At 43.8% G+C, this 144,179-nt stretch overlaps 1 protein-coding gene across 2 annotated transcripts; it reads right to left on the bottom strand.

Moving 5' to 3' along the window:
* Positions 1 to 32,723: 32,723 nt before the first annotated feature.
* Positions 32,724 to 99,937, bottom strand: LIG3 (DNA ligase 3). 2 transcript variants are annotated; one of them, XM_068268598.1, is made up of 21 exons: positions 99,820 to 99,937; positions 84,123 to 84,582; positions 80,350 to 80,493; positions 78,324 to 78,533; positions 76,997 to 77,148; positions 76,699 to 76,865; positions 72,811 to 72,888; positions 69,829 to 69,988; positions 69,067 to 69,222; positions 65,511 to 65,642; positions 63,825 to 63,904; positions 63,651 to 63,738; positions 63,394 to 63,471; positions 49,922 to 50,045; positions 49,133 to 49,275; positions 42,377 to 42,451; positions 38,827 to 38,973; positions 37,878 to 38,070; positions 37,269 to 37,360; positions 37,068 to 37,133; positions 32,724 to 33,728 (listed from the first exon to the last, which is right to left on the bottom strand). In XM_068268598.1, the coding sequence occupies exons 2-21, from the start codon at positions 84,574 to 84,576 to the stop codon at positions 33,492 to 33,494; spliced, it is 2,976 nt and encodes a 991-aa protein (XP_068124699.1). In that variant the 5' UTR covers positions 84,577 to 84,582; positions 99,820 to 99,937; the 3' UTR covers positions 32,724 to 33,491. The 2 variants fall into 2 exon arrangements, with proteins under 2 accessions (XP_068124699.1, XP_068124700.1); XM_068268599.1 differs by having other exon boundaries at positions 84,123 to 84,481.
* Between the last annotated feature and the right edge of the window lie 44,242 nt (positions 99,938 to 144,179).

Here is a 144,179-nt window from a genome sequence, read left to right as displayed (position 1 = left end):
CTGTTCACTGGTTCGTATTCTGACCCGGATGATTAGTCGAATGAGGCTTGCCAATCGCACTCACCCCACTGGGCCAGAATCTCGGCGGCCTCGTCAGCGGAATACCCCTTTTATTCCATGGTGGACTGCTAAATTTAAAGGGTGTTCCTCTGAGACTACCCAGGAAAAAGAGCACCTACCTAGCAAAAGGGAGTACTTGTGAAGTAAAAAGCTGTGGTCACTGAGTTTTGATTAAAAGAAAAATCATAACTGATCTTTACAGCGCCACAGTTATTGTACAGTGTTTTTTGCAGTGATCAGAGAAAAAAAATTCTGTCACTGTGGTGGGGCGGGTGAGGGTTTGGCCGGGTGATCAGGAGCCCACACGGGGCAAATTGGGGCCTGATCTGATGGGTAGGTGTGCTAGGGGTGACAGGAGGTGATTGATGGGTGTCTCAGGGTGTGATTAGAGGGGGGAATAGATGCAAGCAATGCACTGGGGAGGTGATCAGGGTGGGTCTGAGGGTGTGGGCGGGTAATTGGATGCCTGCAAGGGGGAGATTAGGGTCTGATCTGATGGGTAGCAGTGACAGGGTGATTGATAGGTTATGAGAGGGAAGAATGGATGCAAGCAATGCACTGGCGAGGTGATCAGAGGGGTCTGAGGGTGTGGGCTGGTAATTGGGTCCCCGCAAAGGGGGATATTAGGGTCTGATCTGATGGGTAGCAGTGACAGGGGTTGATTGATGGGTGATTAGAGGGGAGAACAGATGTAAATATTGCACTGGGGAGGTGATCAGGTAGGGGTCTGAGGGTGTGGGTTGGTGTTTGCCTGCCCGCAAGGGGCAGATTATTGTCTGATCTGATGGGTAGCAGGGACAGGGGGTGATTGATGGGTGATCAGTGGGGAAAACAGATGTAAACAATGCACTTGGGAGGTAATCTGCGGGCGATCTGAGGGTGTGGGCGGGTGATCAGGTGCCTGCAAGGGGCGGGTTAGGGTCTGATCTGATGGGTGGCAGTGACAGAGGGTGATTGATGGGTGATTGACAGGTGATCAGTGGGTGATTACAGGGGAGAATAGATGTATACAGTACACAGAGGGGGGGGGGGGGTTGGGGAGGATCTGAGGGTGTGGGGAGGGGGGGGAGGGGGCAATCAGGAGCCCCCAGGGGGCAGTTTAGGACCTAATCTAAAATATAGCGTTGACAGATAGTGACAGGGGGTGATTGATGGATGATTGGGTGCAAACAGTGGTCTGAGGGGGTGATTGGGGGGGGGTCTGAGGGGTGCTGTGGGCATTCAGGGAGCAAGGATCAGTGTGCTTGTGTAACTACTACAATGGCTGCCTCCTCCCCTGGTGGTCGCTCGATCACTGCGACCACCAGGGGAGGAGGCAGCCAGTATAATACTTAGCTTAGTAGCTTAAAGTGTATTATACACTTTCTATGTGGCAGATTGGGGGGGGGTTATCAACCCGCCGGCGGATGCGCGTGATCCCCGGTTAATCTGTCCCCCAGGTGCCGCCGCCGATTGGCGTTACGCGGTCCTGGGGGTGCCACCTTGTCACCACCAATAGGTAGTAGGCAGTTGGCAATGGCAAGTGGTTAATTCAGACTCCCAAAATGTGAGGTAGTAGATTATCAGTAACTTTACTAATATTCTACATTTTGAAAGTAGAAATTATGATGGTAAAATATTATTAAAAAATACTGATGTTTTACTACAACTAAACCTAACCCTATTCTCTCACACAGAACCTATTCTTAACCTTAATTACCCCCCCCCCCCCCCCCGATACCTAACCCAAAATCCGCCCCACGCCTAACCTTAAAACTCTCTCCCCTGCCTAACCTTAACGTCCCCCACTCCTAACCTTAACCACTTGCCGACCGCACGCTTATACCGTGCGTCGGCAAAGTGGCAGCTGCAGGACCAGCGACGCAGTACTGCGTCGCCGGCTGCAGCCTGATTAACGAGCGATCGCGCGGCTGTAGCCGCGCGATCGCTACGTCACACTCTTCGGCCCCCATGTGACTTCAGCCCGCCGGCCAATCAGCAGCGCCGGCGGGCTGTAAACATTCAAATTGCCCAATAGAATGAGTATAATACAGTTTGTTTACGTAACAAACTGTATTATACTGCCTGCCTCCCGCTGGTGGTCACACTTAGCGATCGACCACCAGCGAGGAGAGCAGGCACAGTAAGAGTGCACACACACACACTTTAGGAGCCCCACAGACCCCCCGATCACCCGCAGCACCCATCAGACACCCCCCTGTACCCCCCTGCAGCCCGCAGATCAGACCTAACCACCCCCCATATCACCCATCAATAAATCCCTGTCACCACCTGTCACTTCTATCCATCAGAGCAGACCCCCAACTACCCCTTAGGGGTATCTGATCACCCCCACACCTCCAGATCTCCCCCCGACCCCCCCCCCCCCCTCTGTATACTGAACCTATCTATCTCCCCTGCATCTGTCTATCTCCCCAGTGATCAGCTGCCAATCACCTATCAGTCACCTGTCAATCATCCCTTGTCACCACCTGTCACTGCCCCCCATTAGATCAGACCCCCAACTGCCCCTTAGGGGTATCTGATCACCCCCCACCCCTTCAGATCTCCCCCCCCCCCCCCGTATACTGCATCTATCTTCCCTGTAATTGCCCGCTGATCAGCTGTCAATCACCTATCCGTCACCTGTCAATCATCCCTTGTCACCACCTGCCACTGCCCCCCATCAGATCAGACCCCCAACTGCCCATTAGGGGCTTCTGATCACCCACCCACCCTTTCAGATCCCTCCGAGACACCCCCCCCCCTGATCACATCAGCAGTCCATTGTTTACATCTGTTTTTCCCTGTAAACACCCACTTATCACCCGTCAATAACCCATCTATCACCACCTGTCACTCCTATCCATCAGATTAGACCCCCAACTACCCCTTAGGGGTATCTGATCACCCCCCACCCCTTCCGATCCTCCCCACACCGTCCTAGTTCATTGATTGCGTATATTCTCCCCCCTGCCATTGTGTATCTTATCTCCTGTCTGTAAGGCTTGATTGTGCTTTGTTTGGCTACAATTGTCTCAATTGCACTGTGATTGGCATCGATTGTCGTGTGATTGGCTTCGATTGTCACGTAATTGGGCTTCGATTGTCGCGTGATTGGCTTCAATTGTCCGTAATTGGTTTTGATTGTGCCAATTGCCCACTGATTGGCTGTTTTGCCCTGTGATTAGTATCGATTGTCGTGTGATTGGCTTCAATTGTCACGTAATTGGTTTTTGATTGTCACGTTATTGGATTCAATTGGTCCGTGATTGGCTTTGATTGCGCCGATTGCTGTAATTGTGTTGTAATTGTCTCGTGATTGTTTTTGATTATTTGTGATTGCTCTCTGATCCCCAACCCCCCCCCCCCCCCCTCACCATCACCATCACTATCACTGTCCTAGTGATCTAAAAAAAATTTTAGTATCACTAGTGGTAACAAACAGTTAGGCCAGTTATCTAAGCAAAAGGGTTGTTAGTGTCAGTTAGTGCTCAGCCCACTGCACCACAGTCACTAATTAGCGTCATCACTGTCGCTAATCAGCATTGGTACTATATAGTATCTGTAAGTGATTATTAGTGATCACAGTCAGATCTATATTAGGGTCTCTAGGATCCACAAAAAAACGCAGTGTTTGCCCGATCAGACCTGATCGTTCGCCTGCACTGCGTTCAGCCCGCCCCACCGCAGTGACAGAAATTTCTTTTTTCTGATCACTGCAAAAAACACTGTACACAAGCTGTGGCACTGTAAACATCAGTTTTGATTTTTTTTATCTAAACTCAGTGACCACAGCTTTCTACCTCTCAAGTACTCCCTTTCGCTAGGTAGGTGCTCTTTTCCTGGGTAGTCTCAGAGGAATACCTCCTAAATTTAGCAGGCCACCATGGCAAAAAAGAGGTTTTCCAATGAAGACATCTACAGGTACATGGACCAGTCGGATGAGGATGATTGGGTCGACTTATTCGACGAATCTTCGGGTTCAGAGTACGATCCTGTAGACAGCAGTGGCTCTCAGACCGATAGTTCCGATGACGAGGTTGAGGTCCCGGCTAGAGCCAGGCGTACCACACCCCATGTCACTGGACTGCAGGTGGCGGAAGATCAGTCTCAAGGGCAGCAGAGTGGCGCTGATCTGATTTTTCTTGGTGAGGCATGCACCAGCAGCGCAGCATCTCCTGGGCCTATCAACACCAGTACTTCCGCAGAAGACCCTGATGAAGTGGCGGACACCATCCTGGAAGTAGAAACTGGTTCGGTGGTACGTGAATTAAGATCCGATCCGCAGCCACCAAGTAGACGGGCCCGTACTCCCATTGGTTTTCCAGAGGTGCTGGCAAACCCTGATTGGCATTCCCCTGATCCCGCCGCACCCATACTGCCCCCTTTCACCGCCCAGTCTGGAGTCCAGGTGGAGACATTTGAACTAGGATCGGCCCTAGACTTTTTTGAACTGTTCCTCACCCAGGATCTCCTTGACTTAATTGTGGCTGAGACCAACCTATATGCCACACAATTTATAACCGCCCATCCGAAAAGCTGCCACGCCCAGCCTTTTCGGTGGAAACCACTCCAAGTTTCCGAACTTAAAATTTTTTTGGGCCTTCTCCTCAACATGGGTATTACTAAAAAAAATGTATTGCGCTCTTATTGGTCTACACGCCAAATACATAACATGCCCGTGTTCTCTGCTGCCATGTCCAGGACGCGATTTGAGATCATCCTGCGCTTCCTGCATTTCAATGACAACGACACCTGTCATGAAAGAGACCACCCAGCTTATGACCGGCTCCACAAAATTCGGCCCCTCATAGACCACCTGTCATCCACATTTGCAGATGCTTATACCCCTGAACAGAACATCTGTGTAGATGAGTCCCTCGTACATTTTACCGGGCGCCTTGGCATCAAACAGTACATCCCAAGCAAGCGCGCCCGGTATGGGGTGAAACTGTATAAGCTCTGTGATAGGGCCACAGGCTATACATCTCGTTTTAGGGTCTATGAGGGAAAAGACTCAAAATTGGAGCCGGTCGGATGTCCTGACTACCTGGGGAGCAGTGGAAAGATTGTGTGGGACTTGGTGTCACCCTTGTTCCAGAAGGGGTACCATCTTTATGTGGACAACTTTTACACAAGTGTGGCCCTCTTTCAGCACTTAAAGTTAGAAGGAATCCGATGCTGTGGCACCGTGCGGCCTAGTCGCCGGGGCTTCCCCCAACAGCTCGTTAACACCAGACTTCAACGGGGGGAGAGGGCCGCCTTGTGTACCGATGACTTGCTCTCGGTGAAATGGAAGGACAAGAGGGACGTTTACCTTCTGTCTACCATTCACACAGACACGACAGTACAAATTACACGGGCAACAGAGGTCATTGAAAAGCCCCTCGCCGTCCACAGCTATAATGCCAACATGGGAGGGGTGGACTTCAATGACCAGATGTTAGGGCCCTATTTAATTTCCCGGAAAACCAGACGCTGGTATAAGAAAGTGTCTGTGTATTTAATTCAATTGGCGATGTACAACAGCTTTGTTCTCTACAGTAAGGCTGGGAGAACTGGATCTTTCCTTCAATTCCAGGAAGACATTGTTTCGGCACTCCTCTATCCAGAAGGTGACAGAGCCCAACCCCCAAATGCAACTAGCCGGCTGCATGGAAGGCATTACGCCTACCCGATTCCCAGTACCCCAACTCAACGCAACCCCAGAAAAAGATGTCGTGTCTGCAGCAAGGCTGGAATAAGGCATGACACCCCCGTTTACTGTCCCCGCTGTCCTGACCAGCCTGGCCTATGCCTAGGGGAGTGTTATGAGAGGTACCATGAGAAGGCACACTTTTAGAACCTAGGGAACTACAGACACAGCAGTAGGCACACAAGGGTCTCTCAGTGCTATTTCACACTGGCGCGATGCGTTAGGGCAAATTGCCTAGCAAAAGTCACACTTTGCGGTCCCCCCCTACGCCGGAAGTGCTTGACTTAACGCTAGTGCATGCCTACGTTACTGCGTGGCTTCTGCGGCAATTTGGGTCGGCCCGGAAGTCATGTTAGTCTACGGCGACGCAGTTAATTACTAGGCCGAATGCTACTCTTGTGGTATTCCCTGAAGATCTATTTTGGGCGAGACGGTGCGGCGGGCTCGACCGACCGGATAGGCCAGTATGCAGTGTGAACCCAAACATCAGGTTTTGAGAGATCCAAATACACTGGCCTGCCAGAAACCTCTCCTTTCACTTGGGACAGAATGCATAATGTACTTCGCCACATATCTGTGCGATTTGCACTTTGCACATTGACCCATGGGGGAGGAGAAGTTTATCCTCAGCTCGCAGGTAAAAAAAAACAAAAAAAAAAAAAACAGGTAAGCAAAAAAGTTAATATTTGGTTACCAATGTTATTGTTTGGTTTGAACATATTTAATAAAGTTTAAAAAGTTAATGTTATTGAAGCGCTTTGCTGCTTGCTTGCTTTTTTTTTTTTTTTTTTTTTTTTTCTTCTCTCTTTTTTTCCAACCGACCAATCAGCTGCAGCACTGATGATGCATCCTGACAGAAGCATTGCGCTTCTGTCAGGTTACACAAAATCGGTGCATGCAGCGCTGTAGGACGAGATTTCTCCTCCACAGTAAAAAAGATACGTTTGCCGAGGCATATGGGCCAAGGTGTGGTGTTGGGGATTCATATGCTTTGGCAAGCACTTTGTATCAAAAAAGAACTCAAGCAATGATTTCTCCATTCACATCGATCAATGTGGATGAATAAATCAGGATTGCCTGGGCATACGAGCTGGTGGGTTTGGATTTTTGGGGTGGCAGCTCCTATGTCCAGGCGGACGCCTTCCCCTCCTTTTTGTTTTGTTTTTTTTCGTTTTTCTTCTCTCTTTTTTCTATCCAGACCGACCGACCGACCGACCGACCAATCAGCTGCAGCACTGATGGTGCATCCTGACAGAAGCATTGCGCTTCTGTCAGGTTACACAAAATCGGTGCATGCAGCGCTGTAGGACGAGATTTCTCCTCCACAGTAAAAAAGATACGTTTGCCGAGGCATATGGGCCAAGGTGTGGTGTTGGGGATTCATATGCTTTGGCAAGCACTTTGTATCAAAAAAGAACTCAAGCAATGATTTCTCCATTCACATCGATCAATGTGGATGAATAAATCAGGATTGCCTGGGCATACGAGCTGGTGGGTTTGGATTTTTGGGGTGGCAGCTCCTATGTCCAGGCGGACGCCTTCCCCTCCTTTTTGTTTTGTTTTTTTCGTTTTTCTTCTCTCTTTTTTCTATCCAGACCGACCGACCGACCGACCGACCAATCAGCTGCAGCACTGATGGTGCATCCTGACAGAAGCATTGCGCTTCTGTCAGGTTACACAAAATCGGTGCATGCAGCGCTGTAGGACGAGATTTCTCCTCCACAGTAAAAAAGATACGTTTGCCGAGGCATATGGGCCAAGGTGTGGTGTTGGGGATTCATATGCTTTGGCAAGCACTTTGTATCAAAAAAGAACTCAAGCAATGATTTCTCCATTCACATCGATCAATGTGGATGAATAAATCAGGATTGCCTGGGCATACGAGCTGGTGGGTTTGGATTTTTGGGGTGGCAGCTCCTATGTCCAGGCGGACGCCTTCCCCTCCTTTTTGTTTTGTTTTTTTCGTTTTTCTTCTCTCTTTTTTCTATCCAGACCGACCGACCGACCGACCAATCAGCTGCAGCACTGATGGTGCATCCTGACAGAAGCATTGCGCTTCTGTCAGGTTACACAAAATCGGTGCATGCAGCGCTGTAGGACGAGATTTCTCCTCCACAGTAAAAAAGATACGTTTGCCGAGGCATATGGGCCAAGGTGTGGTGTTGGGGTTCATATGCTTTGGCAAGCACTTTGTATCAAAAAAGAACTCAAGCAATGATTTCTCCATTCACATCGATCAATGTGGATGAATAAATCAGGATTGCCTGGGCATACGAGCTGGTGGGTTTGGATTTTTGGGGTGGCAGCTCCTATGTCTCTCTTTCTTTTCTTTTTGTTTCACATTTTTTGGCAGATATTTGTTCATCCACATTGATCGATGCGAATGAAGGGATGTTTGCCATTCATTTTTCCTTTCAGCCCAGAATGCACTACCTGTATGCCCAATATAAGGAGTATAGCAGAAATACTGGCCATACATGTAATGATTGCAGAGGCCCTAAAATGCCAGGACAGACCCCACAAATGACCCCATTTTGGAAAGAGGACACCCCAAAGTATTCCGTGAGGTGCATGGTGAGTTCATAGAAGATTTTGTTTTTTGTCACAAGTTAGCATAAATTGTTGTTTTTTGTTTTTTTTCACAAAGTATCCTTTTCTGCTAACTTGTGACAAAAAAGAATTTTTTTTATAAACTCACCATGCCCCTCATGGAATACTTTGTGGTGTCTTATTTTTAAAATGGGGTCATTTGTGGGGTTTGTTAACTGTCCTGTCATGTGGGGGGGGGGCTAAATTGTGAGCACCCCTGTAAAGCCCAAAGGTAGTCATTGCACGTTGGGCCCCTTAGCGCAGTTAGGCTGCAAAAAAGTGCCACACGTGCTATCGCCGTACCCGGGAGAAGTAGACCAATGTGTTTTAGGGTGTATTTTTACACATACCCATGATGGGTAGAAGAAATCACTCTGTAAATGACAATTTTTTGATTTTTTTTACACACATTTGTCCATTTACAGAGATATTTCTCCCACCCAATATGGGTATGTGTAAAAATACACCCCAAAACACATTGTACTACTTCTCCCGAGTACGGCAATACCACATGTGTGGCCCTTTTTTGCACCCTAACTGCGCTAAGGGGCCCAGAGTCCAATGAGTACCGTTAGCATTTCACAGGTCATTTTGAGAAATTTGGTTTCAAGACTACTCCTCACGGTTTAGGGCCCCTAAAATGCCAGAGCAGTATAGGAACCCCACAAATGACCCCATTTTAGAAAGAAGACACCCCAAGGTACTCAATTAGGAGTATGGTGAGTTCATAGAAGATTTTACTTTTTGTCACAAGTTAGCGGAAAATGATTGTTAATGGGTTTTTTTACCAAGTGTCATTTTCCGCTAACTTGTGACAAAAAATAAAATCTTCTATGAACTCACCATACTCCTAACGGAATACCTTGGGATGTCCTCTTTGTAAAATGGGGTCATTTGTGGGGTTCCTATACTGCTCTGGCATTTTAGGGGCCCTAAACCGTGAGGAGTAGTCTTGAAACCAAATTTCTCAAAATGACCTGTGAAATGGTAACGGTACTCATTGGACTCTGGGCCCCTTAGCGCAGTTAGGGTGCAAAAAAGTGCCACAAATGTGGTATCGCTGTACTCGGGAGAAGTAGTACAATGTGTTTTGGGGTGTATTTTTACACATACCCATATTGGGTGGGAGAAATATCTCTGTAAATGGACAATTGTGTGTAAAGAAATAAAAAAATTGTCATTTACAGAGGTATTTCTCCCACCCAATATGGGTATGTGTAAAAATACACCCCAAAACACATTGTACTACTTCTCCCGAGTACGGCGATACCACATGTGTGGCCCTTTTTTGCACCCTAACTGCGCTAAGGGGCCCAGAGTCCAATGAGTACCTTTAGCATTTCACAGGTCATTTTGAAACATTTGGTTTCAAGACTACTCCTCACGGTTTAGGGCCCCTAAAATGCCAGAGCAGTATAGGAACCCCACAAATGACCCCATTTTAGAAAGAAGACACCCCAAGGTACTCAATTAGGAGTATGGTGAGTTCATAGAAGATTTTACTTTTTGTCACAAGTTAGCGGAAAATGATTGTTAATGGGTTTTTTTACCAAGTGTCATTTTCCGCTAACTTGTGACAAAAAATAAAATCTTCTATGAACTCACCATACTCCTAACGGAATACCTTGGGATGTCCTCTTTGTAAAATGGGGTCATTTGTGGGGTTCCTATACTGCTCTGGCATTTTAGGGGCCCTAAACCGTGAGGAGTAGTCTTGAAACCAAACTTCTCAAAATGACCTGTGAAATGCTAACGGTACTCATTGGACTCTGGGCCCCTTAGCGCAGTTAGGATGCAAAAAAGTGCCACACATGTGGTACCGCCGTACTCAGGAGAAGTAGTATTATGTGTTTTGGGGTGTATTTTTACACATACCCATATTGGGTGGGAGAAATATCTCTGCAAATTGACAATTGTGTGTAAAGAAATCAAAAAATTGTCATTTACAGAGGTATTTCTCCCACCCAATATGGGTATGTGTAAAAATACACCCCAAAACACATTGTACTACTTCTCCCGAGTACGGCGATACCACATGTGTGGCACTTTTTTGCACCCTAACTGCGCTAAGGGGCCCAGAGTCCAATGAGTACCTTTAGCATTTCACAGGTCATTTTGAAACATTTGGTTTCAAGACTACTCCTCACGGTTTAGGGCCCCTAAAATGCCAGAGCAGTATAGGAACCCCACAAATGACCCCATTTTACAAAGAGGACATCCCAAGGTATTCCGTTAGGAGTATGGTGAGTTCATAGAAGATTTTATTTTTTGTCACAAGTTAGCGGAAAATGACACTTGGTAAAAAAAACCAATAACAATCATTTTCCGCTAACTTGTGACAAAAAGTAAAATCTTCTATGAACTCACCATACTCCTAATTGAGTACCTTGGGGTGTCTTCTTTCTAAAATGGGGTCATTTGTGGGGTTCCTATACTGCCCTGGCATTTTAGGGGCCCTAAACCGTGAGGAGTAGTCTTGAAACCAAATTTCTCAAAATGACCTGTGAAATGCTAACGGTACTCATTGGACTCTGGGCCCCTTAGCGCAGTTAGGATGCAAAAAAGTGCCACACATGTGGTACCGCCGTACTCAGGAGAAGTAGTATTATGTGTTTTGGGGTGTATTTTTACACATACCCATATTGGGTGGGAGAAATATCTCTGTAAATTGACAATTGTGTGTAAAGAAATAAAAAAATTGTCATTTACAGAGGTATTTCTCCCACCCAATATGGGTATGTGTAAAAATACACCCCAAAACACATTGTACTACTTCTCCCGAGTACGGCGATACCACATGTGTGGCACTTTTTTGCACCCTAACTGCGCTAAGGGGCCCAGAGTCCAATGAGTACCTTTAGCATTTCACAGGTCATTTTGAAACATTTGGTTTCAAGACTACTCCTCACGGTTTAGGGCCCCTAAAATGCCAGAGCAGTATAGGAACCCCACAAATGACCCCATTTTACAAAGAGGACATCCCAAGGTATTCCGTTAGGAGTATGGTGAGTTCATAGAAGATTTTATTTTTTGTCACAAGTTAGCGGAAAATGACACTTGGTAAAAAAAACCAATAACAATCATTTTCCGCTAACTTGTGACAAAAAGTAAAATCTTCTATGAACTCACCATACTCCTAATTGAGTACCTTGGGGTGTCTTCTTTCTAAAATGGGGTCATTTGTGGGGTTCCTATACTGCCCTGGCATTTTAGGGGCCCTAAACCGTGAGGAGTAGTCTTGAAACCAAATTTCTCAAAATGACCTGTGAAATGCTAACGGTACTCATTGGACTCTGGGCCCCTTAGCGCAGTTAGGATGCAAAAAAGTGCCACACATGTGGTACCGCCGTACTCAGGAGAAGTAGTATTATGTGTTTTGGGGTGTATTTTTACACATACCCATATTGGGTGGGAGAAATATCTCTGTAAATTGACAATTGTGTGTAAAGAAATCAAAAAATTGTCATTTACAGAGGTATTTCTCCCACCCAATATGGGTATGTGTAAAAATACACCCCAAAACACATTGTACTACTTCTCCCGAGTACGGCGATACCACATGTGTGGCACTTTTTTGCACCCTAACTGCGCTAAGGGGCCCAGAGTCCAATGAGTACCTTTAGCATTTCACAGGTCATTTTGAAACATTTGGTTTCAAGACTACTCCTCACGGTTTAGGGCCCCTAAAATGCCAGAGCAGTATAGGAACCCCACAAATGACCCCATTTTACAAAGAGGACATCCCAAGGTATTCCGTTAGGAGTATGGTGAGTTCATAGAAGATTTTATTTTTTGTCACAAGTTAGCGGAAAATGACACTTGGTAAAAAAAACCCAATAACAATCATTTTCCGCTAACTTGTGACAAAAAGTAAAATCTTCTATGAACTCACCATACTCCTAATTGAGTACCTTGGGGTGTCTTCTTTGTAAAATGGGGTCATTTGTGGGGTTCCTATACTGCCCTGGCATTTTAGGGGCCCTAAACCGTGAGGAGTAGTCTTGAAACCAAATGTCTCAAAATGACCTGTGAAATCCTAAAGGTACTCATTGGACTTTGGGCCCCTTAGCGCAGTTAGGGTGCAAAAAAGTGCCACACATGTGGTATCGCCGTACTCAGGAGAAGTAGTACAATGTGTTTTGGGGTGTATTTTTATACATACCCATGCTGAGTGGGAGAAATAACTCTGTAAATGGACAATTGTGTGTAAAAAAATCAAAAAATTGTCATTTGCAGAGATATTTCTCCCACCCAGCATGGGTATGTGTAAAAATACACCCCAAAACACATTGTACTACTTCTCCCGAGTATAGCGATACCATATGTGTGACACTTTTTTGCAGCCAAACTGCGCTAAGAGGCCCACAGTGCAATGACTACTTTTAGGCTTTACAGGGGTGCTTACAATTCCGCACCCCCCAAAATGCCAGGACAGTAAACACACCCCATAAATGACCCCATTTTGAAAAATAGACACTTCAAGGTATTCATTGAGGGGCATGTTGAGTCCATGGCAGATTTCATTTTTTTTTGTTACAAGTTAGCAGAAATGGAAACCTTTTTTTTTTTTTTTTTTTTTTTTTTTTTGTGACAAACTGTCATTTTCCGCTAACTTGTGACAAAAAATAAAATCTTCTATGAACTCACTATGCCTCTCAGTGAATACTTTGGGATGTCTTCTTTCCAAAATGGGGTTATTTGTGGGGTATTTATACTATCCTGGAATTTTAGCACCTCATGAAACATGACAGGTAGTCAGGAAAGTCAGAGATGCTTAAAAATGGGAAAATTCACTTTTTGCACCATAGTTTGTAAACGCTATAACTTTTACCCAAACCAATAAATATACACTGAATGGGTTTTTTTTCATCAAAAACATGTTTGTCCACATTTTTCGCGCTGCATGTATACAGAAATTTTACTTTATTTGAAAAATGTCAGCACAGAAAGTTAAAAAAATCATTTTTTTGCCAAAATTCATGTCTTTTTTGATGAATATAATAAAAAGTAAAACTCGCAGCAGCAATCAAATAGCATCAAAAGAAAGCTGTATTAGTGAGAAGAAAAGGAGCCAAAATTCATTTAGGTGGTAGGTTGTATGAGCGAGCAATAAACCGTTAAAGCTGCAGTGGTCTGAATGGAAAAAACAGCGCTGGTCCTTAAGGGGGGGTAAAGGCTGAGTCCTCAAGTGGTTAAAAATTATCCTGTCTAACCCAATTTTTTTGGATGCGAGTAAAATAAGTGTGCTCAATGCTGGCCAAAGGCTTGTTTGTTTGCCGCTTCCCAGTTTTCCTGATCTAGTGTGGGGATACCAGGACACCACCACAAAGCACATTTTTCCACAGTTCAAGACCCTATAGTCTACTAATCGTACACATGCTTGGGGCATGTAGGAGGACAGAGATAACTAGCGATTCTGTCATCTGTACCCATAAAAGGGGAAAGCACAAAGGAGTACAAAGAATTGTAAAGGACATAACATTTAATTTTATAACAAATGTGGAGAATGTTGAAAAAGTCAACTGCTTCACCAAACCCTGTGCCTGCTCAAGAATCCAGCAAAATCCAGCTTGGCTGCTTCTTGGGGGTTGTGATTACTCCACAGCAGAGTATAATAGTGTCATCCATTTTTACACAAATCTTTAGGGACAAAAATCAGTGTGGGTTGTGTCTCAAGCTTATCCAGGACTCCCCACTCAACAATTCTGCAAGTTATTGCTGTGGCCTTGAGCTCTGCATAAAATCGCTATTTGGACTTACCTGGGGCTTCCTACAGCTCTGTTAATGCGTGCGCGCCCCTAACTACTCACGCTACGTGTCATCTCACTGGCTGGCTTGAGAGTCCTGAGCATGAGCGGTTCAGTCATCGAGAACCGATCATGTGCAGAACTCACGCCAGCCGACATGACGTGGTGGGGGCGCGCAAGGCTGACTACAGGCTGAAGTCGCTGATTAAGGCCCAGTGCACGCCAAAAACCTCTAGCAGATCTGCAAAACGCTAGAGGTTTTTGAAGCAGATTTCAGAGCAATTCTAGGCATGTTAAGAGAGGTTTTCTAAACATGCCTAGCGTTGTTTTTTGGAGCGTTTTGTGTAGCAGATTACAAGTATTGTTACAGTAAAGCTGTTACTGAACAGCTTCTCACTGTAACAAAAACGCCTGGAAAACCGCTCTGATCTAGCATTTTCCAGAGCGGTTTTCCACTTTCCTATACTTCAACACTGAGGCAGAAACGCCTCAGAAATCTAAAAACTGCAGCAGCCCCTGAGTTTGCGTTTGTGGAAAAAACGACCTGCTCTGATGCGCACCATCCTATTCGCTTTCATTAGCCAATCAGTTTTCCCCCTGCAAGCATTAAAAAAAAATAAACCTTCAAACCTGCTCAGGTGTGCACCAGCCCTTTCAGAGCTGCCTGCAGGACCAGTAGAGGAGCCAGGAGGACGCCGGGGACCTTTTGCCCTATGGTGGGCTGGAGGAAGCCCCAGGTACATCCAAATTGCGTTTTAATGCAGAGCTCAGGGTCCCTTTAAAGGACAACTGAAGCAAGAGGAATGTGGAAGTTGCCATATTTATTTCCTGTTAAACAATACCAGTTGCCAGCCCTGCTGATCTATTTGGCTGCAGTAGTGACTGAATCACTCCAGAAACAAGCATGCAGCTAATCTAATGTCAGAAACACCAGATCTGATGCATGCTTATTCAAAATCTGTGGCTAAACGTGTTAGAGGCAGAGGATCAGTGGGATAGCCAGGTAACTGGTGTTACTTAAAAAAAAAAAAATGGCAGCCTCAATATCCCTCTTGCTTCATTTGTCCTCTTAGTGCTAATTGTGTGTCTGCTATAACTCTGACTTGTAGTGGAAGCAGAGTTCCGCCACAACTATCTGCTATAACTCTGTAGTGGAAGCAGTGTTTACAATTATCTGCTATAACTCTGACTGTAGTGGAAGCAGAGTACCGCCACAACTATCTGCTATAACTCTGACTGTAGTGGAAGCAGAGTTCTGCCACAACTATCTGCCATAACTCTGTAGTGGAAGCAGAGTTCCTCCACAACTATCTGCTATAACTCTGATTTGTAGTGGAAGCAGAGTTCCGCCACAACTATCTGCTATAACTCTGACTGTAGTGGAAGCAGAGTTCCGTCAAAACTATCTGCTATAACTCTGTAGTGGAAGCAGATTCCACCACAACTATCTGCCATAACTCTGTAGTGGAAGCAGAGTTCCTCTACAACTATCTGCTATAACTCTGTAGTGGAAGCAGTCTTCCGCCACAACTATCTGCTATAACTGACTGTAGTGGAAGCAGTGTTCCGCCACAACTATCTGCTATAACTCTGTAGTGGAAGCAGTGTTCCGCCACAACTATCTGCTATAACTCTGTAGTGGAAGCAGTGTTCCGCCACAACTATCTGCTATAACTCTGATTTTAGTGGAAGCAGAGTTCCGCCACAACTATCTGCTATAACTCTGTAGTGGAAGCAGAGTTCCGCCACAACTATCTGCTATAACTCTGTAGTGGAAGTAGTGTTCCGCCACAACTATCTGCTATAACTCTGCTTGTAGCGGAAGCAGAGTTCTGCCACAACTATCTGCTATAACTCTGATTTTAGTGGAAGCAGAGTTCCGCCACAACTATCTGCTATAACTCTGTAGTGAAAGCAGAGTTCCTCCACAACTATATGCTATAACTCTGTAGTGCAGCCTTTCTCAACCTTTCTACCCTGGAGGAACCCTGCAAATAGCTTTTGGATCTCGAGGAACCCCCCCATTTATTTTGCAGGAGGCATGGTCTTTAAAAGTATGTGTGGCTGTTTATTTCACTACCCCTATTACACTGCCACTCATTATACTGCCTCCTAAGTCTCTAATTTAGTGCTTCTTGTTACAGTACCACCTATTATAGTGAGCTCCATTATACATCCCTACGATGGGGGAAAATGCCAAGGAACCCTGGGGTTCCAGGGAACCCTGGTTGAGAAAGTCTGCTGTATGGGAAGCAGAGTTCGTCACAACGATCTGCTATAACTCTGTAGTGGAAGCAGCGTTCTGCCACAACTATCTGCTATAACTCTCACTGTAGTGGAAGCAGAGTTTCGCCACAACGAACTGCTATACCTCTGTAGTGGAAGCAGAGTTCTACCACAACTATCTGCTATAACTCTCACTGTAGTGGAAGCAGTGTTCCGCCACAACTATCTGCTATAACTCTGTAGTGGAAGCAGAGTTCCGCCACAACTATCTGCTACAACTCTGTACTGGAAGCAGTGTTCCGCCACAACTATCTGTTATAACTCTGACTTGTAGTGGAAGCAGAGTTCCTCCACAACTATCTGCTATAACTCTGTAGTGGAAGCAGAGTTCCACCACAACTATCTGCTATAACTCTGTAGTGGAAGCAATGTTCCGCCACAACTATCTGCTATAACTCTGTAGTGGGAGCAGTGTTCCGCCACAACTATCTGCTATAACTCTCACTGTAGTGGAAGCAGAGTTCCGCCACAACTATCTGCTATAACTCTGACTGTAGTGGAAGCAGAGTTCCACCACAACTATCTGCTATAACTCTGTAGTGGAAGCAGTGTTCCGCCACAACTATCTGCTATAACTCTGTAGTGGAAGCAGCGTTCTGCCACAACTATCTGCTATAACTCTGTAGTGGAAGCAGAGTTCCACCACAACTATCTGCTATAACTCTGTAGTGGAAGCAGTGTTCCGCCACAACTATCTGCTATAACTCTGTAGTGGAAGCAAACTTCCGTCACAACTATCTGCTATAACTCTGGCTGTAGTGGAAGCAAAGTTCCACCACAACTATCTGCTATAGCTCTGTAGTGGAGGCAGAGTTCCACCACAACTATCTGCTCTAACGCTGACTAGTGGAAGCAGAGTTCCGCCACAACTATCTGCTATAACGCTCACTGTAGTGGAAGCAGAGTTCCGCCACAACTATCTGCTATAACTCTGTTGTGGAAGCAGAGTTCCACCACAACTATCTGCTATAGTTCTGTAGTGGAAGCAAAGTTCCATCACAACTATCTGCTATAGCTCTGTAGTGGAAGCAGAGTTCGACCACAACTATCTGCTCTAACGATGACTAGTGGAAGCAGAGTTCCGCCACAACTATCTGCTATAACTCTGTAGTGGAAGCAGAGTTCCACCACAACTATCTGCTATAACTCTGTAGTGGAAGCAGAGTTCCACCACAACTATCTGCTATAACTCTGTAGTGGAAGCAGTGTTCCGCCACAACTATCTGCTATAACTTTGTAGTGGGAGCAGTGTTCCGCCACAACTATCTGCTATAACTCTCACTGTAGTGGAAGCAGAGTTCCGCCACAACTATCTGCTATAACTCTGACTGTAGTGGAAGCAGAGTTCCACCACAACTATCTGCTATAACTCTGTAGTGGAAGCAGTGTTCCGCCACAACTATCTGCTATAACTCTGACTGTAGTGGAAGCAGTGTTCCGCCACAACTATCTGCTATAACTCTGTAGTGGAAGCAGAGTTCCACCACAACTATCTTCTATAACTCTGTAGTGGAAGCAGTGTTCCGCCACAACTATCTGCTATAACTCTGTAGTGGAAGCAGAGTTCCACCACAACTATCTGCTATAACTCTGTAGTGGAAGCAGTGTTCCGCCACAACTATCTGCTATAACTCTGTAGTGGGAGCAGTGTTCCGCCACAACTATCTGCTATAACTCTCACTGTAGTGGATGCAGAGTTCCGCCACAACTATCTGCTATAACTCTGGCTGTAATGGAAGCAGAGTTCCGCCACAACTATCTGCTACAACTCTGTAGTGGAAGCAGAGTTCCGCTACAACTATCTGCTATAACTCTAGTGGAAGCAGTGTTCCGCCGCAACTATCTGCTATAACGCTGACTGTAGTGGAAGCAGAGTTCTGCCACAACTATCTGCTATAACTGACTGTAGTGGAAGCAGAGTTCCGCCACAACTATCTGCTACAACTCTGTAGTGGAAGCAGTTCCACCACAACTATCTGCTATAACTTACTAGTGGAAGCAGAGTTCCGCCACAACTATCTGCTATAACTCTGGCTGTAGTGGAAGCAGTGTTCCGCCACAACTATCTGCTATAACTGACTGTAGTGAAAGCAGAGTTCCACCACAGCCATCTGCTATAACTCGGACTGTAGTGGAAGCAAAGTTCCACCACAACTATCTGCTATAACTCTGGCTGTAGTGGAAGCAGAGTTCCACCACAACTATCTGCTATAACTCTGTAGTGGAAGCAGAGTTCCACCACAACCATCTGCTACAACTCGGACTGTAGTGGAAGCAGAGCTCCACCACAACTATCTGCTATAACTGACTGTAGTGAAAGCAGAGTTCCACCACAGCCATCTGCTATAACGCTGACTGTAGTGGAAGCAGAATTCCGCCGCAACTATCTGCTATAACGCTGACTGTAGTGGAAGCAGAGTTCTGCCACAACTATCTGCTATAACTGACTGTAGTGGAAGCAGAGTTCCGCCACAACTATCTGCTACAACTCTGTAGTGGAAGCAGTCCCACCACAACTATCTGCTATAACTTACTAGTGGAAGCAGAGTTCCGCCACAACTATCTGCTATAACTCTGGCTGTAGTGGAAGCAGTGTTCCGCCACAACTATCTGCTATAACTGACTGTAGTGAAAGCAGAGTTCCACCACAGCCATCTGCTATAACTCGGACTGTAGTGGAAGCAAAGTTCCACCACAACTATCTGCTATAACTCTGGCTGTAGTGGAAGCAGAGTTCCACCACAACTATCTGCTATAACTCTGTAGTGGAAGCAGAGTTCCACCACAACCATCTGCTACAACTCGGACTGTAGTGGAAGCAGAGCTCCACCACAACTATCTGCTATAACTGACTGTAGTGAAAGCAGAGTTCCACCACAGCCATCTGCTATAACGCTGACTGTAGTGGAAGCAGAATTCCGCCACAACTATCTGCTATAACTCTGGCTGTAGTGGAAGCAGAGTTCCGCCACAACTATCTGCTACAACTCGGACTGTAGTGGAAGCAGAGCTCCACCACAACTATCTGCTATAACTGACTGTAGTGAAAGCAGTGTTCCACCACAACTATCTGCTATAACTGACTGTAGGGAAAGCAGAGTTCCACCACAGCCGTCTGCTATAACTCGGACTGTAGTGAAGCAGAGTTCCATCACAACTATCTGCTCTAACGCTGACTGTAGTGGAAGCAGAGTTCCGCCACAACTATCTGCTATAACTCTGGCTGTAGTGGAAGCAGAGTTCCACCACAACTATCTGCTATAACTCTGTAGTGGAAGCAGAGTTCCACCACAACCATCTGCTACAACTCTGACTGTATTGGAAGCAGAGTTTCGCCACAACTATCTGCTATAACTCTGACTATAGTGGAAGCATAGTGCCGCTACAACTATATTAAGCTTGGGGTTCATACACACTTCCAATATTAATTGTCCAATATTACCCCTTCCATGTAGTAGGAGGGCCAACAGATTTTTAATACTATGAGAAGATTGTGTAGATAAGCTCTTGTGTATACACTTTTAAGCTTGGTACACACATTCAACTTTGATTGGCCAAATAGGATAGCTTACATAGTGATATAGTTATTTGGGTTGAAAAAAGACATAAGTCCATAAAATTCAACCAGGAAATAAGGTACCTTACCTACACAATCTATTCATATTGGGCCTCCTACTACAAAGAGATGGTCAAAAATTGGTCAGGGAATATCGTATCAAAATTACATGTGTATGTAACTTTAAGGTATATACACACATTTGATTATTGTCCCTAAACAGGGAGCGGGAAATAAGCTGTTTGGGTGTGGGAGGTCATTAACCACTTGAGGACTGCAGGGCTAAACCCCCCTAGTGACCAGGCAATTTTTAGCTAAATTGGCCACTGCAGGGCCGCACAACTCAGCACACAAGTGATCCCACTCCCCCCCCCCCCCCACCCCCCTTTTCTCCCCACCAACAGAGCTCTCTGTTGGTGGGGTCTGATCACTCCCCCCATGTTTATTTATTTTTTTTAATCAATATTTGTGTTGCTGCTTTTTAAAAAAAACAAAAAAAAAACGTTGCTTTAAACCCCTTCCCTCCCTCCCTCCCACCCCACAGCCGGCCAATTACGGCGATCGGCTGTCATAGGCTTCTGCCTATGAGAGCCGATCGCTCTCTTGTCACCCATGGGGACAGCCGTGTCACACGGCTGTCCCCAGTGCAGCGCTGCTGCTCATCGCAGCGCTGCACCTAGTAAATAGACGGCGTGATCGCCGTCTAACAGTCTCGCTCGGAGACTGAAGGCGGGGCGGAGCTCCGCCCTCCGTGCATGAGATGCGCGCGCACCATGCGCGCGATCTCATGCAAAATAGAGCCCCAGGACTTTTACGCCAATTGGCGTTAGGCGGTCCTGGGGCTGCCGCCGCGGCCACGCCTACTGGCGTGACGCGGGCGGCAGAAGGTTAAGGATATGACAGGTCAGTGACGTCAGCCTGCTGCTGTACACACACTAGAGACGATTGTAGCCAGAAGCGGTTATCGTCTGACTTTTATCTAGCATCAGTGGCTGGATTGTGTACTGGGCTCTGCATGTGATCTGGATACCAGGGTTTGAGTCTTTGCTTTTCCTGTTCAGTAAGCCAGCAACTATTTAGTAAGAAGTCTTGGGCTAGACTCCCTAATGCTGCTACTGCCTACTGAGCATACCCTAGTGGCTGCTGCTCAAGCGCTTTGAGTCCGACGGGAGAAAAGCACAATATAAATGTTATTTGTCTTGTATGTACATAGCTTTAGTCACAGTGTGACTACATGCCGTTGCATCGCCCAATATAAAAACCACACTCGCTCTTTTTGAAAGTTTTTTATAAAACTGTTTAACCACTTAAAGGGAAGGTCCGAGCACAGTAAAAATAAAAAAATCCACTTACCTCTTGGCTATGTCCAGGCCTTCGCAGCCGTCCTGTGCTCTCGCCGTAGCTCTGGTGGCTCCTGCTCCCCTCCAGTGCAGATGCCGACATCGCTAGGTCGGCATTTTGCACTTCTCCATGTGGCTCACTGAGTCGAACTGACGTCATCTGGACTGTACTGTGCAGGCGCAGAATTACTGGGCCTGCGCAGTACAGTCCAGATGATGTCAACGCAACTCTAAGAGCCGCTCGCGCAGGTGCAGTGTGCATCTTGTGTCGGAGAGGATCCCGGACCACCGACGGAGCTGCGGTTGAGGGCACAGGATGGCTGGCAGGGGATGGAAGAAGCCCCAGGTAAGTGGTTATTTTTAACCTCTTGAGGACCGTAGTGCTAAATCCTCCTAGTGACCAGGCCATTTTTAGTAAAATAGGCCACTGCAGCTTTAAGGCCAAGCTGCAGGGCTGCACAACACAGCACACAAGTGATTCCCCCCCCCCCCTTTTTCTTCCCACCAACAGAGCTCTTAAAAATGACTGTTCCTTTAAATGTTATCCCTCCCTCCCCTCAGCCGGCCAATCATGATGATCGGCTGTCATAGGCTTCTGCCTATGAGAGCTGATCGCTCTCCAGTGTCCCAGGGGGACAGCCGTGTTACACGGCTGTCCCCAGTACATCGCTGCTGCCGATCGCAGCGCTGTACATGTAAATAGACGGCGATCGCGCCATCTAACAGGCTCTCGAGCAGCGATTGCTGCTCGGAGACTGAAGGTGGGGCGGAGCTCCGCCCCCCAGGCAGGAGATGCGCGTAATCTCCTGCATTAGCTGGCTGCAGGATTTTACGCCGATCAGCGTTAGGCGGTCCTGGGGCTGCTGCCGCAGCCACACCTTTCAGTGTGATGCAGTCGGCAGGAGGTTAAGGTGCTCAGATATGTATTTTGCCTCTGGCCTTGCACAGCTGGCAATCATTGTTGTGCAATGGAGACAACACAGCATGTCTAGCTAGCCCTTTGATTTTAATTATTTTCCTACAGTTGGTTTGTCATTTTAACTTAGGATAGGTTCACAGTGGCTATTTTGTTCCCTGTAAAAGCTGGAACGCAATGCAATGGGAAAGTTATCCATGCATTTTGTTGCACACAGTGAAGCATACAGTCAATGAAAAGTATGGTTTTGCTGTACCTGTTAACGTGTGTTTTGCAGTAACGCACTGTATACAGCCTGTTCAGAGGCTGCACACCAGTAAAACACACCTGCCACAATGTGAACGTTGCATAGGTGGTGCAATGCAGTGTGATGTTCCGAGTCATAATGCGGCCATTACGTCGCAAGGCACCACTGTGACCCTGGCCTTGTATAGACTAAGACAGGGCTTCCGTTGATATATCCATTTCCATTTTGATGAAAGCACATCTGAAGTGAGAGGAATATGGAGACTGACATTTATTTCTTTTTAAACAAATGAAACTGCCTCACTGCCTTGCTGATCATCTGCCATAAGGCCTTGTTCACATCTAAATTCGCAATCGCTGATGCCAGGGTTTTGAGATTTTGTGCGCAATCATTTTGAGCGCCTTTTGGGGCTTAGCTGCGCGGTGTGATTTTTGTAAAGCACTTTTCTAAGCGTGCAGAGCGATGCTTTTTCACTTCCTGACACAGGAAGTGGACTCTTTGACCTTAAAAGCGCTGGGGAAATCGCTATACAAAGCGCTTTAAGTATTTTTCAATTTCCCTATACCTTCCATTGAGGCAAATCGACCCAAAAAGGGTACAGGCAGCGCTTTGGTGAGCAGATCGGAAGCGATCTGCTCATAGGTGAACACTCTCATAGGGAATCATTGCACAAGTGCTTTTAGGGCGATTTTGAAAATCGCCGGCTAGTGTAGCCATAATAGACCCTGAACAAGCATGCACATCAGACGTTTCTGACTGGGTTAGGTGCATGCTTGTTTCAGGTGTGTGATTTAAAAGGAAATAAATATGGCAGCTGCCTCTTACTTGAGGGGCCTTTTACACTTGCAGGTTAAACCTGCATGGAGTTACCCTATTTTATCTCAGGGGGCCTGTAAAGTTAATGAAAGTTTACTCTCAGGCTAGGTTCACAGTAGGACATTGCGGTATAAAGTCTTATATTGTGGCTTACTGCTCTGCAATAAGAAGTCTATGCAATGTTCACAGTGCCACGTTAGTGTTGCATTGTAATGTGTAGTGTTACAGTAACACACTGCTTCAGTGCGTTATCTCTAAGGGCCCGTTTCCACTATCGTGGTTTCTGCCGTGATTCCGCAGTTTCTCCGCACATGAATTGCACGGGGAAACTCTGCCATAGGGGATAACGGTGGCGCGGCTGAATCCCCCGCAGAATTTGCGGCGGAGGCTGCAAATCCCATAGCCGTGCATGGCACGGCTCATGGGATTTGCCTGCGATCCTGCCCACCCGCTCAGTGCCGGTGTGCGTCTGCGAGACGCATGCCGCACTAGTGGAAACGAGCCCTAAACGCACACATTTTCATTGCCTGTATGCTTTCCTGTACCTACCGTATGCGATGGTAATGCAGTGTTAATGTGCCTTTTCTTGTTGTGCTGCTTTGTAATGTTGCGCTGCGATTTAAACGTCGCATCACAACACGACATCCTACTCGTATGACCCTGTCTGCGCACCCTGCCGTAGGTGAGTAAGGTTTTTTTTTGGTGCAATGCGGCAGGAGCATTACATCGCAACGTGGCTGAATAGAGTACAGTGGCTGAATAGAGTACTGGTTAAGGGCTCTGCCTTTGACATTGGAGACCAGGGTTCAAATCCTGGCTAGGTCAAGTACCTATTCAGTAAGGAGTTCAAGGCAAGACTCCCTAACACTGCAGGGTGGCCTCCTGAGCGCGTCCCAGTGGCTGCAGCTCTTGAGCGCTTTGAGTCCAACAGGAGAAAAGCGCTATATAAATGTTCGGATTATTATTATTATTATACAACAAGTGTAAAAAAAAATGGCCTAAAAGGGGACTTGAAGTGAAAGAATAATGGAGGCTGCATTCTCTCATAAACAATACTAGTTACCTGGTTTTCATGCTGAGCTTTTGGCTGTAGTTGTTTTCAAGTCACACACCTGCAAAAGCATGCAGCTAGCAAAGTTAAAGCATATGATCTGCATGCTCACTACTGGCCAGTGAATGACAGTATAGAGGCAGAAGTTACCGCCTCTATATTCCTCCCACCAGGGCCGGCCTTAGGTTTCACAACACCTTGAGTGAAACCTGATTTTTGTGCCCTCCCCCCTTCATCCTCTTTGTGCGTGCACACACAAGCAGGGCTGGAGCTACCATAGGAAAAAATAGGCAACTGCCCCAGAGCCTGTAGGGGCCCCCAAGGTGTCACTTCTCTATCTTAACTGTTGCTCCCCAGGGACTCTGCAGAGTCTGTTAAGTTGGGAGGTGATTGGGGGAGGGTCAGTAGCCAGCTCAGGAGCCCAGGAGGGAAATTTGGCTGCAACAAAGGGCCTCTAATGACGCGTTTTGGTCGGGGGGTGTCTGCTGTGGGGCCCCCAGGCTAATTTTGCCCTAGGGCCCAATTGTTACTTGAACTGGCCCTGCACACAAGCTCATATGCAATTCACCTTTTCTCCTGAGTTACCTCCTAGGACAGTGGTTCCCAACCTTTTTGAAGTAGTGACACATCACGCTAAATGCTCAGATCTTTGTGATACATCACATATGTACAATAGAAAAAATACTATTAATAACCACAAAATGGGTGGAAAGGGTGCATTATCCTGAATAAACTTAAAAATGAAGACTAGAACATTTGAGGAATATTCACCTCACTGGCGGTAAGCCCCACATGGCCCCGGGAGGATTTTTTTTTTTTTTAAAAAGTGTTTTATTTTGTTAAGCCAGCAATTAGCTAGCTAATCATATGGCCCAAGTCCCTCCGGTTCCCACCGATTGCCGCCGTTACACGTATCCCCCAGGGATCCCGCGATGGCACAGCACCCCAATCAGCTCCAGGCTTCACTATGGGGAGGATTTAGACTGTGCATGATGTCATGTCCGATCGTTGCCATAGCGACAAGTGCAGCTGAATGGAGATGCTGAGGCTCTCGTGGTATCGCAAGGGTAAATATAGCTGGTGGCGATCGGGGGGCTCAGAGAGGTGTCGGGGGGCTTGGGACACATAGTTAGCTAGCCTAGTGCTAGGTAAAAAATAAACATTTTTTATTAAAAAAAAAAAAAACTCCCGCGGACGCAGCCACTGCAACTCTGTACTGCCAGGAAGGTTAATAAAAACAATCAATGGGCCAGTCAGCCCACCCCGCCCCCAATTTGGAATGATAAAACAGCACCGACAATTTGCACCATGCATTATAGCTGCAGTGCACCCTCCCCAAAATAAAACATGCCCCCAAACTCAGTATAGGTAAGTAGCCAGGTATAACTGCCCCCAGTATAGGATTGCATGTGTAGGTGCCCTCCAGTATAGGTAGCCAAGCATAGGTGCCCCCAGTATAGGAAGTCAGTTGAAAGGTTCCCCCCCCCCATAGGTAGCTAGGAGTAGGTGTCTCCAGTATAGGTAGCCAGGAGTAGGCGCCCTTCCTCAGTATAGGTAGCCAGCTAAAGGTTCCCCCCAGTATAGGAAGTCAGGTGTAGGTGACCCCTTGAAAGCCAGCACCCTGAGCGAGATGGAGGTGTTACAGTTAGGTGCCCACAAATGCGGCGGGTGTTTCCGTGAGAGTAGGCCCATAGTAAACTATTGGTAAATATTACCAATATTTTACTATATGGATGTAGTAGAATATCATAAATTTACTGATATTCTACTACAGGCCATTTCCTGCGCTCTTTTCAACATGGGCCTTTATTAAATGTACAGCCCTAAAGGTTAATGGTACAATTTTTAGCAAACTATTGCATTTTTGAAAAGATCATTCAGATTGAAAGAAAATTTCATTGATCCACAGCATTAAATAATCCAACCGATTTACAATATTTACAATATTATGCTAGCTTCATCACATAAAACTGCTTATGCACTAAAATGTACACCAGCAAGATACATTTAGTAAACAGATTTTTAAATAGCAAAATATTGATTTCAACATAAGATAAAGCTGTATTATACATTAGTAAGTACCTATGTGGTGATTTATCATCCATATTTGTTTCCTCAAATCCTCCCCCCCCCCACACACCCTTCCTCTTTTGCAGTTACATACACTCACTGGCCACTTATTAGGCACACCTTGCCAGTACAGGATTGGGGTCTGAACTGCCTCATCTCTTCATAGCATAGGTTCATCAAAGTGTAATGGCTCATTTCCGCGGGCAGTTGAACTGTGTGCTCAGCAAGCAGTTGCCAAGCAGCAGTGAGCATTAGCCAGGCAGCAGCAAGCAGTTGTGATGAGTTTTTCACTGCCTATCAACTGCTTGTGGAAAAGGAGCCTTAGAAACATTTTTGAGATTTTGGCTCATGCTGACATGATTGGCTCCAGATTTCATAATCACTATGTTCATGTGTATTACTTTATTCCAAAGTAACAAACAATTTTGGTGTGAATTTCTACAATACTCCACATTTATGAGAAACAACCATAAAATGACATATGAGGCAAAAATTCAATCACCTGTCATAAAAAAAAAATCCAATTAGCAAAAATATTTTTAACACAAATGGATGAATACCATAACAGTGCTAGTTTACTGAACTGACATTTTGGCAAAATATTTACTGTTGTACACCTGGGCTTCAGCAAAAGCTCAATATACAGTCCAAAAAACAAAACAGCATTTTCATTGGTGTTCACTGGAAATAGTTATTGTAGGTTAGTTCAAACATCTATACAGTGCAAAAAAAGAGTCCACATTTTACATCTATTTATTGCACTTCCAATTTACCCAAAAATATATACAGAAGCTTTAATATTTCAGCATAGAATCATATAGAACAATGCATTGTTGAAAGTTTTTATGCTGCAATTGAAGTTATTTACATATTTGTGGTTACACAAATTCAGAAAATACACTTTTCCCAGCATGCTTTCGCTTAGAAACATAAAATTCCAGCTTTATTACAATTAAATGTCAACAAAAACTCAATTTGTCCTTAAAAAAAAAATCTAAATTTGTTTGGTTATATTTACCAAAATATTTAATCCTAAAGAGAACCTGAGACAAGAAGCATCTTAGGTTCCATACTTACCTGGGGCTTCCTTCCTCGTCTATCGCCATCTCCCCAGGCGGCTCCTGCCCCCCCCCCCCCCCACTGGACGGGCGATAGCTTGGCCTTCTTTGTCGCGTATGTGTAGCACAGCTGGGTGAGCTCCCCCATCATTCCCGCAGCTGGAAGCTTTCTGCGCAGACACAGAACGAGACAGGTGCGCGTTTGAGTCCAAGCTTTGCAGGCCATTGTGGGGGACAGGAGTTACCCGGGGAAACGAGAGATGAGTGACCTCAAGGAGGTTTAAGGAAACCCCAATATAAGTATGGTTCCTCAGACACTTCTCATCTCAGGTACACTTCAAGCACAGCATAAGTGTATAAACTGGCCTGGTCCTTAAAAGTTTTGTATGTCTGCACCGAGGCATGCATTGTTTTTTTAAATGCCCATTTTGTATTTGATACCAACAACACACTGTAGATTGGTAGCTAGAAAGATCAGTCCCATCTTCAACGTAAGCTCTTTAATACTTGAAATGACAGTGCACGTGTGACTGAGTGAGCTGCTGCCTGGCTGGTGGAACATACTGTGTTGAAAGTTCACTTTTGGCTCGTGTTCTTTGATTTACAGCTTTTCATCAGGTCCTCCCAGCAGACCAGCTAATTTTGGCACAGTGCTCAGCCAATCATTTAGACTGCTGCCATAGGCTGTAACGATAATTACAGCTATAGCGACGCTCAGTGACTAGCACCCTGGTTACCCCAAGCACCCTGGTCACGCTCCCGGTGCCCGGAGAATTCTGCACCTGCACAGTAGCAAATTACACATACTGCACATGCGCAGAACACTCCCGGCTACAGGAGCACAATCAGGGTGCATTTGAGTCAGGCGGCGCATGCGCAGTAGCCTCAGACTGGCGGCAACAGCCCAGCTTTGCAGGGGTTGCGCCGTTAGCCCAAGCGGATCAGGATGACATCGTGGGTACAGAAGCAATCTAGGGGGCTGGAAGAAGTCCCAGGTAAGTTTTTTTTTTTTTACTTAAGATTACCTTTAAGTGGATAGTTTTCCCCTTTACCTGAGTGCATCTTAACCACTTATTGCTCCAGGGGTGTATATATTCATCTATGCAAGTCAAAGGGCAGCAAAAATTGCACCTGAAGTAACTCAGGTGAGGGTGTTTCTGCATTACATTTACAGGTTTTCTTTATTGCATAGCTGAGTTTCAACTTACATTTTTGCATCGTGGTTTACCAGGGCATTCATAAGACGTGTGTACGTGTGTGTGTGTGTACGTGTGTGTGTACGTGTGTGTGTACGTGTGTGTGTGTGTGTACGTGTGTGTGTGTGTGTACGTGTGTGTGTGTGTGTGTGTACGTGTGTGTGTACGTGTGTGTGTGTGTGTACGTGTGTGTGTGTGTGTGTGTACGTGTGTGTGTGTACGTGTGTGTGTGTACGTGTGTGTGTGTACGTGTACGTGTGTGTACGTGTACGTGTGTGTGTGTGTACGTGTACGTGTGTGTACGTGTACGTGTGTGTGTACATGTGTGCGCGTGTGTGTGTGTGTGTGTGTGTGTGTGTGTGTGTGTGTGTGTAAAAAGCATGAGTATCTAATTTTGAAAATATGTACTAGTATAAAAAACATACCTACCATACTAATGGTCTTGTAAATGATGTGTGTTTTTGTAGGGGGTGCAGAGTTAATATACTTACCTACAGTGGGCTGTTCAGTAGCCTCCCCCGCTATATGAGGGTATCCATCTTGCGGCTGCCAGTACTGCAGAAATGTAGGTTTGAAGTGCCTGCGGTGTCAAACAAGTCTCTGGCCAGTAGTGCATGTTGGGAATATGTAGTCATTCATATGATTACATCTCCCAGCAGGGACATGTTAACACATTAGTGGACTGCATCTCCCAGCATGCATGGCAACAAGCCAGGGACACACATCACCAACAGCAGCGAGGAAAATCAACTCAGCCACCCACAAAAGCCTGCATAGCCATCCTATATTAGTTTTCAGTTGTATACACGCATTCCTCAAAATTTCCTGAATTTTTTAGTGCTATGTAGAGTAATTCCCAAATTCTTAAATGGTTGTATTATTTGCTTTGTGGTGTGTCCTGTGTCCTTTCCCAACTTTACTTGTGAGATACAGCCTCTATACTCCTTTTATACCCAGTCATGTTATTTACTTGTTGCCAATTAGGCTGGATTCACACTGTGCACATTTCATAATGCATAATAATGACGGAACTGCAATGAAGATAGGACATCGATGTTAAAGGGAACCTTAACTGAACGGGGGGTAAAGAGTTTTACTTACCTGGGGCTATTACCAGCCCTCTACAGCAGTCCTGTGCCCTCGGCACCGCTCTGGAATCCTCTGGTCCCCCGCTGTCACTCAGTTTCGTTTTTGACGACTCACCAGTCGCCGGCCGCCATGCGTATTATTGGACGCATTCACCAATGCAATTAGCGCTATTGCGGACCGCAACGCGTGCAAAAATATGCGTTATCTACGCGTGCGGAATGCGGCAACGTATTTTTTTACGCGTTGCGGTCCGCAATAGCGCTAATTGCATTGGTGAATGCATCCAATAATACGCATGGCGGCCGGCGACTGGTAAGTCGTCAAAAACGAAACTAAGTGACAGCGGGGGACCAGAGGATTCCAGAGCGGCGCCGAGGGCACAGGACTGCTGCAGGGGGCTGGTAATAGCCCCAGGTAAGTAAAACTCTTTACCCCCCGTTCAGTTAAGGTTCCCTTTAAGTCAAAGTGTGCATGCAGCGAGTTAGAATAATGTGATCCATTACAATGCAGATATTTGAACTGCCCCATAGAAAGGACAATGGATGGACACTAAGTTGACATGCATAATTATTCTGCAATGCACCTGATGCAGGGTGAAGGGACCCTTAACGTAATTACCGGTAGTTGTGAGGTTTTTTTTTTTTTTTATTACACCCTTTTTCTCATCTTTTGTATGACCACCTCAACTTTTTTAAACATGCTGCCAACATCAAATGTAATGTTTTTCCCCCCAAACATTTGATATGTTGGCTTTGGACATTTTTTAAATATAGGGTTTTACATGTTAACATCCTAATTTTATTTATATTTTGCATGTTATACAATCTTTTTGTTAGAAGTGGGGCTGTACAAGAGTCATTTAACCAGGAATTTCAAGGACTTAGTGTAACAGACATAGGCCTCGATTCACTAACCGATGCTAACTCAGTTTGCACGTCTTAAAGAGACTCCGTAACAAAAATGTCATCCTGTTTTTTCTCATCCTACAAGTTCCAAAAGCTATTCTAATGTCTTCTGGCTTACTGCAGCACATTCTACTATCACCATCTCTGTAATAAATCAACTTATCTCTCTCTTGTCAGACTTGTCAGCCTGTGTCTGGAAGGCTGCCAAGTTCTTCAGTGTTGTGGTTCTGTGATGCATCTCCCCCTTCCAGGCCCCTCTCTGCACACTGCCTGTGTGTTATTTAGATTAGTGCAGCTTCTCTCTGCTCTATTATCTTTTACAAGCTGGATAAATCCTCCTCTGAGCTGGCTGGGCTTTCACATACTGAGGAATTATACAGGCAGAGCTGTCTGCACTCTGCAGGAAGAAACAGCCTGACACTTCTGTGGAAGATAGCTGCAGGGGGAAAGAAACACACAAATGATCTCTTGAGATTCAAAAGGAAGGGTGTATACAGCCTGCTTGTGTATGGATGTATTTTATATGTGTGGACATGCTGTACATCAACCTACTTCCTGTTTTGGTGGCCATTTTGTTTGTTTATAAACAAACTTTTTAAAACTGTTTTTAACCACTTTTAATGCGGCGGGGAGCGGCAAAATTGTGACAGAGGGTAATAGGAGATGTCCCCTAACGCACTGGTATGTTTACTTTTGTGCGATTTTAACAATACAGATTCTCTTTAAGGCTTTGGACGTGCAAACTAGGGTGCCAAGTAGTTTGCAAGGGCAAAGCTGTTACTAATCGCGCGCGAAAGGTCGCACTATTCGCATGCAAATAGCGGTTCAGGCTATTTTGCACGCGGAAGGTGCGACCTTTCATGCACCGGTGCGATGTTTCAGGCACAACTTTGCACGCGCGAACGCTAGCGTGCATATTGTCGCATAAAGCGGCCGTTTTTGCGTCCTAAGTGCCTTTTTACTGGCGTGCTAACACTTATCACCCTTTAGTGAATCGAGCCCATAAAGTCTTTGCAAAATAAGATTGAGGGCTGGTGCAAACCAGAGCGGTTCAAGAGCGTTTTTTAAATTGCTTGGGGATAGAAAACCACTTGGGTAATGTATTTCAGTGGACTGGTGCACACCAGAGCGGGTCGTTTTTTCCACAAACGCAAACTCGGGGCTGCAGCATTTTTTAGATTTCTGAGGCATTTCTGCCTCAATGTTAAAGTGTAGGAAAGTGGAAAACCGCTCTGAAAAATGCTACATCAGAGCAGTTTTCCAGGCGGTTTTGATACAGAAGCTGTTCAGTAACAGCTTTACTGTAATAATATATGACATCTGCTACACAAAAACGCTCCAAAAACACTAGGCATGTTTAGAAAACCTCTAAACATGCCTAGAATCGCCCTGAAAAATCTGCTTCAAAAACCTCTAGCGTTTTGCGGATCTGCTAGAGGTTTTTGGTTTGCACTGGCCCTTACTATGCAAAACCTATTTGAAACATTATGAAGTTCAGCACACTTTATCATTACCTGAACAGCATGATCATGTGGTAAATTAATTACCGTATTAATAGGGATGTCAATGAGATGCAAATAATTGTGACTTAATGCAGGATTCTGAAAATGTATGCATGTTAAAAGCAGACTAATTGAAATCTACCTCAGCAGGCTTTGAATGGCTCATTTTCAAGATAAATAAATATGCATAAGGCCTGGAGCCCACAAGGAGCATTTTTCTGAGCGCTTTGTGATTGGAAAAGCTCTTGCTAATGTAATGCTATGGGTGTGATCCCACTTGAGCGATGTGATTTTTATAAAAATCCCCCATCGCATTGCATTAGCAAGAGCTTTTTCAAATCACTAGTGCTTAGAAAAGGCTTCTAGTGGATTTGTGCACTAATCCTGCATCAACTCAGATCTGCCTCTTATTGACCATCCTTAATTATAAAGTCCAGCCCCCCCCCCCCAGAAAAATGAACGCAACCCACACTGTACGTTAAGTCACTAAAGGAGTGACATCAAAAGAATGATTGTGACAGCTTTCAGTTTTGCCATGAGTTTAAACAAATCTGTTCCGCAAAATTATACAGGAGATCTATCTTGAAAATACAGTATAAAGTTATTTTGTCAGACTGCTTTGTTTGTACAGCTTTATTCTTCGACATTACAAAATGACCTGCCATTAAATCTGCACACAACACACTATTTACAGAATGAAAGAAAAAAAAAAACTTGTTTCACACTTCTATGTGGTAGACATCTCAGTGATGAACATTTTTAATACATCCATATATGGTGTACAGACTCTAACAGCTCAGCACTCTGCAGCTTGACATCTGTACAAAACAGTAAAACGGTCATTCTAAAAGATGGCATCTGCAATGCCTTCCTGTAACTATAGGGCATTGTTGGTCCACATGGCTTTCAATAAAAGCATTTTGCTGTAGCCGGTCACTGTAGTTGCAAAATAGAGAGGGAAAAAAAAAGTTCATCTATATCCAAAAAGTAAAAGGGATAGTGTTCTATTTACAAAAATAGTTTCTTCCTCTGTCAAATGCATATCCTTGAGTGTAGTGCAACACAAGTATAGGCTACAACAGACTATCAGTAATTAGGAAAAACAGATTTACAGCTGTAGTTATCCAAAAATGGCACATCACATACACTTACCCAACCAGACCTGGGTAAACAAAGGATCAGTGTGCTGATGTAGCACATGTACATTATTATGGAGATCAAGTACCTTTAAAAAAGGTTCTATTAGAACAAAAGGCATCAGGTAGTTTAACTCATAAGCAGTCTTTAAGCCACGATTGTTCTACTTTCTACTACTTTAATAAGTTCTGTAAACATGTCAGTATTTAAAACAAGAGCAAGTCTTGTTAACATGAGATCCAAGAGCCCTCAGCAAGGTGCTACTAGCCTCCGGCGTCTAATACACTCCCATATCCAGCGTGGTGTCACATGCTTGGAATCTTCAGCACATTCAGACGCATCACCCATCACATGCGTAGCAGAAGGTACATCAAACTCTGGGACAAGATCTCCATCGTATGCAAGGAAGTAACGACGTAGTTTTGCAAAGTCCTCAAGGGATGGTGAAAGATAAAGCTTAACTCCAGTAAATATATCCAGAAGAGTCTACAGAAAAATCATCATCATATGTTTGTGGTACATTGACATCTTTGAGGCATTTCATTAATCATGCAAGTTGCAGACAAAAAACCAAAAATTTGAAAAAAAAGGTTCAATTGAGCACATCAGATCCACAATAAATTACGCCCAACAACTTAGGAACATATAACGTCAGCTGCCCATGTGAATGGACCCTTAATGTGACAAGTAGTGAAGTCACTGCCTGTCAGCTGCTCTCCTGCACTGGCCGGGTCGTATGTGAGGAATCGGCGCGGGAGACTTGGGCGCAGGATACAGCCGGTATATGGCTGATCCTGCTGCTGCTCAAGCCTCAGCCGTGTTAAATACTATTCCTCCTCCAGGGCGCCATGGATGGTGAGGAATGAAAGAATTCATCTTTATTATGTTTTAAAAGTAACTTCAGCTCCATCTTCTGACGGAGTTACTCCCTGTGCGCCCAAGTCTCCTGCGCTGGATTCACAGTGTTCGCGGCCGGGGACTTGTTAAGTTTTACTCACCTGGGGCTTCTACCAGCCCCCTGCAGCAGTCCTGTGCCCTCGCAGCCACTCACTAATCCTCTGGTCCCCCGCTGCCAGCAAGTTTTGTTTTTGCCGACAGGCCCGTCAGGACTGGCCACGCGTAGCTTTTTCCACATTCCCGACTGTAATTAGCTCTATTGCGGGCCGCAATGCGTACAACGCGTTCATTTTTTTTTGCAAAATGCAAACATTGCATGCAGCATTTTTATTGCATTTGTGATATGGTATGGTAGTATATAAATATGCCAAAAAATTGAAAGGCAATGCGATTTTTCTGAGATTCACCAATTCTACATTTTTTCCGCACTTTTTTTAGTCAGAAAATGGGAACGCCACAATCAAGTGGTATCAACAGCCAAATCGTGTCCTAATCAGGTCGAAACGCTCGCAGTATAAAAATGGAAATGTAGTGGGGAGCAGGCAGACCCAAACAACAGCAGGATCAGGCACTATGTAGAAGTGAGGGGGAGATCCAAGACAGGGCTGGTGCACACCAAGAGCAGTTCTGAGCATTTTTAAAAATGCTTGTGGGTTGAAAACCACTTGGTTAATTTATTTCAATGGGATGGTGCACACCAGAGCGGTCCTGCAGCATTTTTGCCGATTTCTGAGGCATTTCTGCCTTAATGTTAAGTATAGGAAGTTGGAAACCGCTCTGAAATACGCTAGATCAGAGCGACTTTCCAAGTGTTTTTGTTACAGCAGCTGTTCAGTTACAGCTGTACTGTAACAAAATATAAAAAAAAAACTCTACACAAAAACGCTCCAAAAAACACTAGGCATATTTAGAAAATCGCTCCAAACATGCCTAGAATAGCTCTGAAAAACCGCTTCAAAAACCACTAGCGTTTGTTGATACGCTAGTGGCTTTTGGTGTGCACTGGCCCACAGGGATATTTATAGCAGGCTAAAATTCATTCTACAAAGTACACCATGGCCTCGATTCATCATTGTCTTTGAGATAACTTTTTCCAGTTTGTTAAATTACCGAATTCGAAGTTTAGCGATTTCTAGTTGTATTCATCAAGGTTTTTCCTCATTCGGTGTGAATTCGATAACAATTCGGTAACAATTCGGTAAACATTCGGTAACGTGTCGATATTTCCATTTTACAGCGGTAATTTAACACAAGGCCATAAGATTCCCATGGAATTGTGGGTAAAAGGCAGTCCTTTGAGCACTACGTAGCAACATTCTGAATAGGGCGTAACACCTGGACCAGGATTATGTAAGTGGTTGGGACAATCCCACAATTTGATAGGAGCCTTTTCTAAAAAATTATAGCGCAGCTAGCAAAATTAGTTAACCCTGGCACTGCCTGTGTTCTCTTACAAGATGATTCAAGAGAAATGCAGATGTCGTGTTATAGCAAATAAATCTATTCTCTTACAAATTTATATGGCTGCAGACCTTATTCTTGCCCTTCTGCGCCTTTGAATCACTCTCAGCTGATACATAACCACTTCAAATGGCTCCATCTTCTCTGTTAGCAATGATCTGACAGGAATAACGACAGAGCAGTGAAGGAGATCACTAATCCTAAATGTAACGCTAAACCACGCCCACTTTCTTTTTCATGAATTGCACTTTCTTTCGTTTTAGCGAATCGTTACCGAATCGTTAACGAATGTTCGCTAACAGCTGTAGATAACTTTGATGAATCCTGAAATGAAGTTAACAAATTCGGTATTTTACCAAACTGTTGTTAACAAATTTGCTAAGTGTTGATGAATCGAGGCCCATGTCATTTTCCAGCATTAATTCCCTATTCTGAAAATAAGTGAGCGATTCTGGTCTCCTTCAATGCATCACTACTGAATATGCATTTGGGACTCAAACCACTAAAGCCAAAAGCAGCATGACCGCCAGGCAGCTAGCATTGTTTATAAGGTAATGGAGATTGAAGTCTCTGTATTCTTCTCACTTCCTGGACTCCTTAAAGTGATGTGAACAGCAATTTCTCAATTTTAAGAAACAAACCTCCCCGTACAGGAGGGTGGTAATGTGTGCCACTGGGGGTGCGGGGGTTAAGGTAGGAGTACCATTACTTACCTATGGGGTGCTGCACCTCTGGCCCCCAGCCCAGTCGGGATTCTCCATCTTAAGCCGACTGCAGCTTCTGCAGGCATTTGTAATTCCGGTCACGTGCACACACCGCGATACATGCCGGGAGATGAGAGTATAGATGCGAGTACAGAGCACCCCCAGTGGCACACACCATTACGGACCTCCCTTACAGGGTGGTTCGGTTTTTTTTTTGTTATGGAAAAATCGCTGCTCAGATCACTTTAAAGTGAATCTGAAGTGAATTTTAAATAAAAACAGATACTCACCTAAGGAGAGGGAAGGCTCTGGGTCCTATAGAGCCTTCCTGTTCTCCTCCCGATGTCCTCGGTCCCCTGCAGGCTCCTCCGTTTAAATCTCCCGCCGCACGAGACTTCTGCAATCTTTGGAAGCACTCAGGCTTCTGAAGATCAGCGGTTCTGTATTGCGCACACGCTCGAGAGTGGGCGCTCACACGTTTGCAGGCCGATACGGCCCATCTTTGCAAACCCAAGTGCTTCCGAAGACTCCCGAAGGCCACCCAACACGGAAGACAGCAGTCCACGACCGAATGGTTGTGGACTGCTAACGGGGGAACGAGGACACCGGCAGGAGAACAGGAAGGCTCTATAGGATCCAGAGCCTTCCCTCTCCTTAGGTAAGCATCATTTTTTTAATCGTCTTCAGACTCCCTTTAAGAGATAGAGACAGTCATGAATAGTACCAGACAGCTTGAAAAATAAATGTGCGACTAAGATCGTACCTTAGGGGCAGCTGGTGACTGCGCCACAGTGTGCCCATTGCTGTGAGTGGTGCTGGAGAATTTAGCCTGTGGAAGAACATGCAAATATGTCAAAAATAAAACAAAAAACTGCTCTTAACTACAGTAAAAAAACATAAAATTAAAAAAAAAAAAAAAAAGAAGGCACAATACAATAGTAACAGGAAACAAATAACTGCTCACCTTTTTACTGTCAACAGGAGCAGGCGATACAGTTTTCCTCTTTTCTGCTTTGTGTGTGTCATCTTTTTTCTTTGGCTGTGATGGTTTATTATCTAGAGATGCACAATGGAAAAAAGAATAACTCACTGACTCCTAATGGTTTCACAGGCCAGTACCAATTTACTACATGTAACCACCCCCCACAATACATATAGATATGGAATATGAAAATCACAAGCTTTCCATTCAGAACATAGAAAGTAATGCAGCAAAGAAAAAGGGGACCCAGTAAAAATGGACACCCAAGGGAGATCGCAAAAATATATATACAAAAAAAAAAAAAAAAAATACAAAAAAAAAACCTACACGTCTACACTAGGGATGATCAATGAGAAGCAAATACTTCTGAAATTATACACATTTTTATGTAAATATATGAAGCTTGAAAAACGACCAATTAAACCTGGGTTTAAATTGATTGGTCCATTTTCAAACTGCATACATTTGCATAAAAATTTGCATCTCTTTGATCAACTATTCTATGCTTTGACTTGTCTAACGGGTGTACAAATAAACAGGCTCATCTGTTGCACATAGAGAGAAAAAAAAAAAAGAGGGGGGGCTGCTTACTTTCATTTCTTTTTTCTTTGCCTGGTGATTTATGGCTTGGAGTTTTTGGCATCTTCATTGAACTGCCTGGAGTTGGTGGTCTGGAATTGCTGTCATTGTCACGATTGCCACTCTCAGAAGAGCCTTCCTCGTCCTGGGAGGATGTGGCAGCAATAGTGAAGTCGCACTTCTCCTTAGAGGTCTCATAAAGTTGCTAGAAAAAGCAAAGGATACATATCAAAACACATTAAATCCCCTGACCACCTTCAATTGATTTACCACTAACTCCTCTCTTCAACCATAAAATGTATGACAAGGCTGGCACTGCCTCAACATTCATAAAGGTTTATTGACACAGAGATCAATGCCAATGTTTCAGGACATGCAGGTCCCTTCTTCAGGGCACACAGGTCTGTCAATGACATCAACGGAGTATCTGTCCAGACAGTAAGCCAATGTACAAGCGATGTCTCCAGTCCGGCGGCTGCAGCACTCTAATTCCAACCAGCCATAAATTACAGAGCTTCAAAATTCTGTAGACTGCCTTACTTTGAAAGGACCCAGTGGCAGTCACAAGACTGTTGCTATTACTTAACCCACCCTTAATAATTTCAGCTTGCTCTTATTTGGTAACTGAGATCTGGCTGACTACACCAGCATGGTCATCCCATTGGCCCCTATGGAGAGGGGTGGGTGGCGTACTAGGCTCTATTTTCCATGGAGAAACAGAAGTCGTGATCACTGATCAGTCCTTTAAAATGAAGGTATTCACTAGGTTTTGTTTTTTTAAACCGTTGACTGGGAAAACTTTGCCATGGGAGAGGGGGGGGGGGGGAGGGGTTGCCTACTGCTATACATATACATGAACTCTCTCAGGCAACCAGTAAGTACGCTTATATGGTGTCAGACATTACCCGCCTGTGGCGGATAATGGAGAGTTTATTGTACCTTGCTCCTGTTCCCTCCTTACCTTCAGCTGCTGTAAAGTAGTGGCTGTCTTCCAGTCCTTGTCATCACGGAAGCGAGTACACCGAGGGAATCGAATAGAAATCCCACCGGCTGTGTGGGCCTCTGCTTTGGAAAACTCTGCTCCTGTGATCTCCCAAATAGGTGCTTTCTAGGAACAGATCATAATGTAGAAATCAAGCTTTATAGAAAATACAGTTGCATTGTAGATTTAGGACACTTTGCCCAGTATACTTTAGCTTATGCTTCACCAGTACTGTTTAAATTATCTTCTAAGCCCTCCAAATCAAAGTTGATTGACAGGAAAGATGCATCTAAGCAGATGTAAGGTGTCTACATGCACACCGTTAGTGTTAACCATCAGGATCGAGCGTAAACCTGCTGATGACACTGTGGCGGGCAAATGCTGTACAAACACATGGCTCAGATCACATCCCATGTGCACACATACATCACAAAAAAGACAGCTGGGTGTGCCAGGCTGTTTTAGAACTAATGAAAGTGCAGGAGATTACATAGAGGGCAGGTCAGGTGCTATAAATCAAGGGGAAACGGCAAAAGGGCAAAGTTGATGCAATAAGAAGATAGTAGTAGAGGGATGTTGCCTCAGCAATCAGTCTCAGAAAGGTTCAATCCCCAGTCCATCCTACCAAAACTGAGAAAAAAGAATAGCGTTTACAATTTTAAGTAGAACTCCACTCAGAATTTTTGTTAAGTTTTAGACAAAGTGAGAGGAATTAAAACTACTGTCATTTTGTTATGGTTGTCTTTTTCCCTGACTGACAGTTGTCCTCTCAGTTCTTGAACTTTTGTGACACCAGTGATTGAAATAGAGGTTTTCCTAACGAAGCTGCAGCAATGAAAACCTGACAGACTAAAGGAATCTAGCATTTTCCTCTGCCCCCAAAAAAGTGTGCGCGTGACCAGGGGGCTGTGGAGTCCGAGCCATTTTTGGGTACCTGGAGTGGGATGATTTATGTACCCATTCCATAGCCTTGCAAGGGTTACGGAGTTGGAGTCTGAGCAAATTTGGGCACCTTGAGTCGGTGGTCTCAAACCGAGGACTTGGATGATTTTTGTACCGACTTCACAGCCCTGCTTGTGACTCTCCCACACTTCCTGCATTTTGAAATTAAATTCTCTATAGTGACCACTCAGGCATAAAAGCTTAGCAAAATCCTAACCCTTTCCTAATCTACCCAGCCCTTGCTATATAGTTTTGGCAGGAGTTCGGGCTGAGACACACTGCAGAGAGCTTTTCGATTCGTTGGTGCTGCGTTTTGAGTTTTTTTTTTGTTTTTTTTTAAATACTCCCACTGACTTGCAAGTCAATGGGAGCATTTTTTTAAAACCGCACAGTGCTGACCAATCAAAAATCGCTCTGTGGTGTTGCACAGCTTTTAACCACTTGCCGACCGCACACTTATACCGTGCGTCGGCAAAGTGGCAGCTGCAGGACCAGCGACGCAGTACTGCGTCGCCAGCTGCAGGCTGATTAATCAGGAAGCAGCCGCTCTCGCGAGCGGCTGCTTCCTGTCAATTCACGGCGGGGGGCTCCGTGAATAGCCTGCGGGCCGCCGTTGGCGGCTCGCAGGCTAAATGTAAACAAGCGGAAATAATCCGCTTTGTTTACATTGTACGGCGCTGCCGGGGATCGCCGCCACGTGACAGGGGACGTCCTGTCACTGGCTGCACAGGACGGATAGCGTCCTGTGCAGCCCGGATCACCGGGGGGGGGGGGGGGGGAAGGTAGGAGAGGGAGGGGGAGAATGTCGCCGCGGAGGGGGGCTTTGAGGTGCCCCCCCCGCAACATGCCTGCACGCAGGAGCGATCAGACCCCCCCCTGCACATCATCCCCATAGGGGGGAAAAAAGGGGGGCGATCTGATCGCTCTGCGTGCACCCTGATCTGTGCTGGGGGCTGCAGAGCCCACCCAGCACAGATCACAACAAACAGCGCTGGTCCTTAAGGGGGGGTAAAGGGTGGGTCCTCAAGTGGTTAAACATCAGGAGCTACACGCAAACCACAAACTGAGCTTGTATGGCAATTTACATGGTTTCAATTGTAACAAAGTAAAGACAATTCATAGGGCAATACACCATCAAGTATATGTGGAAAATGTCATCAGGCATGCCCTGTCCAGTGGATGTAAACCTCAGAAGGAAAACAATTCCTAGTTGTGATTACAACCATTATGTATGTATATTGCAGTACAATTGTATAATTTTCAGAGGATCTGAGCAGAGCCGGGACAAGGTCCTCCAGCACCCAAGGCTGAGACACCAAAGTGCGCCCCTCCATCCCTCCCACCCCAGCCATCACACACTGATTGCTGTTAGACTAAGAGGCGCTCTAGGCCCCCAACCCCTCCAACACCTTCATCTCTAATTATCTGGCTTGCATCACTGCTATGTATCCCCTTTTCTTATTTTTCTTCGCTTCAAACACAATAGGGGAACGATATCTGAGTGAGTTGTGCGCCCTCCTACACTGCGCCCCGAGGCTGGAGCCTCGCTTGCTTCTGCCTTGGCCCGGCCCTGGATCTAAGCTGGCTTTGAAATGTTAGCACCATGACATACTAAACAAGGTGCGTAGAAACACGCACTACATAAGCAAACGACAGGCCCGTCGGCACCTCCCGCTGGGCGGGTTTTCAGCAGACTGTAGTGCGCGTGTACGCACGGTCGGCGGACTGAGAAGGCTGTTCCTGAACGAGCCGCCCGGGGGATCATTCAGGAACAGCCTCATCAGTCCGCCGACAGTGTGTACACGCGCACTACAGCCTGCTGAAAACCCGCCCAGCCGGAGGTGCCGACGGACCCTTCCTTGGCTGCTGTCGTGTGTGTGTGTACGCACCAGTAAGTAAATCTGGCTATAAAAAAAAAAAAAAAAACCCTTTCAAATACAGACAATATATTTCTTTCAAAACAAAACAATTTCCAATCACAGACCCAAAATCTAGGAAATGTACAGAATTTTTAATTAAAGCGGATCCGAGATGAAAAACTAAATATAACAAGTGACTTGTCTATATATCTTATCTAAAGTTTAGATAGTTTACACAGCAAATCTATCTTCAAACAGCTTCAACAGTATATTAATATTTTTCCCTGTGATACAATGGGAGAAGACATGTTTTTTGCTTGTCACTATTACACAATCACACACACAGGCAAGCTTATCTGTATCTAGGCATGCTAATCTGCATATTCTGTGAAAACTCCACTCTATCTCCTCCATTACACAGGCAACTGATCTGTATCTGCACTGCAGCTCTTAGATTGTGAAAACTCTGCCTCTGAAATCTATAGCTAGTAACACCTTTTTCACCTGCCCAGACTGAAATCCCACAATCCCTTGCAAGCGCCAAGGCACTCTGGAGAAGCTGTGGGTGTGGTTTGTTTAGTTTATAGGAAATTAGGGTATCAAAACAAAACAAGTATTTGGCTTGAGGAATGCCCTATAAACTATACGTAAGGAACACAATTATGCAAGGAGTAAAAGTTCATCTCGGATCCACTTTAAGGACTGAATAGCAAACAAGTGAATGCTACCTGAGGATCTCGTATGATGAAGTCCGGGTAGTAGTTCTTGTTGATTTTGAGCCAGGAAGGTATTTTGGATGGGTCCTGGAAGTAAGGAAATGAGAACATTACAAACACTAAGATTGATCAGAAGAGCAAATGTGTTTCTTTTTCAGCAGATAGTAAGTTATGGAAGTGTTGTAAGGACATAAAACCTGTAAGCAGGGCCGGATTTCTGGGAAGGCCACCAAGGCCATGGCCTAGAGCGATAAAATCAGAGAAGATCAGAAGAGCGGCAGGACTTGGAGAGAGAAGAGGTCATATGTCAAAATAAATCATCTCTTCTGGTCCCGCAGCGCAGCCAGCCAGCGCCCTGCTCTGCACTAATAGCTGAATTCCAGAGTTCCCCGATCCCTGCATCTCTCTCTTTCTCTCTCACTTCCTGATGTGCTATAACAATCAGCATCTGCTGTCACCTCCTGATGATCCATTCTTCTGTATGATGGACATACAAGTCGATGTGAGAAATACAGATTTACATTACAAAGCAGATAGAACTAAGTTCTGCTGAGTTTTAATGCAGGCATTCACACACATCAGTGAGCTCTGCTAGTTTCTTCACCTTCTCTTTTTTACAGCTGTGACACTGACCTCAGCAGCTGTTAATTACACTCTTATCTAACCCTAATTTATGACAGTTTCTCTTTTGATTTTTTCTTCCCAGCCAGCAGTGATCTCTTATCTGCTTCAGTTAACTCTTTCCTGCCTCATTTTCTGTCCTTCAGCTCCTACCATTATGATAACTGCAGGAATAAAAATGCTGTTTGCTTCCCTTTCATTGCTAAGCCGTCACTTTAAAGGGCACCTGAGCTGTTACCACCTCTATGCTAGTGTGTATGGTTTGGCATCCTTCTGCTTTCCTGTAGCAGTAGAGCATTGTACCATCTTAGCCATCAGTGAAAGCAGAGTTTTGAATCAGGATGATACCATTTATTGGTTTAAAAAAAAAATAAATAAAAAAAAAAAAAGAGTAAGCTTTCTGCTAATAAGCCTTCTTCAGACTTTGTTCCTGTTTACTGTCAATATGTTAGAGCACACCGCCATATGTACATTCAGCATTCAAAAAAAGATACATAGATTTTTCAGCAAATCTAAATAAATGTCATTCAGATGCTTTCAAGTGGAGCTGAACTCTCAGGACAGAAGGAAAACAGAGAAATGCACCCTGTATGTATTTAGAGAGCCTGTCTAATTCCCCCTCATCTGTGTCTAATCACAAGTTTTAATTTGATCTCTACCCTGTGTCACCTGACTGCCACAACATCTAAGCTCACTTGAAAGCACAGGATGTTAACAATATGTCTGCTTCCATGAAAGCAGGAAGTAGACACACTGCAGATTTATTGCAGGATTTGTATCAGCTGCAACAAAGAAATGTTTTTCTTTAAAGGTTATGTTGCATATCTTTTAGAGCAGAGAGGAAGTTCTGAGTTCAGGTCCACTATAATAACAACAGAACATCCAAAGTGGGTCCTGACAGGATGTTTGCTACTTACCTGTTCTCTGTTTTGGATGGCTTCTCTCCATTGCACTGCCCTGCCACCTGTTTGTGGCTCCGACTGCAGCCAGCCGCACACAGAGGACAAAGAAGCAGCGCATGCTCTGGCCACTCGCGCTCCCTGTAATCTCTTGCTCCTGCCCAGATGTGCACAGCAACCGAGGCCGGTACAGTGTTATGCATTCTTGACAAGTACTGGTCATACATCAGCGTCATTTCTCAAGTATGCATGCTCAGAACACTATCGGCTGCTATGCACAGCAGGAGCGCAAATTATAGGAATTATTTGTTGAATGGGGGGCAGAGCAGCACAACTGAAATGGTCCCATTCAAACCAGTGATCACTAAACAGTGTGTTGGAGAGAATGTTTTTTTGGTGGTGGTGTGGGGGGCGGTTGGTGACAGCAGGCCTAGGGATCTGGAAAGTACAAATCTGGCCCTGCCTGTAAGCCAAGACAAATAATGCCAAGGTATGCAAGTGTCTGCAGGTTAATATTCTAAAGCACGTATAAGAAAAGAGGAAGGGGGTGTACACATTGCATGGTACCTTTCCTATTCCACTTCAAGTTTCAGTGTTAATGACTTCTAACATCTTGCAGGGTGTGTGCCATGCCATGCCAGGGAGATTAGATGTGCCTGCTGCAGGTGCTAGAAATCTTAGCAATTGAAACGCATTGGTTATCCTTAACTCGGAGGATTACAAACAGGAGGCGGTACAGCAACTATCAGATTCTAGCACCTATCTAAATTTAAAGTGGAATATGACAGCCTTATTAAAGTGAACCTAAAGTCACACAAAAAAAAACGAGATGAACTCACCTGGGGCTTCCATCAGCCCCCTGCAGACGATCGGTGCCCTCGCAGCCCCGCTCTGACGCTCCAGGACCCGCCGGCGAACACTTCCGGTTTGGCCGTCACCGGCCGACAGGCATGGGAACGCGAGTGATTGTTCGCATTTCCAGCCTGTATATCGCCCCCTATGCTGCTATTGCGACCTCCTGGCCGCAATAGCAGCATAGGGGGGCGCTATAAAGGCTGGGAACGATCACTCGCGTTCCCATGCCTGTCGGCCGGTGACGGCCAAACCGGAAGTGTTCGCCGGCGGGTCCTGGAGCGTCAGAGCGGGGCTGCAAGGGCACCGATCGTCTGCAGGGGGCTGAGGGAAGCCCCAGGTGAGTTCATCTCGGTTTTTTTTGTGACTTTAGGTTCTCTTTAAGCATGGTATAAGCTGGCAAATTCTCTAATTATTTCATATCCTAAACCGCCACCTCAAGGTGCATAAAGAGGGTTCCCTTGTTGGTAGACCCATAGTGGCAGGTATTGGGTCACTTACAGAACGTCTTGGGGAGTGGTTGAATTCCTATCTCCAACCTTTGGTGCAGAGATTGCCTGGCTACTTGAGAGACACCAAACGTGTTAGAACAGAGAATTTTGGTTCGGAAAAATGATACATGTGGGCCACTCTCGACATACAATTTGAATCGATATAGTAGTTATAGTCCCAATCTCAAATACTTTATTGGCGCAGAGGTAGAATTCATGCTTTTGCATAATTATGTTATGTTTCCCCCTCATTCCCTTTAGATTGTAAGCTCGCAAGGGCAGGGCTCTCTCCCCCTTTTGTGTCTTGGAAATCATTATACATTTTATTCATCATGTTACTTTTATCTCTGTCATTACCAATTCTATATTTTGTATTCTGTATCATTCTTTGTATTTTGTCACTAATTATGTATCTTGTATATTAGTGTACACCATTGTCTGTATTATTACGTACCCCATGTTTGTTTCTTACTTTGCACAGCGCCACGGAATTTGTTGGCACTTTATAAATCAATAATAATAATAGTGAATTTTTTTTTACAGAAATGCTAAGAGTGCGCAATTCTTACCATCCTTGGGTGCCTTGGGTGGTGGGAGGAACTAACCCTTTTTTCAGAGAATAATCGTTTTGCCAACCATATCATTTGGTATGGTCAGTATATTGACAACCTTCTAATGGTTTGGAGGGGACCCAATCGTGAGCTAGAGGAATTTGTTCTCTATTTAAACTCGAATGATGTCAACCTCCGCTTCACTTCGTCCTGCAACAGTACTTCAATTACTTTTCTGGATCTCAAACTGGAAGGTTCGCTCTCTAAAGGGCGTATTGTTACTTCTACTTATCGCAAGCCATGCAGTGGTAATTCCACTCTGTTAGCCACCAGTTGTCATCCACAACATACTATACATGGAATTCCCACAGGGGAACTCACTAGGATAGTGAGAAAAAAGCTCTGATACTGAACTTTTGCCTGGTAAAATAACAGAAATGGAAAAAAGGCTTAAAGAGAATCTGTATTGTTAAAATCGCACAAAAGTAAACATACCAGTGCGTTAGGGGACATCTCCTATTACCCTCTGTCACAATTTCGCCGCTCCTCGCCGCATTAAAAGTGGTTAAAAACAGCTTTAAAAAGTTTGTTTATAAACAAACAAAATGGCCACCAAAACAGGAAGTAGGTTGATGTACAGTATGTCCACACATAGAAAATACATCCATACACAAGCAGGCTGTATACAGCCTTCCTTTTGAATCTCAAGAGATCATTGTGGGTTTCTTTCCCCCTGCATCTCTCATGCACTGAAGTTTCAGGCTGCTCTTTTCTTCCTGCAAACAGCTTTGCCCTTGTCTGTAACTCCTCAGTATGTGAAAGCCCAGGCAGCTCAGAGGACGATTTATCCAGCTTGTAAAAGATAAGAGAGAAGAGAGAAGCTGCCCTAATCTAAACAATACACAGGCAGTGTGCATAGAGGGGCCTGGAAGCGGGAGTTCATAGCAGAACCACAACACTGAAGAACTTGGCAGCCTTCCAGACACAGGCCGACAAGTCTGACAGGGGAAAGATACATTGATTTATTACGGAGACTGTGATAGTAGAAAGTGCTGCAGTAAGCCAGAACACATTAGAATAGCTTTTGGAACTTGTAGGATGATAAAAAACAGGATGCAATTTTTGTTACGGAGTCTCTTTAAAGACCTTAAATATCCAGATTGGACTTTGAAAAGAGCAAAAAATAGAGTACTAAACAAAGACAGGGCAGAGCTTTGGAAGGGATTCGGCAGACCTAGTCCAAGGGAAACTAATGGTTTACTTACTTTCTCCACTGCCTACAGTTTGAAGTTTAATAGTATTGTTGACATAATAAAAAAAAGACGCCTTCCGGTGCTATATGGTGATTCTGATTTGATTCCAATAGTAGAGGGACAGTGTAGATTTGAAAGCAGAAGAGCACCAACTTTGGGCGATGCCCTGTCTCCAAGCTTGTAGGTGGATGGTGCCCGTGCCAGTGGTGCTGCTTGGTTACATTACCAAGGCCCGTACCGATGTAGTGTTAGAAGCTGTAGGAACTGCGGGGTCCATTCAGTAAGCAGTAATTGTGGTTTGTGTCACATACAGTATGTGGGCTGCACCACTAGGCCCTTGCGAGCTAGAATTGCAGAGCACTTTTGCAGTGCGACTAACCCTTTATGCACAAACTTGTCCAATGTGGCTTAACCTTTTCGTTCATGCCATAATGCCGATGTGACACACTTTACGTTTCAAGGTCTGGAAAGAGTCCGCCGGAAATCCAGAGGAGGAGACTGTTGGAGCGGACGGTGCAGTGGATTTTTAATATAGGGACAAGAGAAACTATGGGTCTAAACTATAGATGGGATTTCAATTTGTTCTTTTAGTCTCCAGGTCTCTCTGATGTACTATCTCAATCTCCTGTGGCAGTCTGATTGGTATGTGGTCCTGATTTGTAGCATCTATACATGTGGGGGTTTGGCGACACTGGACTTGTATGGCTAAATACATTTTCCTAGCGCTGGTCCACATGGACGCTTAGCGGGCATTTAGCGCCGTCGCCCGGGATCCATCGTTAAATGCTCCCATTCAAGTGAACAGAAGCGTTTGCACCAGACTTTTTCTGGCAATTGAGCGAATACGGCATTCCGGTCCTGATTTTCCCTGTTTGAGGCGCCCGAGAATGCTACATTTGGGCATCGGGGGACAATTAACTGCTGCGTCTGTCACCCTGTGGGGATGAAAGACACCAACTGCAACGTGAGGCCGCTGAAGGCCTGAGTGCTACGGCGCCGTTGAACGAGATGCCGTTGGAGGCAAGGCGGATGTCCGAGTGGGCCAGCCCTTACATTCTTAGGATTCATGCTCTCTCTCCCCCCCCCCCTCTTTTTTTTGTTGTAATCCTGTTTTATACACATATGTGTATGTTATTTGCATGTCATTCTATTGAGGATATTCTCGTGAACTGCCATATGCTAAATAATATCATCATTCTGTACATTTGGATCCTTTTTGTATACATTTTTGTAATTTTTATATGACTAGGTTTTTATGTATGGTTGCATATTATTGCATTGCACCGGCATCTCCCCTGTATGTGTTCCTTTAAGAGCTACACCACACCTATTTCAGGTGTGCTGGCGGAGGTTGGCGTTTCTGGTCAACATATAAAAAAGTTTGTACAAAGTTGTCACTTTAGCTATGACTAAGGACCCAGGAGGGTCTGAAACGTGTCAGCTCTTGCGCTGCCATGTACCACTGTTGTACCTTTTAATGGTGATCGAATAAAGATATGGATTTTTAATACGATGGAGTTTCGGAACACTTTGTTTCATTTGAAACGCATTGTTGGATTAAGCATTGAGGCTGTTTTTATACTTGTGTGGTGATCCCATGGCAGGGGAGCCTGCCACAGGATCACCGCACCATGTCATATGCATAGGGCCAACCCCATTCAGCTATATATTCCATGCTGAGCAGGAAGTACTTCACTGAGTATCCTATCGGTCCGCACATGCGTGCCGCGTCACACTCCTTCGTTTACACACTCAGTCATCACAGACTTGCATTACTGCATAATCTGTACGGTAGGCACCGATCATGCGGTAACGCACTGTTGACTTTGCGTCGGGATTGCAGCAATTTGACTACTTCCGACGCACCGTTTCGCATTATGAAAGTCTCCATAGACTTTCAATTACTCAGTGGCCACTTGCAGTAAAATTGCAGAAGTGCAACGCAATAGTGTAAAAGGGACCTCAGATTACCACATGCAGCAATGCTGATATATCTGCTAGCTCTGCAGTGAGTCATTAAGGTAAGCAAACTTGACAGTTGAGTGTGTTTTTACTCCAGATGTGGAAAGAAAGGCACCATATTTTCCATACGGTATCTAACCTTGCTGATCTTCACCATATCCAGTTCCTTTTGCAACCGTGCAAGTGTCGCATCATCGTAGCCACTTGAGCATTTTGTCACTGTACACCATTTGCCACTCACAGTGTCATAACAGCCCATAAGGAAAATAGACATAATTCCACCTATTTATAAAAAAAAAAAGCAAAGAATCAGTGAAATAAAAAATAAACATAGCACAGGCACATATACATGCATACCCTTCAAAGTGATCCTGACATGAGCAATCTCACTTTAGGTAAGATACTTAGAGGGAAGGCTCTGGATACCATAGAGCCTTCCTGATCCTTGGTCCGTCCTGACACTCCTGCGCTGTCTCCCATTTAAGTTATTTGACCGGCTAGGTGGAATACCTCTTAAAGAGACTTTGAAATAAAAAAAAAAAAAAAAAAATGATGTGTTTATGGGGCATGAGGAAGCCATGGGTAAGTATCGATTTTTTATTTTTTCATCTCAAAGTCTCTTTAAGCACACATTGGGCAGTCTGTTGAAGTACTTGTGCCCCTGAGTAGTTCCAAAGACAAGCAAATCTGTACTGTGCGTGTGCGAGTTCAGGCTCACGTGTGGATGCGCAAGGAGTACTGAAGAGAAGGCGGTCACAGAACTTCAATGGGAGGATGGCGCTACAACGATGGGATGGACCAAAGACCTGGGAGGATCTATGGTATCCAGAGCTCTCCTTCGACATAGGTATGTATCTAATCTGAAGTGGGTTTTCTCACTTCAGGTTTCCTTTAAGGCTATTACACTGCTACAACAAGGACCACTTACCATTCTGTCCTTTTCCAAAAAATGCCCCCAGTACTGCTAAGTCAGCAGTATCTGCCATAGCTCCTTCATTTAAGTAATCCTTTTTCACTTTTAGCCAATGTCGCTTTCCTGGCTCATAAATGGACTAGAAGAAAGAAAAAAAAAATCACAAGTATCGGTACGGATTCAAAATACTAAAACCGATAAAGCCGGCCATACAATCATAATTTCAATAGCACAAGTCAATGGAACCACATCTATTCACTCATGTAGTATTAGACTAAACCACCCCCCTCCCCCCCAAAAAAACCCAACCCTTTTAACAGATATGTGAGTCCTTTATATTAGATGTATATAAAAGCACTGAGATCTTCAGTGGCACACTGTTCAATAATTAACACACAGACAAACAGTGGAAATAAAAAAAAAAAAAAAAAGAAAGGTAGTAGACACACACACACACCCTTTAAAGCGTACCGGAGGCGATATGTGACATGAGATAAACCTGTATGTACAGTGCAAAACATTAATAACTAGGCTGTTTTACTTGTTTTATTTTGTGTTACTTGAAAGAGTTAATTTCTAGGCATGGAAGGGACAGCTTCTGTCTTGTCGGGAATATAGTAATCACCACTGATAAGCAAATTACAACCATAAAAAAAGTTTGCCTGGCTGAATACAACTTCTGAGGGCAGGGAGAGAAATACATATACCATTGACCCTTTTCTAATTCTGGGACACTTAATAGGCTGCCACTGGTTAGAGAAAGTAAAACATTCAGCATACTTTGTGAATGTTTAAATATAAAAAAGTCAGAGTAGGAATATAAATATAACTGTCAATCTCATCAGTTTATTTTCACCTCGGGTTCACTTTAAAGTGTAACTGAAGGCAAAAATACAGTAAGTTAGGCCTCTTTTCCACGGACTGTTGATAGGCAGTGAAATACCTCACAACTGATCATTGCTGCTGCCTGGTAACTGCTCACTGCTGCCTGGCAACTGCTTGCTGAGCACACAGCTCAACAATCCGTGGAAAAGAGGCCTTAGTGAATCCAGTAAAGAAAGCCTATGGACGGACCCTCTGAACCAATCTGACAAGGGCTTGTCAAATAGGTTTGCATGATCGCACTGTAGGCGCAAGATGGCCTACGCCTGCACAGTAGCACAGAGTCGTGCAGGGCTCTTTCCTCGGTGCACCTGCATACTGCTGCCATGGTCATTCATAAACAAGAGTGCATCTGCAAAAAAGAGGAGGGATTCAGTGAGCAGTGGTGGGCTGGGCTCAAGAAGGATCAGAGGCTGAGTTAAGTTTCATTTTTTTTTCTTCATTAAATAACAGGTTTGCTTTACATACATACTTAATAAACACATGGAAATGTACAGGTGTGAGGTTTAAAAAAAAGAAGAAAAAAAAAGTGCTAAATCAAACGTTAACCCTTAGGGTCTGTTTCCACTACACGCAGATTCTGCATGCAGAAAACTGACTCCAATGAATGCCTATGGGCCTGTTTCCACTGAACGCGATTTTTCTGATGCAGATTTCCCATAGGCATTCATTGGAGTCAGTTTTCTGCATGCAGAATCTGCGTGTAGTGGAAACAGGCCCTAAGCAAAGATTTCCAGAGCCTGAAGTTGGAACTCTGAGCTCCTCTGAGGGAAGGTTAGTGATACAACTATGGACTCTAAAGCACCGTGGAAGATGTCGCTACAGTAATAAAAATAACAAAGTGGGGAAATCAGATATTGTAAAATTATTTATTTTGTATTTCTTGAAAAAAAAATTCTAGATTTTCATACAGATCTGTCTAGCAGCAGTCACTGGAACAATCTGCATGAAGAGACATGCAGGTTCTGCTGCATACGTATAAAATAGCCACTGGGAGATTTGGGCGCAGAATAAAGCCAATATACGGCTTAACCACTTGAGGACCTAGGGCTTTACCCCCCCTTAACTATTTCACATTCCTGGACGTGAAACTCACGTCCAGGAAGCCATGTGCGCTCCTGCGCGTCCACGCGCGCGATCGGCCGGCGGTTTGTTAGCCAGTGAATCAGTGAATCGGGCAACGGTGCCCGATCACTGATTCCTCTCCCCCGCAGAAAAAGCGACAGCTTCTCTCGGAAGCTACGCTTTTTCTGCTTCCTATGTCGCTCTAAGCGTACGTGGTACGCTTAGAGTGACGTCACTGTAAACAACTCATGGCTGCCATCTTGTGGCCAAAAAGTAAACTACATCTAAATGTTAAATAAAAATAAAAATACACATATATTTACAAAAAAAATACAATTTCAATCCCACCCTCCCAAAAATACCCACATAAAATGTTTAATTAAAAAAAAAAAAAAAACATTACAATTAAAAAAAAAAAAAACACAAATATTTACCTAAGGGTCTAAACTTTTTAAATATCTATGTAAAGATGAAATATTTCTTTTTTTTTTTTTATTATAAGCTTGTAAATAGTGATGAATGCAAAACGGAAAAAATGCACTTTTATTTCCAAATAAAATATTGTCGCCATACATTGTGATAGGGACATAATTTAAATGGTGTAATAAACGGGACAAATGGGCATATACAATACGTGGGTTTTAATTATGGAGGCATGTATTATTTTAAAACTATAATTGCCGAAAAGTGAGAAATAATGATTTGTTTCCGTTTTCTTCTTATTCTTCCTTTTAAAATGCATTTACAGTAAAGTGGCTCTTAGTAAAATGTACCCCCCAAAGAAAGCCTAATTGGTGGCGGAAAAAACAAGATATAGATCAGTTCATTGTGATAAGTAGTAATAAAGTTATAGGCTAATGAATGGGAGGTGAACATTGTTCGGATGCATGAAGCGAAAAACGACTGAATGCGAACTGGTTAAGGACCGGCCACTTTTTTTCCATTCAGACCACTGCAGCTTTCACGGTTTATTGCTCGCTCATACAACTTACCACCTCAGTGTTCTCCCCAGGACCTATTAAGTGGGCGGGCCGCCCGGCTGTTTTGAAACCCCGCCCGGGTGCTCCAAGGCCCGCCCGCATCACATGCTCATGTGCGCTGCTGTCTGCTCGCATAGAGCGGGTCTCCCTCTGAATTGCAATCCCTAGTTCCGGCTGCGCTGCCCTCCTGGCGCCTGTAGAGTTGTCATATCTTAAGAGCAGCGGCAGCCTCCTTGAAGTAGTAGCGCTTGTCCACAGCACCGTCTTGCCGCTCTGCTGGAACGCTGTGACCCACTTCCTCAGCCCGCTGATGCCCGGCTTCTGATCGCAGTACGGCGTCACGCTGAGTGTCTTCACAGCCATGATCGGCTGCGAGGAGTATACACGTGCTGCAGGCAGCCCAGGGGAGCCACTGGCCAGGCCACTGTACGGACGGGAGGGTGGGTGAGAGTACTGGAGGGGACCGGAGGATGTGCTCCCTAGTTCCGGCTGCGCTGCATCATTATAGCGCATTACTGCAGCAGCACATCACTTCTCTCCCATATCCCTGCGGCCGCGATCTGAAGATCGAAACAGAACTCTACAGGCAGGAAGCGCAACCGGAACTAGGGAGCACATTCCCCGGTCCCCTCCAGTACTCTCACCCACCCTCCCGTCCGTACAGTGGCCTGGCCAGTGGCTCCCCTGGGCTGCCTGCAGCACGTGTATACTCCTCGCAGCCGATCATGGCTGTGAAGACACTCAGCGTGACGCCGTACTGCGATCAGAAGCCGGGCACCAGCGGGCTGAGGAAGTGGGTCACAGTGTTCCAGCAGAGCGGCAGGACAGGGTGCTGTGGACAAGCACTACTACTTCAAGGAGGCCATTCAGCTCATCCTCGCGGCTGCCAATGGGGTGAGCAGGGGGAGGGGGTGACATTGGGAAATGTTAAGGCATAGCTCCCACCTGTGCCTCTTTGGGAGCCCTGTCCCTCTCTCCTCCTCATTTGTCCCTCTTTCTATGTAAATATATCTATCTATCTATATATATATATATATATATCTCCACTAAAAATGTGTTTGACTGTAAATTTTATTCCCATCCTTTAAATTGATATATCACTAATAGTAAAATGTTACCATGAAGGAAAATGAACCAGGATGAAAAGGACCAGGGTGGTTTGAATTATAAAACAACATATTTTTCTTATGAAATCTTTATGGTATGCATGAATAGGGTTGTGATGGGGGTGTGGCAGGGGCATGGCTTAAGTGTCCCTCTTCCTCATCTCAAAAAGTTGGGCGGTATGGTTAAGGGGAGGAAGCGGTGTTAAAGTGCAAGCATACTGGATCAGGGCAGAGGGGTACCCTATACTGCAGGGTGTAATCATAGAATGGTTGTGTATTTATAAATAGAATGGTTGTAGTAATGCTGCAATGTATGTGCTGTAAGAAGGGTGATGGGATCACTAATAAGCTGTAGGTCGGTGCAATAATATGTGGAGTGTGGCGGGTGCTGTAAGGGAGCATACTGAAGTGCAGTAATATGTGGAATGTGATAGTGGTACAGTATTGTATGAAATGTGTCTGAGTGCAATAACCTATGTTATAAGGTAATAGTATTGTTTGAGTTGTCTATTGGGAGATAGGTGGAGCTGCAGTAAAGTATTAGGTGAGAGTAATGGAGGCGAAGGAACGCATGGTGATAGGGAGTGCAGTAATGCATGGGACGTGATAGGGGTTGCAGGGATGAATGTGATGTGATAGGGGTTGCAGAGGACGTGATAGGAGGTACAGGGATGTCCTATGCTGTAAGCAGAGTTGCCGGCCCTGCTTTCCCCTGGTTGCAACCCACCCGGCTACTTTTTCATGCCACCCGGCTGGAAAAAAATTCTGGGGAGAACACTGCACCTAAATGAATTTTGGCTCCTTTTCTTGTCACTAATAAAGCTTTCTTTTGGTGCTATTTGATTGCTCCTGCGATTTTTACTTTTTATTATATTCATCAAAAAGACATGAATTTTGGCAAAAAAAATGATGATTTTTTTTAACTTTCTGTGCTGACATTTTTCAAATAAAGTACAATTTCTGTATACATGCAGCGCGAAAAATGTGGACAAACATGTTTTTGATTAAAAAAAAACCCATTCAGTGTATATTTATTGGTTTGAGTAAAAGTTATAGCGTTTACAAACTATGGTGCAAAAAGTGAATTTTCCCATTTTCCAGCATCTCTGACTTTTCTGACCACCTGACATGTTTCATGAGGGCCTAGAATTCCAGGATAGTATAAATACCCCCCAAATGACCCCATTTTGGAAAGAAGACATCCCAAAGTATTCACTGAGAGGCATAGTGAGTTCATAGAAGATATTATTTTTTGTCACAAGTAAGCGGAAAATGACACTTTGTGACAAAAAAAAAAAAGTTTCCATTTCTTCTAACTTGCGACAAAAAAAAAATAAATGAAATTTGCCACGGACTCATCATGCCCCTCTCTGAATACCTTGAAGTGTCTACTTTCCAAAATGGGGTCATTTGTGGGGTGTGTTTACTGTCCTCACATTTTGGGGGGGTGCTAATTTGTAAGCACCCCTGTAAAGCCTAAAGGTGCTCATTGGACTTTGGGCCCCTTAGCGCAGTTAGGCTGCAAAAAAGTGCCACACATGTGGTATTGCCGTACTCGGGAGAAGTAGTATAATGTGTTTTGGGGTGTATTTTTACACATACTGATGCTGGGTGGGAGAAATCTCTGTAAATGACAATTTTTTAATTTTTTTACACACAATTGTCCATTTACAGAGATCTTTCTCCCACTCAGCATGGGTATGTGTAAAAATACACCCCAAAACACATTATACTACTTCTCCCGAGTACGGCAATACCACATGTGTGGCACTTTTTTGCACCCTAACTGCGCTAAGGGGCCCAAAGTCCAAAGTGAGTTCATAGAAGATTTTATTTTTTGTCACAAGTTAGCGGAAAATGACACTTTGTGAAAAAAACCTATAAAATTCCAATTTCCGCTAACTTGTGACAAAAAATAAAATCTTCTATGAACTCACCGTACTTCTAACGGAATACCTTGGGGTGTCTTCTTTCTAAAATGGGGTCATTTGTGGGGTTCCTATACTGCCCTGGCATTTTAGGGGCCCTAAACCATGAGGAGTAGTCTTGAAACGAAATTTCTCAAAATGACCTGTGAAATCCTAAAGGTACTCATTGGACTTTGGGCCCCTTAGCGCAGTTAGGGTGCAAAAAAGTGCCCCACACATGGTATCGCCATACTCGGGAGAAGTAGTACAATGTGTTTTGGGGTGTATTTTTCCACATACCCATGCTTGGTGGGAGAAATATCTCTGTAAATGACAATTGTTTGATTTTTTTTTTTTACACACAATTGTCCATTTACAGAGAGATTTCTCCCACCCAGCATGGGTATGTGTAAAAATACACCTTAAAACACATTACACTACTTCTCCTGAGTACAGCGATACCACATGTGTGACACTTTTTTGCAGCCTAGGTGCACTAAGGGGCCCAACGTCCTAATCACAGGTCATTTTGAGGCATTTGTTTTCTAGACTACTCCTCACGGTTTAGGGCCCCTAAAACGCCAGGGCAGTATAGGAACCCCACAAGTGACCCCATTTTAGAAAGAAGACACCCCAAGGTATTCCGTTAGGTGTATGGCAAGTTCATAGAAGATTTTATTTTTTGTCACAAGTTAGTGAAAAATGACACTTCGTGAAAAAAAAAAAAAAATCCATTTCTGCTAACTTTTGACAAAAAATAAAATCTTCTATGAACTCGTCATACACCTAACAGAATACATTGGGGTGTCTTTTCTAAAATGGGGTCAGTTTGTGGGGTTCCTATACCGCCCTGGCATTTTACGGGCCCAAAACCGTGAGTAGTCTGGAAACCAAATGTCTCAAAATGACTGTTCAGGGGTATAAGCATCTGCAAATTTTGATGACAGGTGGTCTATGAGGGGGCGAATTTTGTGGAACCGGTCATATGCAGGGTGGCCTTTTAGATAACAGGTTGTATTGGGCCTGATCTGATGGATAGGAGTGCTAGGGGGTGACAGGAGGTGATTGATGGGTGTCTCAGGGGGTGGTTAGAGGGGAAAATAGATGCAATCAATGCACTGGGGAGGTGATCGGAAGGGGGTCTGAGGGGGATCTGAGGGTTTGGCTGAGTGATCAGGAGCCCACACGGGGCAAATTAGGGCCTGATCTGATGGGTAGGTGTGCTAGGGTGTGACAGGAGGTGATTGATGGGTGTCGCAAGGTGTGATTAGAGGGGGGAATAGATGCAAGCAATGCACTGGCGAGGTGATCAGGACTGGGGTCTGAGGGCGTTCTGAGGGTATGGGCGGGTGATTGAGTGCCCTAGGGGCAGATAGGGGCCTAATCTGATGGGTAGCAGTGACAGGGGGTGATTGATGGGTAATTAGTGGGTGTTTGGAGGAGAGAACAGATGTAAACACTGCACTTGGGAGGTGATCTGATGTCGGATCTGCGGGCGATCTATTGGTGTGGGTGGGTGATCAGATTGCCCGCAAGGGGCAGGTTAGGGGCTGATTGATGGGTGGCAGTGACAGGGGGTGATTGATGGGTGGCAGTGACAGGGGGTGATTGATGGGTGATCAGTGGGTTATTACAGGGAAGGACAGATGTAAATAATGCCCTGGCGAATTGATAAGGGGGGGTCTGAGGGCAATCTGAGCGTGTAGGCGGGTGATTGGGTGCCCGCAAGGGGCAGATTAGGGTCTGATCTGATGGGTAACAGTGACAGGTGGTGATAGGGGGTGATTGATGGGTGATTGATGGGTAATTAGTGGGTGTTTAGAGGAGAGAATAGATGTAAACACTGCTCTTGGGTGGTGATCTGATGTCGGATCTGCGGCCGATCTATTGGTGTGGGTGGGTGATCAGATTGCCCGCAAGGGGCAGGTTAGGGGCTGGTTGATGGGTGGCAGTGACAGGGGGTGATTGATGGGTGATTGACAGGTGATCAGGGGGGATAGATGCATACAGTACACACGGGGGGGGGCGGGTCTGGGGAGAATCTGAGGGGTGGGGGGTTGATCAGGAGAGGGCAGGGGGCGGGGTAAAAAAAAATAAAAATAGCGTTGACAGATAGTGACAGGGAGTAATTGATGGGTGATTGGGTGCAAACAGGGGTCTGGGGGGTGGGCAGGGGGGGGTCTGAGGGGTGCTGTGGGCGATCTGGGGCAGGGGGGGGGGAAGAAATCAGTGTGCTTGGGTGCGACATAGGGTGGCTGCAGCCTGCCCTGGTGGTCCCTCGGACACTGGGACCACCAGGGCAGGAGGCATCCTGTATAATACACTTTGTAAACATTACAAAGTGTATTATACACTTTGTATGCGGCGATCGTCGGGTTAACATCCCGCCGGCGCTTCCGTATGGCCGGCGGGATGTTGCGGTGGGTGAGCCCATGCCCCTACAAGGACCGCCGCCATTTGTCAATACGGTGGTCATTGCGGGGTCCACTTCCCGGCCGCCATTTGTCAATACGGCGGTCGGGAAGTGGTTAAAGAGAACCCGAGGTGTGTTTAAAGAATGTTATCTGCATACAGAGGCTGGATCTGCCTATACAGCCCAGCCTCTGTTGCTATCCCAAATCCCACTAAGGTCCCCCTGCACTCTGCAATCCCTCATAAATCACAGCCGTGCTGTGAGGCTGTGTTTACATCTGTAGTGTCAGTCTCAGCTGCTCCCCCGCCTCCTGCATAGCTCCGGTCCCTGCCCCCATCCCTTCCCTCCAATCAGCAGGGAGGGAAGGGATGCAGGCAGGGACTGGAGTTCTGCAGGAGGCGGGGAGAGTAGCAGACTGACACTATAGAGATAAACACAGCCAGCTCTGACAAGCTGTTTGTCAGCAGCGTGGCTGTGATTTATGAGGGATTGCAGAGTGCAGGGGGACCTTAGGGGGGTTTGGGATAGCAACAGAGGCTGGGCTGTATAGGCAGATCCAGCCTCTGTATGCAGATAATAATCTTCAAACCCACCTCGGGTTCTCTTTAAGGCCCTTTTGGTATGCGTTAGTACATGTTCTTTCCATAGCAGTGTATTGTGAAAAAGATTTAAGTTAAAACGCGTATTGTGGGAACCAGGGCTGTGGAGTCGGTACAAAAATCCACCGACTCAGACTCCTCAGTTTAGAATTCCACCGACTCCTCTAATTTTCATATTACAATCTTGTTGATTGAAAGTATGTAACATAAAATTCATCTCTTAACTGCCAATGCTTAGGAATTTTAAAAGACAACTGAAGTGAGAAGGATATGGAGACTGCCATATTTATTCCCTTTAGTCATAGACTAAAACTAGTCCTTGGTAAGAGTACTTGTAAAAGGTACAAACCGGAACAAAGAACATCTATCAGGCCCTAGGCAATGTAACTGTGGGTACATGTAAGAATGATGTGCAGGTACTCTGCAGGAGAATGAGGAGATTCTTCCTCTATTACACATTCTTCATGCACAATCTGAACCAGGTTTATGGGCGATAGACAACACCTCTGTGTTCAATGTGCAAAACATTCTCAGTGGATTCCCTGCAGCTCTGTGGGGAGTGCATATGTAGAGTATATTACTACTGTGTAACTAAGTAAACCTGAGACAGATGAAATTAAAGTTTTATACATACCTGGGGCTTCTTCTAGCCCCCTTCAGGCTAATCAGTCCCTCGCTGTCCTCCTCCGCCACCTGGATCTTTTGCTATGAGTCCAGGTACTTGAGCCAGTATTGCTTAGTTTGCATGCACACACTCCGCCGCCGGGAGCGTACTACACCTGCGCAGCAGGTGCAGAATGCTCCTGGCTGTAGGAGCGGCACGTGGCCGGACACCGCTGACTGGCTGAATTACCGGGACTCATAACTGAAGATTCAGATGGCGGAGGAGGACAGCGAGGGACTGATTAGCCTGAAGGGGGCTGGAGGAAGCCCCAGGTATGTATAACACTTTTCTTTTCATCCGTCTCAGGTACCCTTTAATTTGTAGTCACCAAACCAAATTTTAACAACATATCAAATTATTTGATTTCATGCGCAAAGAGTGCATACATTTGCATAAATCAGCATCAATGCAGAATTATTTCCAGCTCATTGACCATCTCTATTAGTGACACAGCTACACATCAGGCTTTATTCTTACAGCATAGATGTTATTTAGTATATATAAGAGATTCCTGTGTACACATCATATATACTGTACAGTCACAATCAGATATGTATATCTGACTTTAAAAATATGGAGACTGCTTTATTGAAGCAGCACAAGTAACTAATTTTGATTGGTTTATTTCATTTTTGTGGACTAAGCACAGCTATTTCTGTATATATAAATTATTTATGAAGACTATTATCTGAGAAATAAAACATTTTATCATATTTTCTATTTTAATTACAGTTTAAATTAATTAGGAGTCGGAGCATTTTTCTCCCCCGACTCCGACTCCAGGCACCCAAAATTGCTCCGACTCCACAGCCCTGGTGGGAACTGTGCCATAGGAAAACATGGACATTATTTAAAATCAGTTTTCCTTCAGTTTTAACTGAGAGCAAATGATTTAAGTGTAAAAGGGGCCTTACCCTGCTCCTGCACCATGTCCTGGTGGCACTAATTACCATATATACACTCGCAAGCAAGCCGACCCCCCAACTTTTACCTGAAAAACCAGGAAAAAAAAATCATTGACCCTCATAAGTCGGGGGTAGGAAATGCTGGCCGCGTGATCCCCCCAGTGTGTCCCAGTATAGCTAGTATAGTGCCCAGTATTGGTAGGTAGTGCCTCAGTATAGCTAGTAAAGTACCCAGTATAGCTAGTATTGTGCCCAGTATAGCTAGTATAGTGCCCCAGTATAGCTAGTATAGTGCTCAGTATAGGTAGGTAGTGCTCAGTATAGCTAAAGTGCCCAGTATAGCTAGTATAGTGCTCAGTATGGGTAGGTAGTGCCCAGTATAGCTAGTAAAGTGCCCCAGTATAGCTAGTATAGTGCTCAGTATAGGTAGATAGTGCTCAGTATAGGTAGATAGTGCTCAGTATAGCGCCCCAGTATGGGTAGGTAGTGCCCCCCCCCACCCCTAGCTTACCCGGCAGCTTCCTCTATTCCCCTCTCCGTCTCCTGCTCGCCCGTGTAAATAATTCACAGCAGCTCGCCCCACGGCGGCTGCTGTGTGATGAGGGAGGAAGCTGCAGAGAGAGCGGCTTCCTGTAGCGGCGATGTGTATCGCCGTTACTATGGGAACCGCTCTCCCTACAGCTTCCTCCCTCATCACACAGCAGCCGCCGCCGTGGGGCGAGCTGCTGTGAATTATTTACACGGGCGAGCAGGAGACGGAGAGGGGAATAGAGGAAGCTACCGGGTAAGCTAAAAGCAGCGGCGGCCGCGGGGAGGCAGGGGGACCAACATGACTCGCAAGCAAGCCGTTTGGCCCACTTTTTGGGGGTCAAAAATTTGGTTTGCTTACGAGTATTTACGGTACTATTCCCCCTCCAGGTTGCTGCGGATAGTGGGGATGATTTAATTAGTCTTCCAGCTATTGCTGGCGGCTGAATTAGTGTTTTAAAAGTAACTTGAGCTCCGTCTTGATGGTGCCCAAATCATTGACTGAACGCCGCTATAGCTGTAATTCCTATTACGGCCTATAGTGGTGCCGGCTGCGCCCAAATCGCCTGAGCCTAACAGCACTCAGGTTCTGCTTCCAGAGCCCATTTGATTGCTCTATGGACTTCAATGGGGGTCCTGAGTTGATTGACTTAATGGAATTGAATGATACCCCAACCAGGAAGTGCAATGCATACTCAAGTAAACTGCACAGGGATTGTCTCTACAAGCAAGTTGTTCCAGTGAATGTCACTAGAAAGGTATGTATAAAACCCATGCCTGCACTCACCCCTACCTACACTAGATGTGCAGAAGCAATACTTCACCCAGCAATTATAAGGGACAAGCTTATTACTTGATTTACAGAGGTGGTGGAGAGGGGTAGAAATCGTTCCTCTCCTGCAAAGCCCCAAGAGAAAGCAGGTGGGGTCTGTGACAAATAGTAGTGGGTGGTTTTCTCTTAATATAAAAAAAAGTGTATATTTTGTGTTCTTTTTTTTCATTCTTGCATCCTTTCAACTTTTTTTCTAGTGTGTGAATGAGGTGGCGGTCATGTCATAATACTGATTTGACATATGCTTGGACACATTACAAAATAGTAACACAACAATGCCATCCCAAAAAATAATGTATACTTTCTTTTGATGCATAATTCACAAAAATGGAGAAGCACCCATGCAAGAAGACCTTTGTGTGCCTTAGCTCATGGTCACAGTACCTAGTGACCCAGTAACAAAAATTCCACGAAGCTGGCACCACCGAATGTAGTAAAAAGCTCTTTATTCAAACGTCATTAAAATGACATTCAGTCAATAATAAAAAAATGTAGCAATGGCGACAGCCCGCTGTTTCGAACTTGACGTCCTTTGTCAAGCCATACTGCTATCCATAGCAGTATGGCTTGACAAAGGACGTCAAGTTCGAAACAGCGGGCTGTCGCCATTGCTACATTTTTTATTATTGACTGAATGTCATTTTAATGACGTTTGAATAAAGAGCTTTTTACTACATTCGGTGGTGCCAGCTTCGTGGAATTTTTGTATACTTTCTTTGTAATTTTAAAATGAAGCAAAATGTACTATCTTTTCCAGCCATTGCATCAGTCTACTGAAACCAGTAAATTATGGCACTCTGCTGACATCTGCTGGTAATTCTAAGTGAGCTAATAGTCACATACGGTAACTACTTATCCAGTACAAACACTTCAAACTGCAAGCATTACACTACATTTTCCTTACTTCATTTGCTAAAAGAAAAGCAGGAGTTTACAGGTAAAAAGATGGTGCACTAAGCAACTACTGACAAAGTTTGCATGAGAATAGTACTGAAATGCATTATGGGGGTGGTGAGTAGCAGTTGGCTGATGGTGTAATGGTTAAGGGCTCTGCCTCTGACACAGGAGACCAGGGTTCGAATCTCGGCTCTGCCTGTTCAGTAAGCCAGCACTAATTCAGTAGGAGACCTTTGGCAAGTCTCCCTTACACTGCTACTGCCAATAGAGCGCGCCCTAGTGGCTGCTGCTCTGCTCTGGCGCTTTGAGTCCGCAAACTAGAAAAGCGCAATATAAATGTTATTTGTCTTGTCTAATTAGTATGACGCAAGCGAGTGTTAGAACTTGTCAAGTTTTTAGGTGTTTATTGCTTTTTTGGATACTGCTGAAATCTAAAGCCAGGAAAAATCCCGCCTCCATACACACTAACCACTTCATGTCATGGGGCCAAAGGGTTCAAAAGCACACATGTTCTTCTGTGGAAAAGGCGGACGTTTATAAAGGCCCCTATTTGCACTTAAAGTTGCACAACTAGGGTGTTTATAAAATATGTCAGTTTTGCAGGAAAAGTTTGAGATTTTGAAAATGGTCATGTACAAAAAAAATAAAGGGAATGCCATAATGAGAATTTTCATCACAATGAGCAATTTCTCCAGCAATTTATACATACCTTTAAATCTTTTAGCACTAGACCTTCTAAACCTTCCCGGATAACTCGAGTGATCATATCTGCTAGATCAGAAGCTTTCTACAATGATGGAAGATGGAAACATTGATTAAGAAACAACATTTTTCTTTCAAACTCAACTACAGTAGTTAAAATATCATAAGCAATGACCAAAACTGATGGCTACAGTTACTATTCTACAGTTGTATCATAATCCATTGAAAACCTTCCACCAAATGAATACTGGCTGATGCACTTACCGTGACATGCTTCATTTCTGAGAACAGGATATGGTTAGGGATTTCCACCATATTGTCCCGCATAAACTTTCGTCTTTCAACTAAAGGCCTACAAACAAAATAAATGTTAATTCACTATTTTTTATTTTTTTTTTACAAATAGGAAAATACACTTTTTTTTCTAGTCACAATTACCTGTCCATTAAACTAACACCGTTAAAATATATGCAATCGAAAACGAAGAGGCACACGCTGGCATCCTTGAAAGCAGCTTTCTGAAAAGCAGAGAAATGAAAATTATTTATGGAGAGAAGAAGCTTCATTTCTGAGAAGAATAAAACACAGAGATGGAGGAGTCTGAATGAAAATGGACACATTTATTAAAGCTAAGATCTAGCTGTAAAATTTCACTTAATGCCTTCATTAATGGGTTTACTGGAAGGAAAATAGCCAGATATGAGAAACCTGCATGCAGAAGGAATATTTTCCCCTGAATTTAAAGAACTACCCAACTTTAGACAAATTCAAAGCAGGGTGGGTAGAGGTGATTTCACGTATGTATTTCATACATATCTGTCTAGCAGCAGTTACTAACAACCTGCATAGACAGACTGCCCCCCAATAGTTACACAGTACAAGGTATGTGCTGCACCTCTAGAGTCCACTTGAATGATCTATGAAATTGAAAGGGGGACCTGAGTTGATTAACAACCTCCCTAGCAGTGTGACCATTTCCAAATTTAGGGTCTAAAAGTGGTGTAATTTTTCCCAAGCTTTGAAACCCCTCAAAACAGGAAAAAACACCATACTGACATACCACTCTGAGCAGCGGATTTCTGTTCCTAGCCTGACTCAGGATTACCGCTAAAGAGGTTAACGGAAACCTGAGATTGTATATTCTGCAATTGGCCCTGGTATGTCCTCCGGTCTGGGGCGTACTGGGCAAGGACTTGCTGCACGCCCCCCGTCACGCTCTCGCTGCTGGGAAAAGGCGCAGAACGCTCTTGGCTACAGGAGCATGATGGGGGGAGCATGCACGGCCAGACTGCGCCTTCACAGACTTACTGGGGTAGATTTCAGAAGATCCAGGAGGAGGCAGAGGACGGCGAGGGAGCGATCAGCCTGGGAGGGGGCTGGAGGAAGCACCAGGTACGTATTTTTTTAATTTCTCCTGCTCCATCTCAGCTATACTTTAAACGTAAATCCCAAAAAATGTGGGTCATTACTAATGGCTAATAAATGAAACAGTGAATTTTGCCCCCAAAACGTTTTTCCACCCCTCCCCTATTACCCTCTAAGGCTAAGTAGAGTCTCCCACTCATCTCTCTAGGCCCTACTGGTTCCAAGATTGCAAGTGCTTCTGGGAGAACCTCTTCCAAACGCAAAAAAAAAAAAAAAAAAAAGTAGAAAAAATCATGCGTTTTGCGATTTTGCATTTTTAAGATGGTGGTAGCCCGAATCTGATAAAGGAACAGACTGATCAGAAATTTTCATTAATAGGTAAGGTTTAGCTGGTTAGTACTGTTGTACTTGCTATTTACATAGCTGTGGGTGCAATAGTTTTTTTTTAGCTCAGCTCCTCTTTAATGGAAATGAATGATGCCACAACCAGGAAGTGTAATGCCTGCACATGTAAACAGCATAGAGATCGTCTCTTCCAGCACGTTGTTCCAGTGACTGCCACCAGAGAGGTATGTATAAAATCCACACCTGCACTAGATGTGGGGAAGTGATGTTTCCCAGCAATGAGGAGGGCGGGTAGGGGAGGTGGTCGAAATAATTCCTCTGTCCTGCAAAAACGCAGGAGGTGCGACAAGTGCGGGGCGATGACAAATAGTAGTGGGTGGTTTTTTGTTAATTAGAACAAAATCAAGCACATACCTTGTGAACGCCTAATGTTCCAAATGGAAGGGGCTTGCCTGTGTTAGTATCGATAAGAAGCACTTCCGAGTCCAAAATCATGGTATTCCCACCAGGGAAAGCTTTAGGAATATAATCTTTAAAATGAGCAACCTGTGCAAAGACAAATTCACAGATATGAACAAAGCAGTTCAGATATGGTTACATTGTTTTAACACTTCACGCCACCTGAATCTTTCCATTTTGAAGTACAATATCAGCCACAGGAATGGAACAGCACTGGCTTCAACTGAGCCAAGCTCTCATACAACAGTGTTGCCATTTCTCAAATGCCAAAACTTAGCTCAGAAACACCAGTAACTAGGGTTTTCACCTCATGCACAGTTCTTCCCCAGCCACCTCTCTCCACTCCATCTTCTTGGCTCAGAGACTTATGGTGCCCATTCATGGTACCATTTTTTTTCATCCAATCTTACCATTTCCATGCAATATAAGGGAACTGCCCAAATTATCTGTTCAGTATATTCACTTAAATTGACCCTTATACTACATAGAAATTGTAAGACTGGATGACCAAAATTGTCCCATGTATGGGCACCATTAGCATTTTTTGCACATCATTCTTCCAATTGGTTACACATAATCTGCCTCTTGATCAAGTGCTAGCGAGCACTCAATAATGTCTGCCTCTGCAGCCCCATTCACACTTACAAAATGCAAAAACACCTGCGATTTTTGCCAGTGTTTTGCAGCAGTGATTTTTCCGCGATTTCACGCGGAGAAATCACTGAACACTGCGGCGATTTTGGCACGATCGCGTTTAGCGCTTCTATAGCACTGAAACGCATTCGCCTGGAAATCGCCTGGCAACGAGTTTCGCGTTTTTGCCCATTTTTGGGCGATTTGCGGCAATTAGCGCAAATCGCCCAAGTAAGAACGGGCCCATAGAGTTTCATTACGCTAGCGCTTTTAAAAAGCGTTTGAGCGTTTTGCCAAAATCGCGGCAAAACGCTCTAGTGTGAATGGGGCCTTAGTGTGTGTACCATTATTTATTCTGGAGATATGACATATCCATAGTCTTCTCTCTTGACCTTTATAAAAACCAATTATTTTTACCCCTAGTATAGCCTTTAGCTGCTTTTTCTTTTCCCCTCCAACCTTAGTTGTATCTAATTTTCAGTCTAAATTAATCTCCAAACCCCTGATTTATAGACAAGACAATCCATTTACACTGTGTTCAATGCTCATGCTGCATAACCATAGATTACAACAGTGCTGATAAGGGTCTTGAAATTTCTTAGCTTTGCGTGTTTAAAAGCGAAGCAGCACCTTTCTCCAGTAGAAATCCAAAGGTCCAATTTGTTCAGTAACACTATTTATTCTGGTTGGTAATGGTTGATACCAAGAATGTGGACAATTTGTAATAAATGTATTAATTTGTTGTCCACTCTCAAATACTTAGTTTCCTTATGGTTCACTGCCAATTCCATTTTCTCCTTTAGAATTAACATGTATATCATCTTTTCTAAAAGCATCCAACACCTAGATAGGAATGCTCCTCCCTTACCTAACAACTTTGTTTACCTCAGCTGGATCAGTCACCCTCCCATGGACTAGGACCATTGCTCTGGATCCTTGTGAAATTACTTCAACCATAGATTTTTTAGATTGTCAAGAGTTAGGACACTTTATAAAGAATACTCAGAAAGACGATTCTCAGTAGTTGCTTTAATTCATCTACATCAGGCATGTTGAAAGTCTGGTCCGGGGTGCCAAACGCAGCCTGGCAAGCCATTTCTGGTGGCTCCCAAATCTTTCTACAGTTGTCACTTCCCTGCGGATCCCGCAGCCCACAGCTGCAGTGCAGCATGCAGTGGCCAGCAACAGCCCCAGATTAGCAGCTGCCACTAAATGCACACAGTATTTGGGTTATTTCCTGTGGAAATGTTTTATTTGACAAAATGTAACAGGCGCAGCAATCAGCAAAAATTGTTTTTCTTAATTTTGCTAGTTCGGCCCCCTAGCACTCTCAAGAACGGCAACATGGCCCTTGGCCTAAAAAGTTTGGACACCCCTGATTTACACAGTAGAGATTAAAAGGTCTACAAATATGGGATCATCAGTGGGGAGTGAAAACTGAAAAAAAAAAATGCTTAACCTCCTTGCCGGTTTTCCCGACCTGAGCTCGGGGTAGAAAAAATAAGCTATTAGCGGTGATCCTGAGCTCAGGTCGGGGTAGGCATTGCAGAGCTTTACCTGTCAGTTGTGGAGTCCCGCGCGCGATCTCGCTGCGCAGCGGGACTCCAGCCTCTCTCCCCGGCAGTGTGGGGTCTTTCCCTGGCCGCCGGGATCCCCCATGTACCCGCTATTCTTCCGGGGACCCGGCAGCCAGTTGGAGCAGCGCAGCCGTGGTGGTGGCAGCAGAGCGGTGGTGGCAGCGTGACATCATCGGGGGCGGGGCTAATATTGAAAACTAACTTCTCTATATTAGAGAAATATAGAGAAGTTCGTTTATATGTATATTATATATCTTGTGGGCAAAGAGAAAACTGCAGCACAGGAGCCCAGGAAGGTACATTTTTTTTTTATTTTGCTGCAGATCTCCCTGCCAGAATGATTTTTTTCAGGTTTTAGGGTCTGAAAGAGTGGAAAAAAAATTGCACCGCTTTTAGACCCTAAAATCTGGAAAGAATCAGACCGCCAAGGAGGTTAAAGTCGATCCATTAAGAAATTGGCAATCTATCCTACACGGTTCAATTTCATATAAAAAAATCTTAAACTAATAATTATAAAAAAAAATTTCTCTACAACCGATCGTTTTTTATTGAAATGCTGTAAAATTGGATCATTTTATTGTATTGTGTGTGACCACCTATAAAATTATATTCAAACGGTGCTGCCACACTGGTGCATTCGCGGTGCGATGATTTCCGGCAGGAAAATGCTCAATGTGCGATGCGACTTTCCTTCACCATTGCAATCTTATTTTTAAGGACGTGCAAAGGAACAGGTATAGTGTCAAAGCGCCCATACTGTCATTGCATTTGTAGCAGAACATCAAGCTACAACAATACAGGAGCTCTGTAAAGCCCCATCTACACTATGGGACATTGTAGCGATCCGGCGGCTCGATTAGCCGCCGGATCGCCTATTCAGCGTGCCCGCCGCGTCCCCGCTCGCCGCATTCGATTCCCCGCTCGTGCCCGCTCGTCCCCGCCGGCGCCGCTAATCTTCCGCTCGATTCCCTGCCATTGTCCCCTCGCGGGGAGCAAGCAGGGAATCGGCGGTGCGGAGATCCGTCCTTTCGGATCTTATCAATCGAGCCGCATCAGCAGCTCGATTGATAAGGAGCATCGCGGCCGCATCTACTCGTGTAGATGCGGCTTAAAAGAAAACAAACCTTGGGCTGCTTGTTGAGTGGATGCAGCGAATGCCAGTCATGTGCAGTAAACCTCCCATATTTAGAGTGGTAGGGACATGCACTCAGTTAAAAAAAATAAAATGCATTTTAACACTTGAAATGTATGGTAAGGAATCAGACCACAGAGACTTATATACTAATATCTGCAATACTTGCCTTATGAGGAACAACTGGCTTGAGGCTACGGCTGAAATAACTGAAGTGATCTCCATTTTTGTGCACTTGAACTCGCTCCCCATCATATTTGATCTCTGCATACATTCCATTTGGACATTTCTTCATAGCATACTCTATAGATTTACATGCTTCAGCCTGTGGAAAAATGAGAGCAAAAGTCAGAACTAATATTGCTACAAACAGGTGTTCGAAAACTAATTTTAGCAGCTTCCTTCAGTCTCACGCCATATACAGGTATACCTGAATACCAATCGATTTTGTTTGGGCGGAGGCACATATCTAATCTAATCTCATTTTAGATTTCTGTCAAAGCAGAGTGCATATAGGGCGTTTCTGCCTCCTGCTTGTCCCGCAGCCACTGTTGTTCACTGAAAAGCAGAGGACCTTCACCCCGCCCTCCATACTCAGCAAAAGCAACATTTTTCTTGGGGGGGTGGTATGGACGTCTGGTAGGACCAGAGCTGGTGGAGGAATGAATGGGTTATTGAGGATCCAAATGACAAAGCAACAGATTACAGTGATATGTGAAACATTAAACTTTATAATATTTCAAACTACAGGTAAGAAGACTTGCTCTCTAGCTGGGTAAACCACCTCTTAGGTAGATGTCCTCAAATCCTATTGACAACACTTACCAGACCTGCACTTCTTAACATGAATCACATTGTATTGTAAGGCAGTGCAGGAAAACAACATATCTGGAGAGCAGACATTAACATAAAATAAGCATAGGGTTTGTACCAGCATAGGTTGAACAGGTGTCATGAGTGTAGCTTGTATGCTAAGAGTGCGTTGCATGCCTGGTGCTTCTTGCTGGTTTCGTAGGACACGCTCCACCACGTCTCCCAAATTGCGGGATGCTTTAAATGCATCATGTGCATTAGGATCAAGAGCATCAAGTCTAAAGAAATAAAAAAAATTAAAAAAACTTAAAAATGGTGTTCCCATGCAAATTCCAAAATCTACAGTTTATTAGCACAATTTTAGAGCTGAAGATTAAAGATGGTCAATAAGATTCAAATAATTCTGACCTGATGCAAGATTAAGCAAATTCTGTATGCAAACAAACTTATGCTGCTTGAAAATTGACCAAATGAATACTTTCTTCGCAAGACTCGACTGGTCCATTTCAAGCAGCAAACATTTGCACTGAAAATTTGCATAATCATGTAAGCAATGATTTGCATTTCATTGACCATCCCTAATGAAGATATATTATATAATATTGCTCTGCCTTGATAAATAAGCTCAACTATTTTTCAGAAATGTGCAGAAAATTCAGGACCAATTTATAAAGATACATTTTTTTTTCAAGCCATGTTAGTAATGTTGAGTACTGTATTTACTTATTTTGCATGAAAAAGTAGTTTCTTAAAGGAGTTATCAGGCGAAATTTAACAAAATAAGCGCTACTTACCTGGGGCTTCCTCCAGCCCCAAGCTCCCAGCTCTGTCCGCAGCCATTCGCCGCAAGTCCATCCCGGTCCCCGGAGATGACATCAGGCCGACCTCCAGGTCGGCCTGTACTGCGCCTGCGCGAGCGGCGCTGTCAATCACCGCCACGTGCACCGGAGCGGACTGCGCACCTGGACCTGGAGGTCGGCCTGACGTCATCGCCGGGGACCGGGATGGACTTGCGGCGAATGGCTGCGGGCAGAGCTGCGGCGAGGGACATGCTGTGAGCTTGGGGCTGGAGGAAGCCCCAGGTAAGTAGCGCTTATTTTGTTACATTTCGCCTGATAACTCCTTTAAATGCTTAGTTTTCAGGAGTGTTTCCCTTCAAGAAATCTGAGCAAACAGACTAATCCTGGAGGTTAAAATACAGAAAACATATTACATAGATAGTAACGTACCCAGGAATGTTTTGTCTGCAATGAGGTCCCTCATTGCAGATAAAAAACATTGCTGGGTACATTACCTTGGGTACTTACATGTCTAATGCGAACTACACACCAAACAATTTCCCATCAGATCAAACCAATAATTTGCAACATGTCTGATCTGCTCCCGATCAATAACGGGATCGATTTTGTGCAGTAGCAATCTGAATATCAACTCAGTTATTGTTCGGTATGACATGTTGGAAATTATTGGTTTGACCCACTGATCTGAAAGGAAATGGCACGGTGTGTACCTAGCATTAAAGGGACTCCGAGCAGTGCAGAAACTATGGAAAGATGCATATCATTTTAAAGCTCTCTTTCTCCTCTTTCCAATGATATATAAACCGCCGCTCCCTACGCCTTTTAGTTTTCACTATTTCCGCGATTGAAATTGCTGTGGCCACGATGTCGATCGCTAAAATAGAAAAAACTAAAAGGCGTAGGGCGACGATTTAGGTGTCGCCAGAAAGAGGAGAAAGTGAGCTTTAAAATGATATCCATCTTTCCATAGTTACATTGTATTACACAGGGCGACTTTTTCTGCTGAATGCAGCTGCTGACTTTGAGAAAAAGTCGCCCTGTGTAATACAATGTAACTATGGAAAGACGGATATCATTTTAAAGCTCTCTTTCTCCTCTTTCTGACGACCCCTAAATCGTCGCCCTACGCCTTTTAGTTTTCTCTATTTTCGCAATCGAAATCACGGCAATTTCGCGAAAAAAGCGAAAACTAAAAGGCGTAGTGCGGCGGTTTATATATCATTGGAAAGAGAAGAAAGAGAGCTTTAAAATGATATGCATCTTTCCATAGTTTCTGCACTGCTCGGAGTCCCTTTAAAGAGAATCTGTATTGTTAAAATCGCACAAAAGTACACATACCAGTGCGTTAGGGGACATCTCCTATTACCCTCTGTCACAATTTCGCCGCTCCTCGCCGCATTAAAAGTGGTTAAAAACAGTTTTAAAAAGTTTGTTTATAAACAAACAAAATGGCCACCAAAACAGGAAGTAGGTTGATGTACAGTATGTCCACACATAGAAAAATACATCCATACACAAGCAGGCTGTATACACCCTTCCTTTTGAATCTCAAGAGATCATTGTGTGTTTCTTTCCCCCTGCAGCTATCTTCCACTGAAGTGTCAGGCTGTTTCTGCCTGTATGTAATTCCTCAATATGTGAAAGCCCAGCCAGCTCAGAGGACGATTTATCCAGCTTGTAAAAGATAAGAGAGAAGAGAGAAGCTGCTCTAATCTAAATATCACACAGGCAGTGTGCAGAGAGGGGCCTGAAAGGGGAGTTCATAGCAGAACCACAACACTGAAGAACTTGGCAGCCTTCCAGACACAGGCTGACAAGTCTGACAAGAGAGAGATAAGTTGATTTATTACAGAGATGGTGATAGTAGAACGTGCTGCAGTAAGCCAGAACACCTTAGAATAGCTTTTGGAACTTGTAGGATGATAAAAAAAACAGGATGCAATTTTTGTTACGGAGTCTCTTTAAGGGATTACAGGGCACACAATCTATTTTACAGTGCTAGTTGTGCTCATTAAGATAGTAGTAAACCGCTTTATGCATCTAGTGCTCCTATAGAAAGATTTCTTACAGTGCGCAATAATTGTCTATCTTAACAAAAACGGAACAACAAAAGGAAAAGCAGCAATAAACTTCACAAAGCTCTGGTAACACTAAGATTTTGTCTTTTTTTACTCGCACAATAGGAAGGCATATTAAACACGTGTATTACAGAATTTTATATAAAACAAGGTGATTAAGTCTCACTACGAGATTCATGGCACAAAAAAACAAAGTATAACAAAAACATATGAGTCACTTACACGTGCTTCGCTCCTGAATTCATCTTCAAGTCATGCTTGATGAGACGAATAATACACTTCAAGTCATTACTGGTACATCTGCAGATAAAAAAAACAAATCAGATATACTTCATATGTCAGTGCATCGGGTAAACACTAACCTGGTAATGTAATTTCCAGCAATCCTTAAAAAGGGACACTGAATAGATCTTAAAAATGCAACACTGAACTTACCAGCCCCCTGTATCCTGTAAGGTCCTTTGGCATCCCCTGGGCCCCCTCCGTTCTCCTGCTGGTGGCTCCATTAGCAACTAACTACGTATGCGCAGCCTGTCTCGATCACGTGCCCATCGTCGAGAACAACCTGCGCATGCATGGTTCATTCTCTTGAAAACTGTGCATGCGCAGAATGCTCACAGCGACTGGCGCGTGATTAAGACAGGCGCACGGACAGCCTGCGCATGTGCAGTTGCCGCCAGCAAGAAAACAGAGAAGTCCCAGAGGGACCTCACAGGCTACAGGGGGCTGGAGAAAGCCCAGGTAAGTTCACTATTGCATTTTCAAGGTCTATTCAGTGTACCTTTAAGGACAAAACACACAAACTAAATATATGTTTGACCAAGAAAAATCAGCATCTCTCCTATAAATTAAATTCTTCATTAGTAGGAATGACCAGTTAGATCAGTGGTCCTCAAACTAAGGCCTGTGGGCCGAATATGGCCCCCCCGAGGCTTTTTTACCGCGCCCCCCTCCCCTCACACAAAATGTATTACTTATAGATGCGGTCAGCTACATCTTTAAAAAGGGACACTTAAGCCAGGAATAAAAAAAAAATAAAAAAAAATAAAAAAAATCAGTTTTATTCTCCTGTGACTTCTACCAGGCCCCTGCAGCCATCCTGTGCCCTCTCAGTCACTCACGGAGCCTCTGGCCCCCAGCTAGTTTCGTTTTCGCCGACAGGCCTGGCCACTCGTATTTTTCTTCAAGTTCCCGTCTGCAATAGCATCCTGCGCAGGACGCTATTGAGGAAGGGAACATGAAGAAGGATACGCAGGTGGGGGTTCTTCCATCGCAATCCATTTACAGAGGCTGGGCCTGTCTATAGAGCCCAGCCTCTGTTGCTAGTTCGTTTCCTTCAAAGACCCCCCTGCGCGCTGTCAGACCCCATAAAACACAGCCGCGCTGGCGACACGCAGCAGCTGTGTTTAGCTCACTACTGTCAGTCTCGCCGCTCCCCCGCCTCCTGAATCGCTCCGGTCCCCGCCCACATCCCTTCCCTCGCCGCTGATTGGAGGGAAGGGACGCAGGCGGGGACCGGAGCGATTCAGCAGGCGGGGGAGCAGCCGAGACTGACAGTAGTGAGGTAAACACAGCCGCGTAGGGAACTAACAAGCAACAGAGACTGGGCTCTATAGACAGACCCAGCCTCTGTATATGGATTGCGATTCGATTAAATCCGACATATCCGATCGAGATTCAATTTGCCATTGTTCTGCAATGATAAATCGAATTGAATTGAATCCCTATCGGACATGTCTGATTTAATCGAATCGTAATCGAATCGCACAAAAAGCTCGTATCGTGTAGATTGGGCTTTAGAGTAATGCTACATACACACTTGAGATAAAAGTCTTTGGAAAATGCAAGATCACAGACCAATTTTATCCCATTCCATGTAGTATGAGAGCCATACTCTACACAGTCTATTCTATGGAACTGCACACCCCATCAGATAAAATCTTTGCAAGATGCTGCACACAAAGATGCCCGTACACATTCAAAAGATCATTATCTGCAAAAGATCTGTTCCTGCAAGAGATCCATTCCTGCAAAATGCATTCATAGTCTATGAGATCTGCAGATCATCATACACACCTTGTTTAACAGGCAAGCAGATCATCTACAGATCAGATGCACCAGGATGGATTTTCAGATCTGCAGATGATTGCCAGATATGCAGATGAATGTCTGTTAAACAAGGTGTGTATGAGGATCTGCAAATCTCAGACTATGAATGCATTTTGCAGGAAGAGATCTTTTGCAGGAAGAGATCTTTTGAATGTGTACGGGCATCTTTGTGTGCAGCATCTTGCAAAGGTTTTATCTGATGGGGAGTGCAGCTCCATAGAATAGACTGTGTAGCATATGCTCTCATACTACATGGAATGGGGTAAAATTGGTCTGTGATCTTGCCTTTTCCACAGACTTATCTCAAGTGTGTATGCAGCATTACCTGCCACATCAGCGGCTCGATTGATAACTGAAAAACGTATAGTGTATGCCCAGCATTACACCAATGCAGCTGCTAGCTTGTACTGCCTGATGTAGTACAATGCTACGGGAACCTTGTTTATGTCCACCTCCAGCCAATGAACAAATCATGATATCGGTGTTCACCAGATGGTGTTCTGCTGACTTTACAGCCTTGAGTTCCTTTCTGTTTCAACTTGGTCCACCATCTTTGCAGGGCAATAAGACTAATATGGACTTCCCCCTCCAGGAGCGAGTATTTGTAGTATGAAGGAATTGTAACAGGTGCTTCCATATTTTTCCTGAATTTAGATGCATTTTGTCCATCCACCACCAAAGAGACGGAAATACAGAATTTATGTCCAGGTTACAGATGGTCCTAGGATTCTCAATACCGCTGTCAGTCACTGTGAAGCCACACATGCTGTCAAAATAGCTATCTTTATAGCTATTTTTATTCTCACTTATTTTTAGCTTTTGATTGTGTTATGCACATACCATTTGTTTTAATTAGTGCAAAGTGTGAATTTATGCATATCTTGCATTGTTAAGCAATGGGTTAATGCCACACTGAACTTCCAAATGTTCCCTCAGGCTCCCTGTAATGCCAGCTATCAACTGCAGGGGAGGTGGGAGGAGTTGGCAACCATATATATACTCTGTGAAATGTGTTTTCTGTAATCCCCCGACGAAGGCATATGGCCGAAATCCGGATTGGGAATACTTTTAGATATGCAATAAACAAGAATTTGTTTGTAAGTGCAATTTTGTGTGAGTCTGTCAACTTTGGGCGCAGTCTGCACTATGGCGTTTGTCCCCTCTGTATTCCCACAACCAGGAACCAGCTGGCAGAGTCTTGGAACACATTGGACTGCGAGCGGCGACATCACCATTGGCGGAAGGGGAAGGAGACGGTTTCCGCATCTCCGTGCGACCATCCGCGTGCATACAGCTCCGCTATCCATGCGGACCCCGTACAATTGTACGCAATATACGGAGGACGCTGCACACTGATAGGGAGTTATTTCTATACTCCCAAAAGGTACTGTGTCACACATATGAACTGTCTCTCAGGAATTGTTGTCCACGAGTATTTGCAGTGCGCAGTTTTTCTGGACGGACGAACTTGATCATATTGATCTGTACCATTATTGTAAGCGCTAGGTGCTCCATTTTTTTCTTACATAAATAAACATGCTGACTTGTCTGCCATCTTGTTCAAGCTATGTGCACAACAAACCCTTTTTTTGAAGTAGTGTGCCACCATCACAAGCAGTACACAACCACAGATATCATGAATAACCACATGTGGCGAATCAGACTTTATTAAAAAAAACAAAATCGCAGTGTAACCCACAAAGGCAAGCAGAAACACTCAACGGGCTCTGGTAGCTACCACGACAGCTGAAACCATATGAATGAATTATCCTACAATGTAACGTGCCCCACCAGTGGCACACATGTCACAGTATGGGAAACTTTACTCAACAACAGGATATGAATATATTTATTGCCTTCCAATTCACTGAAAACCGGCAAAGAAAAAAAAAAAAAAAAAAAAAGGAGGTTGAGAGTAATACAATACCCAAAATATCCTCTGCAATTTAAGCATTTCAAATAGCAAGCCTACTGGTCTGAGCAGACATTCCACAACATTACCTGTGTGCAATGTCCTCCAGTACTTTCTGCTGGTCTTCTTCTTTGGTCATTTTGGAGAGCTGAGTGAGCAAGTCATCGACTTCTTGGATGGTCATAAGACTTTTAGCAGCTGGTGGGAAGGCTTTGCTTTCTTCAAAGAATATACGAACAGTTTCCGAAACATCTCCCTAGATACAATTAAGTAAAAGCGTTAGGCTGAAGATGAAAGTTTTATATATTTCCGGAGAAGATTAAAAGTAAAACATTAAAAAAAAAAATACAAAAAAAACTGGCAAGTTTAATTTTATAACTGTTTTACCTGGTCGAGGTCTCTAACCATTTCTTCTTGGTTGCAGTTGAATATACGGCTAAAGAGCTTGACAATCTGTTTATCATTGAGGTTATAAACGCTCTTAATGACACCAGGTAATAGCAGCTTCACTGTCAAGTATGTGTCTCCATGGAAACCATCTATAACAAGACAAGAATTTACAGAATTACAAGATTTTTAATCATCAGAATCTTGTATCTCTGCCCATTTTCATTTTTGAATATTCAAATACAAAAAAAATCCTGTGTTACTAGGCAAGCGGTGATATTCACTGAGCTAAAGGTACTTGCTACGTAATTCAGTTAACCATTTAATGGCAATGTATCGTATTAAAACGTCATGCTTTTGCCTGTTAATGGCAACATGACGTTTTAATACGTCGCGCGTTCCCGCCGCCGCTCTGCTCGTGTGCGCGCCGCTACCGCCGCCATTACCGTCGGGATCCCGTGCTGAGTGATTGGGGAAGAGGACTGAGCGGTCCTCTACCCAATCGCACTGCCTGGAGTGAATGGACGCGACCGCAAACAGTGGCCGCGTCCATTCATAAAAACAGGAAATGTTACAGTTTAATAAAGAGTGTAAAAATAAAAAAAAGTGATCACTTCCTATACAGTAGTGTTCACTAGCGCCATCTTGTGGCCAAAAAGTATATTACACACACATATATATATATACACACACACAAGTACATACACACTACTAATAAAATTAATAAAATAACACTTCCAACCCTCCCCCTCCCCAAAAAAACACTAGTAAATTAAAATCAGCTTAAAATAAATAAATAAATAGTTGCCTTAGGGACTCAGCTTTTATTAATCTATATTTTATGGGGGAAAATTAATTTTAATTTATTATATAGGGGCTGGTAATTATGTCCAGAACAAAAAAAAAAAAAAAACAGAAAAATAACACCTATATTTCAAAATAATATATTGTCGCCATACATTGTGATAGGGACATAATCTAAATGGTTTAATAATCTGGACAACTGGGCAAATAAACGGTGTTTGTTTTAACCACATGAGAATGTTTAATTTTAAAACTATAATGGCTGAAAACCGAGAAATAATAATTTTTTTTTGTTTTGTTTCCCATTAAAACGCATTTAGGATAAAAAAAATTCTTAGCAAAATGTACTACCCACAGAAAGCCTAATTGGTGGCGAAAAAAACGAGGTATAGATCATTTTCTTGTGATAAGTAGTAATAAAGTTATTAGGGAATAAAAGGGAGGAGCACTGACAAGTGAAAATTGCTCTGGTCCGTTAGAGTAAAAACCCTTGGGGGTGAACTGGTTAAAATACCCAATGTACCTCCACTGGTTCCCTTTGTTAGGAAATCATGAATAATCTGTGTCTTGGCATTGTAGCTTGGCTGCTCTGCAACCATGGCGCACACCTTGCGGAATTCACGCAGTAAACAGTCCTTATGCTTTGGATCACACTTTGCAGTGGACAGCTTTGACCCGCTGCTGGAGCCACTGCTGGAACCTGCTGCAGATGTGGTTGATGGATCTGGCTTTGCTGTAATAAGAAATCAGTTAAAATAGGATTACATATACTCTGTAAAATGACAGTACTGTGTAAAATGATTCAATCACATTACAAAATTATGAAAACAGGTTACATTTACTAAACTTAATAGGATTATAAGTGGTGTAAGCTGTCACCAGTACCCAAACATACTTTCTATCTACGGCATCACAAAACATTAAGCAATGTAGTAAACAGGTGATCACCAGATATGGTGAAGGAGATGCTATTCATTTTAGCTTGCATGCAAACAATCAGGGCTGTGGAGTCGGCACAAAAATCATCCAACTCCTCAGTTTATTCAATCCACCAACTCCAGGTACCCAAAATTGCTCCGACTCCACATCCCTGAATGCAATGCCAATTGTATGCAGCTTGGAACAAACCTAATCAATTGCATATCCTCACATTTTTGACTGGACCAATTCTAAGCTGCCCACAATTTACAGTAAACCTGTATGTAAGCAGGTTTGTTGCTGACCTAAGTAGAGGGAAGGCTCTGGATACATAATAAATTTCCAGTTATCTCTCCGTCCCACTGTTGTCAGCTGCAATGTTCTCCCCAGGCTCTTTTAGCCGGGTGCTCCACCTGGCTAGTTTTGATGACCACCCGGCTGTCATCGGTTCACCTCCTCCTATGTGGTAAGCAGAGTCGGACACAGAAGCACTGGCCCTGCATTCTCTCATCTCGCCCCACCCAGCTACTTTTGCATGCCACCAGGCTGGAAAAAAATTCTGGGGAGAACACTGAGCTGGTTGAAGTTATTTGACTTGCCAGGCCTAACAGCTCTTCGGTTATCATTGGGCAGCCTCCAGAACCACTCCTGCCCAGATTAGTTCCAAAAGATGACTACTTGGGGACACAAGTACTTCCAAATGCTGCTTAAGGATCACCAAAGAATTACCGGTGGCAGGACAAATACATTTAAAGGACCACATTGTGAAAATTGTAACATTTAAAATACATGTCTACATGTACAAATAAGAAGTATGTTTTTTCAGAGTAAAATGAGCCATAAATTTCTCCTATGTTGCTGTCACTTACAGTAAGTAGTAGAAACCTGAAAGAACGAACAGGTTTTGGACTAGTCCATCTCCTCATGGGGGATTCTCAGGGTTCTCTTTATCTTCAAAAACATTTCATGAATCGCAGTTGCTCCATCCGACTGCCAAATCCGTGTGCAGCTAGCAGGGAGGCTGGCCAGTATCTCTGTATAAATCTTTTTCAGGGAGAATCTTTATAAAGAATAAAGGCCATGCTGTGAATCCTCTATACAGACATGGACTAGTCCAAAACCTGTCAGTTCTGTCAGATTTCTACTACCTACTGTAAGTGACAGCGACATAGGAGAAAGGTAATTTATGGCTCATTTTCCTTCATATTTGAATGTGATTACATGTATTGTACAATTTTTCATGACAGTGATCCTTTAACAGCTGTATGGTATTCTGCCTTCCCTGTACTTAGGTAAGGAAACTCACTCAGGTTTGCTTTAATTGCATCTTATTGCCCATCTCCAAAGAGTCTGGACAGCAGAAAAGGGCCCCAAAGTCTCCATTTTGGAAAGCTAACAACCTGGGCTATTCAAAAGTGGATGTTTTGTATGCTACAGACTCGTGTAGTTTTGCTGAAACTGTCACAAAACAAAGTTTGATAAAAAAAAAAAAAAAAAATATGTTTTAATGAGCTTGACAATCTGTTTATCATTGATCATCAATACATAAAAATCAGTGTTACTAGGCATGTGGTGATATTCACTCAGCTAGAGGTACTTGCTACATAATTCAGTTAAAATACCCAATCTACCTGAAAATCCAGAAAACTTGAGGGGTGAAGGATTAGGTGTAATTGCTTTAGGTAGAGATCCACCTTGTGCTGCTGGGGACTGATTTGCCTTTGCTGGAGTTTTTTTCCGGGGTGTTGGTGCAGCTCCAACTTTAGCAGCAAGTTCTGTGAACAAAATAAAATAATCAGTAAAAAAACAAAACAAAAAAAAACACATAAGAGCAGAGAGGACATGCTGCGTTCACGTACGCTTTAAAGTAAGCCTGATCTAAAAATAATATAAAGAGATAATAGTATGTGTAGTAGTAATGGTAAACAGAACCTGCCTGCAGACTTAGGGCTGGACACATGCTAGATTAAAGTTGGCCGATATCGATTGCCTGGTGGACCAATTCGGCCAAGCAATGGTCGATAAATTTGTTCTGCCCGTCCACCATGTGACGTCACATCTGTGCCGTGCTACCCCCCCCCCCAAAGGAAAGGCCAAGTAGGAATGGTACTTTAACTACTTAAAGTGAACCTCCAGACTAAAAATCTACTCAGCAGAAATGAAAAGGCTTGGTGTTTCTTTAAAGGAGAACTGTAGTGAGAGGGATATGGAGGCTGCCATATTTATTTCCTTTTAAGCAATACCAGTTGCCTGGCAGCCCTGATGGTCTATTTGCCTAAAGAAGTGTCTGAATCACACCAGAAACAAGCATGCAGCTAATCTTGTCATATCTGTCTAAATTTGTCAGAAACACTTGATCTGCTGCATGCTTGTTCAGGGCCTATGGCTGAAAGTATTAGAGGCAGAGGATTAGCTGAATAGCCAGGCAACTGGTATTGCTTAAAAGGAAATAAATATGGCAGCCTCCATATACCTCTCACTACAGTTCTCCTTTAACAGTTTCACAGCATCAGAACTTTGTTTTTCTTACCAAAGCATCATTTTTAGCTGCATTTTTAGCTAAGCTCCACCCATCAAAGAAAAAAAGCCCAGGCTTTTTTTCCCCCTGATGCTGTGCAGAGCATGATGGGATTTCCTATGTTGTTATTCACGTTGCCTAGCAACTGGGAGAGGTGCTCAGCACACAGGGCAGTTGGAAACTGTGTCTCATGCTCCCTGTCACCTCCTTTCAACCAAAAAGATGGCTTCCCTCATCAAATCAAACAAACATTTGCCTGTTCTTTTAAAACAGTGTGGGTAAGAGATTATATTACCTATCTACTTTAATTAACATAACTAATGTAACTTAATGACATTATGTTTGTTTAGGCTGAAGTTCCTCTTTAAGGGCCGCGGTGATTGAAATCTACGCGCTGTTTTAGTGGGCTCTTGGCTGGCAGGGCGTATATTTCAAATTACCGCCTGCAGCGTGCATGCACTGTTTCCAACGCTCCCTGCCGATCGCGCCACTCAAACCAGACGTCTCTCGCCGCAGCTCACAGGCTCTGCCTGTCTCTATGACGGCAGAGCCATGTGAGCCAGTCAGGAGCAGATTTCATTGGCTCCTGGCCAGGTCTATCAATGTAAGCCGCTCCCATTGGCATACATTGATAGACATGGTCAGGAGGCAATGAAAGCGGCTCCTGACCGACTCACGTGACTGCCGCAATAGAGATGGCAGAGTATGTCAGGAGGATCCGGGCGTGCGGCGGGTATGGGCGGTTGCGGCGCATATGCACAACGATTTGTCGGGATTCCGCGTTGGTATTGTACCAGCGGTCTTTAAGGGAGCAGAGACCGCTGGTTTCCGTTGGTATTGTACCAGCGGTCTTTAAGGGAGCAGAGACCGCTGGTACTTAAAGGACAACTGTAGTGAGAGCTATGTGGAGGCTGCCATATTAGTTACCTTTTAAGCAATACCAGTTTCCTGGCTATCCTGCTGATCCTCTGCACCTAATATTTTTAGCCATAGACCCTGAACAAGCATGCAGCAGATCAGGTGTTTCTGACATTATTGTCAGATCTGACAAGATTAGCTGCATGCTTGTTTCTGGTGTGATTCAGAGAATCCTGCAGCCAAATAGATTAGCAAGGCAACTAGTATTTCTTAAAGGGAACCTAAACTGAAAAGGATATGGATTTTTCCTTTTAAAAATAATACCAGTTTCCTGATTCTCCTGCTGATCCTGCGTCTCTAATACTTTCAGCCACAGCCCCTCAACAAGAATGCAGATCAGGTGCTCTGACTGAAGTCAGACTGGATTAGCTGCATGCTTGTTTCAGGTGTGTGATTCAGCCACTGTTGCAGCAAAGAGATCAGCAGGACTACCAGGCAACCGGTATTGTTTAAAAGGAAACGTCCATATTCCTCTCAGTTTAGGTTCCCTTTAAAAGGAAACAAATATTGCAGCTTCCACATACCTCTCACTACAGTTGTTCTTTAAAGTGAACCTTAAGCCAGGAAAAAAAAAATGAGTTTTACTCACCTGGGGCTTCTACCAGCCCCCTGCAGCAGTCATGTGCCCTCGCAGCCACTCACTAATCCTCTGGTCCCCTGCTGCCAGCTAGTTCCGTTTTTGCAGACAGGCCCGTCAGGACGGGCCACGCGTAGCTTTTTCCGCATTCCCGACTGTAATTATGCGGACCGCAGGGGGCTGGTAGAAGCCCCAGGTGAGTAAAACTCATTTTTTTTTCTGGCTTAAGTGTCTCTTTAAGTACCCACGTTTATCTAACGTCACTTCAGATACACCTATACATAAATTATGTACAGGAGTATGATGCCTAAAACAAACAATGTTTTTTTTGTGGTAAATGTGCTTTTTCAGGAGAAGGACAATGCAAGGCCCAGTTCACACTTTGCCAGAGAGGCAGGGTATCAGTATAGTTTGGGTACATGGTCTAATCCAGTTATGTGTGGTTGTTCATGTTCATTGCTGTCTGCTCTGAACCCAATGTGAACCAGCCCTACTGGTGTCCATAAAAAAAGGCAAGCTGTCAGGTACTCTTTCTGCCTTTCTGGACACAAAATAAGTGTAAGATGGGAACCAGCCACAACATGAGCAGTCAGAACACACGAACACACACACACACACACACACACACACACACACACACACACGAACACACACACACACCTAGAAACGATGTACTCTGGACAATACACATTGGTTGGTTGCTAAGAAACAATTTCTATCCATGTAGTTGCATAGAAAAGGTTAGTTCTGCTCTTACCACCACACTGACAATGTGTACTCCCATGAACATCCTACAGAAGTCTTTTCTGAACCTGGGAATCCATTGTGGCTGCTGGTACTGTATTGATCACCTAACATCTACTCAAAAACATCATTTGACATCTCTGTCATGAAATACTGTCTCCAGTTCAAAGATGGACAATAATTGTTGCCTGAAACAGTCTTTCGTAATCCCTTCAGATAACAGCTTGCCATTGATCCCCATCTAGACAGATTTGTTCTGCTCTTTGCTCAGCACTATGTTTTGACCTATGAAAAAGAGGTGCTAGCATAAGCAAAATTCTTCTTACTAAAAGATATTGAAAAGAAATATACTGTAACAGGCATCAGCCAAACATGTTCAGCATAGCTGACTGCTGAAGAGGCACGGGACAGGGACAAGGCAGCGCCTGTAAGGAAACGGTCAATCAAAATGATCATGAATGATTAGACTTGTTTTAGAGCAACGTTGGCCTTCTACTTGTATGTAGCTTTACTCAGAATGTCAGATTGATAGTGAAACATGCCAAAGTATTCTGTATGTAGTCAAAAAGTAAAAAGTAATCTGCCTAGAATTGGTACCATCACAAAAGCATAAAATACCCGTCATAAAATCGTTAAGAAAAACTTACCCTTCACATACTGATTAATTAGTTCTTTTTCAGGGTCCTGTAGCTCCTGCCAGCCTTCAAGCTCTGTGAGGTCATCAATCTTTTTAGTGGTAGCCCGCGCCCGCTCCAGCTTCTCAAACATGCACTTGGCATGGTACCACTCTTTCATGTCTCCTGCCGACTCACTGAATGGATTTGGGACCACTTTGCCAATTCGTACCAAGCCTTTTGCAATCTTTTCTTTGCATTTCTTGCAGCCTGCAGTTCCACGCTTGGCATACTCTACACAATAACGTTGTTCTGCCATGTTATGGCAACTGCGTATCCTAATTGCAAACTTTATATGTGTAGTGTTGAGGCGAGGAACTCTTGAAAGGAAACTGTGAAGTGGAGGAGAAAAGCCGTAAGCGATACGGGACAATGGAGCATATATCCTTGCTGTCTGAAGAAACAAAGTCGCAAGTGTTCTTTTCATAAAAGCCTTTAATTGAAAAAAATAAATATTAGTGCAAACACAGAGAAACAATAGGTATATTCACCAAGCATAAAACATGTTGATAAAAAATCTACTAGGCTGGTTCACACTCGCGTTGGAGTGGCAAACTGATCCGATCACTGGTCGATTGGATCTGGTTTCAATCCGTTGCCACCATTCCCCCCCTCCCAAGTGTATTTTTCTATTTAGATCGGTCTGTTTCTTCACTAGTGTGAATAAACTTTCAATTTTCTCATTGCCCCCAATGCAGCACTTCAGCTTCCATTTCAGGACAGCTGGGCTGGGGTGTCTGGAAAAATTGGTGCTGCAGGAAAATTGCGGTCCGTTCAGCGGAACATACGGAATGGATCCGTATGAACAGACGGATGTGAACGGTTCCATAGTTAACATTGGATCCGTTTGCATCCATTCCGCAAACGAACCGTTTTTTTTTTTTAACGGAAGTGTGAACCGGGCCTTTCAGTTTAACTGTCAACTGAATTTAGCTATAAATATTCCAGTCCAGCGTCATCCCAGTTTACCCATAAATTCCTGGACCTGGATTATTATTATTATGGATTTATAAAGCGCCAACATATTCCGTGGCACTGTACAAAGTAAGAAACAAACATGGGGTACATAATAATACAGGCAATGGTGTACACCAATATACAAGATACATAATTAGTGACAAAATACAAAAAATGATACAGCATACAGAATACAAAATACAGAACATGATGAATAAAATGTATAAAGACATAAAAGGGGGAGAGAGCCCTGCACTTGCGAGCTTACAATCTAAAGGGAATGGGGGGAAACAAGAGGAGAGGTAGTATACGATAAAATATATAAAGGCAGTGTGTTTTAGGATACCTAGTAGGAATACAATTTGGTTTTAGGACAAAGGGAAGTCGCCAAAGGTAGCGCATATGCTTGTCGGAACAAATTAGTTTTTAGAGAGCATTTAAAGGCAGGGCTGTGGAGTCGGAGTCGTGGAGTCGGAGCAATTTTGGGTGCCTAGAGTCAGAGTCGGGAAAAAAATGCACTGACTCCGACTCCTAATGAATTTGTAACCAGGGCTGTGGAGTCGGTCCAAAAATCCACCGACTCCGACTCCTCAGTTTAGGATTCCACCGACTCCAACTCCGACTCCTCTAATTTGCATATTACAATTTTGTTGATTAAAAGTATGTAACATGAAATTCGTCTCTTAACTGCCAACGCTTAAGTATTTTACAAGACAACTGAAGTGAGAAGGATATGTAGACTACTATATTTATTCCCTTTAGACTAAAACTAGTCCTTGGTAAGATTACTTGTAAAAGGTACAAACCGGAACAAAGAACATCTATCAGGCCCTAGGCAATGTAAAGGCTCATACACACGTCAGATAAAAGTCTTTGGAAAATGAAAGATCACAGACCAATTTTACCCCCTTTCATGTAGTATGAGAGCCATACCTACACAGTCTATTCTATGGAGCTGAACTCCCCATCAGCTAAAAATCTTTGCAAGATGCTGGACACAAAGATGCTGTACACATGCAACAGATCAGTATCTGCAAAAGATCAATCCCTGCAAAAGATCCATTCCTGCAAAATGCATTCATAGTCTATGACATCTGCAGATCCCATACACACCTTGTTTAACAGACATTCATCTGCAGATCAGACAATTATCTGCCGATCTAAAGATCCAACCTGGTGGATCTGATCTACAGATAATTGTCCGTTAAACAAGGTGTGTATGAGATCTGCAGATATCATAGACTATGAATGTGTTTTGCAGGAGTGGATCTTTTGCAGGAACAGATCTTTTGCAGATACTGATCTGTTGCATGTGTACAGCATCTGTGTGTGCAGCATCTTGCAAAGATTTCTGTCTGATGGGGAGTTCAGCTCCATAGAATAGACTGTGTAGAGTATGGCTCTCATACTACATGAAAGGGGGTAAAATTGGTCTGTGATCTTTCATTTTCCAAAGACTTTTATCTGACGTGTGTACCCACCCTAAGTGTGGGTACATGTAAGAATGATGTGCAGGTACTCTGCAGGGGAATGAGGAGATTCTTCCTCTATTACACATTCTTCATGCACAATATGAACAAGGTTTATGGGTGACAGACAACACCTCTGTGTTCAATGTGCACAGCATTCTCAGTGGATTCCCTGCAGCTCTGTGGAGAGTGCATATGTAGAGTATAGTACTACTGTGTAACAAAGTAAACCTGAAACAGATGAAATAAAAGTTTTATACATACCTGGGGCTTCCTCCAGCCGCCTTCAGGATAATCAGTCCCTCGTTGTCCTCCTCCACCACCTGGATCTTCTGCTATGAGTCCAGGTACTTGAGCCAGTCGGGCGTAGTGCGCATGCACACACTCCGCCGCCAGGAGCATACTACACCTGTGCAGCACTACTGCGCAGGTGCAGAATGTTCCTGGCGGTGGGAGCGGCATGCGGCCGAACAGCGCTGACTGGCTGAATTACCAGGACTCATAGCAGAAGATCCGGGTGGTGGAGGACAACGAGGGACTGATTAGCCTGAAGGGGGCTGGAGGAAGCCCCAGGTATGTATAAAACTTTACTTTTCATCCGTCTCAGGTACCCTTTAATTTGTAGTCACCAAACCAAATTTTAACAACATATCAAATTATTTGATTTCATGAGCAAAGGGAGTGCATACATTTGCATAAATCAGCATCAATGCAGAATTATTTCCATCTCATTGACCATCTCTATTAGTGACACAGCTACACATCAGGCTTTATTCTTACAGCATAGATGTTATTTAGTATATATAAGAGATTCCTGTGTACACATCATATATACAGTCACAATCAGATATGTATATCTGACCTTAAAAATACGGGGACTGCTTTATTGAAGCAGCACAAGTAACTAATTTTGATTGGTTTATTTCATTTTTGTGGAGTAAGCACAGCTATTACTGTATATATACTGCATATATACATTATTTTTAATGACTATTATCTGAGAAATAGAACATTTTATCATATTTTCTATTTTAATTACAGTTACAAATTCATTAGGAGTCGGTGCATTTTTTCCCGACTCCGGCACCCGAAATTGCCCGACTCCACAGCCCTGTTTGTAACTGTAATTAAAATAGAAAATATGATAACATTGTCTATTTCTCAGATAATAGTCATTAAAAAATAATGTATATATACAGAAATAGCTGTGCTCAGTCCACAAAAATGAAATTAACTAATTTTGATTGGTTTCTTGTGCTGCTTCAATAAAGCAGTCCCCGTATTTTTAAAGTCAGATATACATATCTGATTGTGACTGTATATATATATATATATATATATATATATATATATATATATATATATATATATATATATATATATATATATATATATATATATATATATATATATTTTATGCACACAGGAATCTCATATATACTAAATAACATCTATGCTGTAAGAATAAAGCCTGATGTGTAGCGGTGTCACTAATAGAGATGTTTAATGAGATGGAAATAATTCTGCATTGATGCTGGTTTATGCAAATGTACTCTTTGCTCATGAAATCAAATAATTTGATATGTTGTTAAAATTTGGTTTGGTGACTACAAATTAAAGGGTACCTGAGACGGATGAAAAGTAAAGTTTTATACATACCTGGGGCTTCTTTCAGCCCCCTTCAGGCCAATCAGTCCCTCGCTGTCCTCCACCACCTGGATCTTCTGCTATGAGTCCTGGTAATTCAGCCAGTCAGCGCAGTCCGGCCGCATGCCGCTCCTACAGCCAGGAACATTCTGCAAATGCACAGGTGTAGTATGCTCCTGGCAGCGGAGTGTGTGCATGCGCACTACGCCCGACTGGCTCAAGAAACTGGACTCATAGCAGAAGATGCAGGTGGTGGAGGAGGACAACGAGGGACTGATTATCCTGAAGGGGGCTGGAGGAAGCCCCAGGTATGTATAAAACTTTAAATTTCATCTGTCTCAGGTTTACTTTGTTACACAGTAGTACTATACTCTACATATGCACTCCTCACAGAGCTGCAGGGAATCCACTGAGAATGTTGTGCACATTGAACACTGAGGTGTTTATCACCCATAAACCTGGTTCAGATTGTGCATGAAGAATGTGTAAGGGCTCGTTTCCACTAGTGCGGCGTGCGTCTTGCAGACGCACGCCAGCACTGAGCGGGTGGGCGGGATCGCAGGCGAATCCCATGAGCCGTGCTATGCACGGCTATGGGATTTGCAGCCTCCGCCGCGAATTCTGCGGGGGGTTCCGGCCGAATCGCTCCCGCAAGCGATTCGGCCGCAGCGCCGCTATCCCCTATGGCAGAGTTTCCCCGTGCGATTCATGTGCGGGTAAACTCTGCCGAATCGCGGCAGAAGCCGCGATAGTGGAAACGGGCCCTAATAGAGGAAGAATCTCCTCATTCCCCTGCAGAGTACCTGCACCTCACTCTTACATGTACCCACAGTCACATTGCCTAGGGCCTGACAGATGTTCAGATGTGTAATAGAGGAAGAATCTCCTCATTCCCCTGCAGAGTACCTGCACATCATTCTTACATGCACCCACACTTACATTGCCTAGGGCCTGATAGATGTTCTTTGTTCCAGTTTGCACCTTTTTCAAGTACTCTTACCAAGGACTAGTTTTAGTCTAAAGGGAATAAATATAGTAGTCTACATATTCTTCTCAATTCAGTTGTCTTGTAAAATTCCTAAGCGTTGGCCGTTAACCACCCTGGTGTTCTATTAAGATCGCCAGGGCGGCTGCGGGAGGGTTTTTTTTTTTTTAATAAAAAAAAAAAAAAGATTACATGCAAAGTTGGCTGCATGAAAGCCCACTAGAGGGCGCTCCGGATGCGTTCTTCTGATTGCCTCCGGCGATCAGAAGTAACAAGGAAGGCCGCAATGAGCAGCCTTCCTTGTTTCGCTTACCTAGTCGCCATGGCGATGAGCAGAGTGACGTCATGGACGTCCTGACGTCAGCCGCCTCCGATCCAGCCTTTAGCGCTGGGCAGAACTGTTTGTTCCGACTACGCTGGGCTCGGGCGGCTGGGGGGACCCTCTTTCGCCGCTGCATGCGACGGATTGCCGCGCTGCGGCGGCGATCAGGTAGCACATGCGGCTGGCAAAGTGCCGGCTGCGTGTGCTGCTTTTTAATTGACCAAAATCGGCCCAGCAGGGCCTGAGCGGCAGCCTCCGGCGGTAATGGACGAGCTGAGCTCGTCCATACCACTCAGCTGGTTAAGAGACGAATTTCACGTTACATACTTTTAATCAACAAAGTTGTAATATGCAAATTAGAGGAGTCGGAGAAATCCTAAACTGAGGAGTCGGAGTTGGTGGATTTTCGGACTGACTCCACAGCCCTGTTTAAAGGTAACAAAGGTTGGCATTCCAGAGAAGGGGTGAAGTGCGTGCAAAATCTTGTAAGCGTGAATGTGAGGAGGTGATTCTAGAGGAGGACAACAGAAGATCGTGTGCAGATCTGAGATTGCGATTGGGTTTGTATCTGGAAATGAGGCTATGTACCGGGGAGAGAGAGATTGTGGAGAGCTTTGTAGGTTAGGGTTAGGAGTTTGAACTGGATCCTCAGGTTAATTGGCAGCCAGTGAAGAGCTTGACAGAGAGGGGCAGCAGAGGAAGATCGAGAAGAAAGATGAATGAGACGAGCAGCTGAGTTCAGTACTGACTGGAGAGGGGCCAGTCTGTTAGAAGGTAGTCCACAAAGTAGTATGTTGCAGTAGTCCAGACGAAAAATTATAAGAGCATGTATTAACATTTTCGTTGTATCTTGAGTGAGAAAGGGACAGATGCGAGATATATTTTTGAGTTGGAGATGGCAGGAGCTGGTTATGGAGTTAAGATGAGGAATAAAAGAGAGAGATGAGCCGAATATTACCCCCAAGTACCGTGCTTTGGGAACTGAAGTTATTGGAGTGTTAACATTTATAGTTAGTTACTTCAGGCAGAGAGGTGTACAGAGACAGTGGAAAATTTTTTAGTTCTGTTTTACTCATATTCAGTTTTAGGAGGCGAAAGGACATGAAGGAGGATATAGCAGACAAGCAGTCAGGAACACGTTTGAGGAGGAAGTTAAGGTCTGGGTCCGAGAGGTACAGTTGTGTATGGTCTGCATACAAGTGGTATTGAAACCCGAATGAGTTGATTAAGTTACCAAGACCGTGCATGTAGATGGAAAAGAGGAGGGGACCAAGGACAGAGCCTTGAGGGACCCCAACAGAAAGCATGAGGAGAAGAGATCTGATTAGGAGACTGTGAAGGACCTTCCAGAGAGGTAGGAAGATAACCATGTAAGAGCGAGGCCCTTTATTCCTACATTCGAAAGTATTTGTAAGAGTAAGGCGTGGTCGACCGTATCGAATGCTGATGACAGATCAAGAAGGATGAGTATGGGAAAATTGACCTTTGGATTTAGCTGTAAGAAGGTCATTGGCCACTTTGGTAAGGGCCGTTTCCGTGGAGTAGTTAGAGTGAAAGCTAGACTGGAACTGATCAAGTAAGGAGTAAGCTGATAAATAATGGCTTAATTCTGCATGTATATGGCGTTCACTTAGTTTGGATGCAAATGGGAGAAGTGACACTGGGCGGTAGTTGGCGAGTGTGGTAGGATCTAGAGATGTTTTTTTTAAGTAGTGGTGTCACAACAGCCTTTTTGAGTGGCCACGGAAAGATGCCAGTGGAGAGGGACAGGTTAACCTCCTTAGCGGTATGGACGCATTGTTACATCCATTACCGCCGGAGGTCGCCGCTCAGGCCCTGCTGGGCCGATTTTTATCAAATAAAAAGCAGCACACGCAGCCGGCACTTTGCCAGCCGCGTGTGCTACCTGATCGCCGCCGCGAGCAGCGGAGAAAGAGGGTCCCCCCAGCCACCGAGCCCTGCGCAGCCGGACCAATCAGTTCCGGCCAGCGCTAAGGGCTGGATCGGAGGCGGCTGACGTCCATGACGTCACTCCGCTCGTCGCTATGGCGATGAGGTAAACGAAACAAAGGAGGCTGCTCATTGCGGCCTTCCTAGTTAATTCTGATCGCCGGAGGCGATCGGAAGTACGCTACAAGAGCGCCCTCTAGTGGGCTTTCATGCAGCCAACTTTCAGTTGGCTGCATGAAATAGTTTTTTTTTTAATTTAAAAAAACCCCTCCTGCAGCCGCCCTGGCGATCTTAATAGAACGCCAGGGAGGTTAAATAGCGATGTTAGTGCAGGCATGCGAGAGGAGGATAGCTGCGGAATGAAATGGGTGGGAATAGGATCCAAAGAACAAGTTGTTAGATTAGCTTTGGATAATATAGAGGAGAAAGAATGTTCAGAAAGTGGAGAGAAGGCAGTTAGAGAGCAGTCAATGAGAGGTGTGGAGGTGGGATTTGAGAGCTGCGTGGAGAATTCACTTCTGATTTTGTCAGTTTTATCAGTTAAGTATGTTGCAAATTCTTCAGCTGATAAGCAAGATGGAGGAGGAGGAGGAGGGGGATGGAGAACGGAGTTGAAGGTGCTGAACAAGCGTTTTGGATTGTGTAAAAGGGGCAGATATTAGGGAGGTTAAAATAGGACTGTTTTGCCACAGAGTGCGTTTCTGAAGTTGTTCAAGGCTATTTTATATGAGATGAAGTCCTCACTTGTGTTACTTTTCCTCCAACGCCTTTCCGCTGCTCTAGAACATGTTTTTAAGTGTTTTAGTGTCGGGTCATCCAGGGTTGGCGACTGACACTGTGAGAGCGGACATTGATGAGGGGGGCAAAGTCATCCATGACTTTTGTAATGGAGCTGTTGTAGTGTATAGCAGCTGAGTCTGGGTCAGTGAAGGATTGTGTGAGGAGAGGTGCCAGGGCATCAGAGTCAGATTGCATGTCTAGATTGTGATAATTTCTGCGAATATGTGAGCGTGCTTGTGCCAGGGTGGTAGGAAAAGAGGAGGAGAGAAGGTAAGTAGGTTATGGTCAGAGAGTGGTAGTGGATCATTGGTAAAGTCAGTGACAGAGCAGAGACGAGTAAATACGAGGTCAAGCGTATGGCCATTGCAGTTCTTTTCTGCACTCCAGGCTCTGCTTCTGTTTTCTTAAGCCCAATCTACACGATACGATTCTTTATAAGATTCTATTATGATTCTATTTACGATTTGATTAAATCCGACATGTCCGATCTGGATTCGATTCAATTCGATTTGCCATTGTTTTGCACACTGGGTTGGGGTAGAGGACCACTGAGACAAGCCATAGGAGGAAGTGAGTGATAGAAGTTTGTTGGAGACAGCGTTCTTGGTGTCAATAGGAATGTTAAAATCACCCACAATGATGGTAGGGATGTCAGAGGACAGGAACTGGAGAAGCCAGGCAGAGAAATGATCTTAAGCCCAATCTACACGATACAATTCTTTATACGATTTGATTACGATTCTATTTATGATCCGATTAAATCCGAAATGTCCGATCAGAATTCGATTCGATTTGCCATTGCAAAACAATGGCAAATCGAATTGAATCGAATCCAGATCGGACATGTCGGATTTAATCAAATCGTAAATAGAATCATAATAGAATCTTATAAAGAATCGTATCGTGTAGATTGGGCTTAAGAAAACAGAAGCAGAGCCTGGAGTGCAGAAAAGAACTGCTATTTGGAGGTTTGAGGGAGAGTATAGTCAGACTGCATGGACTTCAAAGGATGGCAGGTGAGAGAGAAGAAATAGGAGTGAGAGGCTTGAAGGAGCATTTGTCTGAGAGAAGAGTGCTTTGACACAAGAAAAACACAGAATACAGGCTCCTCTCCTCAAGTGAGGTCACATAAATCACGTAAAATGGAGGTGCTAAAGGGGGTGTTTTGCTAAACAGCAAAATCAATGAACCCTTTGCACACTCTCACGTAAATACTCACTGCAGACCAACAATCCAGAAACCACTACAATCCCTGCAGCCAAGTTAAAAGCAAAAGCCCTATTTTGTAAAAAATAAATAAAAGTGGCGCTCAGACAGTAATTTGGGCACCCAATTTACTATAAAAAAACAGCAAGGTAAGCAAGCTGCACAATAGTGCGGTCCGCTTACTACATCAAATCCCACTGATCTGTTGCAGCGTGACAAGTGTGAACCGCTCCTATTGCTGTCTGTTTAGCAATGAAAATGTCCATTCTTCACTCTAGTGGGAACACAGCCTAAAGCTACGTACACACATGCGACAATGATCGTTCGTTGTCAACGACGAACGAACTTTTAATTGATGAAAGAACGACCTAAGTAAAGTTAGTTTTAAAAGGTGTGTAACGATCAGATCGTTAGAACAAACGTTACATCACGTAAAAGTAACCATTGCGCCTGCGCATAAAAATTAAAAGTTCCATGGAGAAATAGTGAAATGCGCATGTCAAGCCTAGTACAAACGATCGTTTCCAACGATGTAACTACTTTTGCAAACGATCGTCATTGGGAAAAATCCGCCAAGCTAGATCATTCGTTTTGAACGATCTAGCTCGTCCGTCGTTAGACTTCATGGTCGTTGGCTGCTTTTTTTCAAACGATCGTCATTTGAAAGGATCGGGGAACGATCGTTTCAAACGACTATAGTTGCATGTGTGTACGCACCTTTAGAGTCTGTTTCATTTTCCTACATAAATAACAGAACAATTTTTTTTTTTTTTTTTTTTTTTTTTTTTTAAGGACAACTGAAGTGAATATGGAGGCTGCCATATTTATTTCCTTTTAAAGAATACCAGTTGCCTGGAAGCCCTGCTTACACATTTGGCTGTAGTAGTGTCTGAATAACACCAGGAACAGGGCTGCCAGGCAACTGGTATTGCTTAACAGGAAATAAATATGGCAGCCTTCATATACCTCTCACTTCAATTGTCCTTTAAAAAGTGGACCTGAACGCTTGCACAGGACAGAAGGAAAAAACAGAGAAAAGTGCACCCTGTATGTATTTAGAGAGTTTAGCCTGTCTAATTTCCTCTCATCTGTGACTAATCACAATTAAAATTTGATCTATCAGCTGTGTCAGCTGACTGCCTTGGTAGAGCAGCTAATTTGTAAACACAGGATGTTAACGCTATGTTTACAGGGTGTGCGTCAGCTGTAACAAAGAAATGTTTTTCTTTAAAGGTTATTATGCTGTTGCTTATCTTTTAGAGCACAGGGGAAGTTCTGAGTTCAGGTCTGCTTTAACACTTGTTGTACAGAAAAAAACAGGAAGGTACATGTACTGATCCTAGATTTCCACATTAGATGACTATGATCAATCAACTCAGGTGACATAAATAGTGTGTACACAACTTCAGGATCAGCTCAATAGGAGTGTCCTTGATTACTTCCCCCAGTCTTGTTTGCTCTCACAGGGCTTGTGAGGAGTAGGGAGGTAATGTAAGCTCAGGAACATTCCTCTGATGTCAGCAGTATTTTAGTTAACATTTGCATGATCTAATTAAAATAATTGCCTATAATAGCCTATAGGATTTAAGCCTTTTCATACATTAAGCTGTACACGTTATGATAGGTACTGTTAGATTTACCTGCCAGATCTATTTTTTCCATCATGTCCGATCTGAATTTCAATCGATTTCAGTTCACTTTTATGGAAAAATCGATTGAAAAAAAAAATCGATTTGTCAGGGAAATCTGCCAGAAAATTGTATCGTGTGTACCTAGCATTGAAAATTATTATCTAAAACATTTTGTTCTCAAGCAATGTTTACTAAATGTGGTAACATTTCTCAAGAAATATTAAAGCTGTCAGATCAGTAAACTTTCTAATGATTTAGAATAATTTCCTTGTCAATAAAAGTTGAATTGCGCTCTCCACTGCATCAGATTCTCCTAATATATACAAAAAGCTCCACATAGCGTAACTCTGTTATGGCAAAATCACACACCACCCGTGCTCCAGTGATAATAGTGCAGCACACGTGACCATAAACTTCCACAGTAGCTCGCTCACCAGATGATGGCCACCTCAGATATCAGGTGGATCTATCGCATAAATCAAACTCCCCACTGGCACTGTTAGTCTTCCACTTCCTTTTAATAATGTAGTAAGCTTCCGTTCATATAAAAAACATAAAATCAAGACGTAGCATAAAACCTTTTAAATAGATAAAACTCCCTGCGCTACAAGTGCGCACTCACGTGTAATCTCTTGGTAATCAGGCACATCACATGGACCAACAGCAGGGTCTGTCACAGCATCAGGCCTGGTCCTGTCTCGGTGCGAAAACGGCGTCCCGATTTCTTCCCCGGACTTCCGTACGGCCGCGCTACAGTTCTCCGCTCGGAGGAGCTGCTGTTGGTCCATGTGATGTGCCTGATTACCAAGAGATTACACGTGAGTGCGCACTTGTAGCGCAGGGAGTTTTATCTATTTAAAAGGTTTTATGCTACGTCTTGATTTTATGTTTTATATGAACGGAAGCTTACTACATTATTAAAAGGAAGTGGAAGACTAACAGTGCCAGTGGGGAGTTTGATTTATGCGATAGATCCACCTGATATCTGAGGTGGTCATCATCTGGTGAGCGAGCTACTGTGGAAGTTTATGGTGACGTGTGCTGCACTATTATCACTGGAGCACGGGTGGTGTGTGATTTTGCCATAACAGAGTTACGCTATGTGGAGCTTTTTGTATATTTTACGGCCAGAACCCGAAGTGTGGCCACTTCACGTTCTGGCCAGCCACTTCGGGTTCTGGCCGGCCAATGTGCGAAGTGGCCGCAGAGCAGCGGGCAATGTTAGAAATGGAACGATTACACTAAGCTACAATGTATTTTACGGCCGTCTCGCTGCGGCCAAATGTATTACAAGTTGGTTAATTTAATGAAATATCTCCCTGCCTCCTATACAATATATGGAGCAGCCGGCGGGGAAACGCGTGTCCCCGAGAGTCGTTCGTCGCGGCAGGGGAAGCAGAGCGGGGAGGCTGCAGACATTGCTTCTGCCAGCAACCGCTCTGCAGAAACGGCAGGATTCCCCTGTCGCGACGAACGATTCTCGGGGACACGCGTGTCCCCGCCGGCTGCTCCGTATATTGTATAGGAGGCAGGGAGAGGAGAGAGGCAGGGGGGATCGGGGGGAGGAGGAGAGGAGGCAGTGCGAAAGCCGGCGGCTTCATCTATCACATTGCCGCTGGCTATATTTCATTAAATTAACCAACTTGTAATACATTTGGCCGCAGCGAGACGGCCGTAAAATACATTGTAGCTTAGTGAAATCGCTCCATTTCTAACATTGGCCGCTGCGCTGCGGCCACTTCGCACATTGGCCGGCCAGAACCCGAAGTGGCTGGCCAGAACGCGAAGTGGCCACACTTCGGGTTCTGGCCGTAACATATATATTTTTTAGGAGCATCTGATGCAGTGGAGAGCGCAATTCAACTTTTATTGACATTTCTGTTTCTGGAACATTGTAATAGCGATCCCACTTCTTACCTCTTGAGGAAACCTTCATTGGACACGTTGCTGAACTGGTTTGCTTATTTATTGCTTTATGGTCAGGCAGCGCAGCTGTGTGTGATATTTGATTTAAAATAATTTCCTTGGAATGTTTTGCAGCAAGTAACTAATGCCCTGCCCCACAACCCTCTATACCAGTGATAGTCAAACTTGGCTCTCCAGCTGTTAAGAAACTACAAGTCCCACAATGCATTTGCCTTTATGAATCATGACTATGGCTGTCAGACTCCTACAATGCATTGTGGGACTTGTAGTTCCAACAGCTGGAAAGCCGAGTTTGCCTATCTCTGCTCTATGCCCCTCCCATAAGCAAAGCAAAACTGCTAGGGAGGTCATTTGGGCCAGAGGATCGTCAGGTGTCTAATCGACAACAGTGTACGTTATCGGTACTGCATCAAGCAGTACCGATAACGTACGTACATCTCACGACACCTAAGCATGGCCATGCTGCGCCCCGCACAGGTGCAGTATGGGTGTGCTCCTGCAAGTGTGGGAGCACAGCCATGACCAGCCAGTGGGGTCGAGAAAAACATGGGAAGCCTTTGGAGGATCCACAAGCTTTCCTCTTCTTATGCTGGATACACACGGTTCGTTCCCACACTCGATTCCCGTCGATTCGTTTATTTCAGACATGTCCGATTCGCGTTTCGATGGATCGTTAGGTCGATTTGCCATACTTTACATGCAATCGACCTAAAAATTATCGAAATGCACTCGGAAATGTTCGGAAATAATCAAATCGTCGGGAATCGAGCGGCGCATTCGATGCGGGAACGAACCATGTGTATTCACCATTCGGGAAGTGTTTAATTATTTTTCCCTAGTAAACCCAGGAGGATCATACTGATTCTACACAGACTGTGGCTTGGTCATAACTATAGCACTGCAATGGAAAAATGCTAGTGGCTCAGCCACTGTGCTACCCACCCAGAACCTCTTGCATATCTGTATACTTTGCCACTTAAGCTCAATCTACATGATACAATTCTTTGTGCGATTCGATTAAGATTCTATTTACAATCTGATTAAATCCGATATGTCCGATCGGAATTCAATTCAATTTGATTTGCCATTGCAAAACAATGGCAAATCGAATCAAATCCCGATCGGACATGTCGGATTTAATCGGATTGTAAATAGAATCGTAATTGAATCGCGCAAAGAATCATATCATGTAGATGGGGCTTAATCAGATCGTAAATAGAATCAGAATCGAATCGCACAAAGAATCGTATCGTGTAGATTGGACTTAACTTGTACCATACTTTTTATTAACATCTCATGCAAAACTAGGTGCATTCTGAGCAGGGCTGTGGAGTCGGTACAAAAATCTTCCGAATCCTCAGTTTCTGAAACTTCGACTCCAACTCCGGGTACCCAAAATCGCTCAGACTCCGACTCCTTAGTCTAATACTTAACAGGGCTGTGGATTTTGTACAAAAATCATGCGACTCAGACTCCTCAGTTTCTGAAACCACGACTCCGACTCTAGGTGCCCAAAATTGCCCCGGCTCCGACTCCACAGCCCTGATTCTGAGAACAAATTGTAAAAAAAAAAAAAAAAAAAAAAAAAAAAAAAAAAAAACAAAAACTTGGTCCCGCAGATACTCACATTGAAAATTACAGCAATGACATTACACAGGGGGTTCTGCCTTGGTACCCATAGGCTTCTGAACGGAGCAGTGCTTTCAAGCGCTGCTAGATTTGGGTGCAGCCGGCGCCTCCATAGACTAGAATAGGAATTACTTGTATCAGGCTCTCAGTGAGTAATGTCGGCTCCGTGACTCCGTCAGAAGACGGAGCCGAAGTTGCTTTTAAAACAATAATTCGGCCTCCAGCAATCGCTGGAAGCCGAATAATTTCATTCCCTCACTATCCATGACGGCCTGGAGGGGGAAATCGTAATTAATTTGGCCCGGACTTGTGCAGAAGCAGGATCAGCCATATACCGACTGTATCTTGCATCCAAGTCTACCGGCGCCGATTTCATATGTATGCCTTGTGAAGGTGGGCTGCCAGCTCATCAAATTACAGCCATGCAATGGCATCTGATTGTTGGTGGTGTGCTCAAAACTTGCTGACTGACTGGAGAAATCGAAATGTGGCTTCCCCTTCATACTATCTGATGTAAGAAATGTGGGTGCAAGACAGGGGGGGTCAATGTAGGAAATGTGGGTGCAACTCAGGGGGGTCAATGTAGGAAATGTGGGTGCAACACAGGGGGGTCAATGTAGGAAATGTGGGTGCAACACAGGGAGGTCAATGTAGGAAATGTGGGTGCAACACAGGGGGGTCAATGTAGGAAATGTGGGTGCAACACAGGGGGGTCAATGTAGGAAATGTGGGTGCAACACGGGGGGGGGGGGGGGGGGGGGGAGGGGGGTTAGAATATAGTGCAAGGTTGCAGGTGAGGATAAGCTAGGACAGCAGATCAAAACCTTCTGCTGCATACCTGGCTGTCCTGATGGTGAGTCCACTGTGTCCACATGACATGTGTAGATGAATATAACAGACAAAGAGGCATACTAGTCTGGTGGGTGGCAAGTATAGTTTACTTCAAAGTTTACTTTCAAAACAAAGGAGAGCATAATAAATGGAGCGCTGGAAGAGAAACATATGTTACACTGTGCTGCTGCAGGGATGCCATACTATGCCATGGACTGCTGGCTTGTGTGTCCTGCAGAAAGGGATAATCTCCAGCGATCCCGCGACACTCACAACACCACGTGCGTCCTGCTATCTATTCCACACACATACGCCCCCAGAGCCAGCCTTCCGTTACCTTCCAGTTCGCCCGCCACACGTCTGCCGCTACTCCTCTGCAGGGACATCCAGGAAATCCCGAGGATTACAGGGAGGCCTAGTGAGCTAAAGGACCCTGGTGACGTCACGTCAGCACGTGACCGACGTACAAGACAACACCAGGCGTGCGCGCTGACCGGTCTGGTTATTATTACGTGCTATTATTCCTTTCCTAGGAGAGAAAGGGGGCGACGATGGTTGTTGTAATGATGTGTCAAGAAGAGAACAGTTCGACATGTGGCGCAAGCTGGAGACACTAGAATCTCATCAAAGGGGAACTGAAGTGAGGAGAATATGGAGACTGCCATATTAATTTCCTGTTAAATAATACCAGTTGCCTGGCAGCCCCGTTGATCTATTTGGCTGCAGTAGTGTATGAATCACACCAGAAACTGGAATGCAGCTAATCATAATGTCAGAAACACCAGATTTGCTGCATACTTGTTCAGGGTCTGTAGCTAAAAGTGTTAGAGGCAAAGGATCAGCGGGATAGCCAGGCAACTGGTATTACTTAAAATAAATAAATAGGAAATAAATATGGCAGCCTCCATATCCCTCTCACTTCAGTTGTCCTTTAACCACTTAAGGACCAGGGGTGTTTTGGAGGATCTGTGCTGGGTGGGCTCTTCAGCCCCGAGCACAGATCAGCAGGCAGGCAGGGCGATCAGACTTCCTTCCCCTGTTTTTCCCCACTAGGAGGATGTCCTGCTGGGGGGGGGGTGTCTGATCGCGCCGCTCACGTGTGCCTAGCGGGGGGGGGGGTCTCCTCAAAGCCCCCCTCCGCAGCGCTATTTCCCCCTCACTCTCCTTCCCTCCCTCTCCTACTCTCTGTGGGCGGCACAGGAAGGCGATCTGTCCTGCACTGCCTCTGATAGGCTTCAGCCTATCAGATGCCGGCGATCCCCGGCCAATCAGAGGCTGCGGATCGCCGATCTCCTTTACGGCGCTGCTGCAACAGCAGCGTCGTGCGACGTAAACACCGGGGATTTCTTCCCCGCGTGTTTACATTTCGCCTGCGAGCCGGGATCGGAGGCTCGCAGGCTGTTCACGGAGACTCCCTCCGTGAACTGACATGGAGTTTCCATAGAAACACCACTGCGACCAGCCGACGCCTATCGGCGTTAGGCGGTCGTTAAGTGGTTAAAGGGGAACTGAAGTAAGAGGTATACAGAGGCTGCCAAATTTGTTTCCTTTTAATCAATACCAGTTGCCTGGCAGCCCTGCTGGTCTATTTCTCTGCAGTAGTATCTAAATAACACCAGAAACAAGCATGCAGCTAGTCTTGTCAGATCTAACTTTAACCTCCCTAGCGGTAACCCCGAGTCAGGCTCGGATGGAAATCCTCAGCTCTGAGCAGTAATCCCAAGTTGGATCCATCAGAGGTGTGGAATGTGCAGGGCTGCCGCAGATCTATCAAGCGGTATGATTTTTAGGGTCTCAAAGCTTGTGAAAAAATTGCACCGCTTTTGGAAAAAGAATCTGGAAATAATCATACCGCCAGGGAAGTTTTTAAAGTCTGAAACACCTGATCTGCTGCATGCTTGTTCATGGGCTATGGCTAATAGTATTAGAGGCAGAGGATCAGCAGGGCTGCCAGGCAACTGGTATTGATTAAAAGGAAATAAATATGACAGCCTCCGTATACCTCTTTCTTCAGTTGTCCTTTTCTCCCCATGGGCCATATGCAATTCACTTTTTCACCTGAGTTATCTCCTAGGAGATAATTTTCATATTTCTTTAAAATAGCTTTTCAGAATTTTACAATTAAAAACCTAACCAAAAGTTGGTGAAAAGGTACTACTGAATTTATTTTGAATGTTTTCTTGCTTGTTGGTGGTTTATAACGCATTTTATGGCAAGGTGTGAAAATATCTCCTAGGAGAAAACTCAGGTGAAAAAGTGAATTGCATATGGCCCCATGTGGCTATAAGACAGTTCCCTCTCTGGCATTTGATCAGATGAGAGGGCTCTATTACTGCTACACGTTGCACATCTAGGGGAAGCCATTTGAGGGGCCACCAGACCACAAGGGAAAGTTGTACAAGGTGGTCCAAAAGACTGCTAGGGAAAGCTATTGAAGCTGGGGGGGGGGGGGGGGGGAGGGGGGGGGCGGCACTAGACCACCAGGAAAAGGGAGAGCTATTAAAGGAAAACTTATACAATTCAAAAAACAAAACTCAGTTTAACTTACCTGGAGCTTCTACCGACCCCCTGAAGACACACTGTGTCCGTGCCGTGACAAACCGGTCTACCACAGCAACTGAGCCAAACGATGGCCACTACGCCTGCGTGGCCCTGGCCTTGCGCATCTTTGATGACACTCCCACCGCTGGGAGCATCCTGCGCAGTATGAGAAAATCTTGTACTGCGCAGGGGGCTCCTCTTACGGGAGCGAGATCGTGGACGCGCGCAGCCAGGGCCGCACAGGTTCAGGGGTCAGCGACTTGATCAGTCGCTGAAAACGTAACTGAGTCGCTGCGAGTGACTGGATGGTCAATTTGTCCCGATGTGAGCACAGAGCAGCTGCAGGGGGCAGGTAGAAGCCACAGGCATTTACTGTTTAATATGCTTTTTTTGAAATAGGTAACACTACACCACTAGGGAAACTGTATAAGGGCCCTTTTCCACTAGCGGAGTTTGCGATGCTGAATCGCAAACCGCTAGTGATTTTGAAATCGCTACGGTTTGCTTTTTAACATAGGAATCGCGGTAGGTAATTTCCACTACCGCGATTCGTCTTGGACTCAAACGCGATCGCACTGTGGAGCGATCTTTGCCGCGATTTTGCTATGCAGTGCATTGCATAGCAAAATCGTGAACGCAATCGCCGGGAAGTTTCCTGCACTTGCGATTCAGCAATCGCTAGCGTTTAGCACGAACGCTAGCGATTGCTAGTGGAAAAGGGCCCTAAGGGGGCTACCAAACCTCCAGTGAAATCTATACAAGGGGGACTGCTAGACCACCATGGAAAGCAATACTGTGGGGGGCACTAGGGAAAGCGATAAAAGGTTGACCACGCCAGTCTATTGATTCAAGTGCTCATCATCCTTCAATAAATCTGAAAAAAGGTAAAAGGAATCCGGGACTCCTGCAAAAGTCCCGGTGGCATTTCCTCTTCCAGGCCACCATGGACTCGGGGAAAGACGTAATCCGACTGCCAGCTATTATTGGCAGCCGAATTATGCTGTTTTTAAAGAGACACTGAAGCGAAAAAAAAATTATGATATTATGATTTGTATGTGTAGTACAGCTAAGAAATAAAACATTAAGATCAGATACATCAGTCTAATTGTTTCCAGTACAGGAAGAGTTGAGAAACTCCAGTTGTTATCTCTATGCAAACAAGCCATTAAGCTCTCCGACTAAGTTAGTCGTGGAGAGGGCTGTTATATGACTTTTATTATCTCAACTGTTCCTGGACTATTTACTTTTCCTCTGCCAGAGGAGATGTCATTACTTCACAGACTGCTCTGAAAGACTCATTTTGAATGCTGAGTGTTGTGTAATCTGCACATATTAGAGAATGATGCAATGTTAGAAAAAACACTATATACCTGATAATAAAAGTATGAGAATATTTTCTTTGCTGCTAATCTTCTAGTAATTATTCATAGTACACAACCAATTCATTACATCATATTTTTTTTTTTCGCTTCAGTGTCTCTTTAAAGTAATTTGGGCTCCGTCTTTTGACAGTGCCCAAATTACTGTATGAGTGCGCACTATAGCTGTAATTCAGATAATGGCCTATGGCCTCAATTCACTAAGATCATGCTGGAGATAATAAGGCAAGAGAAGACTTACCTCCACACAGTGGGCACTATGCAATTAACTTTTTCTCCTGAGTTTTCACCTAGGTGATATTTTCAAACTCATCAATACAATGGCTTTTAAACTACCAGAAAGCAAGAAAATACTTTTAATACATTTTATAGTACTTTTCTACTCACTTTTTTGATACTTTTTCAATTGAAAACTGATGAAAAATTACTATAAAAAGAAAACAAAAAATTATCTCCTAGGAGAAAACTGAGGAGAAAAAGTTAATTGCATATGGGCCAGTGAGAGGGTTATCTTATCTCTTCATTCCTTAAGTTACCTCCTCTGTAGTTAATTTACCTCCTCTGTAGTTATTTTCACACACAGTTAATTAACAGCCTGTCTTTAACTCTGGAGTTATTTTAAGGATTGGAGAGTTAACTTAAAGACAGAAGAGTTAACTTTAGGTTTGCCTGAGGTAAAATGTTTCCTGAATACTACATGCCTTATCACCATGGTAACAACTCTAGAAACGTTATTAAAGACAGGAGATAAGCTTAGCGAATTGAGGCCACTGTCTAGCACTTCCTTGTTTGCCACCAGAAGTGTGTGTTACAACATCAAAGTTGAATAGTATTGAGGCTGTTTCCAATAGCAGATTACTGTGTCAGGCGTATGACAGCTTTTGTTGTTTTTAGATATTTTATTCTGGTTGGAGCATTTTCTATATACATCGTCTATAAAAGGTTGACTGCTAGACCACCAAGGAATGCTATACTGTAAAGGGAGGGATACTGAGGGGGTAGTTGTCTATAAGGGAAAGTTATACGGGGGGGGGGGGGTGGGGGGAGGGTCACTAGACGATCAGGGAAAACCATATAAGAGGGACTATATGGTTGAAAGAGGCGCCCCGGTTGTAGATAAAAGCATGTAAAAGAAGTTTAAAACCAGAAAAAGGTTTGAGGTTGCTTACCTCAATGATGACAAATCTTTGCATAAACAAAAGATTTTATTGGTAGCACAGGTGGCGACGCGTTTCGCGGGTCTAAGCCCGCTTCCTCAGGCCTATAGCAGTGGGAGACTCCTCAGTACACCAGTAACGATGTCGTTACTGGTGTACTGAGGAGTCTCCCTTTGCTGATATAGGCACTGCTATAGGCCTGAGGAAGCGGGCTTAGACCCGCGAAAAGCGTCGCCACCTGTGCTACCAATAAAATCTTTTGTTTATGCAAAGATTTGTCATTATTGAGGTAAGCAACCTCAACCCTTTTTCCAGTTTAAAACTGCTTTTAAACGCTTTTATCTACAACCTGGCCGCCTCTTTCAACCATATAGTGCATCTCAACCCCTACACATTCCCTGTGTGAGGGGTGGTGACAGAACACACGCGGTTAAACACCGCTGTGGATATCTGTCCCCTTTTCTTTTCCTAAGGAGTGCGACCACACCAGGTCCCCAGTGACCACCCCAAGTGGAGTCGGGTTAATTGTCTCCACCTGCTTCCTGTGGTCGGTTGCCCTTCTGCAACCCACCTTTGTGAGTAGATATTTTTCTTATACATTTACCAACCTGTTTCTACATACTACACCATTGGGCTTCCGTTTTTTGTCTCCTGTGTCTCTTTTTAGAAGGTGTCTTCACACCCACTACCCACTACATATAAGAGGGACCACTAGACCACCAGGGAAGATTATTGAAGGGGGGAGGAAGACCACTAGCCCACCAGTGAAAGCTGTTAAAGGAGGACCACTAGACCACCAGGAGAAGCCATGTAAGAGGGGACTAGTAGACCATCAGGGAATTCTACCTCAACAGACAATCAATACACATTTTTATGAAGACACTGGCAGGCACGAGGTAAGATTTATTCACCCCCCCCCCCCCCCCCAGACCTCCCACGCCACACACCTCTCGGACCTCCCACCCCTATCAGACCTCTCACCCAAAAAACACCCTTCCAGGACCTTCCACCCCACCATCCCCACACCCCTCCTAGACCTCCCACCCCTGAACCCATCCCAAACCTCCCACCCCATTGACATTAGAAAATAATTATATTGTGGCAGCATTTGACCATAAAATAACCATAATGCGGCAATCTTTAACCAGAAAATAATCGTAATGCAGCAATGTTTCACCAGAAAATAATCGTAATGCGGTAATCTTTCACCAGAAAATAATCGTAATGCGGCAATGTTTCACCACAAAATAATCGTAATGCGGCAATTTTTCACCAGAAAATAATCGCAATGCGGCAATGTTTCACCAGAAATTAATCGTAATGTGGCAATTGATCACCAGGCTCCTCTCTCCCCCACTTTCCCTTTAGTTCCCCCAATAACCCTGGTGGCTGCTGCATCTGTAAAAAAAAAAAAAAAAAAAGCATTTACTCACCTGTAGGAGACTCCTCTCCCAGTGCGCAGCTCCTCTCTCAGTCAAATTCCTTTCATGCTGCCGCTGTGTGCCCCACTGCCTGCTCTTCTGATTCTTTGACCAGAAATACAGACAGTAAGGGTGCGTGGCTACACGTGGGAGGGGGATGGCTATGCATGGGAGGGGCCACGGGCAACGCTGAGAGGTGGGGCGGAGCCATAATCAGCTCTGCTCTTTGTGACCCAGCTTCTGGGCCAGGCCAGAACTGTAGAGTAAGTTTCGGTAGAATGTGCAGAGAGGCAGCAGATAGAAAAATAGTCCCATTCCACCTGCCAGCCTCTCTGCAATGGAGGGGGGCCCGGGGGTGGAAGGTGACTCTGGCAATCCTGGATGGGCCCTGCCTGGGCTCATGATTTCAAAAACATACATAAAACAAAAATATGCAGCAGGACAGGTGGGCCCCCCAGTTGTGGTTAAGGGATCCGGGCCCCATAGCAATTGCTATGGTGAGCCCTACGCGACTGTTTACAGAGGAGACTGGGTGCAGCTTCCTCTAACTTACAGCTGATTCGTGGGTATATCCCACGTCATCGGAGGTGCTATCTACGCATTGGAGCACCATATTTATGTATCTTGGTGTATCCAGCATGCGTTAGTCTTCCCCGTCCACCTCCTATCCACCCATCAGTTTACAATAGAATGCATTCACATTAGCTAGACCAATCGTAATCTCAGGGGGTCCTTGGCTATTGGTCTCTAACGCAGAATCTTCACCATTTGGAGCTACTCCTCCACTAGTGAGAAACTAGAGATGGGCGACATCAAGTTTTTATGTTGGGGGGGGGGGGGGGGGTCTATTTGTTTTTTCTTTTCGGAGGGGGGGGGGAGGGAACACTGCCCACTTATGCATTTGGAGGGTGAGTATATCCACTTGTCATATCAGTTCCTTTCATCGCACCTTACTATTAGTAATGTGTGAAATTTTATTGTAGCTGGCTCTCCAGCATGTCTCAAAAAAACTAAGGGGATGGTGCAGTTAAAGGACCGCTATCATGAAAAATTGTTAAATTGAAAATACATATTTATAAGAAGTACATTTCTCCTAGAGTGAAATGCAACATAAATTTACTTTTCTATGATGTTGCTCTCACTTACAGTAGGTAGCAAAAATCTGACAGCTTTTAGGCATGCTCATCTCTTCACAGGGGAATTTCAGTATTTATTTATTTATTTTACAAAGTTATCTATGGAGATACTATTCCCACTGAGAGAGAGAAGTAATTCACCGGAACCCCGAATTATCCTTACGTGCCCCCTGCACTAAAGCAATGCTGCTATAGAGGCGCAGCCGCAGAAACCACCTGCTTCGATAGATCTCACCCAGTCCAGTGGGTACCCATTGCTACTGTAATCTTATCACTCTTTGCAACATCAGAGTCAGTATATGCTGTGTCAGTATCATCGCTTAAATGTCGGTTGCAATAGTCAGCGTGTGGCGTGGTGCGAGCACTCGCTCCTTGGTGTGGAGGGGGACCATTGCCTATCCAGCGCCATGATCTCTGTTTCACTAAGATTGTATCTAGGACCCAGACCAGTCGTACATGCGCAGATCCTTTTACACTGCCTCCAGAAACGCTGAGATGTATTTATTCTGCAGCATGGGGGTCCTAGCAATGGCCTAGTCTCCTCCCCTCTAGGGAAGGACTGGAGAATAGCTTGAGTTATGGCCTGTTCAAGCCTTGATGCTGCCCATCTCTAGTTTCTCACTAGCGGAGGAGTAGCCCTGAATGGAGAGGGTGTAGAACTAGATGCCAATAGCTGACAGACCCCAGTGGCGTATCTGGTAATATGGCGCTCATGACAAACAGTGAAATTGCTCCCCTCCCCCCTCATAAAAACAGCATACTGTTGTATGTACATTTTTTATCGCTGTCTGTGGTTTTTGGTGCAGGATATTTTTCCCTTTCTGTATTCTAACACTAACACTAACCTTCCCCCTTTTTAACACCAAACACTAACCTCCTACTCTGGTCCTAACCTTCTCCTCTTGTCACTCAACACTCTCCTAATACTAACCACCCCCTCTCCACTGTTAACAATAACCTTTCCCCTCACAATTTACATCTAAATAGTTTGAGCTGTGGATATTGATTAGGACCATACAGGGTGCAAAAGCACGGTCGTGCTACAACCAGGCAAGCATGGTCATGGTAGCACAGTAGCACGACCTACGCAAGTGTTAAAACAGTAGAAGGGAAAAAGCAAAAATTGCTGGCACTGCAGGAATCGTAACACATCCAAGGAGGGAGAGGAGGGAGCACTGCACAGCCCCAAATGGAGATGTATGTGGAGTGTATCCTCAGCGTGCTCAGGCCCAAGTCACAGCATGATTGAAAGGAGGAGAAGAAAGCGCCGGCACTGCTGTCATACACTTTTTTTTGGCGTTGATAAAATCAATACAAGGAAATTCTTCCAGACAAATTGGAAAGACACATACCGTGGGTAGATGTAGCAGGTGCGGTGGGTGCAGTGGGTGCAGAGCCTGATGGCCGTTTCGCGCGCTATGCGCTTCGACGAAGGCTATACGCCATGGGAACGGCGGTCTCCTGCACATACGCCAATATATTTCTCGCTTGGTTTGAGGAACAATACGTACATGCCCATGAGAACCCGTTTCGGTGCCACCTCAGGATGTGGTCCAGATGCGTGGACGACGTCCTCATTTTCTGGTCTGGGACTTGTGCAACCTTTGATGATTTTTTAGCGTATCTGAACAATAACACCATGAATATGGCCTTTACCGCCACGATCAGCCACAGTAGGGTTGCCTTCCTAGACCTAGAGCTGGAGGTGCAAGGAGACACTCTAACCCCCAGGGGCTTTCGGAAACCGACAGCCTCCAATGCCCTTTTGCATAGATCAAGCTTTCACCCTAACCATGTGACTCAATCGATACCCTACAGCCAGTTTCTCAGGCTGCGGAGAAACAATGCAGATGATGCAAGTTTCATATCTCAATCAGAGGCTCTGGGAAAGAGACTTCTAGGTAGAGGATATGAACAGGAAATGATTCAGAAGGCCTTCAAAAAAGCGAGCAGAATAAATAGGAAGCAACTCCTGGGGAGACAAAATCGGAAAAAGAAAAATGCTCTAAATAGAGGGCAGGTTCCATTTACCTTTGATTATACCCCTATGGCAGACAAGATTCAGGAGATGACCAAGAAGAATTGGGATATCCTTTTAAGGGACCCCATCTTGAAGCCATTAGTAGAAGAAGGACCTCTGTTTTCCTTTAAGAGGGCCCCTACCATTGGCTCAAAAATAAGCAGGAGTGAATTTTTGTCAAGAAGTAGCAATGGCAACTGGCTGAGGGACCATCTGCCGCAGGGGAACCACAGGTGCGGTCGGTGCGTGTCGTGTATTAACATGGCCACTGGCTCTTGTTACCAGGTGGGCCCAATGCGTCGTTATGTACAAGACTTTTTCACGTGTCAGACAGTCTTTTCCGTTTACGCGCTGTGGTGCCCCTGCGGCAGGTTTTACATAGGAGAAACCACTAGGTCTCTGAATAGGAGGTTCCGTGAACATTTCCATTCAATTGAGTCGGGCAGAGGCTCCACTAGGGTAATTATGCACATGAGGGAGGCCCATCAAGGAGACCCCACAAAGCTAACCTTTGCGGGATTGCTGCAAGTTCCACCTCCAAGACGTGGAGGCAACAGAGAAAGGAACTTAAAGAGAGAAGAGGCCCGTATGATATTGAGGACTGATGCCATGGGACCACTCGGAATGAATGATCACACCGACCTCTCCTGCTTCTTGGACCCATGATAAAGGAACAGTACCTCCTTGCCCATTCATGATGAACTGATATGATGCATAGTCCTCTAGGACTCAGCAAGCACGGATTTTCCCCTGTGTTCCCCACCCCTCCTTACCTTCCTTATCCTGAGTTCCCTCCCCACCCCGTCTTTCCCTAGTCCCTTCCCGTTTTCCCGGTCCTCAATTTTCCCGCACCCCATTCCTTCCCTCGGTTTCCTGCCCTTTGCCCTATCCTTCCCCCTTTACCCCAGGGCTATGCATGCTGTGTTTAGTTGTTTTATGGTCCTGCGTTCTGCTATTTCCCTTAGTGTGTCTAACTGCTTATGGATGGCTTCTGCCATACAGGTAAATTCCATTCTACACAGGTAGGCCCACGTTCCAGCTATATAATATGCCACCCCAGCTATTTTTCTTAATAGTCCCATTATTAATGTACCAATGTCCTTCATCTCGTGACTCCACTACACCTTTCCAGTAAGGGAGAGTAACTAACATCCATACTCCCCCTTACGTATTGTTTTTAAGTTTCCAGTACGTACCCTATCACTTCCATCAGCACAAATGGTTCTAAGCATTTATGCAATAATCATGGTCCCGGAACCACCGACCCAGTTTATTCACAACCAACCGTACACCTTTTCTCACAGCAGATTACGTCATGATGTACCAATTTTTGGTGGTATCTACACTTGCCCCGGTTTTGCAGAGTTAGTCACCCCCTTTTTTTAGTTTTGCACAACATCACCTCCAACATTTTTGTATCACACTAGTTTTTGAACAACTTTTGCCCCCAGCTGGTCCAGTGAGTTTCAGGGACACTAAAAGCACTGCACTTTAATATTTGCAATGATACTAAAACATTTATTTATTTTTCTTATGCATTTTTATGCTCTTATTATATGCAGAAAGCACTGATTTTGTACTATGCACGCACTTTGCAGCTTTATAGCTGCAATTTCCAATTTAGCCACAAGATGGCAGTAATACTTCCTGACTTACGATGTTGACTTGACTTGCATTGGTTGCCTGGGGAACCTAATACAGTGTTCCCCTTTTGAGCCACCGTAGTCAGGAAGTACATGACGTCACTTGCCTCCAGCCGTCCCGTTTGGTGAGCGGCCAATGGGGAGGCGTGACGTGATGGCCCGGGGGAGGTGGCGTATTCAGCGGCAGATCGCCGCACGCAGGCTTAGGAAGGGTTTATTAGCCAGCCTGCAACGAGACCACCCCGTATAGCCTCCGTAGAAGCGCATATCGCGCGAAACGGCCGTCAGGCTCTGCACCCACTGCACCCACCGCACCTGCTACATCTACCCACGGTATGTGTCTTTCCAATTTGTCTGGAAGAATTTCCTTGTATTGATTTTATCAACGCCAAAATAAAGTGTATGACAGCAGTGCCGGCGCTTTCTTCTCCTCCTTTCGACCTACGCAAGTGCAGCCATACTTACTTAAGCCCTTGATGGAAATGTTTCACTTTCTTAGGTAAGTATTTACTTTTTTACCCGAGCTAAACTAGGGTACAGTTTAGGTTCTACTTTAATTTTGATAAATGTAAGGGGCATCTTTAGTATTGCTGTCCAGTATTCCCATCTGTGAGAAATCCCATCACTTCCTGTCTGGAGTCTGGACATGAAAAAGCTAGTGAAAGAACTGTGCAGCTCGATCTCTGTTTCCTGAAAATTTTTAGCTACAGCAAACTTTCCCTTTCAGTCTGTTGGACCTTTGTAACATCTAGAATGGATCATATGCTAAAATAAATGGCTACTGTAGTCTGATTAAGAAAAACACCTCCAGGCCACTTATACTGATATACAGTGGGATGCAAAAAATTTGGGCAATCTTGTTAATCATCATGATTTTGCTGTATAAATTGTTGGTTGTTACGATAAAAAATATCAGTTAAATATATCATATAGGAGACACACACAGTGTTATTTGAGATGTGAAATGAAGTTTATTGGATTTAAAGAGAGTGTGCAATAATTGTTTAAATAAAATTAGGTAGATGTAAAAATTTGCGCACCACAAAAAAAAAATGAAATCAATATTTAATAGAACCTCCTTTTGCAGAAATTACAGCCTCTAAACGCTTCCTGTAGGTTCCAATGAGAGTCTGGATTCTGGTTGAAGGTATTTTGGACCATCATCCAAAAAACATCTCCAGTTCATTCAGGTTTGATGGCTTCCGAGCATGGACAGCTCTCTTTAACTCACACCACATATTTTCAATTATATTCAGGCCTGGGGACTGAGATGGCCATTCCAGAATGTTGTAGTTGTTCCTCTGCATCAGAATCAGAATCATTTTTATTCGCCAGGCACGACAGGGTCATGCTCGGAATTGGGTTTGGCACAAACAATTTAACAGAGTAGAGATAAAAAGTATAGATAACAGAGTATAGAAACAGGGGCATAAAATGCAGAAGGGCATAAGTACAAAAACAAGGCATAAATACAAGCAAAAAAAAAAAAAGCAAGCAAAAAGGGGGGGGGGGGGGGGGCGGCAAGGTGCAGTTCAACAGTGTGGTGGAGGGGATGGAATGACCTACAGGGAGTTCAGGAGGGTGACAGCTGAGGGAAAGAAAGAGTTCCTGTGCCTTGAGGTTTTGGTGGCGATGGACCGAAACCTCCGGCCTAACGGAAGTCTGCAGAAGAACCGCTGGCCCGGGTGAGAGGGGTCGCCAGCAATCCTCAGTGCTCTTGAGCGTAGCCTGGAGTTGTGGAGGTGGACAAGCGAAGGGAGAGGTCTGCCGATGATTCTCTCTGCTGATCTGATGACCCTCTGAAGTTTGTATCTGTCTCTGGTGGTGGAGCCAGCGTACCAGACTAGGATGGAGGAGCAGAGGACGGACTCGATGGTGGCAGTGTAAGTAGCTCTTGAGCCATGCCGAACTTCTTCAATTGGCGGAGGAAGAAAAGCCTCTGCTGGGCTTTCTTCTGGGTCAGGGCTGTGCTTGCCTTCCAGCTCAGGTCTTTGGAGATGGTGGTGCCCAGAAGGCGAACGCTGGTTACCCTTTCGATGCCGTTGATAAAGATTGGTGGGGGGGAGGGGGCGTGCTTCCTGAAATCCACAATCAGCTCTACGGTTTTGGATGAGTTGAGGACCAGCCTGTTCTCCCTGCACCACTGGGAAACACTGTCAACCTCCTGGCGGTAGGCCTGCTCATCGTTGTTTGTTACTAGACCAACGATGGTGGTGTCATCTGCAAATTTGATGACCTTGACAGAGTTCTCCTTGGATTTGCAGTTGTTCGTGTAGAGGGAAAACAGGATTGGCGACAGGATGCAGCCTTGTGGGGCCCCCCGTGTTCGTTGTCCTTGGTTGAGAGGTGACCTTGAGTTCTGTTGGTCAGGAAGTCTGTGATCCACCCGTGGAGAGTGGGATGGACATTCAGCTCTGTGAGATTGTCCTGCAGTATACGGGGGCAGATGGTGTTGAAGGCTGAGCTGAAGTTCAGAAGGAGAATTCTGGTGTATGTGTTAGGTTTGTCCAGGTGGTCGTATGTGAGCTCAAGGCAGATGTTGACAGCATCATCAGTGGATCTGTTTGCCCTGTAAGCAAACTGGTACGGATCCATTTGGGGGGAGGTAACAAGCTTGATGTGTGACAAGACGACTCTCTCGAAGGTTTTCATGATCTTGGATGTCAGGGCCACTGGTCTATAGTTATTGAGGTCAGAGTTTCCTTGCTTTTTGGGGACAGGGATAATGGTAGATTTTTTGAAACATGCAGGGACTTTGCCGGCCTGGAGGGATTTGGAGAATATGGAAGCGAGGATGGGTGCCAGCTGGTGTGAGCAGGTTTTCAGACAGGCTGGTGACACGCCGTCAGGGCCAGAGGCTTTCCTGGGGTTTAGCGAGGACAGGTGGAAGAGGACATCGGCCTCACTCACAGCTTAATGCATCAATGCCTTAGTGGATTTTGAGCAGTGTTTAGTGTCGTTATCTTGATGAAAGATCCAGCCCTGGCGCAGCTACAGCTTTGTCACTGATTCCTGGACATTGGTTTCCAGAATCTGCTGATACTGAGTGGATTGCATGCATCCCTCAACTTTGACAAGATTCCCAGTCCCTGCACTGGCCACACAGCCCTACAGCATGATGGAACCACCACCATATTTTACTGTAGGTAGCAGGTGTTTTTCTTTAAATGCTGTGTTGTTTTTCCTCCATGCATAACGCCCATTGTTATGCCCAAATAACTCAATTTTAATTTCATCAGTCCACAGCACCTTATTCCAAAATGAAGCTAGGTTGTTCAAATGTGCTTTAGCATACCTCAAGTGCCTCTGTTTGTGCTGTGGGCGGAGAAAAGGTTTCTTCTGCATCACTCTCACATACAGCATCTCCTTGTGTACAGTGTGCTGAATGGTTGAACGATGCCCAGTGACTCCATCTGCAGCAAGATGATGTAGGTCTTTGGTGCTGGTCTGTGGTTTGACTCTGACTGTTCTCACCATTCGTCGCTTTGATTTATCCAAAATTTTTCTTGGTCTGCCACTTTGAACCTTAACTTGAACTGAGCCTGTGGTCTTCCATTTCCTCTATAAGTTCCTATCTATGGAAACAGACAGCTGAAATCTCTGAGACAGCTTTCTGTATCCTTTCCCTAAACCATGATGGTGAACAATCTTTGTCTTCAGGTCATTTGAGAGTTGTTTTGAGACCCCCATGTTGCTACTCTTCAGAGAAAATTAAAAGAGGTGGTAAACTTACAATTGACCCCCTTAAATACTCTTTCTCATAACTGGATTGAATTGGATTCACCTATGTATGTAGGTCAGGGGTCACTGAGCATACCAAGCTAATTTGAGTTCCAATAATTAGATAAATTATAATTAAATGACAACAGTGCCCAAATTTATGCATCTGCCTAATTTTATTTAAACAATTATTGCGCACTTTCTGTAAATCCAATAACTTTAATTTCACTTCTCAAATATCACTTTGTGTGTCTCCTATGTGATATATTTTGCTGACATTTTTTATCGTAACAACCAACGATTTATACAGGAAAATCATGATGATTAACAAGGTTGCCCACACTTTCGCATCCCACTGTCAAGGTTTCTAGTAAACTGACTTGAAGCTTGCAGGCATGGCAATAGACATGCCATTCAATCTGCTGATGCTGAGTTTGGTGTGATTGCCCAGTACAAACAGATAAGCAGTGTCTGTTTTACAATAAATGCAGAGTCCCTGCATCCATTGAGGCACACGTGTCTCTGATAATAACTTTAAACCTTATAAATAAGCATTTTTAAAGTAAACCTTCTGTTGTGCTGAATGTCAATATCATTTCATGCTATGCAGAACTATGAGAAAGCTAAATAGTCAATTTTAAGTGCACAATGGTGAGAAATCCTGTCTCTCAACTACTCCAATTGTGTACGAGTGCATTGCCTTGTCCTCTATCTAATAGGCTACACGTGTCAAATGTGGGTGCTGACACGCTGGGTGGGGGCTTGGTGCTGGCTGTTGACCTCAGATCAGTGGTGACTGGTTGACGTCACTGCCGCCTCTTTCTGGCTCGTTGTCACTGTCAAACCTCAGATCAGCTGTGAGAGGAGAGACAGCAAATAGTGTTTGTGGGTCTGTCCTCTCATCATTGATCTGGTGTGTGTGTGGCGCAGGGGGACCGGGAGGCAGCGGGGACCAGGTACAAGTGGCAGGCAGCATGCTGCACCCTTCTAGATAAACCACTGCAGCCCCCTGAGACCACAATTGATCTAGCTGATGTGAGTGGCGATGGGGCAGCCTTTTGTACAATGATGGGTGGGTAAGAAGTGGATTGTAAAGACCAATGCATGCTGGACACCCCAAGATACATAAATGCAGTGTTTCAATGTGTGTATTACACTGGTCTCCCTGCCCCCTCAAGAATCCCACTGATGATGCGGGATATACCTGTAAAACAGCTGGAAGGTAGAGGGGAGCTGTAACCCACCCAGTCTCCTCTGTAAGTGCACTGCTGTTCACCAGTAAACGGCCTGGTTTATCTTGTGCCTGCCAGTTTCTTTATATAAATGCTATCCCCTGGAATGCTAGGTTTTTTTGATTGATAAACTGTCCAAAATCAATTAAAGTTGTTTGTTTGGGTATTTTGGTATGTTGAACGCAACAGATTACCAGCAGATTTAAAGTGATCCTACTTGCTAGGAAAACTCATGTATGACCGACCTTAATGTGCCCGTACACTTGTCAACGTATTCAATAGATTAGACATTAGACTTGATAAATGCGCTTTTTTTTACCTATAGTTTGGAACTTTTTCAACCACTGAGTGCTGAAAAGTTGTTTTAAACATAAGATGAAAAATTATCTACTTGGAGAAAATGTAGGAGAAAAAGTGAATTGAAAAACCTGAGTCCAATGAAAAGCTACAGAAATGATGTTATTTTTTATAGTATTTTGATTGGATCATCGGCCATGGGCAGCTGCAGTGCACGATCAAGACTTGGCATAGCTTGGTATTGGATTGGGTAATACAAATCTTGAAACAGATGCTGAAATCTTGTGTAATATTAGAGGTGCAGAGAGGCAGAACAGGTAAAAGATCGATAACTGGAAAACTGCTATCTTTTAATTTCACAGGTTATGGCCACCTTTACATTCACAAGGTATAAAATGTGGGTACAGTCTTTGGAAAATCAGGAAAGAAACAAAATTATGAGACCACAATTGTGTCTTCTAATTGTCATTTAACTCTTTAAAACAGGAGGATTAGCAATACTATGCCAGGGGAAAAACACATATATAAGTAGATAAATACTTGATCTACTTATATAACACATGTATTGTACTGTCCACGTTTTGACTTCAGTGAATTTTATATAGTAAATAAAAAAAATTCTGTTCCTGGTGGGAACCATGTCTTTTGCCCACAGTTTGAGGCTAAATACTGATGTCATTTCTTCCCATAAGTTTTTTTTCTGTTCTCCTCCAATTGTTGAGTCGCCTCAGCCTTGCGTGTAAACACAAGTGAGCAGAGGATCATGTTTCAGCTAGGCAGCTAGGCAGGGAAATAAAGGAAAGAGGAGGAATATATTATATGATACAAAGAACTCCCAGCATGCAACCGAATGGCAATGGCTATTAAAGGGCCAGTGCTCCTAAGGTATGTGACAACTCCAAACCATAACAGCAGAAAAATGTTTTGAAAGCGTTGAATGCAGGATTAGCAGCTTTATCACTTAATACACTCAGACCAGTTGCTGTTGAAGTTGGATTTTTATGGTGACAATCCCGCTTTAATTTTGTTATTTTTTGATTTCTCAGCTAATAAATCTTGTAATTAAAGGCCGCTGTCGACGACACATCGTGAGAATATAATTAGTTTAATAGAATTTCAAAAGGCTAATTAAATAATAGACATAATCTCTGATTCAGTTACACAAATTTAAAAACAATTTGTTACTCTTGTCAGTGTCAGGCGGAATAAACACATCACTTCGATTACATTGAAACATTAGCTATAACTGCGTCACTTCAGGTCATCCACATAAAATGAAAGAATTTAATGTAGGATGAAACTAGTAATAGAAAACTCTTGTAGCTATTGCTAGGCACAAGAGTATTAGTGCAACATTTTTCCCTCCCACCGCTTCTTGTTATAAATAGATAATTTTATACATTTCCGGTGTCCTCACAGTGCCTGTATAACAGAAGCAAGTGCCAAGAGATAGGAAGCTCTCTTCTGCTTATAGCTCATTCCTCCCTACCTTCTCGCTCATATAGTGATGTGTTGCCATTGCAACTGTTGATGTGTCATTTGGAAATGGGTCCGAACTGTGTGGCTTTCCACCGGACCAGGGGAAAGTTGCACAGTTTGGGTCCATTGCTGAATGACTCATCAGCTGTTTGCCCCGGCAACACATTAGTACAAGCAAGGAGGTGAGGAGGAGTGAGCTATAAGCAGAAGAGAGCTTCCTATCCCTTGGCACCTGCTTCCTGTATACAGGCACTTCGAGAACACAGGTAATATATAAAATGATCTATTTACAACAATAGGTACAAGAATTTTCTATTTACAGTTTTATCCCCTTTAAGCGGTTCTCATTTTACATTTGTTTAATAAGCCTGGATTTGAAATAACATTTTGTTTGATTTATACAGGTTGTCTTAAAGAGAAACTCAAGTGAAAATAATGTAATAAAAAAAGTGCTTCATTTTTACAATAATTATGTATAAATGATTTAGTCAGTGTTTGGCCATTGTAAAATATTTTAAATCCCTGATTTATATTCTGACATTGATCATATGGTAACATTTTTACTGCTGGCAAGTGATGTAGCTGCTGCTTGCTGTTTTGGCAGTTGGAAACAGCTATTTCCCACATTGCAACAGAGTTCTCAGACAGGAAACTGCCAAGAGTACGTACTCAGAATTTCTTTGTGGGAGGGGTTTCACCACAATATCAGCCATACAGCACCCCATGATGGCCTGTTTGTGAAAAGGAATTGATTTCTCATATAAAAGGGGGTATCAGCTACTGACTGGGATAAAGTTCAATTCTTGGTCGGAGTCTCTCTTTAAATAACACAAGATACGCATGTCTATTGAGGAACTAACAAAATATACCATAAGAACAGTTATCTTTAACCTGTTCATCACAGCTGGACAATGTATCTATGCCCCTGTGGACTTCACTTTAGCACCAGGGGCATAGATACACTTATCCTGTGGTTTACAGTGCCCCTCCATGTGGCAGAATACTGATCGGGGAATAGGAACATGTTTTCCTATTCACCGATCAGTGTACCAATAGTGAATGACCATCTGGCATCAATGAGATGCCAATGGTCGTTGACAAAACGAAAGTAAAAGTCACAGTTCTTAACTACTTCCCGTGTACTGTTCAGTACACAGAATAGTGTGGGGACATCTAGTGGCCAAAAATAAAAGTACACATAGAAATGTTAAAAAAATAAGTAAATCCCCAATTGTAACCCCTTATTTTCACATCCGCTACAGCTACCTTGTTTAACCATTTCAGCCCGCCTTTTTTTTCACCTTATGCACCGGAGCAATTTGCACCTCCCATTAATTCGCTAATAACTTTATCACTACTTATCACAAGTTATTGGTCTATATCTTGTTTTTTCCGCCACTAATTGGGCTTTCTGTGGGTGGTACATTTTGCTAAGAGCCACTTTACTGTAAATGCATTTTAACAGGATTAATAAGAAAAAAATTGAAAAAATTCATTATTTCTCAGTTTTCGGCCATTATAGCTTTAAAATAGTCCATGCTACCATAATTAAAACCTATGTATCTTATTTGCCCGTATGTCTCGGTTATTATACCAGTTAAATTTTGTCCCTATCACAATGTATGGCGCCAATATTTTATTTGGAAATAAAGGTGCATTGTTTCCGTTTTGCACCTATCACTATTTACAAGCTTATAATTTAAAAAATGTTTGTAGTATACCCCCTTCAACTGCATATTTAAAAAGTTCAGACCCTTAGGTAACTATTTATGTCTTTTTTTTTTTTTATTATTGTATTTTTTTTTTCATTAAAATTTTTATTTGGGTAATATTTTGGTGTGGGACATAAACAGTTATTTTTTAATGTTGTTAGATGTCTAAATTGTAATGTAAAAAATGTGTTGATGTAGTTTTACTATTTGGCCACAAGATGGCCACCTTCATTTTTGGTTTCTCTCCTTGTACTTCTCGCTATGCGGAAATGCGGATGCGGAAATTTTGCCGGGCAGAAGAGCCGAAGCCTCACGGGTGAGCGGGACAGGGATCGGTGATCAGGAACCATGTTCCCTTTCACTGATCCCAGGGCTACCGGGGGACAACGCGGGGACACGGGGGCGTGCCCGCAATCGCGCGCAGTAGTGGGAGAGCACAGCTTAGCAGCCGCCCGGACGTGAGCTTCACGTCTGGGCGGCTGAAATGGTTAAAAAAAAAGTGACAGCATAAAAAAAATCATAAATAGTTACCTTAGAGACTCAGCTTTTTTTAATATGTCATAGAGGTATATCTCTATTATTTTTGCAAATTAGGGATTGTAATTATTCATCTAGCATAAACACAAACAGAAAAAATGCACCTTTATTTCCAAATAAAAGATTGTCGCCATACACTGTACTAGGGACAACAATTTGAACTTTGTAATAAGCGGGACAAATGGGCATATAAAACATGTGGGTTTTATCTATCATAGCACTGTCAAGATCTCTTTTGTAGCCTGCCCTGTTGGTTACACTTTCACTGCAACCAGGCAGTTCTGAATTTCCTGCATGCATATTGTTGCATAATATTGCTTGCATTGGTAATGAGAATACTTTCCTTCTGCTATCAGCTTGCAGCCTTCAATCAGACTAGCACAGGATTGAGTGATTACCATTCAGCTGTGTGGGAATTTGCATGTCTGCCCTCATTGGCTGATGTTCATAGAAAAGCCTGCTCCTCCTTTCAGATCTTGCCCGTAATAGCTTTCAGCTCTGCCTTAGCTGGTTGCTGGGTCCTTCATGTGAATTGTATATTGCATTGTTTAACCTTGTCTTTCCTGCTTGGACATTCGGTGTACCCGCGGGGGTACAGTGAAGTCCTACTGATCCTGATAGCTTGGATTCTGCCATCCCCACATTGGTAACTCCTTCAGTAGAGTCAGCACCGTTGTTGTATTAAAGCTCTTTATCGTATCAAAAATGTCATGATCAGTGACTGCAGCGACAGCCCTGCTGTTTCGGTCTGAAAGACCTTTCTCAAGCTGCTCAGTATCACATCACACACAGACGAAAATCATTTGCTTTATATAGTGGAGCCAACTGACTTCCACCAATCAAATTCAAATCCCATCAGCCCATAGAAGAGCGGCGGACATCAAACGGACCTGATGGAAGACTTCTCTTCCTACTATGCTAATGGCCACATCCCATAATAATGGTAGTAAGATACCCAACTCCTCCCCAAACTTACACCTGGTCACACAGAACCTGAAGGGGAACATCTGTTTACTTATGCAAAAATCTGCACATATAAATAAGCCGGCTCTCACCTATAGCTGCATCGCAATTCAACCACTCGGCCTCCGCCCTCCGTCTCTCTCCTAACTTCCGCCGTCTCTGCGGTCATGTGACTTCCAAGTTACATGTGTGCTGACCTCACCAGGAGGGGGGGGGGCGTGTCCCCATAGCTACGTGTGTCAACATGGTCCCGGCTCATTCGCTGGCGTAACCATGCAGCACATAAACAAAGCGTAGCTTCTTCTTGTATAAGCAAATTAAAAGTACACGCATACATTGGCAGGAGGCTCAGAGATATCCATTATTCCACAGCCATACTACCCAGCCCAAATGGGCTATTAATACCTCTCAGATGCCCGCATGCTCTTCCCCGGCATCAGGGATTAATCTGTAAATTAAACATAAGTACAATATTAGTATAACACTTTTAGGATTACATTAAGTCACAACAGCAAATTCCAAACTTGTTTAAATACATGGTAAAAGATCATATTCTTTGTTCAGTCCCCCCCTCCCCATAGTTCCCAATGTTCGGATCCAACCTGCTTCTTTTGTTAATAATAATTTATAAATTTATTACAAAGACATAGGAGCCTCATCTATCACTAGCACTCTCAACTGTGCTACTGTATGTCCACATTGTTTAAAGTGTGCAGAAACTGCTTGATCCTCATACCCTCCTCTAATCGCGGTCTTATGCAACAAAATTCTATCCTTAAAGGGACACTTAAGTCAAACAAAAAAAATGAGTTTTACTCACCTGGGGCACCCAATAGCCCCCTGCAGCTGTCCGGTGCCCTCGCCGTCTCCCTCCGATCCTCCTGGCCCCGCCGGCAGCCACTTCCTGTTTCGGTGACAGGAGCTGACAGGCTGGGGACGCGAGTGATTCTTCGCGTTCCTGGCCACAATAGCGCCATCTATGCTGCTATAGCATATATCATATACCATATAGCAGCATAGAGGGTGCTAATGTGTCTGGGAACGCGAAGAATCACTCGCGTCCCCAGCCTGTCAGCTCCTGTCACCGAAACAGGAAATGGCTGCCGGCGGGGCCAGGAGGATCGGAGGGAGACGGTGAGGGCACCGGACAGCTGCAGGGGGCTATTGGAAGCCCTAGGTGAGTAAAACTCATTTCTTTTGTTTGACTTAAGTGTCCCTTTAAGTGGTTGGGTGGTTTTACCCACATACCCCAACCCACATGGACATTTAATAAAGTACACAACGAACTTAGAATCACACGTACAGTATAATATCCACGCATAGATATTATACATGTGATTCTACGTTCGTTGAATCTGTTCCAGATTCATCTGTCTGTCTGATGACTGTCCTTGTTACTCAGTGTGGTGAACATCAGATGCTCAGTGCTGCAGTCGCACTGTGCAACCTTTGTGGTGGTTATCGGATGCTTAGAGCGGCGGTCGCTCTGAGCAATCTTGCTCCCTTGTTCATAGCTCCTAGTGTGATCTGTGTAACGTCCTCCACAAGAGCATTCCGCTTTACTACCTCATATAACCCAGCTGCATAGTCTTGTTTGCTCTGGTGGTACTCTGGCTTTCCGGGCCTCAGCCACTATATCTTGCACCTACAAGGCCTGGGTGTAACCAAAGTCGGGCAGGTGTTACGGTATTTCCTCACCTCCAGTTCAATCGGGGATGCACCACATAGGGTGAAGAAGGTGGTGATAGATTGGGGTATAGTGGCTGAAAGAAAGCAGGATCTCTGCCAGGCATTACAAGCACATTTTATTTTAAAAGTATAATGCCTGAAAACTGATAATATAATAATGATTTTTTTCTTATTATTCCCTTTAAAATGCAGATAAAATAAAATAATTCTTAACAAAAGGTACCACACAAAGAAAGCCTAATTTTATGGTGAAAAAAATTATGTATAGATCATTTTGTTGGGCTACATAGTGATAAAGTTATTGGTGAATGAATGGGAGGAGCATGATGTGTGAAACTTTCTCTGGTTTATTAGGGAAAATAACCTGTGGTGGGGTAGCGGTTAGTGAACCCACAGCGCTTTTTTATTCTGTTTGTAAAAATTGACTAAGATTAGGTACTCTTCATGAATCTGACCAGTGGCTGAAGTGTATATATACACACGCTATACTAAACCTGTCCAGGGTGGCGGTTTGTGGCCTTCTCAGCTAAGAATGGTACACGTGTATAGATGTTCTCTGAGCTAATTTAAAATAAATGTTAGCCCATCTTTTTTCCCCTAGTGGGCTGAAGGCTCCTCAGTCATGTGCAGTGCCATCATCCCTACTCCTACCCCCCCCCCAAGTGACAGTATGCATCGCTCTGCTACAGCAGAGCAAGGTGTCTGTACAGCACATCGCCCTGCACTGTCACCTGAGGACAGAGCCACCATCAGAATTTTCTGGGCCCCACACTTGGCAAACCTACAGGCCCCCCCTCACTAGGGCTGAGCTCTCGGATTCCGAATTTCGAGTTTGCCATCGGAATTTGGCAGTTCCGAGTAAGCACTCGAAACTCGAAAATTCTGCAATTCCGAGTACCGAATTCGTGTTTACATTGAAGTCAATTGTGCTAAATTCCGTGGTGAATTGTGAAGCCCCCTTACATGCTATCATCACCAAATTTGGCATGTATATTAAGCAGATGAGTAGGAACATGGTAAAAACAAAATTTTGTGAAAAGACCTTATAGTTTTTGAAATAAACGATTTTAAAGTTTCATAGGAAAAATGATTTTTAAACTGTGTAAAATGACACTGCTGCAGTACAGGTTACTGCATTCCGAGTTCTGTATACATATTGTATACATTTCATGAAAACAGACAGCGTGGGGTCCCCCCTCCCAAGCCTCCTTAACCGCTTGTCCCCCATGCAGGCTGGGATAGCCAGAATGCGGAGTCCCGGCCAGGTGGGGCTTCGCACCCTGAGCTATACCAGCCTGCATGGTCCATGGTATGGGGGGGCTCTGGAGGAGAGGGGCGGCCAACCACCCCCTCTCCCCCAGAGCCCTTGTCCAATCCATGGACAAGGGGCTCTTCCCCACCTCCGGTGCCCCAGGAGGAGGTGGGGGCCGCCGACATCCTGGGGGGTTCATGGTGCCATCCGGGGGTCCCCTTTAACAAGCAGACTCCGGAAGCCGCCCCCTCCCCAGGAGAAATGAGTATAGGGGTACACGGTACCCCTTATCCATTTCAGCAGAGAGTTAAAAAAAGAAATAAAAACACTACAACGAAAAAAGTCCTTTATTGCTCTGGATTAACCAGGGATACTTACCTTGCAATAATCCCACGCCAGTATCCTCAGGAGTGGTCCCACGCACCCGCCCAACTCCCAGGGCTGAATGGCTATAGACAGCCTCTGTAATCTGTATTGCATAAGCTAGAAACGCGAAAGTTGTTTGCTAAAACAAGAATTTTCGGCAAACAGTGTCATAAACAAAATGGCTGCTGGGGAATCCCCGTTCCCCGGAGGCCACCTCAGAGTGTCAGATTGAGCGTTATTTCACATAAATAGGTGGGTCCAGGGGACCAGGGCACCTCCTGCTCTGGTCACCTGGACCCACCATCTATGTGAAAAATGGCTGGATTCGCCATTCTAGTGTGGCCTCCAGCGTTCCGGGATTTCCCAGTGGCCATTTTGATTGCATCACTGTTTGCCGAAATTTCTTGTTTCAAAGGCAACATTTTCGTGTTCATAGCCTCTGCTATACAAATGCAGAGGCTGACTGTGACCATTCAGTGGCGGGAGTTCGTGGGTGTGGGAGGGTGGTGAGATGTCCTAAGAGGATACTGGCGTGGGACCACTCCTGAGGATACTGGCGTGGGACCACTCCTAAGGATACTGGCGTGGGATTTTCGCAAGGTAAGTATCCCTGGTTAATTTAGAACAATAAAGGACTTTTTTTTTTGTTGTCATGTTTTTATTACTTTTTTTAACTCTGCTGAAATGGGTAAGGGGTACCGTGTACCCCTATACTCATTTACCCTGGGGAGGGGGCAGCTTCCGGGGTCCGCTTGTTAAAGGGGAACCCCGGATAGCACCATGAACCCCCCAGGACGTCGGCGGCACCCACCTCCTCCTGGGGCACCGGAGGTGGGGAAGAGCCCCTTGTCCATGGATTGGACAAGGGCTCTGGGGGAGAGGGGGAGGTTGGCCGCCCCTCTCCTCCAGAGCCCCCCATACCATGGACCATGCAGGCTGGTATAGCTCAGGGTGCGAAGCCCCACGTGGCCGGGACTTCGCATTCTGGCTATCCCAGCCTGCATGGGGGACAAGGGGTTAAGGAGGCTTGGGAGGGGGGACCCCACGCTGTCTGTTTTCATGAAATGTATACAATATGTATACAGAGCTCGGAATGCAGTAACCTGTACTGCAGCAGTGTCATTTTACACAGTTTAAAAACCATTTTTCCTATAAAACTTTGAAAACGATTTGCTCAAAAACTATAAGGTGTTTTCGCAAAATTTTGTTTTTATCATGTTCCTACTCATCTGCTTAATATACATGACAAATTTGGTGATGATAGCATGTACAGGGGCTTTACAATTAACCGCAGAAGTTGGCACTCGGAACACGAAAATTCGGAACACGAAATTCGGTTTTCGCATGCGGTACACGAAATTTCGACGAAATCGGAATTCAGCTGTTCCGATCAACCCTACCCCTCACGCCAAATAACAGTCTGATAGGTAGATTGTGTGGGGCCAAAGTCACGGTATGTGGGGTAGAGTTAAAGCAACTTGCCTGTTGCCCATAACACTCCCCACCCCCCTGCATTGATGCGTGTTCACCAATCACGCAGAGGGGAAGAGGGAGATGGCCACACAACTCCTGTTATGCCACAGTATTTGCCAGCAGAGGCTCAAATGGCACTTCCACTGTTTGGGCCCCAGACCCTTCCTGGGCCCCATACAACTGTCCCTCTTGTACCCCCCTGATGGCTGCCCTGCCTGAGGATTGAGTTCCAATCCCATAAGGAGGCAATAATTGTGTAAGTAAATGCATTTTTAGGCCTGTTTTGCCAGATCACAACTAAAGAACCATGAACTGGAAATATTTCCAAGTTGATGGAATAGTAAGAACCCTGAAAAGTGCATATTGCTGGAGCTAGATATCTGCAATCGATGCAGCATGCCTTGTGGCCATAAATGGCTACTTCCTCAGAGATCCAACAATTCATGTAACATACTTTCCTAGGCAAACTTAGCTGAGTCAATAACCGAACACTGATCCTGTATGATAAAAGAAGGTCTTGTTTACAGGTTTAGGCCAATCCAAAATCACTTTAAACTTTAGAATTAGTGGTGGATTAATCCGTTTAGGACATGCAAATGTAATCTCCCTGCTGTAGAAGCAATGTCTTTGTGGTACAGAATCATCATACCTGTTCATGACTCTGGTCTTGGCTTTGTCCTCCCCTTACAATTTACTCTTTGCTCCTCTGATCCTGTTTACTGTGCTGCCGATTCCCGTGAGGTTTGGACTGGTGATCTCTGAGAAATCTGAGAAAAATATAAAGAGTAGCTTGATTAAGGGCAGTCTAACCTGAAAACTATACCAGTACCTTTTTGGGGTGCAGTGAACAAGTACACACCGGACATGGTTCACGGAAGTTCTTTTAAGAAGTAAAGTTTATAAGAAACTTACAGCAACTAAATCCATCTATGATCCTTAAAATAACACAGGCATGTCTTAGAAGTCTTCCTAATGTTAGATGATCCAACTGATGTGGAGCTCTTTAATCTTGACCATAGTCATGACCCAAGTGACTGTTCTTGATCCAATGGTCTAATGAGCACAATGTTCTTATTTTCTGACGCATTTATAGTTTTACTATTTATGCACTGAAGTTTTAATTCAAGATCCTTCAGTTACATTTATGTTTATGCTTCTTCCCTGCTCTCATGATGATCAAAGTTTTTCCATCATACATTCTTTTTTATCACATTAGCATCACTTTTTACTGCACTTCTGACTTTGGAGACTTGGAGGCACTAACTTGCAGCTCAGACATCCTTATTATTCATAAAGCTTATTTGGGATTTGTTTTTATTTTTCTTCTGCTGTTCAGGATTTTTAATAATTGATCTGCTCCATTCTGCTCTGATACTTGCTTAGGCTTTTGCATAATGTACACTTGGATTGGACTAAAAATGTTCAGTGCTTTTCTGTTAACTATAAGAATCAGCCTTGCAGTGTTCTTGGGCGTTTGTGAATTCTTGTTATATTAACAGACATCATGTAGCTTAATTTCTTCAAAATATATATCAGCTCCTTCTGTACAGTGTCCCAAAGCTGCTATTACAAGCTTATAAGGGTATGTTACATGATTAGCTTGTAGAATATAGCAGATACAATATACTTTATTCCTGTCTAGCCAGACTTCTCACTGAAAAAGACATTCTTTCCAAAATAAGAAATCACATTATAATCTGAATGTTTTTTTGAGATAAATTGATCTCAAACTTTAATCTCCACTATTCCCTATAGATTACATTGAAAATTGCTTAATATAAAGACCACAGTTTTGTGTGAAGAATTGCAGCTCTAGAGCTGAAGGGAAGAGTCTATTTGCTCTATTGTTGTTATGGCTGTCTGCAGAAAATATGTGAATCAGTGTAATATTAAAATAAATATACAGACAAAAAATGTATGCCTCTGTGTTTTATCTTGGTTCAGGTTTTCTTTAACCACTTCACCACTGAGGGGTTTTACCCCTTGAACACCAGAGCAATTTTCACCTTTCAGCGCTCCATCCATTCATTCGTCTATAACTTTATTATTACTTATCGCAATGAAATGAACTATATCTTGTTTTTTTCGCCACCAATTAGGCTTTCTTTAGGTGGGACATTATGCCAAGAATTATTTTATTCTTAATGTGTTTTAATGGGAAAATAGGAAAAAATGTGGGAAAAAATATTATTTTTCAGTTTTCGGCCATTATAGTTTTTAAATAATGCATGCTACTGTAATTAAAACCCATGAAATGTATTTGCCCATTTGTCCCGGTTATAAAACCGTTTAAATTATGTCCCTATCACAATGTTTGGCGCCAATATTTTATTTGGAAATAAAGGTGCATTTTTTTCAGTTTTGAGTCCATCCCTAATTACAAGCCCGTAGTTTATAAAGTGACAGTGTTATACCCTCTTGACATAAATATTTAAAAAGTTCAGTCCCTAAGGTAACTATTTTGTTTATTTTTTTATTGTATTTATTTATTTATTTTTTAAATAACAAAAAAAAAATTGGGGAGTGTGGGAGGTAATGAGTTAATTTATTGTGTAACACAATGTATTTGTATGTGTAAAATACTTTAGGGTGTAGTTTACTATTTGGCCACAAGATGGCCACAGTGAGTCTATTTACATGTGACCTGTAAGCGTCCGGAAGGACGCTTACAGGAAGCAGTAGGAGGCTGGGAGAATTACAATGATCGCGCTGTTTCTAATAAAAGCAGCGGATCATTGCGGGGGCTTAGATCAACGAACGGGAATGGATTTTCCCGTTCATTGATCTCCGGGCGAGCGGGCGGCGGCGTGCACGAGTGGCGGGTGCGCGCGCACGAGCGGCAGGAGCGCGGACAGCGGCGGTAGCGCGGAAGGTACGGATTTCTCCGTCCCTGGGGGTTAAAGGATGGAAAAAAGGACGGAGAAATTCGTACCGCCGGGGGTAAAGTGGTTAAAGGACACCCGAAGCGAAAATAAACGAATTAAATAAATGATTGTATCTATCTTCCTTCTCCTGGAAATGACTTTTTAAAAGATATTCCACAGTTGTATTTTATGTTTAAATCTACTTTTTACGTGTTAACTATTTTATTGTTTTTGATCAATGACACGTTTGTCAGAGCTAAAATCTATGAACTATTGACTCTTTTTATCTCTTTCCTGCTCTCAGAAGTCATTTTCTGCTAGGAAAGAGTTTTATAGTTGGAATTTCTTATCAGTGAGGGTTACACTGTAGTCACTTCCTGTCTGAGTCAGGACTGAGTCAGCCACTTACATACCTAATATTTAACTCTTTCAGGCAGAGAAAGAAAAAAAGGAACACAGCATAGTTATTAGTGTGCTTGTCACTGTACATACCCTTGTCTAGCTCATCATGTCACACGTCACTTCGGGTATCCTTTAAAGTAACATCCTATATAACAGTAATAGTGCATAAAAAAGAGAAAACAATGTATGCATGCTAACATGTACAGGTGTACACTCTCTCTTCACCTACTGACTGCTACTTACTCTGTATTTGCTTAAAGGATATCTGACCCAAAAACAACTACATGAACTAAGCAAAGAGGTATGCAAAGATTGCAGGTACATAACCCTGTGTGCCATCCAGGTCAAAGTCAAACTTTAGAAGAGGCTGGCTTGTGGCGTTAGTCCACCCTTTCCCCGCCCCATTCATGCCCCCCTTGACTGCCTTTTTTACACCCCTAGTATTTGGATCACATACCTGAAACAAGCATGTGGCTAATCCAGTCAGACTTCAGTCACAGCACCTGATCTGCTTGCTTTTTCAGGGTCTATGGCTAAAAGTATTAGAGGCAAATGATCAGCAGGACAGCCAGGCACCATGTATAGTTTAAAAGGAATGGAATATGGCAGCTTCCATATATCTCTCAGTTCAGATGTGCCTTATGTATCATCTTCAGGTCAGCTGTACTTTTAAGAATTGGTATGCCTATCTTTCTCAGGCAACGCAAAGCAATAGATTGCTCCGATATTGAGTTGTAATGAAGTCCAGATGTATATTTAGGATCATATGCATTCAGTCCCTTATGTGTTCAAAACACAGTCCAATCAACTGCTATAATCCGCTGATCCTTTCATCCATATACACTCCAATAAAAAGTAGGGATATCGTTACCACCACTGTGGACAGACTCACCCAAACACAGTGACCACTGTCAGTCTGGCCATAAAGCAAATGTTTCCAAGTACCTCAGGAGTCCTGGCGCCTTTTTATTCCAGTATCAATCAGCATTTACCTCAAAATATAACAAGAGTTCCCATAGCGTAATCCAGTAAAACTTTTATTACTAGAATACACTCAAATGCTCCACACAGCTAAAATCGATAAGGGCCCATTTCCACTAGAAGCGATGCGATGCGGCTACATAGCCACATCTCACCGCGGGTATGCTGAAACACATGCACGGCAGTGGAATAGTTTCCACTGTGTGCATGTTGTACGGAGCGGAGCGATCCGAGAATCTGCCGCATGCTGCAGATTCACGCACGGCCGCATCCGCCCGCAGCCGCATCCCATGTCTTCAATTTACTTCCGCATCGAGAGATGCAGAAGTGATGCGGGCGCCAGCGAAAGTGATGCATAGCTGCATTGCATCACTTTCACCAATGAAAAGGGCCCTTTTCACACGTGCTCTCCCCGTTGCCTCCATTAAGCTTAATCTATGGGGAGCATGTGAGTGTATTCTATTAATAAAATTCTATATGGTGTTACTGGATTACGCTATGGGAGCATATTTTGAGATATATGCTTATTGGAATAAAAAGGCACCACACCAGGACCCCTAAGAGAGCTCGGAAAAAACTATATACACAGCTGCTTAAAATCAAAATTTAAAGGATACCCGAAGTGACATGTGACATGATGAGATTGACATGTGTATGTACAGTGCCTAGCACACAAATAACTATGCTGTGTTCTTTTTTTTTCTTTCTCTGCCTGAAAGAGTTAAATATCAGGTATGTAAATGGCTGACTCAGTCCTGACCCTCACTGATAAGAAATTCCAACTATAAAACACTTTCCTAGCCGAAAATGTCTTCTGAGAGCAAGAAGGCGATAAAAAGGGGAAATGTGAGGCTCACACTGTGGTCACTTCCTGTCCGGACTTAGTCAGCCACTTACATACCTGTTATTTAACTCCTTCAGGCAGAGAAAGAACAAAAGGAACACAGCATAGTTATTTGTGTGCTAGGCACTGTACATACCCATGTCTATCTCATCATGTCACATATCACCCCCGGTATCCTTTAAAGACAAGGGCCCATATGCAATTCACTTTTTCACCTGAGTTTTCTCCTAGGTGATAATTTTAAACTTGCCAATAAAATTTCTTTTAAGCCACCAGCAAGCAAGACAATACTCAAAATAATTTTAATAGTACTTTCTCACCTACTTTTTGGTACTTTTTAAGTTGAAAAGTGCTGGAAAGTTATTTTAAATTGAAGATGAAAAATTATCTCCTAGGAGAAAACTCAGGTGAAAAAGGGAATTGCATATGGCCCAAGGTTTTTAGCTGCAAAAAACTAGTTTTAATCAAAAAGGTAGCAACTGAGCACTCAGATAACTTGTGTATTAGGTGATATGTATTTGATCTGTGCATGAAGATGACCAAAACAAGTAAACAGTCATAATGGTGTTATCTCACAAAATAGGATCTCGACTTTTCAAAATGTTGAATATTATGGTGTAATAGTATGCATTTTTCTGTAATAGTGCTATACATTCATATTATTCAATCAAACTGTATATTTTAATGGTTTGAAAATAGAGTAAATATATATTAAGAGACAAGGGCCCATATGCAATTCATTTTTTCACCTGAGATATCTCCAAGGAGATAATTTTCATCTTCTCTTTAAACTACATGTTTTGCATTTTACAACTAAAAAAGTTCCCAAAGGTTGGTGAAAAAGTACTATCAAATTTATTTTGTGTATTTTCTTGTTTGCTGGGGGCTTAAAAAGCATTTTATGACAATTTGTGAAAATAACACCTAGGAGAAAACTCAGGAGAAAAGGTGAATTGCATATGGACCAAAGGCCCATATGCAATTCTACTTTTTCTCATGAGTTTTCTCCTAGGTGAAAATTTTAAAATGTCTTTTAAACCACCAGAAAGAAAGAAAATACTCAAAATAATTTTTATAGTACTTTTTCACTGACTTGTTGGTACTTTTTTAGTTGAAAAGTGCTGGAAAGTTATTTTAAATCCAAGATGAAAAATTATCTCCTAGGAGAAACCTCAGGGTCAAAAGTAAATTGCATATGGCCCAATATGTATTAAAAGAAAATATAAGTCAAAAGCAAATTGTCTAACAGAAAATATAAGAAGAACAATTATTATAAATGATTTCACTTCTCTCAATGGAAAATTACAGCAATTCAGCAATTAACATGATAATTGCTGAATTGCTGTAATTTTCCATTGAGAGAAGTGAAATCATTTATAATAATTTCTACCTTTAGGTGCTCTCTCGTTATAGTAGCACTTGTTCACTTTTATTGGCAGCATATTACCTGGTACATTAATGAAATATAACAGACTGTAATTGTAATAGTCTTTCCCATTTAGAAGCTTAAGTTTTTAGTTTTTTTCTTTAAATATCTGACTGTCAGAGAATAAAATGATCAATTTGGATTTTGAAACTTTGTTTATTGTTTTCAAGTATAACTGTATGATGACATTATTATGAAGATTACATCAATAAAAAAGTGATATTTTGAGATACCGTAATTATTAGAATTAAGGAAATGGCTTGTACAACGTGATCCTTGCAAGCAATGCTGTTCAGGGTCACATTATTTTAATAGTACTGTAGGGACCATTTCATATCCATAATGAATGGCTATGTGCATTTGCAGAAAATGGTTCATTATCCTATTAATGTTAATGCTCTGTCATTTAGATCTGGTTCTAAAACAGCAGTATTCCCATTTCACTTACTTGTAATTTCTTCCCGTCTTTCTTTCATTGTAAATTGCCCACTTTCATCATTCCTCATTTTTTTAATTTTCTATACATAGTGGATTGCTTTTCCTGGAAACAATCCTTGTTTTTATATTTATTCTAAATAATATACATAGTCATTGTTATTATTTATTGGATTTATATAAACCAACATATTACGCAGTGCTATACAACAACTAAGGTTACAGACAATGATAACAGGGTTGACAGACAACACAATACTGGTAATAAGCAATAAGATATACTATGCCAGATCATGCACTGGAGTAGTAGTCTCAATAATACAAGTTCAGGTTATTCTGTGGGTAGAGTGCACAATCAAGTATGATACACAAGGAGGGAGGGCCCTGCCAAAGAATGGTCACGAGAAATGTGTCTTATTCTTAAAATGAAGGGAAAAAAAACCTTTAAAGAATACCTGAACTGAAAATTAAAAGTCAAAATAACCATACACAGGTCATACTTACCTCCGTGTAGTCTACTCCTCAACCCCTTTCTCCTCTCCCGCGTCCTCTTTGTTCACTGTGATCAATGGAATTCTCCGTCCTCCATTTTGAAAATGGTCATTACCCCATAACAGCTTTCTGGTCAGCACACTGTTAAACTGTCATATCGCCCACTTGAGCCATAGGAAAACATAGACGTTGTCAGAACTCGAAGCGATCACTGTCAGAAGACAACAGCGAGCTTCTGAGAGGAACTAATAGTAAGGTAACTATGTAATGTTCATTTGAAGTTACCTCATGTCTTTATTTTAAATAATTTTACTCAGTACAGGTTCTCTTTAAAGCATTAAATATAATATAAAAGCCTTTGAGGGACCCTGAGCAGTAATTAGAATCAAAACTTTCACTGACCTGGGGCTTCCTCCAGCCCACCGTAGGCAGCGAGGTCCTCTGCCGTCCTCTTGGCTCTTCTGCGGGTCCCGCTGGCAGCTCCGTTGCCGACGAGACCCAGGCCGGTGTCGGGCCAACACTTTCTGATTTTGAATCATTGGCGCCCGCTTCGCGTCATCGCGACCCGCAGAAGAGCCAGGAGTATGGCGGGGGACCTCGCGGCCTACGGTGGGCTGCAGGAAGCAACAGGTAAGTGAAAGTTTTGATTCTAATTACTACTCGAGGTCACTTTAAATTATTTTATAAGCACTTACTGGCACTCAAGAAACCCAATAATACTATTATGATGTAAAGCCACTGCAAGGAAACTAATTTGTAATTTTTTTTTTGGATGTATGAAGATGGATGGATATCACATATGATATGAATTAAATTTCCAGTTTTTGTGTCACCACAATTTTTTTTAAACAGAGCAGTTTGAAACAGGTGTGGACTGGTGGATATTTCCCCCCGTGCCACTGCCTGATTACACAACCAGGGCCACTGGTACAGCTTACAGCCGTCATTACAGTCATTACAGCCGCTGATGCCGTGTCTCATCCACAGCCATGCAATCTTCTTGCTAAGCCCCCCCCAGCAACCATCCCTCTAAGCCACACCCCCAGTGGCCATCCCACTAAGCTCTGCCCCCAGCAGCATGGCCTCTGCTTACCATGGCGCATGGCATGGTTGGCAGTCAACTGTTCCTATCAGGCAGGCCAGAGTCCAGGGCAGGAGTTCTGCATCCTGCCCCTCTCCTGATACTCCGGCATGTAAGCTGCGTACTTATATTGAATAATTTCAGTAAAAACTGACATGCAGGATTTTTGAGTCTTGTAGCAATTGTAAGACTGACCGCAATTTAAATTTAAATCTCCAAAAGGTCACCTGATGTATGCCAGAGCAGCCCATGCAATCAGATGTACAGGTTTGGCTATTTGTGATCCTATACAGGAAAAGTTTGTGGCAAATATTAATGTGCAGTGCAATTATTTCCATGATGACAAATTTTCCATTCGTGAAGGTGTGTGTGTGCGTGTGTGTGTGTGTGTATATATATATATATATATATTGTGAGTGTATACTGTGTGTATATATATATATATATATATATATATATATATATATATACATATATATATATATATATTGTGAGTGTATACTGTGTGTATATATATATATATATATATATATATATACACACACAGTATACACTCACAATATATATATATATATATATATATATATATATATATATATATATACACACACATTAGACTTTCATATATTTTAGATTCAAATACACACAACTGAAGTAGTTCAAGCCTTTTATTGTTTTAATATTGATGATTTTGGCATACAGCTCATAAAAACCCAAATTTCCTATCTCAAAAAATTAGCATATTTCATCCGACCAATAAAAGAAAAGTGTTTTTAAAACAAAAAAAGTCAACCTTCAAATAATTATGTTCAGTTATGCACTCAATACTTGGTCGGGAATCCTTTTGCAGAAATGACTGCTTCAATGCGGCGTGGCATGGAGGCAATCAGCCTGTGGCACTGCTCAGGTGTTATGGAGGCCCAGGATGCTTTGATAGCGGCCTTAAGCTCATCCAGAGTGTTGGGTCTTGCGTCTCTCAACTTTCTCTTCACAATATCCCACAGATTCTCAATGGGGTTCAGGTCAGGAGAGTTGGCAGGCCAATTGAGCACAGTAATACCATGGTCAGTAAACCATTTACCAGTGGTTTTGGCACTGTGAGCAGGTGCCAGGTCGTGCTGAAAAATGAAATCTTCATCTCCATAAAGCTTTTCAGCAGATGGAAGCATGAACCCACTTTTGAACCAGAAACAGCGGCAGAAGCACCTGACCTGGGCTACACAGAAGCAGCACTGAACTGTTGCTCAGTGGTCCAAAGTACTTTTTTTGGATGAAAGCAACTTTTACATGTCATTCGGAAATCAAGGTGCCAGAGTCTGGAGGAAGACTGGGGAGAGGGAAATGCCAAAATGCCTGAAGTCCAGTGTCAAGTACCCACAGTCAGTGATGGTCAGGGGTGCCATGTCAGCTGCTGGTGTTGGTCCACTGTGTTTTACCAAGGGCAGGGTCAATGCAGCTAGCTATCAGGAGATTTTGGAGCACTTCATGCTTCCATCTGCTGAAAAGCTTTATGGAAATGAAGATTTCATTTTTCAGCACGACCTGACACCTGCTCACAGTGCCAAAACCACTGGTAAATGGTTTACTGTGGTATTACCATGGTATTACTGTGCTCAATTGGCCTGCCAACTCTCCTGACCTGAACCCCATTGAGAATCTGTGGGATATTGTGAAGAGAAAGTTGAGAGACGCAAGACCCAACACTCTGGATGAGCTTAAGGCTGCTATCGAAGCATCCTGGGCCTCCATAACACCTGAGCAGTGCCACAGGCTGATTGCCTCCATGCCACACCGCATTGAAGCAATAATTTCTGCAAAAGGATTCCCGACCAAGTATTGAGTGCATAACTGAACATAATTATTTGAAGGTTGACTTTTTTTGTTTTAAAAACACTTTTCTTTTATTGGTCGGATGAAATATGCTAATTTTTTGAGATAGGAAATTTGGGTTTTTATGAGCTGTATGCCAAAATCATCAATATTAAAACAATAAAAGGCTTGAACTACTTCAGTTGTGTGTATTAGAATCTAAAATATATGAAAGTCTAATGTTTATCAGTACATTATAGAAAATAATGAACTTTATCACGATATGCTGATTTTTTGAGAAGATCCTGTATATATATATATATATATATATATATATATATATATATATATATATATATATATATATATATATATATATATGAATATATATATATATTGTGAGTGTATACTGTGTGTATACAGTGGTGTGAAAAACTATTTGCCCCCTTCCTGATTTCTTATTCTTTTGCATGTTTGTCACACTTAAATGTTTCTGCTCATCAAAAACCGTTAACTATTAGTCAAAGATAACATAATTGAACACAAAATGCAGTTTTAAATGTTGGTTTTTATTATTTAGTGAGAAAAAAAACTCCAAATCTACATGGCCCTGTGTGAAAAAGTGATTGCCCCCCTTGTTAAAAAATAACTTAACTGTGGTTTATCACACCTGAGTTCAATTTCTGTAGTCACCCCCAGGCCTGATTACTGCCACACCTGTTTCAATCAAGAAATCACTTAAATAGGAGCTATCTGACACAGAGAAGTAGACCAAAACCACCTCAAAAGCTAGACATCATGCCAAGATCCAAAGAAATTCAGGAACAAATGAGAACAAAGTACTGTAATTGAGATCTATCAGTCTGGTAAAGGTTATAAAGCCATTTCTAAAGCTTTGGGACTCCAGCGAACCACAGTGAGAGCCATTATCCACAAATGGCAAAAACATGGAACAGTGATGAACCTTCCCAGGAGTGGCTGGCCGACCAAAATTACCCCAAGAGCGCAGAGAAAACTCATCCGAGAGGCCACAAAAGACCCCAGGACAACATCTAAAGAACTGCAGGCCTCACTTGCCTCAATTAAGGTCATTGTTCACGACTCCACCATAAGAAAGACACTGGGCAAAAACGGTCTGCATGGCAGATATCCAAGGCGCAAACCACTTTTAAGCAAAAAGAACATTAAGGCTCGTCTCAATTTTGCTAAAAAAACATCTCAATGATTGGCAAGACTTTTAGGAAATACCTTGTGGACCGACGAGACAAAAGTTGAACTTTTTGGAAGGTGCGTGTCCCGTTACATCTGGCGTAGAAGTAACACAGCATTTTAGCAAAAGAACATCATACCAACAGTAAAATATGGTGGTGGTAGTGTGATGGTCTGGGGTTGTTTTGCTGCTTCAGGACCTGGAAGGCTTGCTGTGATAGATGGAACCATGAATTATACTGTCTACCAAAAAATCCTGAAGGAGAATGTCCGGTCATCTGTTTGTCAACTCAAGCTGAAGCGATCTTGGGTGCTGCAGCAGGACAATGACCCATAACACACCAGCAAATCCACCTCTGAATGGCTGAATAAAAACAAAATGAAGACTTTGGAGTGGCCTAGTCAAAGTCCTGACCTGAATCCAATTGAGATGTTGTGGCATGACCTTAAAAAGGCAGTTCATGCTAGAAAACCCTCGAATGAAGCTGAATTACAACAATTCTGCAAAGATGAGTGGGCCAAAATTCCTCTAGAGCGCTGTAAAAGACTCGTTGCAAGTTATCGCAAACGCTTGATTGCAGTTATTGCTGCTAAGGGTGGCCCAACCAGTTATTAGGATCAGGGGGCAATTTCTTTTTCACACAGGGCCATGTAGGTTTTGAGTTATTTTTCTCACTAAATAATAAAAACCATCATTTAAAACTGCATTTTGTGTTCAATTATGTTATCTTTGACTAATAGTTAACAGTTTTTGATGAGCAGAAACATTTAAGTGTGACAAACATGCAAAAGAATAAGAAATCAGGAAGGGGGCAAATAGTTTTTCACACCACTGTATATATATACAGGGAGTGCAGAATTATTAGGCAAATGAGTATTTTGACCACATCATCCTCTTTATGCATGTTGTCTTACTCCAAGCTGTATAGGCTCGAAAGCCTACTACCAATTAAGCATATTAGGTGATGTGCATCTCTGTAATGAGAAGGGGTGTGGTCTAATGACATCAACATCCTATATCAGGTGTGCATAATTATTAGGCAACTTCCTTTCCTTTGGCAAAATGGGTCAAAAGAAGGACTTGACAGGCTCAGAATAGTCAAAAATAGTGAGATATCTTGCAGAGGGATGCAGCACTCTTAAAATTGCAAAGCTTCTGAAGCGTGATCATCGAACAATCAAGCGTTTCATTCAAAATAGTCAACAGGGTCGCAAGAAGCGTGTGGAAAAAACAAGGCGCAAAATAACTGCCCATGAACTGAGAAAAGTTAAGCGTGCAGCTGCCAAGATGCCACTTGCCACCAGTTTTGCCATATTTCAGAGCTGCAACATCACTGGAGTGCACAAAAGCACAAGGTGTGCAATACTCAGAGACATGGCCAAGGTAAGAAAGGCTGAAAGACAACCACCACTGAACAAGACACACAAGCTGAAACGTCAAGACTGGGCAAAGAAATATCTCAAGACTGATTTTTCTAAGGTTTTATGGACTGATGAAATGAGAGTGAGTCTTGATGGGCCAGATGGATGGGCCCATGGCTGGATTGGTAAAGGGCAGAGAGCTTCAGTCCAACTCAGACGCCAGCAAGGTGGAGGTGGAGTACTGGTTTGGGCTGGTATCATCAAAGATGAGCTTGTGGGGCCTTTTCGGTTTGAGGACGGAGTCAAGCTCAACTCCCAGTCCTACTGCCAGTTTCTGGAAGACACCTTCTTCAAGCAGTGGTACAGGAAGAAGTCTGCATCCTTCAAGATAAACATGATTTTCATGCAGGACAATGCTCCATCACACGCGTCCAAGTACTCCACGGCGTGGCTGGCAAGAAAGGGTATAAAAGAAGAAAAACTAATGAACAGGCCTCCTTGTTCACCTGATCTGAACCCCATTGAGAACCTGTGGTTCATCATAAAATGTGAGATTTACAAGGAGGGAAAACAGTACACCTCTCTGAACAGTGTCTGGGAGGCTGTGGTTGCTGCTGCACGCAATGTTGATGGTGAACAGATCAAAACACTGACAGAATCCATGGATGGCAGGCTTTTGAGTGTCCTTGCAAAGAAAGTTGGCTATATTGGTCACTGATTTGTTTTTGTTTTGTTTTTGAATTTCAGAAATGTATATTTGTGAATGTTAAGATATTATATTGGTTTCACTGGTAAAAATAAATAATTGAAATGGGTATATATTTGTTTTTTGTTAAGTTGCCTAATAATAATGTACAGTAATAGTCACCTGCACACAAAGATATCCCCCTAAAATAGCTAAAACTAAAAACAAACTAAAAACTACTTTCAAAAATATTCAGCTTTGATATTAATGAGTTTTTGGGTTCATTGAGAACAAGGTTATTGTTCAATAATAAAATGATTCCTCAAAAATACAACTTGCCTAATAATCCTGCACTCCCTGTATATATATATATATATATATATATATATATATATATATATATATATATATATATATATATATATATATATATATATATATATATATATATATATATATATACAGTGGTGTGAAAAACTATTTGCCCCCTTCCTGATTTCTTATTCTTTTGCATATTTGTCACACTTAAATGTTTCTGCTCATCAAAAACCGTTAACCATTAGTTAAAGATAACATAATTGAACACAAAAATGCAGTTTTAAATGATGTTTTTTAATATTTAGTAAGAAAAAAAAACTCAAAACCTACATGGCCCTGTGTGAAAAAGAAATTGCCCCCTGAACCTAATAACTGGTTGGGCTACCCTTAGCAGCAATAACTGCAATCAAGCGTTAACTTGCAACAAATCTTTTACAGCGCTCTGGAGGAATTTTGGCCCACTCATCTTTGCAGAATTGTTGTAATTCAGCTTTATTTGAGGGTTTTCTAGCATGAACTGCCTTTTTAAGGTCATGCCACAACATCTCAATAGGATTCAGGTCAGGGCTTTGACTAGGCCACTCCAAAGTCTTCATTTTGTTTTTATTCAGCCATTCAGAGGTGGATTTGCTGGTGTCTTTTGGGTCATTATCCTGCTGCAGCACCCAAGATTGCTTCAGCTTGAGTTGACGAACAGATGGCCGGACATTCTCCTTCAGAATTTTTTGGTAGACAGTAGAATTCATGGTTCCATCTATCACAGCAAGCCTTCCAGGTCCTGAAGCAGCAAAACAACCCCAGACCATCACACTACCACCACCATATTTTACTGTTGGTATGATGTTCTTTTGCTGAAATGCTGTGTTACTTCTACGACAGATTTAACAGGACACGCACCTTGTCTCGGCGGTCCACAAGGTATTTTCCCACAAGTCTTGGCAATCATTGAGATGTTTTTTTAGCAAAATTGAGACGAGCCTTAATGTTCTTTTTGCTTAAAAGTGGTTTGCGCCTTGGATATCTGCCATACAGGCCGTTTTTGCCCAGTCTCTTTCTTATGGTGGAGTTGTAAACACTGACCTTAATTGAGGCAAGTGAGGCCTGCAGTTCTTTAGATGTTGTCCTGGGGTCTTTTGTGGCCTCTCGGATGAGTTTTCTCTGCGCTCTTGGGGTAATTTTGGTCGGCCAGCCACTCCTGGGAAGGTTCATCACTGTTCCATGTTTTTGCCATTTGTGGATAATGGCTCTCACTGTGGTTCGCTGGAGTCCCAAAGCTTTAGAAATGGCTTTATAACCTTTACCAGACTGATAGATCTCAATTACAGTACTTTTGTTCTCATTTGTTCCTGAATTTCTTTGGATCTTGGCATGATGAGGTGCTTTTGGTCTACTTCTCTGTGTCAGATAGCTCCTATTTAACCACTTCAGCACCACAGGGTTTTTTGCTTAACCTCCTGAGCGATAATCCCGAGCTGAGGGTATGTCGCGCAGGAGGAGTTCTCCAGCCCTAGTGGGCCAATTTGCATAATTTTTTTTTGTTACACGCAGCTAGCACTTTGCTAGCTGCGTGTAACTTCCGATCGCCGCCGATCCCCCCCTCCCCGACCCCTTGCGCAGCCTGGCCGAACAGTGCCAGGCAGCGCTGAGGGTGGATCGGGACTCCCTCTGACGTCACGACGTCCATGACGTCGGTGACATCATCCCGCCCGGTCGCCATGGCGACCGGGGAAGCCCAGCAGGAAATCCCGTTCTGAACAGGATTTCCTGCTTACTCTGATCACCGAAGGCGATCGGAGTGGCTGGGGGGATGCCGCTGGGCAGCGGCTATCATGTAGCGAGCCCAGGGCTCGCTACATGATTTAAAAAATAAAAAATTAAAAAAAATGTGCTGCGCCCCCTCCTGGGTGATCTTATTGTATCGCCCAGAGGGTTAAAAACCAGAGCAATTTTCACATTTCAGCGCTCCTCCCATTCATTCACCAATAACTTTATTGCTACTCATCAGATGTAAATGATCTATATCTTGTTTTTTTTTGCCACAAATTATGCTTTGTGAGGGTGATATTTGCTTTTAGTAATTATGCTATTATCTGTGCATTTTAAAGGGAAAAATGAGAAAAAAAAAGAAAAAATACACTATTTCTCCATTTCCATGCACTATAGTTTTCAAATAAACAATGTTACCATAGGTAAAACCCACACATTGTATTTGCTAATTTGTCCTGGTTATCTCAACATTTAAAAAATGTTCCTAGTACAATGTATGGCGATAATATATTAGTTTCTGGTTTGTGTTTTTTGTTTTCTCATTGTACTCTATCAGTAATTAAAAGCCCTTATCTTCATGATTAACAGTAATACACTCTCATGGCATACATATTTTAAAAGCTTAGTCCCTAGGGTAACTGTGTATTCTCTTTTCAATGCTGTCACTTTTGTTTTTTTTTACAAGTATTTATTTAGGGGTATAGAGTACATGAAAATAACAGTTTTATTGCTTTTCATTCAGTTTTCCGGTAAAAAAAAATCACATGACTTAGCCCTCAGTTGTCAAACAACACAAAATCTATTCTCTCACTTTCACGGTTAAAATGATATCCTATATACATAATCAGATAGCTTATTGGGCATACAGCACACTGTTTACCACAAGTACGCCTATCTACTCCCCTTAGCTTCAAGTAAAGTTTTGTGGGGAGTAGATAAGCGTAGCAAGGGAGGTAAAGTGGTTAAGTTATTTCTTGATTGAAATAGGTGTGGCAGTGATCAGGCCTGGGGGTGACTACAGAAATTTTTTAACAAGGGGGGCAATCACTTTTTCACACAGGGCCATGTAGATTTGGAGTTGTTGTTTTTTTTCTCACTAAATAATAAAAACCTTCATTTGAAAATGCATTTTGTGTTCAATTATGTTATAGTTGACTAATAGTTAACGTTTTTTGATGAGCAGAAACATTTAAGTGTAACAAACATGCAAAAGAATAAGAGATCAGGAAGGGGGCAAATAGTTTTTCACACCACTGTATATATATATATCTATATATATATATATATATATATACTGTGTGTGTGTATACTGTGTGTATGTGTATACAGTGTGTATATATATATATATATATATATATATATATATATATATATATATATATATATATATATATATATATATATATTGTTTGTGTGTGTATACAGTGTGTGTGTGTGTGTGTGTATATACAGTGTGTGTGTGTCCTACATTTACTAAAATTGGTTTGGCATAGGTAACAGCATGCACTCCTGCCCACTGTCCTCCAATTGTAAATGTCCCCCCAGGTGCCTGTGCATTTTAAATCTCGCTTGTCTAGTGTAAGGCTTGGTGGTGTATTCTCCACAGTCAGCATGCAACGCATGAGCTGACGTGGAGGAGGTACACACACTAGCACACGGAAACAGGCTATCCCTAGTATAGTGGAGGGGAGGACTGACTCCAATAGGAGATTGTGGCGCACAGAGCCGGTGCAAAAAACCAGAACTGAGGAGATCAGGACAGGTAGACAGAATGAACGCTTGCTAGCTAGCCGCTACTTAGTGACAGCAAGCGTCCACAACAAGACAGACTGGAATGAGGCAGCCAATGCGTTGCAGCGATGGCGTGCCTCACAAAGACAGGACAGGATAGCCAGGAAATAGCAGGATCAAGATAGATGAATGTAACACAGATAAATATACAATAAGTATGTTTTCCTAGCGTATTACAATTACAGCTATCAATGGAACTATTTGTAACGTCTGACTAACATATGTATATATCGGCAATTAACCGATATATGACATAAGCAGGAACACTGACTAGAACTGGAGCAATACAGGGAACAGGACTCAGAAGGATTCGCTATCTCTTCGCAGAGATGAACGCAATCCACAAACGGAAACAGGACAGGATTCAGAAGGATTCGCTATCTCTTCGCAGAGATGAACGCAATCCACAAACGGAAACAGGACAGGATTCAGAAGGATTCGCTATCTCTTCGCAGAGATGAACGCAATCCACAAACAGGACCAGGAACAGGATAACTAGCTCAGCACGGGTGATCACGATACGCGCAACCACCAAAACGTGCTGGAACTGACTAACTGAACACAGGATATAAACAGTTTGTGTACGTATATATCAGCGTCACTGATGTATCAACGTAACACGAATACAAGGAAAATAATAAACGTGCTGGTATGCATATATATGGGCAATGAACCAATATATGATGCAAAACCAGCAAAGTATCTTTAGAACAAGAAACACGATCTGGGGCTGAAGCGACAGCAAGGCAGGCTTAAACTGAAGCTATGAAAACCCGAGGAGTCCTGCAGGAAGCAGATCTTTATACTGAGGTCATCCAATGGGAGCAGACATGCAGATTCCCACACAGGTGAATGATAATCAGTCACAAGCTGACAGCAGGGAAAGGCAGACAAAGCTATGCAGCTTGCATGGAAAGAGATCAGAACTGCCTGAGCTGCAGCACTACTACTTCCAGCAATACCTGCTGCAGCAGCGATCATGACATCTAGCTGCAGAAACTCATAGTCTCTTCTTCTGCTTTCCCTGAGCACTGCCAAGAGCATGAAATGTCACATATATGCCAAGTGGTATACATGCCACCACATGTTGGTGTGACGGTGGCACTCGGGGGAGACAGCAGAGAAGACCAGTAGTCAGTGCTGCTGGACAGGTGAACTTACAGCACATTGGGTGGAGGGGGGGGGGGACATTAACAACAATAACAATAACAAGT

This window comes from Hyperolius riggenbachi, chromosome 2, assembly GCF_040937935.1.
Source record: "Hyperolius riggenbachi isolate aHypRig1 chromosome 2, aHypRig1.pri, whole genome shotgun sequence".
Lineage (NCBI taxonomy): Eukaryota > Metazoa > Chordata > Amphibia > Anura > Hyperoliidae > Hyperolius > Hyperolius riggenbachi.
Note: the sequence above shows the minus strand (reverse complement) of the source record. Positions and strands in the feature narration are given on the sequence as shown.

Coding starts and splice junctions, on each gene's coding strand:
- LIG3 (XM_068268598.1), bottom strand. CDS start 84,576: ATGAAAAGAACACTTGCGACTTTGTTTCTTCAGACAGCAAGGATATAT. Junction 78,534..80,349: donor CAAGTTTTCTGGATTTTCAG/GTAGATTGGGTA, acceptor TTCTTATTACAG/CAAAGCCAGATCCATCAACC. Junction 33,729..37,067: donor AGTCACCAGCTGCCCCTAAG/GTACGATCTTAG, acceptor ATTTTTCTGTAG/ACTCTTCTGGATATATTTAC.